Source organism: Vitis riparia, chromosome 6 (genome assembly GCF_004353265.1).
Source record: "Vitis riparia cultivar Riparia Gloire de Montpellier isolate 1030 chromosome 6, EGFV_Vit.rip_1.0, whole genome shotgun sequence".
NCBI classification, from domain to species: domain Eukaryota; kingdom Viridiplantae; phylum Streptophyta; class Magnoliopsida; order Vitales; family Vitaceae; genus Vitis; species Vitis riparia.
Window position 1 is genome coordinate 18,704,070 of NC_048436.1, and position 142,884 is coordinate 18,846,953.

The 142,884-nt window shown below is 33.0% G+C and overlaps 13 protein-coding genes across 31 annotated transcripts in view; 5 read left to right on the top strand and 8 right to left on the bottom strand.

The window, feature by feature from the left end:
• The first annotated feature begins 4,403 nt into the window (after positions 1-4,403).
• LOC117916134 (nuclear transcription factor Y subunit B-10-like) lies at positions 4,404-19,220 on the top strand. The gene is made up of 6 exons (XM_034831995.1): positions 4,404-4,529; positions 4,635-4,897; positions 5,264-5,393; positions 5,607-5,612; positions 5,760-5,831; positions 18,749-19,220. Exons 2-5 carry the CDS (start codon positions 4,680-4,682, stop codon positions 5,811-5,813), a joined length of 408 nt encoding a protein of 135 aa, XP_034687886.1. The 5' UTR covers positions 4,404-4,529; positions 4,635-4,679; the 3' UTR covers positions 5,814-5,831; positions 18,749-19,220.
• Positions 19,221-19,449: 229 nt separating this feature from the next.
• Positions 19,450-28,345, bottom strand: LOC117916132. The gene is made up of 11 exons (XM_034831994.1): positions 28,119-28,345; positions 27,065-27,268; positions 26,684-26,952; positions 26,482-26,567; positions 26,197-26,357; positions 25,843-25,979; positions 25,433-25,729; positions 22,684-25,328; positions 22,464-22,572; positions 21,862-21,942; positions 19,450-20,292 (listed from the first exon to the last, which is right to left on the bottom strand). The coding sequence occupies exons 1-11, from the start codon at positions 28,300-28,302 to the stop codon at positions 20,209-20,211; spliced, it is 4,257 nt and encodes a 1,418-aa protein (XP_034687885.1). The 5' UTR covers positions 28,303-28,345; the 3' UTR covers positions 19,450-20,208.
• A 1,854-nt stretch (positions 28,346-30,199) lies between these two features.
• Positions 30,200-34,331, bottom strand: LOC117917146 (DDB1- and CUL4-associated factor 8). Its single transcript, XM_034833393.1, has 5 exons — positions 34,062-34,331; positions 32,428-32,679; positions 31,633-31,776; positions 30,850-31,536; positions 30,200-30,716 (listed from the first exon to the last, which is right to left on the bottom strand). The coding sequence occupies exons 1-5, from the start codon at positions 34,167-34,169 to the stop codon at positions 30,468-30,470; spliced, it is 1,440 nt and encodes a 479-aa protein (XP_034689284.1). The 5' UTR covers positions 34,170-34,331; the 3' UTR covers positions 30,200-30,467.
• A 1,276-nt stretch (positions 34,332-35,607) lies between these two features.
• Positions 35,608-56,589, bottom strand: LOC117916408 (V-type proton ATPase subunit a1). The gene is made up of 18 exons (XM_034832382.1): positions 56,227-56,589; positions 53,245-53,289; positions 52,171-52,293; positions 51,875-51,982; positions 48,783-48,896; positions 48,516-48,689; positions 47,900-48,037; positions 46,228-46,335; positions 45,970-46,077; positions 45,653-45,801; positions 45,020-45,173; positions 42,964-43,124; positions 40,275-40,481; positions 40,000-40,183; positions 39,817-39,900; positions 38,566-38,759; positions 38,417-38,476; positions 35,608-36,344 (listed from the first exon to the last, which is right to left on the bottom strand). The coding sequence occupies exons 1-18, from the start codon at positions 56,365-56,367 to the stop codon at positions 36,140-36,142; spliced, it is 2,457 nt and encodes an 818-aa protein (XP_034688273.1). The 5' UTR covers positions 56,368-56,589; the 3' UTR covers positions 35,608-36,139.
• Positions 56,590-62,512: 5,923 nt separating this feature from the next.
• Positions 62,513-66,767, top strand: LOC117916411 (NEDD8-specific protease 1). Of its 2 annotated transcripts, none has more exons than XM_034832386.1 (2): positions 62,513-62,674; positions 65,688-66,767. In XM_034832386.1, the coding sequence occupies exon 2, from the start codon at positions 65,744-65,746 to the stop codon at positions 66,410-66,412; it is 669 nt and encodes a 222-aa protein (XP_034688277.1). In that variant the 5' UTR covers positions 62,513-62,674; positions 65,688-65,743; the 3' UTR covers positions 66,413-66,767. The 2 variants fall into 2 exon arrangements, with proteins under 2 accessions (XP_034688277.1, XP_034688278.1); XM_034832387.1 differs by lacking the exon at positions 62,513-62,674 and adding an exon at positions 62,771-62,878.
• A 374-nt stretch (positions 66,768-67,141) lies between these two features.
• Positions 67,142-74,883, bottom strand: LOC117916410 (arogenate dehydratase/prephenate dehydratase 2, chloroplastic). 3 transcript variants are annotated; one of them, XR_004651557.1, is made up of 13 exons: positions 74,579-74,883; positions 74,142-74,209; positions 73,948-74,040; positions 70,584-70,784; positions 70,427-70,507; positions 69,903-69,998; positions 69,750-69,827; positions 69,535-69,624; positions 69,353-69,420; positions 69,122-69,203; positions 68,957-69,032; positions 68,808-68,850; positions 67,142-67,463 (listed from the first exon to the last, which is right to left on the bottom strand). XR_004651557.1 is itself a non-coding variant. In XM_034832385.1 (12 exons), the coding sequence occupies exons 1-11, from the start codon at positions 74,808-74,810 to the stop codon at positions 68,973-68,975; spliced, it is 1,167 nt and encodes a 388-aa protein (XP_034688276.1). In that variant the 5' UTR covers positions 74,811-74,883; the 3' UTR covers positions 67,142-67,463; positions 68,957-68,972. The 3 variants fall into 3 exon arrangements, 1 of the variants encoding a protein (XP_034688276.1); XR_004651556.1 differs by having other exon boundaries at positions 74,561-74,883; XM_034832385.1 differs by lacking the exon at positions 68,808-68,850 and having other exon boundaries at positions 74,561-74,883.
• A 9,300-nt stretch (positions 74,884-84,183) lies between these two features.
• LOC117915801 (dof zinc finger protein DOF2.1-like) lies at positions 84,184-86,253 on the top strand. The gene is made up of 2 exons (XM_034831490.1): positions 84,184-84,340; positions 85,168-86,253. Exons 1-2 carry the CDS (start codon positions 84,314-84,316, stop codon positions 86,029-86,031), a joined length of 891 nt encoding a protein of 296 aa, XP_034687381.1. The 5' UTR covers positions 84,184-84,313; the 3' UTR covers positions 86,032-86,253.
• A 2,732-nt stretch (positions 86,254-88,985) lies between these two features.
• On the bottom strand, positions 88,986-91,459 carry LOC117915779 (40S ribosomal protein S23-like). Its single transcript, XM_034831459.1, has 4 exons — positions 91,363-91,459; positions 89,709-89,864; positions 89,494-89,620; positions 88,986-89,383 (listed from the first exon to the last, which is right to left on the bottom strand). Exons 1-4 carry the CDS (start codon positions 91,365-91,367, stop codon positions 89,243-89,245), a joined length of 429 nt encoding a protein of 142 aa, XP_034687350.1. The 5' UTR covers positions 91,368-91,459; the 3' UTR covers positions 88,986-89,242.
• A 717-nt stretch (positions 91,460-92,176) lies between these two features.
• On the bottom strand, positions 92,177-99,507 carry LOC117916572 (interactor of constitutive active ROPs 3). Of its 11 annotated transcripts, none has more exons than XM_034832673.1 (6): positions 98,607-99,035; positions 97,264-97,370; positions 96,874-96,898; positions 95,269-95,443; positions 92,589-94,294; positions 92,177-92,502 (listed from the first exon to the last, which is right to left on the bottom strand). In XM_034832673.1, exons 1-5 carry the CDS (start codon positions 98,777-98,779, stop codon positions 92,609-92,611), a joined length of 2,166 nt encoding a protein of 721 aa, XP_034688564.1. In that variant the 5' UTR covers positions 98,780-99,035; the 3' UTR covers positions 92,177-92,502; positions 92,589-92,608. The 11 variants fall into 11 exon arrangements, with proteins under 11 accessions (XP_034688564.1, XP_034688565.1, XP_034688563.1 ...); XM_034832674.1 differs by having other exon boundaries at positions 92,593-94,288; positions 98,607-99,034; XM_034832672.1 differs by having other exon boundaries at positions 92,177-92,504; positions 92,598-94,294; positions 98,607-99,034.
• Positions 99,508-106,460: 6,953 nt separating this feature from the next.
• LOC117916763 (tetraspanin-3-like) lies at positions 106,461-109,515 on the top strand. Its single transcript, XM_034832933.1, has 2 exons — positions 106,461-107,046; positions 108,963-109,515. The coding sequence occupies exons 1-2, from the start codon at positions 106,534-106,536 to the stop codon at positions 109,305-109,307; spliced, it is 858 nt and encodes a 285-aa protein (XP_034688824.1). The 5' UTR covers positions 106,461-106,533; the 3' UTR covers positions 109,308-109,515.
• Positions 109,516-110,387: 872 nt separating this feature from the next.
• On the bottom strand, positions 110,388-116,187 carry LOC117915745 (tRNA-splicing endonuclease subunit Sen2-1-like). 4 transcript variants are annotated; one of them, XM_034831423.1, is made up of 3 exons: positions 116,025-116,187; positions 111,348-112,078; positions 110,388-110,531 (listed from the first exon to the last, which is right to left on the bottom strand). In XM_034831423.1, the coding sequence occupies exons 2-3, from the start codon at positions 112,070-112,072 to the stop codon at positions 110,516-110,518; spliced, it is 741 nt and encodes a 246-aa protein (XP_034687314.1). In that variant the 5' UTR covers positions 112,073-112,078; positions 116,025-116,187; the 3' UTR covers positions 110,388-110,515. The 4 variants fall into 4 exon arrangements, with proteins under 4 accessions (XP_034687314.1, XP_034687312.1, XP_034687315.1 ...); XM_034831421.1 differs by having other exon boundaries at positions 110,388-110,573; XM_034831424.1 differs by having other exon boundaries at positions 110,388-110,565; positions 111,302-112,078.
• Positions 116,188-116,631: 444 nt separating this feature from the next.
• Positions 116,632-122,765, bottom strand: LOC117916865 (phosphatidylinositol transfer protein 1-like). 3 transcript variants are annotated; one of them, XM_034833062.1, is made up of 10 exons: positions 122,494-122,765; positions 121,841-121,871; positions 121,600-121,748; positions 120,925-121,016; positions 120,811-120,818; positions 120,633-120,704; positions 120,313-120,480; positions 119,080-119,172; positions 117,868-117,990; positions 116,632-116,919 (listed from the first exon to the last, which is right to left on the bottom strand). In XM_034833062.1, the coding sequence occupies exons 1-10, from the start codon at positions 122,511-122,513 to the stop codon at positions 116,833-116,835; spliced, it is 843 nt and encodes a 280-aa protein (XP_034688953.1). In that variant the 5' UTR covers positions 122,514-122,765; the 3' UTR covers positions 116,632-116,832. The 3 variants fall into 3 exon arrangements, with proteins under 3 accessions (XP_034688953.1, XP_034688954.1, XP_034688956.1); XM_034833063.1 differs by having other exon boundaries at positions 121,841-121,863; positions 122,494-122,764; XM_034833065.1 differs by having other exon boundaries at positions 120,936-121,016; positions 121,841-121,863; positions 122,494-122,762.
• Positions 122,766-137,709: 14,944 nt separating this feature from the next.
• Positions 137,710-142,884, top strand: part of LOC117916201 (carbamoyl-phosphate synthase large chain, chloroplastic) — a 6,132-nt gene continuing 957 nt past the window's right edge. Inside the window, exons 1-3 of the mRNA XM_034832111.1 lie at positions 137,710-139,576; positions 140,646-141,338; positions 142,016-142,884. The exon at positions 142,016-142,884 is cut by the window's right edge and continues 957 nt beyond it. Of these exons, the coding sequence (XP_034688002.1) occupies positions 138,260-139,576; positions 140,646-141,338; positions 142,016-142,884 (2,879 nt within the window). The 5' untranslated portion in view covers positions 137,710-138,259. The remainder of the gene's footprint in view (positions 139,577-140,645; positions 141,339-142,015) is intronic.

The following is a 142,884-nucleotide window of genomic DNA, read 5'->3' on the forward strand; positions in this document are numbered from 1 at the left end:
AAAGGTTTGTTTGGTTTCGAAAAAGTAACAATGAAAGAAAAACTATAATAATTTTTTTTATACACTCGTAAATAAACTTATAAATAATTTTTTTAAAATTAGTCATATTTATGTCATCATTTTTTATATCCTTAAATAATTCAAAATACATATATAATCATTTTAGTGTTAAATGTGTTTTTAAGTATTGTATATTATTAGTAAATGTCACAAAATTTATCATATATATTATTTTCTTAAAGAAAAAAAAACTTTGATGTATGTATTATTATTATTTTTAATTTTTAAAAAATATTTTTATAAATTTTAATTATAAAAATTGAATCAAATTTTTGAATTTTTTTTTTTAAATTGTTTGATATTTTCAATATTTTAGTAAACAAAATTTTCAAAATATTTCGATATTTCTAACATGGAAGGAAATAAACGAAGCAACTTTTTTGGATAGACCATGTAGGCGTTACCCAGCTTAAATTTTTTAATTTTAGTGTATAGAAAGGCGCAACGCCAACTGAACCGAGCCCACGTAGGCCCAACCCTCACTCAGGCCAACCCATCTAAATACTCTTGGACCAATTCGGCCTTGGATGTGCGACATATGCACACCCAAACTTAAAGCCCTGCCTTCAAGTCCAGTAAACAACAGTATACGAACAAAGGCTCATGGACTGCAGTGGACTGTCTCCCTGAAGGACTTTTCTTCTTGCTTTTTCCGTTATACATCCATTAAGATTTCTTCAAGAGCTAAAACATTAATATCATCTTCTTCTCTTTTTCATTATCTTTAAAATATTTATTATAATCTTAAAAATCTATGATCTATGATCTAATGTAGTAGAAAAAATGACTATTAAAAATTATAAAAATATTTTGGACTAAAAAGATTATAACTCATACATGTGATCTAAATGATTCTAAATCAAATCCAATTAGTATAAGACTTTGATGACTATAAAAAAGCCATAAAATATATTAGACTTAAAGATTAGAACTCGTACTTGTGATTAATTTGGTCATTCTCACATCAAATCCGATTTGTAGAAAGACGTCAAAGATGTTGAAAAGTCGTATATCCAACGATCTTCCATCGAATATCTCCCTTCACGAATCTTAACACAAAAGAAAGGTGAACTTCTCTCTTTCTTGAGGATGACTAGGGTTTGCTCTTTCTTTTTATGAGATGAATGGTAAAAGTCTACCATCCTAACCCCTAAAAATATATTTATAGACTTCTCTAGAAATTTAGGTAACTTGAGCCAAACTTGAACTTTAGTCACTTAATTCAACCCAACTAAATTTTGATTAATTAATTAGTCATATTGGGTTCTAGTGAATTAATTAACACAATCTAGAAAGTTCACTCACAAGATCTAAAGCAACCTCATGTTTTTACTAAAACTTCTTTATACACACTTGTGAACTACAAATCTAAAATCCCTTAAATAAATGTGCCACCGTAAAATAAGAGCTTGAGCAAAGATCACTAACACCCATAGGAAAATACTAGCTCTCTTATAATCAAATCCTAAAGCTGACTCAACAATCTATTAAAAAAAGTTCACTACACTCTAATATTTTATGTAATTACAATAAGACAAAGTTTGAGTTTGTCATCTACTATCCATTACATGCAAACTCTCTATGAACTGATGTCCATAATATAATAATTTTATCAACCTTTCAAAATTACCTTTCCAATATTTGAATTACAAATCCTCCTATTATATAATCAAATGTCATATTCTAACTTTCAAAGAGCATATAGAAAATTATAGTAAAAGAATTGTTATGACCATAGTCCTTGTGATCATTCAAATGAATACATTGTCTTAGTTTTGTGAGTTAGCATGATACCTTTATTAGAAATACCTATTGTCATTGACCTTTATTAACGGTAATCTAATTCATAGGGAATATGTGATCATATTAGAGTCTCACCCATAGGTTAAAGTCTCATGTTGATTTAAACATAATCTTAATATCATCTAAAGGTTACAAGTCTATGTAGTATAATAGTTTGGTGAATCATGACTATCCGATAGTCAATATTATGATTCACCGTATGTCTTATTTAATATGTAACCATGTACATTAGTATACTCCCCATGGGAAGCCATCCTGATAACCAAATAAGTCATCAATTCGATTATAATATGGTACACTACAATCTCAACCGGATTGCCTAAATTCATGAACCAACTATGAACCACTTATCGTCTTGCAATGAACTTATGACTTAGATTGTTTATGCAACTCCTAATACACCTAAATCATATACAATGCAAGTGATATGAACGTGGATGCTTAAGTAATCTATTAACACAACTGGGATAATACAAGATTGTTACATCATGTTATGTTGTATAGGGCTTTATCCTAATAGGGATCAAGTTACTAAAACCCACAAGGAAGCCTATATAAACCTTAATCTCTCCATCTAAACAAAACTCCACTGTTCTTTAGTATAAAGCTTAATTAGAGAATGTTAGGTGAACTATTGTTTGGTTTTTGAGATTTACAATGCTTACTACACCGTTTATTTGGATTAGATTTGATTTATGAACATCTATATCATGGGTATGACCATTTTTTTTCTCTCTAGATCTAAAAGTTTTAAAATTACTATTGCTTTTATTGTGCATGGATCTAGAAAAAACCCTAAGTATAATTGCATGTACCCTGGTGGTTCAAGAATCATAATGGAGAAATCTAGATATTCCTAGCATAATATGGCAATTGTTACAAAGGTATGAATTGGAAGGATGTTCAGATGGATCTATGTATGGTAAAAGTGGGCGTCACCCTATTGTCCTTCCTCCAATTCAAAATGACCTCCTAACAAACATTGAATTCAATGCATTGAATCTCAATTTATTACCAAAAAAGGTTGCGAGAAGCTTGGGAACACTCATATTTTTTACAAGAATCCCCTCCAATATGAATTTTATTTGTAATCATCGGATCTTGTGACATATTTCGATTTTAATTTTATGAAAATGTATTTTTGTTATCTATTAATGTTATGCTTACATATGTCTGTTTGGATGTATTTTGATGTAGAAGTACTTATGATACCTATTTCCAAAATATTTATGTATGTTTTTCTATTGCATGTGATGTAGATATATATATATATATATATATATATATATATATATATATATATATATATATATATATATATTTTCTTTTTGTAAAAAATATACATAAGTTTACATTAAATGTGCATAATTTTACCTATGAATGTATATAAATTTGGGTATTTATCATGGAATATGACAAGCTGGAGATTAAATGGTCTAAAAGTGTATGGTTTCACATATAATGTTGATAATTTCCAATTCTACGTATTTTAATTTGCTTATATGGTGTCAAATGGTGTGGATCTTTTATATATTTTGGTTATTTGTAAGGTTGAAAATTAGGAATAATAATAAGAGGGAATGTTTTCACATAATTACGAAATCTAAACTCATTTAAAGGGTTTTAAGAAACACTAAACATTTATATTGTATATTAGAAAGCATTGAACTTCTATATACTAGAGTAATTATTTAGTAGATAGCTACAACGACAAAGAATGGTATCATATTAAGTGGATGTTTGATAAATGAACTTAATAATTTAAAGTAATTTAATAACTTAATTTAAATCATTAAGTAAATTAAATATGTTTAATAAAATAATTTAATTTTTTTTACTCATTATCTAAAATTATTATTATTATTTTTTTATTTTAAATCATATTATTAATTTATTATTAAGTTCACATCTTCATTTGATTTTTTTTACCTCGATTTATCTTAATTATCTTTACAATATTTTTTTTACTACTTACGACTTCCATTATTATTCAATCCCCTCATAATTATAATTTATAAAGATAAATATATTAGTTTGATGATTTAAAATAAATTTAATCAAATAACTTTAATATTTAAAATAAAAATTAAGTAATAAGTAATAAATTTTATGAAACACTTCGAGATGTAAATATTTGAAATGAAATTATATAAATTTTTTTCTTCTGTAATTATTATAACAAAAAAAGAGTATGTTTAAATCTTGCATGACACAAGAAATTATGTTTAAAGCTTAATTTGTTGTAATTGTTCTTAAAAGACTTAATCATGAAATAAATTCTTATCACTTTGTTTTTGTACTTTGGTACCCAATTTTTTTTTTAACAAAAATACTAAAAAAAATTGATTCGAACTCCTTCAATCCAACCGTAGAATGCATTTACTTCCCATTCAACGGCCCCGAATGGCGTCATATAGCTTTTGACCCGCTTGCATTTCGCCACATTTTAAAAATAAAAATAAAATTAAAATTAAAATTCGAGGAAAAAAAAGAAAAAGGAAAAAAGCCAAATAAATCAGACCAACGGTGATGATAAACAGAGCTCAAACCTCAAAGCCCCATCCTAGTCGTCTCTCTTCCTCATCTCTTCTCCAGCGTCCGATCTACCTTCGCCTCTCTCTATTCGTCTCGCGCCAAATACGAATCCCTCCTTTTCTCTCTCTTTGGTAGGCCTTTTTTTTGGGTTTTTTTAATAAACTGATTTTCTCTCAGTACTTCCTCCCTCTAGAGTTCTCTCATCTCAGCGATTCTCTCTCTACTTTCCATGGCAGCTTTAGGGTTTGTGCTTCGATCCGAGTTTAGCCTTGTCAGTGACTATGGCTGAAGCTCCGACGAGCCCCGGCGGTGGCGGCAGTCACGAGAGCGGCGAGCACAGCCCTCGTTCCAACGTGCGAGAGCAGGATAGGTACCTTCCTATCGCAAATATCAGCAGGATCATGAAGAAGGCTCTTCCGGCCAACGGCAAGATCGCCAAGGATGCGAAGGAGACTCTCCAAGAATGCGTTTCCGAGTTCATCAGTTTCATCACCAGCGAAGCGAGTATGAGGGTTTTGTTTTTAATTGTCGGTGCCGTAATTTGGCTCCGTTTGGTCGCTGAGAAAATTTTGGAAAAGTTAAGAGGAATTAAAACTTTGAATTTTAGGTTTTGTTTTGTTTTCTTCTTCCAGGCCCGTGATAATGAATGTTCGACTTTATTGAGCCGATTGTAGCTAATTGGTTTATTGAGTCGATTATTTCATTATTTGGAAATTGATGGAACATCGGACATAAAAGTTTCAAAGTTTCTTCATCCTTCTGTTTTTCCGGTAACCAAACGGGGTTAGGGTTTTTTTTTTTTTTTAATTTTAATTTTTTTTTTTTTGAATTTTAAGATAAATTGACTCTGTTCTGGGTTTTGAAGAGCGAGTGACAAGTGCCAGAAGGAGAAGAGGAAGACAATTAATGGTGATGACTTATTATGGGCAATGGCTACGTTAGGGTTTGAAGATTATATTGATCCTCTGAAAGTGTATCTACACAGGTTCAGAGAGGTATTTTACTTTTTGGAGTTTAAATATTTTTCCTCATATTTAAAGGTTTGATTGTGATTTCTATGTAGTATATACATAGATATTTATTTTAGATCATTTTTGTATCTTTAATGGACTCATTGACTATGACTTTGAACTAACGTGCTTTTCCTCGTTTGTGCCTTGGTGTTTGTTTGTGCCTTCGTGTTTCTGGGCTGAATACAATGTTGTCAGATAGAGGTTAGTTTATACAATCTCTTGCTATAGATGATGTTTCTTTTACTTTATTGATTGTTTTGTGCTTAGACACAAAATTTTCTTATGGATTTGTAGCATTTATTTACAATTAATAATGGCACCTCTGACGAAAATTGCCATTTTCAACAGGGTGACGCCAAGGGATCTGTGAAGGGTGGAGATGGATCTACTAAAAAAGATTGAATTGGTTGAAATATACAGGTAATACAAATTATTTTATAAGCATTCTTTTTCAGGTTCAATCAGTAACTGCATATTCCATTCTTTGGAGCTTCAAAGAAAATAACTTTATTTTCTCCTGTCTTTTTAGTGAGCACATTTTAAATATTTTCTGGCCTATAAAAAATGTATTCTAAACATTTTCTCATGAAGGCTTTCGGACAAGAAATGGTTAATAACTACCTTTAGAGGCAACAAACAGGTGAAACGTTGTGGTTGCTAGACTGGGGAAACATGCTCTTGGATGGATTTGGGAAACTTTTTTTTTTTTTCTTTTGCACTTGCTACTTCTTGATAAGTAGCTCAACAGTGTCAAAAGAGGATATGCTAAAAGGTTTTTGATCTTTTCCCCCCAAACTAATATTGCCATTCGAAATTGGTAAAATATTATAATATGGCCATGTTATAGAGTTCTATCTTATAGAGTTATATTTGTCTCTTACTCCATGTGGTACGACTTATTGGCTTTCCTCAGCTCAGAACTTTTGATTGATGATGATTGTCATTTTTTCTTGAACAAAATAATTATTTTATTCATCTTCGTGTTTTGAATATAACGATGTAGTAACTAGCATTTTATGATTCATATAGCAGAAAACTGTGTAATTTTTAAAACCTATTGGCATATGCAACTGAAAGAGAAGCTTTCAGTCAAGTGAGATATGGGTATGGGAGAGGGGAAGGGGCATTACAAGCCGTTCTTCGCTTAATAAGGTGCTTTTGTGGAAGCAAAGTTGGCAATGCCAAATTGTAAGAGAAGCTTTTTGGAAATAGGTTATAAAATGAAAATATGCGGAGGAAGATGGAGGTTGATGGTTTTGTGAAGTGAGAGATGGATATGAGGTCGGGCTATGGAAAAATATCGAGAAGGATTGGAACACCTATTCTAGTAGATCCTTTTTTGTTGTGGGTAATGGAAGGAGGGTGAAGTTTTAGAAGGATAAGTAATGTGGGGATGAATCTTTATGTGTATCTTTCAATTTTTTGTATGCCTTAACCATTTCAAAAGAGGTTTGGGTGATAGATTTATGCAGTAGATATCTATTCCTTTTCTAATGAGTGAAATTTGGAATCCATCGATTCCATCTAAAGCAAATTTTTTCACTTGGAAGGTTAGTTGGGGAAGTTGTTGACTCTAGATCAACGTCAGAGGAGAGGGTGTCATTGGTCAATAGATGTTCTCTTTGTAAGGTTGAGGGAGAATCCATATATGATATCCTTCTTCATTGTACCAAGACAAGGGTCCTTCAACAGTTATTATTCGTTGTATTTAGTGTTTATTAGGTGTAATCCTCAAAGATACTCTTTTATGATGACATAGATCCTATATGGGCAAAAGATGCATGAAGGTTTGGAGAACGGCTCCATTTTGCATCTTTTGGATTATATGAAAAGAAATGAATTGAAAGTTGTTTACAAATGAGGAATAATAAGATCAAGCCTCGAAAAGGATTTTTGTTTTTTTTTTTTGGTTTAAATCTGTTTTGGTGGGTAAAGACTTATATAGATATAGGTTCTATGTCTATAATTGATTTTGTTAATTGGTTGAGTTCTCACTAAGAGGGAGAATTGTTTTTTGTGTTTTCTCTTTTTTTTTTTGGTTGTGCCTTTTGACACACATTGTATATGTCATGTGTGCTTCAAATTAACCTCAAAGAAAGGTTATCCCACCTCCAATGGCTTCATTGCTAGCGTAATTGTGTCAAATTGGATTTGGTTTAAGGTGAACTCAAATTTGACCTAACCTCACTTGGTATCAAGTGTTTTCACCATTTGTTAGGTGTTTCATAGGAGTTTTTGGGTTGGATAAGGAATTATTTATTTTTGTAACTTATACACTTCACTTAATTTTTTTAAAACACAAGTAGAGATAACATTAAAGATGCCAAAAGGAAGCATTGCCTTATCAACAATTGAAGCATCTGAGGCTGCATCAATCGGGGATACACGACAGAAGGAATTGTCCTATTTACAAACTTCACCTTCAACAAGCATAGATTTATTTCAATAGTGTCTTTTCTTTCTATTGTGAATCATGTTTCTTTCTCCTAAGACTGAGAGCGGTAAATAAAAAAGTTAAATCGCACCATCTCTGTAATAGGTAAATGCCTCTTTTTCTCCTGAAGTTGTTGGTATATAGGATTCTACTAGGCAAACTGAACAAGACAACATTAACGCCATATTTAGTTTTAGGAAAGTATTAAGGAAAGAAAAAAAATCGTTAAAAGATTAGCCTAAGAAATCAACAATGGTGATGGGTAAGGTGGACTCTGTTACCTCAATACACATTGGAAGATTGGTGATTCTATCCCACAAGTTCATGTTACAACCAACAATCCCTTAAAAGTTGATCAAATATGGCTATGGCACAAAGGGTTTGGACACCCACCTTTCTTTCTCTTGAAAAAATGTTTGCTACATTGTTCGACAAAACTAAATCCCATGATTTCCATTATAAGGTTTGTGAGCTTGCAAACCATTGTGTGCCTTTTCCAATAAGAAATAAAAAAGAAACGTCTCCTTTTTAATTTAATACATACTTATGTTAGGGGACCCTTTAGAATTCTAAACATTTCGGGTTCTAGGTGGTTTGTTGCCTTCATTGATGTGTAAATACCCCACAACAAATTGGGGTAGTAGAGAGGAAAAATGAACATCTCTTGGAAGTTGCTATAGCTTTACTTTTTCAAATGAATGCCTAAAGATCATTCAACTGCTAAATTCTTAAGAAAGCAAATGCCTTCTCAAGTCTTAAAGCCCATGTTGATGTACTCTCAAAGTCTTGTCCTAACTTTAAGGGTATTGGAACAACTCCTCCAAAAATATTTGGGTGTGTATCTTTTATTCATATTCCCAGACGATCAAGAGGTAAACTTGACCCAAGAGCTCTTAGTTGTGTCTTCCTTGGATATTCCTCTAATCAAAAGGGATATAAGTGCTACCCTCCTCCCATTAAAAGGTCATCTATCACCATGGATTCTTTTGAGAGTCTAATGTATTTCACACACTCTCATCTTTAGAGGGAGTTTAGAGGAATTGAAGAGAAGTTGTTAGAAGTTTTTCCTAGGAATGGTGGGTGGAGGTGTCTTTCCATAATCAGCCAAGTGTCTCTACCTGAAAACCATCAATTTCCCTTTACTATCCAAGATGTTTCATCCTCAGAATTTTCAAATTTCTTATCGGTATTCCTTATTGTTTCAAATGTTCCAACTTTGGATTCCTTTAATGAATCAGTTAGTGATCATAAGAAATTCCAATAGACTTCCAATGAAGAGCTAATTTTAGAAGATTTGCCCATTGAAATTTCAGCCAATGAACCTGAGAATCAACTCAAACAAATGGAACACATGCTGCCTGCAAGCACCTCCAAATTAAAAGTGTATTTGAGGAAGGGAAAATCTACAACATCCTCTCATATCTCATCATCCAATTTTTTATCAAGTAATGAAAATACTCATTCTAGTGTCTATGATGATTTGTATTGGCCTATTGCATTGTGAAAAAGGAGCTAAAAAATGCACGCAACATCCTTTTTCAAATTTTACCTCATTACATTGTTTATCATTTGCATATCGAGCCTTTATTAATTGTTACCCAAATGTCTTCTGTTGAAATTCCAAACACGGTCCAAAAGGCACTTAGAGATGAGAAGAATGCTTTCTTATTTGATGACTTAGAAGAAGAGGTATACATAAGACGTTCCACCCAAGTTTGGTGACAAGGCTTGGAAGAACAAAATTAGCAAACTTAAGAAGTCCTTTTATGGACTTAAACAATCTGCAGGAGTATGGTTTGTGATACAAAATCAATGACAAAAATGAACTACCATCAAAGCTAAGGGGACCACATACTATTATCAAACACAACTTTGGTAAATTGACTAGATTAACAACATATGTGGATGACATTATTGTTATTGGAAGTGATGAGGGGGAAGTTCAAAGGCTAAAAACTTATTTGTCCACCAAATTTGAGATTAAGGATCTAGGAAGTCTAAAATATTTTCTTGGAATTGAAGTGACATGTTCAAAAGGGGGAATAATTATTTCCCAACAAAAATATATCCTCAATTTGCTAAAGTAGATAGGGATGGTTCAATGCAAATCAGTAGGGACATTGATTGAGCAAAATCATAAACTAGGAGAAAAAACAAAGGATCATATGGTGGACTATAGCCTCTATCAAAAATTAGTAAAGAAATTAATTTATTTATCTCACACCCAACTAGGCATTGCATATGTTGTAGGTTTGGTAAGCCAATTCATGCATTCACCATATGAATCTCCCATGGAGGCAATATACAAAATCCTACATTACCTAAAGTCGACACCAAACAAGGCATTCTTGTTTCAAAAGACAAGAAATGTGGAATTGGAAGTTGACAGTGATGTTGATTAGTTCGGATCAGTTGTCGATAGGAAGTCAACTATTGGATATTGTACCCTTTTGTGAGGAAATATACTTGGAGAAGTATAAAGCAATTAGTAGTGGCTGGATCTAGCGTAGAAGCTAAGTTTAAGGCCATGACTTAAGGGATTTGTGAATTACTCTAGATAAAGATCATTCTTATTGATCTTGACATCACTTTGAATGGATCCATAAAGCTATATTGTGACAACCAAGCTACTATAAATATAGCCTATAACCTCATTCATAACAATTGAACTAAGTATGTGGAGATAGATCAACATTTCATCAAAGAAAAGGTTGTCACTAGGTTGATTTGCATTTCTTATGTCCCCTCTTTTAAACAGTTGCCAAATATATTAACAAAGGACCTACAAAGTTCAATTTTGATGTAGTCTTAGATAACCTAGGAATGTAAAATATCTTTGCACTAGCTTGAGGGGGAACAATAGAAGATTAGCCTAAGAAATTTATAATTAATTTTCCTGCCATATATCTTATTTCTCGTCATGTTTTTTTTTTTTTTTTTTTTTTTAAATTGACCCATGATTTATATACCTAGAATTTGGGTAAATCCCATATAGGAACCTTGTGTAAATTGCATATAGGACCCTTGCAATCTGATTATGTGATTTAAAGATTCATTTTTTATAGGTCACTTAATTTAAGAGATCTTGTCAACCCTTCTTTTGTGTGTGTGTGTATATATATATTGTAAAACATAATGTAATAAAATATGCGGGAGATTATTTTTCATAAAAAATGCTAAGGAAAACCATTTTCTCATGTTTGGTTTTACTATAACGAATAGGGAAAAAATAAAATATAATTAAAATGAATTAAAATCCCAGTTTTTAAAAATTATTTAATCCTTATATGGAATAATTAAAATAAGTGAAATGAGTTTGCAGTAACACATAAAAATAATTTATTGATTTATTTATTTATTTTCCTTCACTTTTTCTTTCTTTCTACTTTTCCTCTCTACTCTCTTTACCTTACATCTTTCTCAAATTTTTTGGGAATCAAACATATCCTAAAAGACTATCTAAAGGCCGAATATGAAAATAAGGTCTAACCCAAACTTAAACAAAAAAAGATAAACTCCTAACTTTATTTTATCCTTTGACCAAATGTAGATATATTTTGGAGAAGGTTTCTTTAACCCTAACTTTAAGGATTACAAAGCATGAAAAACTAATCCTATGGTTCCTTTGCTTCCATAAGCACCAAGATAAACATAAAATGGTTTTTCTCTATACTTTCTTTCTATTTCCCTCACATAACTCCCTTGCCAACTTGATTTGGACCATACGAAGGAGAGAAATAAGAGTGTTTAAAAATATCAAAAAAATGGAGTCGGTAATCAAATAATCCTTTATATATAATTTTTTGGAGTGAGTTAAGAGTATACATGGGAGATTGTTCATTGTTCATAATGGAAGAAGAAAAAAAAAAGCTTAGGAAACACCTAGAATGGATCACATATTTTAAGCTAATCCATAAGGAATGAGATTAACCAATTTCTCATTATTTTTTTCACATATAACTCCAATTCATGAGTCGCTCAAACAAACAAAGTGAGGCCAACCTCTAGACTCTTTTACACTTGTTCCCCACATGAGAGTCATTCTTGCCTAGAACCAAATAGCTTACCATTCTTAGAAGCACACCCTTTAGAACCCAAAAAGAGAAATGACTACTAAGCTTCATCACGATGGATAAGAATATGATTCACCAACTCCTTGATCTTGCATAAACATGTAGAGCCCTAATTATAAGAATCTAGGGTAAGAACCTTTTCCACTCATCATTAGCTAACCAATCATAAGATTCTTTCCCTCCACAACTTTCCAAGCAAAAAGGCATGCCTTTAGTGGTGCCCCTCAACCCCCAAACCCCTTGGTGGAGAACTTTGAAAAGATCTTCGAGGATAACAAGGAATTAAAGGACCTAATTGAAAACTAAAAGCACTTGTTACCTCTTCCACACTAAACAACCCCCCCTTGTTCCTTGCAAAGGCATTGAGGGAACTCAAGAAAGCTACCCACTATCTCCATCTCCAAATCATGAAATGAACTTGGAAGTAGGGGCTCCAATGACCTTGCACCCCTTCCACACCCAAAGTTCTCTGGTTCTCACAATTTCCATTCAAAGCAATTTTGAAAGAAGAGGGAAAACAATCTTTCAGCAAAGACTCCCCACACTAGCTGTTTAATGAAAAATTGCTTGCGACCCATTCTTTGTTGAGTTACAACTACAAGCCCAAACTCATCCCTACAACACCTTAATAGCCTTCCAAAGGCCCACACCACATTTCTCTTCCATGTCTTTGGAGCTCCAATGATGTAGGACAACCCTAGGATGGTTGCCTACACTCAAGGGTAGGTGGGCTAGGGTTTTATTTTTAGGGTGTAAGGAGAGGAACAAGGAATAAACTTTATGGTAGAGAAAATTATAAGATAAGAAATAGAGAGAAAGAAGAAACAATGAAGAAAAGATGGAAAACCTTAGAGTCTCACTAAGGCCTTCTAGGAGTCTCACCTAGAAGAAAATCAATGGAGTCTCACCATTGAGGGTTGCAACCTTGCAATGAAAGAAAGTATAATATTATTCATCAAAATTCATTCCTTTGATTTACATTGATTAGCCTATTTATAGGCTTCTCTAAGAAATCCAAAGTCTACTAGGACTCTAATAACCTATTATGATTCTAATTCTAATTATAACATCCAAAGTCTACTAGGACTCTAATAACCTATCATGACTCAAATTCTAATTATATTATAACTCAATTAGCTAATCCTAATTAGACTCCAACAAATATTAATCCTAATTTAATTCCAAGTAATAATAATCCTACTTTAATTACAACTAATACTAATTCCTTTTCTTGATATATATCTTGAATATTCATCCTCATCATCCAACCTCATCAGTCACTTTAAATTTACATAAAGTCATCCTTCTCCAAAAAGTAATTTGCTTTCCCATCATTTTCTTTTATCAATGCATCAATCATATTATTCATTATCCAGATATACCTTGAAAGCATTGTTTATGAAATAACATAGCACTAAATGAGAATTAAAATGAGTAACAAGAATGCATAAAATCTTGCAAAAGTGGTAGGAGAGTTAGGGTTTAGGGGCATTTCTTCAAGAAATAAGGCCCTCTTAGAGAAGTGGTTGTGGATGTTTCCTAGGGAAAGTATTGCTCTATGGCACAAGGTTATCTTGAGTATCTATGAGACACATCTAAACAATTGGAATGCAAATATTTTAATTAAGTGGTGATATTGTTGCCTTTAGAAGGCCATTGCTTAGGTTTTCTAGGATTTCTTTAGTCACACTCAATTCTTGGTGGGTAATGTGACAAAGATCCATTTTTTGGGAAGACTTGTGGTTGGGGAAACAACTTTTATCTTCTCAATTCCCAAGTCTCTACAGAGTCACTTGAGCTAAAAATACCCTTGTTTCATCTATCTTTGGACTCTTTTTCCCTTTAACTTGGAACCTTAACTTTCGATAAAACTTCAATGATTCAGAGATAGAGGATCTTGAAGTCTCATATCTATTCTCAATCATGTTAACCTATCACCATCTTCCCTAGATGTGAGTCTTTATGGTCCTTTGGTTTATTTCTATCAAATCTTTTTTTCTTAGCCTTATCTAATCTATCAAATCAAGGTCCTTTCTCTCTTGCAAATTTCATATGGGAATTAAAAGCTCCAGGTATTTGCTTGGTTAGTGAACAATAAGAAGGTTAACACTAATGACTTGCTTCAGGTGAGAAGACCCTTTAAAGCTCTCGGTCCAAATGTTTACACTTTATGTATGGGTAGGGTACACCTTATTTCTTTGCTAGGTTTTCTTTTAATGTATGTCTTATTTGCCTATAAAAAGTTCCAAAAATGTAATAGGTAATTTGCAAATTCTTAAAAGTTTGGTTTTGTTTTCCCCCACCCTGGGGGGGGGGGGGGGGAAGATAACACACACACATTTATTCATTGATATAAAATATATATGTATTTTTTTTATAGGTTATTCATTGATATAAAATATAAAATGATAATACATTTGTGGTAGGTTGGGTTTGTTTTTGTTCTAACTTTGCCCAAGGTTTTAATCGAACTTGCCTTTCCCTTTTTGGATCGGGTGGATTAAACCCATCTATGTTACTTCTATGATTGCTAATGATTATTTTCATTTTAATTATTATTAGTCCCTAAATATTTAAGAAAACTAAGGAAAATCTTTAAAATGGATTCCAGTACATGTAATAAGCAATTGCTTGGTGAATTGGGAAATTTGAGTGGCATAATCCACTCATGATATAGTTTTTTCAAGATTTGATGGTTGCAAGTCAAAGATTGGCCCAAGGGAAACATGGATCTAAGAGAATTTTGGAAATCTATTTTAAATCAAGTTCCCACAAGGTAAAGGGCTCTAATATCAAAAGGCTTGAAAAAGAGGAAAAGAAGAAAAGACTAACATTTGATTTTGGTTTTTCCTTCCATAGAAAGATATTCAAAGATGTCAAGACTTACATCTCATATGTCAATTTAGTATACTTTGTCATGAAGTTCTTGAATGGGATATAATTTTGCCCTAAGGAATTTAAACCATAATTTATATTCTACTAAATCCATAAATGATTGAGACCTTACTAAATAAAAAGAAATAGAAATCATATTAATCTTGACCATTATATTATGTATGGGGAGTGGGGGATTGATTGACCATGTTTTCTTATATTGCCCTATGACTTTGGAGCTATGGCACAAGCTTTTCATACTAGTTAAGGTTGATTGGGTATCCTCCTAGGAGCATAGGTGACATAATGACTCTATCCTTTAAGGTTTGAGAAGCACAACTAGAGGCAAAATTTTGTGACAAATTGCTTCTCTCTCTCTAATTTGGATAGTATGGAAGGAATTAAATGCAAGGATTTTTTTGGAGACATGTGGAGAACTAAAGAATCCATTTTTTAAGGCAAAACTTATTTCTATTCCATTTTTTGGGCCTCAACAACTACAATTTTCAAGGGAACTCCATTCAATGTAATTAAGCTGGATTGGAATTCGGTATGTGAAATAGGTCAAAATAGGTAAGCTGGGAGCAAAGCTTCAACCTATAGAGAGCATAGTAGTCTTTCCTTAGTATAGTTTCTTTCAGCAATATATTAAGGTATATGTCTTGTTTTGTATTTTGGTGAATTTATCCATTTGTTTGTTTGATCAGAGTTTGTATCTTTAGGAAGGATTCCTCATCCTTCACATGTACTTTTGAATAATTATTAGTGAACTTTGTTTCTGATAACAAATAAAAGAAAATAATTAGAAAAAAAATTATAGTTGAAACAAATTATATATGTGTGTTTGAAATGGATTGGATTCTATGTGCCAGTACTAGAGAGATTAGAAGTAAAAAAATTATCTGCAGAGTTAGGGGGCATTATTATGGATATAGTAAGATGGTAGGAAAGTTGCCATTATTGTTAGGAATGGTAGTAACGATATCTTGAAATTGACTTACAAGGATTTTATACAATACTTGTCTCATATATATTAAAGTATTGTTTAATATATATTATTATGGATAAAGTATTGAGGCAACCTGGCTAGTGGTGTTGGATATTTATTATTTTTTTAGGCAAAAGGAGAACATATATATTAAAAGCACTTAAGCAAATGCTGTAACAAAAGTACACAATGTATACATTTGTTTTTTTGAACAGGCAAGCAAGAGGAAGAGAAGGACAAAAAACTAACCCCTTTTCCTTACTTTGAGCTATCCAATCTATAAAGCCTGTCATGGTCAATTGGCCCATTCAAAAAAAAAAAAAAAATCTCGTAAAAGACAATTGTTTATTCTGATCATTCCAAGTTTTACAAGGCCCTTTTGTTTCCTTTCACAACATCTAAAACATACACAAAGGAGTTGCCCTCCATTTTTTTTTTTTTTCTTCCCATAAAAGATCCATACCAACTCAATAGAGTGCCTCTTACTACAAAGTGAATCACCCATACCATACCAAATAGAGAGAACAATTGCTGTAAGGTACTTGCTTTAAGGCAATGTAGGAGCAAATGATCAGTCAATTCTTCCTCTATTTTGCACATATAGCATCTATTCAGCATTGACCTTCTCCTTTTAAGCTGATTGATCATCAAAATTCTTCTCCATGTTGCTTCCCATGCAAAAAGCTCACCTTCACAAGTACCCAATAATTCCACGCCAGTGGAAAAAGAATCTCTTCTTCCCTAGATTAGGGAGTCATAGAAGGTTTTAAGAGATAACTTGCCACATTGGACTTCTTCGACCCCATTCTATCATCCTCTTCTCTCCTGATTGAACTTGTTTACAGTTTTTGAAAAAAAGGTTGTCATTCCAATTGTGAAACTATCTTGAAAAGGTCCCCACCAACCTCTTTCCCCAACTTGCTCCCACACTTTTGCTCCCCATGAATCTTTTGCAGTGGCTATAGAAAATAATGATAGAAAGGCCTCTTCCAAAGATAAGTTTCCACACCATCTATTTTTCCAAAATTTGATCCTTCTTCCATTGCCAATTTTGAAGTGAGATCTACCCTTTATAGATTCCCACCAATTTCTAATTGTCTTCCACATACCCAACGTATAACTATCCTTCACACCTCTTGACCCTATCCGCCTTCTTCTTCCTCGAACGTTTGAGTTATAACTCATTTTCATAAGAACTCCCTCTCAATTGCAAATTTTCAAATCCACTTGCCAAGGAGAGCCTTATTTAAAGGAGGGTGATATCTAATGGCAAGACCCCCATACATTTTCTCCAAGTTGGCCATAGACCAATTTATCATATGGTTTTTTTTTTTTCAAACTCAGCCCCACCCCAAAGGAAGTTTCTTTGGATCTACTCTAATATTAAACTCATTTTTTTGGAATAATGATTAGAAACATGAAATAAATTGGACTACTAGATAGTGTATTTGTGATTAAGGTGGGTCTCCCTCCTTTAGATAGATATTGTCTTTTCCACATAAGGAGCCTTCTTGGATATCTCTCCTCCAGCATGTCATAGATCCTTACTAATTTAAAAGAAGCCCCTAGCAATAGCTCTAAATAAGTAATGAATGAATGCCTTACCCTACAACCTAGAGTAGCAGCTAGGGCCTCCCATTTTCTACACCTCCAATCAAATTAGCTCACTTTTTTCCAAATTAATTTTCAAACAAGAAATTGTTTTGAATGACATGAAAGCCCAACTCAGATATTCCAATTGCTCTTAACTTGTGTCATGGAAGATTAGGGTATTGTTAACAAACAACAAATGGGTCACATTCGTGGTTTTAAAAAGTGCACTTAAAGTGTGCTTAGGCTCAAGTCACAACCATTCCCTACCTATTACGCTTTGCTTGCCAAGACCGTACACATTATTGAAGAGGCGTGCCTTGTTTACTTTACTTTTCCTTTTTAAACACTTTTATGCTAGAAATTTCTAATTATATATTGAAATTTATATAATTTCATTTTTTTTTATTGAATGCTTCTTTTAAATGTTTGGAATCTTATTTATTTATTTATTTTTATTGGATTAGATTTTGGATCATATTTTATAAAATTGATATGCATCCTAGGTCAGATTTCATTTTACTCAAGCGCACGCCTTATTTTGTGTCTTACACCTAAGCTATAGAAGACTTTTGCGCCTTAGGTGTGCTTTGCACCTTTTAAAACTATGGTCACATTTCTAGCCCCACACTGCATCTACCACCCACCTTGAACCCAGAGATGAACCCCCCCTTAGCCTTAACAGAATCCGACTAAGAGCCTCCATGGCTAAAATGAATAAGGGGAAAGAGTGTCTCCTTGCCTCAACCTGTTGGAGCTCTGAAAAAATCCAGTCAAAGCCCATTTACTATAACTGAGAATTTTGCTGAAGGGATGTACCTTTAATCCATCTAATCCGCCGCTGGCCAAAACCCATTTCTCCAAAGAAGCATGGTTTGGATATAAAATTTTCTGAGCAAGTAAATTATCATCTAAAAAGGGCATATCGCAGGGGCTTTTGATGGTCGATACTTGTGAAGCAATCAAAATTTAGCGATTGGCACATATGAGCCTCTTATGTTGCATCTGCTGGAGTTCAATCCCAATCCTCCCACAAAATGCCTGATGCCCATCTGGGGCAGATGTCATGTGCCAGGCATTATGTTTCTAAACCATTCCACTCAGAAAGGTATCGTGTGACAAGGCATTGCCCTGATCACAACACTGGTCTGGGTTAAGAGCATAGCTCAGAAAACCTTTAACAAGATAGGGGCTTGTAGGCAACAGATGAATGGACCATAACAAGCCTCTTGCTTGAGGTAGTAGAGCCAGTGCTTAATGCTTTTCACATTACCAGTGATTACCATTGAACCTTTTATTACATGAGCATGTCTCTCTTTCCTTTGTGTATTCAGCTGTGGATTCTGGAGCTAATAACATGTTTCTTGATATGTTGCAGGTGGCTTCTTATGGTGCATGCAAGGTGTCTACTAATAGTATGATTGTCTTTCAACTGCTTCATTCATTTGGAATTTCCGTTGGCAGATGGATTTGTTTGGCTCCTATATTTATAAATTTATTTTATGTGAAGCTTGGAGTGAAAGGAGTCAGTATCATGTACATTTGGGTGTGTTTCTGGATTTCTCAGTCTGTTGTAGTATCAAACAATTTAGGTAGGGTTTGATTATTCTCACTCCTGTTTGTTTGTGATGCATAGAGAGGGGGGGCGGAGGTGGGGGAGGGAAGGGTGTGGTTTGATGGGCTCCTCCCCATTATTATTGTTTAAGTGCTAATAACTGTGATGGGCTAAATTGCTTTTTAAGATTGTTATGTAACTTCTATTCTGATTACTGGACCATGAAACTCTGTATCATTCACTAACCAAAAATGGACAAATATAAATGATGCTAAGAAGGGGCATAATCTTTATATGTATGCATGGTTGAGCCTGGTTTATGCCGGGATTAGATGGAGGTGATCAAAACGGAGAATTTTGAAAACTTGCTGTAATGGACTCAATTTGTGGACCTTGAATTGGGCCTGAACTTTGGCCCAGGCATTCAATAGTTATTCATCAGGAAAATGGACGGTCTCAGAAAATGGCCCAAATGGATCTTGTGTTTCATGGACCATACTAATACCCTGATGTGCCCTGATGTGCACAGAGACAATCGGGAGACAGTCTATCGTTGACTAGGGATTACCGAAAAGAAAGAATTTCTTTTTGCACTTTTCTATTTTATATAAAATTATACAGCCAATCTAATATTGATTGAATGCTCGAGCACTCAGAAACTCTCATGAATCTGTATACAAAGTATCTTCTGCCCTTTCCACAACTACTAATTAGATTCCCCCTACAGCTATCCAATATAATTCAAGACTGGGTTATTCCTCAGTCTCGGACTTCAAATGCTTTTGGGGTTGAACTCCTGCTCAATTGTGTGTCAGCATGCATGAAAGCAAATTTTGATCCAAGCATGGGCTTGATCAGTATGTTGAAGGCGAGCCCGGCCCAGAAACTTACGTAGTGAGTCAGCATAGGTCCCGTCTTTACCCAGAGGAGCTATTGTTGGGTCCGGAAATGGGCATGAAAGCCCAGATGATACTGTTAAATCTGATAAATCTGGCCTAGACTACCATAACGTGTCAGCCTAAGTCTAGATTACTGCCCCACGAAGTGCATCCATCACTACAAACATCGCCATCCTCAGGCAGTCAAGCTGCCCGATGATTACTTAGAAAGTAGAGCACAGTTTGCTTTCCCTTTTTTCTCAATTATCAGTTTAAGGGCCGGAGGATCGGCCATGCAAATTTTACAGTTAAAAGAGTTACTTCGAGAGAAGTGGTACATAGTTTCAAGAGCGGTTAACATTTGTCAATTACTAAAAGAATGGTTAGGCTGAAATCCTAGTCCAGTCAATTGGAATTAGCTGGTGGAATGCTGGTGAGCTTTTTTGTACAGTCAAACGGTCCTATCTCTTGATTAACCTTCTTCCTCACCTGCAAAAGCCATAGCAGTTGAATATGTTAGATCAAACTTAAAACTAGTATATAATTATCGCATTCATTACTAGCCCATTTTGAAAATTATGGGATTTAATTCCTTTTGTGTCACTTAAGCATGGAGGGAACTATGCAGTAGCTACTAATATAAGAAATAGAATGTCTAGAATTTTTAGCATGTATTGTCATGTAGGTTTACTTGCAATCCAGGATGAAAAGAAAATGAAACAGAACAGGCCTACAAATCACATTTTTTGTCAAGAGTTCATTTCAAGAACCTTGGGACATAGTGTCCCAACAAAATGAGAGCAAGGTCCAAATGCAACAAGGCTCTCCCTCACATTGGGTGGAGGTCTATCATCAACATTTTGTTAGCGTAAATTAAATTATATTTTATAATAACTTTAGTGCTTAGGGTTAATGCTAAACAATCTTATATAATAGTCTTGGAACCTATAAAGGGTAAACCAAAATATTAACAAAGCTTAAAAGAGAGTGATGAGATGCACCTGTCACCATGTCATTATCACAATGTTCCTAATCTTTCAATACTTTCATGAATTTGATTTTAATTGTATGTCTTAACTTTTCCATGAATACTATGTGCAGTGGGAGATGTGTGCTATTAAAGGTCGCTTGCCAAAGACAACCCTCTTAAAGACTGAAATTGGGATACAAGTTCTACTCTTTTGTTCTTGCTTCAAGGGAATATAATAGGACTTCGTGGTTTTGAGACCATAGAAGTGATGCATCATAAAAGCAATATACTAGGAGACACTGATAAGGTTTAGAAACAAGAAAATGTAATATCTCACATTGGTGACAGAAAAAAATTCTTGAAATTATATATGTTGTAAGTTTCTCTTAATTACATAAACACATTTTTAAATCATAAAGGCCCAATAGTCCTAGTGGACTTAGAGCGAACGATATTTGCATAAGAATGAGCGATTCATTACAATTAGTACCAAAGCCGATTACAGATCCTAATATGGGATCCTGTTTGTCGACTCTGCAATAGGCGTATGTTGTTTCAATGGCCCTACAATCTATTTACAAGGATCGATTAAGGGAAGTTACAAGCACCATATATGTAAGGGCCTCATTTAACTATGCCAATGGTCCAAAATAGATAATATCTATTTGGGACAAATTGGATAATTAAGGACAAAACCCATGATTTGGGAGAGACTTGAGTTACTTTTAAACATTTAAAATCCAAAGCCGTAGAAAATCAAATTAGCTTCAATTAACCCTCTTTGAACAATGAAAATAAATTGAATTTTATTCATATGAATGAATAACACAAGAGATCTTTCCCGGACATGGTTCTCAATCCTAAATATTAAATCACGCAAGATAAATGGATACCTAGAAGAAAGTTGAAATCTGTCTGTATTTTTAGCACATTATGTTTTATTTAGAGTTTTGACTGATTTTATCCATTTGTGAATTTAGATGTTACATTTATTGTGAATAATTAGTAAATTTAGATCCACATGATGCTGCAACTACAATTGCATTTAACATGAACAATGAAAAAGGGCAGTTCAAGAAGGGCCATACCGGGGACCATGGACTTGGTTCAGGCTGAGACTTGTCAGGGGGTGAATTTTGTACGGCACCAGACTTCAATGTTAAAATTTCCTGCAGAAATCACATTGTAAGATGGCAGATGTCAAGCTTCAAGACAGAAATTGAGAATAATTTGCCATTTCAAACAAGTGAAAGTTACCATGAGTAAGTTCAAACAAGATAAAAGGTAGCCGTTAATGAGTGCTTAGCAAAGGGCATGAATCATGCTACACTACCAAAATGAGATGCTACTTGGAACAGCAATTCTAGGCCTGAAGCATCATGTGTCCACGGTGTTCTGAAATTCGTTGGGTTTCAGTTTGGATTTCTAACCAAACGATCAAAGTGTGTTTTGGTTTGAGGGTGTACAACACTTGTGTAAGGCTCAAGCTGATTAAGCGGCACTTGTAGTTCTACCACCCATTTTTTTCAAGATTTGCACAGAAACGATTGCACAAATAGTATACTAAACAGACGCAAGTTGTATGTGTATGTGTAAGTGTACTCAAGGTGATGCCAGGCAACAATGATTAGTTTGGCATCCATATATGTAAAAAAGTATTTTCTATTGTTTCTAAAAGAATCCAAAGTACCTCTCCCGCAGCTTCAATAGCAGTTAACCATTCATCCGAGAATGGAACAGCACCAAGTGGAGGCTTTTTTACAGGAGCATCTCTTTTCATATCATTCTCAGACTTCTTGCTGCCATCAAAGACACAGATTGAAGCTTGTATCTCTACTTTTTAAAGCATCAAAAACAAAGGAAACTTTCTTTAAAGAAAAAGGGGATGTGCTGAATAAGAGTTCATGTACTTTTCTGTGGAGCACATAGTATCATCCAACTGATGCTGTAGTTTACTGCTGGCACTGTTACTGTCTTGACAGATTTTAGTTGCTGCTTCCTCCAGCAAGGTACAGCTCTTCAATCCATTGAGCTCCATACAATGTTGAATACTTCCACTCGGCAATGATTGAACATGTTGAAGTGATAAACCTGATTCATTGCTTGAAGAATGAAATACTTGAAAACTGCAATTAGTAACTGCATCTGTAGACTGTTCCTTGCCCTGCTTCAGAGATGAATCAGATTCCAAAGAAGTGGCTTGACTGTTGAGCTCTATGCCAGGCCTGAACTGTGTATCAGTAGGATATTCATGGCCTTCAAGTGAGGACTTGAAATCTCCAGAATCTGGCAGTGCTTCCTCTGCATTCAAGTTTTTGGCCATCTTGCCAACATCAAAACCATCAGGTATTCCAAGTGGTAGCTGAACAACAGTAGTGGAAATCTCTAATACACTTTCCTGCAGATGACTTTGTTCTGGAACAACATAATCAGAACTTTCAGAGACATTTTCTTCCCAAGACTCATTGGAAGAGGTGCCATTCGAAAGTGATGAGTAATTATTCGGACGTAATCCATGTATATCTTGGGAACTTTGTTCGACTACAAGGCAGGGAATTTGAAGTTTTACTTGCTCTCCAGATTGTTCATTTATAAGATCAGAACCCACAACATATAGATTTTGCACTGCTGAACTGAGGTTACTTCTGCACCTTTTAACTAATAGATCACTATCTATGGAATGCCCTCCTGCATCCCCCTCATTTAATTTCTTAGTTGTGCTATCTATTCTAGAACCCTCTTCTTCCCCTTGAACTATGTATTTAAGTTGAGAAGGACCATCAGAACTTTCAAGTTCACTTCCATTGTAACCACAGATTTTTGGACCAACATCTGTGACACACCTATCATATTTCTGAGATGACTCAGATGAAGTGCTATCTTCTGTCTGTAGCTTCTGATTTTCATTGTTAGAAATCTGATCAGCCTCAGAGGTGCAACACTTTATCAGCTGGGCCTGTTCTTCAGAAGGTTCATTGACAACATGCATGCAGCTCAACCAATTATTCTGCAACACTGAAGCAACTTGGTTACTACCATCAATGGTATCTCCACATTGTGCCTTTGTAATGACAGCTTGATTCTTAACTGGTGATTTATATTCTGTTTCCTCCGTGTGTTGGTACTCAACCATCTTTTCTGTCCCACAAACACTTTCAACATGCACTGCAGGGCTAAATAGGGATGTAGAATGAGGATCTTCTAATTCACTCCCACTTGAGTCTCTACTTTCTGGATGAAAATTGGTGATGATAGAATTGAGGGTAGTTACTTCAAATGTAGTTTGATCATTGCTTACCCTCAAAGATGAATCAAATTCCATAGAAGTGACTTCACCATTGAACTTAACTTCATGCATTAATGGTGTATCAATAACACACTTGTAATCTTCAAATGATGGCTTGATCTCTACAGAAACTGCTGGTGCATCCTCTGCATGGGACAGCTCAACTATAGGATTTTGAGGCTCTTGTTCTCCAGATTGTTCATGTATATCATCAGCAATCATCAAATATCGACTACAAGTACTCAGGTTCTTTCTGCAGCTTTCAACTAATAGATTCCCATTTGAGCACGGCATCAGTGCATCTTGTTCATGTGATTTGTTGATTATCTCATCCGCCCCAATAGCACCTTTGCCTGATTTCTTTGTGCATTGAGATGGATGTTGACAACTTTCCAATGTGCTTGTACTAGAGTCTTGGACCTTTGGATCCACAATATTCCCATTAACATAATTCCGTGACTCTTCAAAAAAACTCTTCTTGAATAAAATGTCATCATTAGCCCTTTGTTTTTTATTCTCTACAAGAGAAATTAGATCAGGCTCATGGGTGCAACACTTTGTAAGATTGACTTGTTCCCCAGATTGTTCTCTAGCATCAAACATATTGACTAACTGACCATCACTCACTACTGAAGTACTAGGTTTACTACAATTAATGGTATCTCTGGACTCTGATTCAGAAGTGTCATGCTGATTTGTAACTGACATATTGTCTTGTTTTTCTTCTACAAATTGGTGCTCAGTAATACCATCTGTTCCACAAACACCTTTAACTTGCACCGCAAGGTTCTGTTGGGATGAAGTATGGGAATTTTCCATTTTGGAGGATGCACTTTGTAAAAGCAATTTATGGTCATTAATCTGCAATTCAGAATCCTCCTTGCATGGGATCTCAAAGTTCTGTGGTTCTGCATGTTCATGATACTTTTTGTCGACACAATCAAGAATGCTGTTCTTTACCACTTCAGAGCTCTTAGGAGCACACGGGAACTTCAGTTCTGACTCGTTGAAATTATCTACTTCAACATTCAACTTCACAGTTTCTGGCAAAACAGGTTTAGCAGCGGATGAAATGGAGCATCTTGCACTCAAGGTTAAGGCTGTAATATTTCCAGTTTGGATGTCATTGACCACCCTGGAAATTTTCCCTGATTCATGAAGGGGCCTTGGTGCATGAATGGAATTTGAGCCATGAAATTTCTGATAGTTAGGAACACTGGACTTCAGAAGGTTGCATATTTGATTTCTCTGTGATGCAGAAGCTTTTGGCTGCAAATCAAGACATCAGTTTATGCTTCAAAATACATGAAAAAAAGAAATCCTGATGAATGCATCTAATAAAACAATTGATGGAATCTAATTCAGTGACATACCTGACTAAATAATCCCAGTGATGGTGATGGCATCCGCAAACCTGATGGTTTTGTTGTCTGGGGTTGAGCATATTGCAGATTCCCACCAATGTGTCGAGCATTTTGAGGGAGAGAAACTGCAGTTTTGTTGGATCCACTGTAGCCTGCAATTGATGAATGCTCTCTGTTGGCTGAAACAGCTGGAAGTTTTATATCTGGAATCACCTTTAAACTACTATTGACTTTGGTAACTGACTGAGGCTGCAAATTGCCTGATGAATTTATTTCCAAAGGTGGGTTAGCCTGTGGAGTTGGCACCTAAATCACAGCATACAAAAATTTCCTAGTTAATAATGGGAAAATGTTATTATAAGCAGGTTTAACTGCATTGATTTGCATGGACTATCAATTGAAATAAGCTAATTTCTCACCACATTTCTCCTAGCATGCAGAACAGAAGATTTAACAGAAAAAGATGCGCAATCAGGACGAAGTTTTGCATTATTTTGGGCACTTATGGATTTACTTGAGGAGCCTTTTAATCCAGCACTTTTTGGAACAGTAGATCCTGAATGAGAAAAAGCAAAGAATATAGATTACATAATGAACATTAATTTCCTCTTAGATGATAAGCTTATTTACATCATTTAAAGTTGAAATTTTTCTAAGATAACCTAGGTGGTCAATTTAATTACATTTCAGATACAAATTTCATCTGATGAAGATACAAAATATTTGACAAAATTTTACTTCAAAGCTCATCAAAATCCAAGAACAAAGATTACCGGGCTGAGCAATATGATTACGCTTCAAGTGACTTGTGCTCAGTGACGCACTTTTAGTAGTCGTGTTAAGCAAACAGGGAGCTGGCTTTGAAACTGGTATTTTAGGAAGCTTTGCATCTCTTGATACGACTTTTGTATTTGCATTTGCTTGCCTTTTCTGAGTACAAAAAGTTAAGGCTTGCGCTCCTTCAAATCCCAAAAGATGAAAGCAGACAGACAAATTCAAATAACATTTTGAGACAGTAAAATCTTCAATCTTTTTATGACACTTAATGTGAAGGATATGAAGCTGATGACAATGGCCGAGAAAAACCACCACGCTTAGACCCACTTCTATTGGCGTCATGGACTGAAAGCACCTTCCTCCTAACCTGAGGAGCACATAAAAACAGAACCACAATTTCTCACAAGTTCATTATATGTTGGAGTGGCATAATTTGGACCATCTTATCTGGAATAAATTGTATACACTTTATAAAGAACTTACCGCACGAGCAGGAGCTTCATTGTCACAAGTGGATGAATCTTGCTTTGGCTGGGTACAACCACCAATGCTTTTACCTCCATTTGACGTACTTACTGGTAATTCTTTGAATAATTTTCCTTCAAGTGCTTGCAACTCTTCTGAATCATTGGGGTAGTCCAGATCATCAGACACAGACTTTGTCACTTCTTCATTGATAACCGACAACGCCTCCCCACTAAACTTATCAAAATTTCCACTAACCACAGATAACTCTAAGGGATTCAAAACACCTATCAAAAAAACAAAGAAAAAGATAACAAACACATTTATCCTCTAAGCTTCATTTTCCAACAACATTGAGCAATACAATATTAATAAAGCTAATTAGAAAATTAAGAAAACCTTCTTCTGTAAAGAAAGCTCGGTCCCATGCTAAGCTTTGACGCAAGTTGTATCCTCCCCCCTTTTTCCTCTTCTTCATTTGCTGTGGTTCTACACGAAGTTTTGGAACTCCAAATTTGTTCTCATTTACATTCTCTTTGTTGGACCCATCTCCGGGTGATGAACAAGTAGGTTTATCTGCATCCCAATTACTCTTCAAATCCTCTGTCATGTAACAGAATGTTTATTATCCATCAATAACCTCCAGAGCCCATCCTATTTAAGCCTAGTTAAATAAAATGAACTCATTCATTCAAATGGAAAACAAACCAACCTGTAGAAAACTAAATCAATTAAACCAATAAAAAGTTTTAGACATGATTTCAGATAGGAAGAAGAGATCATGAAACGACAATCTGATCGGAATCAATTTTATCATTCAAATTTAAAAAAAAAAAAAAAAAAAAAAAAAAAAAAAAAACCCGAAAACCTAGAACACTGAATCATTTATTGAAAACTTAAAAAATTTCGAGCACAACAGGAGGAAGGAAAGAGGAATAAATTGATAAAAGCATAATTTGAGTGGAAGTAATATTATAAAAAAATAAATAATACATATATATATATATATATATATATATATATATATATATATATATAAACAACCTAAAGAAGCAAACCAATTAAAACAATCACTAATTGCAGTCCACAATCTGAGCAGAAGTAATCAATTCACTCAAACAAAACAGAAATCATCCCCTAGAAAACCAAATTAATTAAAAGATGAGCAAAAAAACAAATGCTAGGTAAAAGCACCAACACATTCAAATCGGACAGACACAATTGCTTAGAAAACAAAATCAATTAAAATATACAATAAATTCAAGAAGAAATTGAAGAACACAAAACTAATTGCGTCATTCAAATGGAAAAAAACAAACCCTGAAAGAAGAGATTGATGAGAACACAATCTGCGAAAACAAATTGAATCATTCAAAAAAATAAAAAAAATAACCAAAAATTTCAAATCAGAGAATTCAAAAAAGTGAAGAATGCAAAAGTTAGAAACCCTAACCGGTGGGACGGAGGCGAGAAGCTTCCGCAGATCGCTGAGGTCTGAAAATCTGGAGAGGGGAGCAGGAGAAGTAATTGCTGGTGTTGACGGCCGCAATTTCATTGGCCGGACTCTGTTGCAGAAGCGAATCGTCTTCGCCAGCGATTTCGATGATGGAGAGATCTGATTCCATTAGCCTGTACATGCCACAAGAAACATTTTGAAAATGAGGGAGCGGGAATTTTAGTTTGAAAAGCGTCGGCAACGGAAAAAAAAAAAAAAAAGGGAGAAGTGTGATTTACCTCACTTGGGCTTGAAACTTCGCCCGACATTTTTTTAAATAAATATTTTTTTAAACAGCAAATATATTTTTCTCACATATTTTAAAACATTTTTTAGTATAAAAGAAAAAAAATAACAAATATATATATTTTAAATAGTGTTTTAATAATTAAATTATTTACTTCTAAAATATAAAATATAATTTTTATTCATTTAATATTTTTTTGAAGGTATTTTCCAAAATTATTTTTAAATCATTAATATAATTTTTGTTTATTTATAATTTAAAAATATAAAATAATACTGATTTTTTAATTATTTTTAAAAGAATTTAAAAAAATAATGAAAAATAAAATAAATGATTAAATAAGAGATAATTTTATGAAAATAACATGTAAAGAGTGGTGATATAAAAACAAAAATAATGGGTGTAATTCATAAGAATATTTTTGTCTATTTATATTTCACATCCTTGTAACCAATCAAGAGCATTTGAAATACTTTTTATTAATTATCAGACTCATGTGGGTGTAAAGCACAATTCTAAAAAAAAAAAAAAATGCAACTGTCACGTGATGTCCCATCTTTGGAGTGACAATAATACCCTTCTCATATAAGGAATTATTGAAATAGCATATTGGATTTGTTAATAATTCAGATTTGAAATAAAATATTAATGGATTATGTACCAATTCGAATCTAAATTTGAGGTCTGTTTATTCATATTTAATTTGACATGCACTACCCAACAATTTTTAAGAAAATAATTTCAGATTTAATATTTTTATATACGTAAAATACAAATATTTTAGAAAATAATTTTATTAAAACTTACATCCAAAGTTTAAGTGACATGTTAATTACACAACTATATGAATTAGTTTGGGAATTTCTTCTAATTTAATTTAATTAATCCAAAAAACTATATTTTAGGAGATGAGTTTGGGCAGGTAGGTTGAAAATTAATTATTTTATTTATCTTATTAAAGTGTGAGCGCTAAAATTTTTAGCATTAACTTAAATTTAATTATTTGATAAAATTAAAAGGAAAAAAAAAACTTAGTACATTAAATATAATATTGATTATGAGAATTTAGTAGTTAAGAAATATAATATTGTAAATTTGATTAAATTTAATTTAAGGCATAAAAAAAATGTAGTTTTGTGATTATGAATAAATTAAAAAATAAAAAGTTTTGAGTGAAATATGAATGATAATATTATAATAAAATAAAATAAAGTTTTTTTATTAAAAATAAATAATAATAATTATTATCAATATTATATTTAAAATGAATTTAAAAATAATAAATTTTAATTTTTTTTAACATGTAAATGAATGGAGTCTTTCATTACACATTTAATACTCAATTATATACATAATATTGTAAAGTAATTTGATATAATGAGCAATCGATTCAATTGATTTCTTGAATTTCAAATTATTATTAAAAATTAGAAGATTTATTGAAGAATTCAAATTTTGAACCTATTTACCAAATAAATTTTTTTTATATTTAGACCGTTTTTCTTTTGTTTTTTAAAATGGGTGAAAATAATTTCTACTTTTCTTAATTCGCTAGCAAGGTATTCCCGATTGGCATGAGGCAAAAGAGGGGTAGCTAAGAGCTAGATTCGAGATTCCAGATGCGACTACTGTTATAGGACAAAAAATTGAGGTAATCGTGTCTTGGATAGCTTAATGAATATGTAGAAGGGGGAAAACTCCAATGTAATTTTACTGAATCCATCAACAGTCTCAGCTATTTTAACCTCTAAAAACTCCCAGAAAAATCTAGAGTAAAATCAGACACCACAGCTGAAAATATAATCTACTCCACCATTTTCGTTATTCATAGGATTCAATAGGCTAATCAACAACCTAGCAAAATAGTTAACAACTCAGGCCATCCATGTGCCCTGGAAAGACTTAGAAAAGAGGGGAAGGCAGGACACCAGGAGAGTTTGTAAGTCTTGCACATTATTTTTAGTACACAGTATTTCAGGAAGTAGGAAAAATAAAACAAAAATTTGCTTACTGGTAGTAGGAAGGAAAAAATATATATAAACAGATAGATGTACACAGCTCTAGCTAATGTTGCACTCTGTAGTATTACCTGTAAACCCCTCTTCTGAAGAGGCTTCTCCATCTGAAAATCCCAAAAGATATGCCTCTCCTTCATCTTCTTCATCATTCTCGATATCAGCTCTATCAAATCTCCTTTCAATATAAGCAGCATTTTGCCTTCTCTGAAGGCGCAAAACATGCATGATAACATCAGGAGTAAGTGTTATCAGTGAATGGTCCTCTCTGCCCTGCCTATTGGACTCCATAATCTGCTCATAAACAACCCAAAAAATTAATGATAATAAACATGGAAAAAGGGTAGCATCTATTAGTAGACATAAAATGGTAAATGAGTTTTCTTTTCTCCCACCAAAAAGGGAAAATAGCAGCTTGAGACAGTACCTTTTCTGCATCATCAGGCAGAGGAAGACTGCCATCCGCCATAGGAATCCAGAGCTTTATACTGTTTTCTATTCCACAAGAAGCAAAAATAGGCATATAAGGATGGGGCTCAAGATGGTTTACAATTTGCTGATCGCCCGCCGTTAAACGCACAAGTTTAGCTCCCTTCTTCTTCCAGACAAATATATGGCCGCAGTCAGACCCACTCAAGACATAATCATCAGTGGGGCCAAAAAAACTCACACTTTTCACTGTTTGTGAATTTCTATGCCCCAAATAAACTTGTGGCTTTTCTAATTTCTGCAACTCTTCAGGTGGGACAGACAATGGGGTCGGACCCATTCCCATGTTCTTCTGAAACAGATAGATGAGCTCATCGTTGTAAGAAACAAGCAGTTCACTTGTGTTAGAGTAAGCCAATCCTGTAATGTGAACATCAGCCCCAACAAGGTGATGGGGGCAAAATGTGTTCACGGGTCCATCTAGGTTATTTGATGAATCACATTGGTGTTTTCTTATGTCATAGACACGTGCATATTCATCAGAACCTCCTACAGCAAAATAGTTCGGATTTCTTGGGTCAATCACAATGGCATTCAACGATATGTTGTTCCGAGACTGCCGGTTGAGTTCGGTGAATGAGGAGCAATGGAAAAGCTTGGTAGCAGAATTGCTTCGCAGATCAAACTGGAACACAAAATATTGAATAACAAAGGAAATCTGAAACTTGGACAGCAATAAAAGCAAATTTCTCAAGGAGAATATCATATGATGTTAACTTACATGTTGAACAACACCATCCTCACCACAGCTATAGAAAATGTGGGGGCTTCCTGGCTCTATATCAAGCTTGTATACACGGCCTTGGTGCTTCCCCAATCTTCTGGTATCAACTTGGCCATTTTCCAAGACCAGGCCGAGCCTCACCTGTGAAGAGAAGGGATTGTTCACAATCATATAAAAACAGGGCAGTTTAAGAGAAACAGAGTAAAGAGAGTTTGTGCACTTAAACCAGCATTGCTAAACTGGTCAACTCCTAGAAAACCATCTGTAAGGATGAAGCAAAAAATTGGATACCTTAAATAGGAAAAAATAAAATCAATGAGGTCTGTTAGCGCCTAGTATACATTGTGGACTCATATTCTAGCAGCTTAACAAGGTATTAGAACTTTGGTTAACTAAAGTTCTCAAGTTAATTAGTGTACATGTGTTGCACCCAAATATTGATAAATAAATAAAAATTTAGGAAAGTATTTTTGTTAACAAGAAACAACCCTTTTAGCAAACCAAAGTAATTAAAATGTCAAAAATGTAATGTAATCTCTGAATCAGCACATGGATTGCACCCAAATCTTCATAAGTAGAAAAGTCTAGAGCAAGAAGTCAAAATGTAATGAGATTTCCGAATCAGCATGCATTGCACCCCTATCTTCATAAGTAGAAAAGTCTAGAGCAAGAAGTCAAAATGTAATGAGATTTCCGAATCAGCATGCATTGCACCCCTATCTTCATAAGTAGAAAAGAGACAATGTTGAAAAAGGCATACAAAAGAGTGGCAGATTTTGGATGCAAGCTCACCTGGCCATCACAGGAAGAAGTTACTATCTTCCGGTCATCAGTGAATGGCATTATTCTGGCCTGGAATATGTTGTCCAGATGGCCAGAAGGATAGGAAAAGGTTTTACTTTTAGCAGCCCAATCCCAAAATATAACTTGTCTGTCATCAGAACCTGACACAAGGACATCACCAGTAGAGTTGAATTCTACCGTATTCACACATTCCTTGTGACCATTTAACTTCCCATGTAGAGTGATTCTCTTCACCAGGCCCTGTATAAAAAAAGAAAATGTAAAAAAAGACTAACATAAGGCAAATCAATCATTTCCAGTAGCTCATCAGCATCTCAATTGTATTCAGACTTTAACCGAGATTGGAATAAAATTAGTTTCTGCTTATTAAATTTGAGAACTAAAAGATAAACTTTGAAGTCCTAATGCAACCACGTTTTTGAATACAAAACAAAAATTAGGTTTCCTCATGGGTTTCATTTCATGAGTTTTGCAGAGAGAATTGTATATTGTATCAAACCTTGAACACAAGTTAACTACATGAAAGCGTCATTTGGTATTCAGGGACAGTAGCTCCTCAAATTGGATAAGGAAAAATATTGATCCTCTGAATTGCATCCCTGGTCAAAATCAAGGGCACTTATACAATGTGGCTATTTGGAGAAGATACCTGAGAAGCTGGCTGGAAGGTGTAGCATAACTCAAAGAAACTGTAAGATTAAAGTTGCGCCTTTTAAAGGTACAAATATAGGTGTATGTCAAATCCTTCAAAATGATGCAAAGAGGCTTCCTTTTGAATTTTAGGCTGGAGTGATCAAAATTTGGACTCCATGTTCCATGAATCCTTCAATGAAACACTTTCACAATATTATGTATTGGACCAAACTTTGACCATCTCATCTAAAGCCCAATTAGTATCCAGAGTAAGTGTAGGTCAAGTCTCTTATGGAAATTGGCATCACCATCATTTGGTTGACTCATCTTCGGGCTTAATAGCAACATTGTTACACCCCCAACATTATGCAACCTCGCCAACAGCATGGATAATCTCTTTTCCAGATTTTTTTTTTCCATGAAAACAAAGACTTTCCTATAATCCAATCAAAATTTCTCCAAGTTTTCTCGTTGCAATTTGTTTCCTAAGCACTCAAATCGAGCATAAGTTATTCCATAATGGGTTTCTATTACATTCATAAATTTGGCTAAGGACAATAGATGCGCCTGGAAAGAGGAATGGTCTGATTTACCAAAAAATAAATAAAACTTGGATCAGGGCATTGAGAACTGAAAACAGAATACTATAATCGATCATTTAATCGAAGTTAAAAGGCGGATACCGATGTTGGTAGACAAACCAACCAATGATTCAATTTCCAACTGAAAGCCAAACCATTTCAAAGGGTTTAAGAAATACACATTCATACTAGTAGAAAATCAATCAAAGCCCTATGACACAGAACCATAAGTATCAAAATTTAAAAACCCATGAGAACTTGAATCCTTAATAACTCATAAGCGATCAAATTTACAGTGAACATCAACTGCAATCCTAAAAGACAAACTCAACCAAATGAAAATTGAGAAATCTAACAGAGAAAAAAAAAAGGAGAGATTAGATGGAGAAGGAAACAAAGAGTGAAGACCTCAGAGGCAGATATTCGGCGAGGGAAGCATCGTGGCCGAGAAAAACCCATCTCTCTCTTGAAAACCTCTGTAAATTCATCTCCAAATCCCTTACAACGATACTCCATGGTAGCAGTGAAAGAGTTGACTAGAGGTTGGAGTTGCGCTCAGAATCGAAGGAAGGCTTGAAGATCATGGCATGTACCAAGTGCGATATACACAGAGAATGAGAATCGAATTTTAAGCAAGGGTGAATAGATGCATACGTGTCGTCTGCAAATCACGAGTATAGCGAGGGCCTCTTTCTTTATTCTCCCGCTTTCTCTAAAATTCGTCTACTAAAAACATAATAATGAAAATAGACGTATTATGAATTTATTGAGAAATAAGTCAATAACTGAAAAACATAATATTTAAATAAAAAAAAATTTAAATTATTAACTTATTTTGATTTGCTCCTTAAAACTTATTTAGTTTATTTTTTTATATAAAAATTAAATAATTTTAAAATATTTAATTTTTTTAATTTATATATATATATTCTCTTGATACTTTTCAATAAATAAATTTTATAAATTAATTAAATGACTTAATACCTTAATTTAAATTATTAAATAGCTTAACTTAATATTATCATTTAAAGTTATTTTTAATTTTAAGTATTAAATTAAAATAGATAATTTATTTTGAATCTCAATTTTTTATGGCATTTGTTAGCACCAATAAGAGTATATTTTAAAATTATTATTCAATAACCTTGACTTTATAATAAATATTTTATAACTATCTTATAAATTTATTGTTTAAAAAGAATGAAAATTAATATGACTTAAAATCAATTAGGATAAATATTAATCAAAATAATAAGAGTAAATACTAAATTTTATCAAATACTTATGGAAGATAATAATTCATTCATTAACAATTAATTCTCCTTTCCATTAGAACAGAGACCACCTTGAGAACTTCACTATTTGATTACTTGATTAAGCAACTTAGAAGGTTTTTAATTAAGATAGAGATACTGAGGAATCCGGTGACTGAAGGACGGTACAACGCAATATGGTACTGCCATTATTTGGTGATCATAAATGCTTAAAATGCAGATGCAAGAGTGTATTTCTCACTCCTCACACCAATTTCACTACGCAGGTCAAAAACATACCCAAACACCACCTTAATATTTTCTTTGAATTTATTTCAAAACATAATAAATGGAAGTTTGATTCACCGATTAATTATCTAACCGGAAAGCAAGACTTAAGAAAACTGGAATAGAACTCGGACTGAACCCTTTATATTCTAACCTGAAGTGGGATCTACCGATTTAAAATGAACCCAACTTGTCCGTCTGAATGAATTCAAGTCATTTGATTGTAGTTCTCAACCTTAGGAATAGGTAGTGCCAATGTACAACCCTCACGAAGAAAGAGTCATGCCAATACTAATGTTGACTGAAAAACGTATAAATCAACAAACTCGCCAATACTCAATTGTAATAATACTTGAAATATGTAAGATGAAAAGCCAAGAATGCAAGAATGATGGAGGGTGGTGACAGAGGGAGTCATTCAACTTGGAATTCTCTGAATAATGAAACCATTACAAGAATGGAACTGTGTACTAATGCCACCAATTATTACAAAAAGATAAGGGTCTGCAAAATCCAAACTAGTTTGTATGTATGTGAAATCAATCCTATAACCTGCTCCTCTGAACAGCTGAATGAGGAAAAGCTATGGTATCAAGATTTCCCATGTCCTCGTATTTAGATTTCTCTCATGTCTCTTTACAACGAGTAAAATTTTAAATGAAAAAGGAAAAGAGAAAATACAGGATCTCTTAATGGACCACTTACCATCACTTGTAAGTAAAATCCTTTTATACCGACACATCCAAAGAATCTGAGCTAGGATTTTACATTCGTTAGTTAAATCGAGCTGCGAAGTGTCAAAGCGAAGAAGAAGCATCAATGCCCTCTGCTATCAAAAATGAGGTTCCATGGAAGTCCATTTTAGGCTTCTTCTAATGTTGGATAAGTTTCTGATTTCTTTTGTACTCTTTCACAAAACCAAAAAAAAAGAAAAATATGGCAGGACTAGTCTTCGTCATCTATTAATGAAGCAAAGGAGAAAGGTCTGAATTTGTAGCCATCACCATGGTAAAACTTATTTTGGAATTCCACCCAATGGAGACGCAAGGCATGGAGGAAAGCACTAAGTGTCTCCATCATGAGTAGTATGAAAGCAGTAGCAAAGGCAAAAACTGCTAGCCCCACCATCCGGATGACAAAGTTATTATACCTGTAATAACCATCAAAAAGTGATCTTATTACTCAAACAAACATACTTTCAATCAAGTATATCACCAGAGAGTGCATGTGTTTTTTCCCCTATTTACAGGGTCTAAATGTAGGCCCCTGAATAGTTATTGAAACTAAAAGATAACAGAGTTAAATAGATCCCAAGCACAATAGGAAAGATTATTCTTCTTTTCCTTCTGTTCACAACACTCAGAGCATACTCAATCGTGGGGCAGTACCCAACAAACAAGAATAAACATGGGCATAGCAGTCCCAACCACATCAGCCATCAGCAAGTCCCCAATGCAACAAGGGAATTCCAATAACATGACATGAGAGCTAATTTACCATTTTTTTGATAGATATGAGAGCTAATTTACTATTGAGCAACTGCAATTTATGAGTTTCAGAGTTTTATCATTCAATAGAATGAAACACTTTATTCCAAGTACAAGGCCCATGGAAATTTTGGGACAACGAAGTTCGACCTGCTCATGATCATGCTTCCCTAAGAAATGGTCTAACTGAGTGGCTGCATTATGTAGAAAAAGGAAAATGATAACAAAATGATGTTTAGAGCAAAATCAGTTTGTCAGTGCTCTTTCAGTTAATGGGTGAATGAGCGTGCAAGTTGTATTCAAGGAGATATTCAATAAGTACTTCCTTTTCTTTTCTTTATCAGAAACAAACTAATTACCTTCTTTGTATTGATTAACAAAAAAAATAAAAATAAATAAATAATCCAAAAACTCCAAGATCTATCAAGGAATGAAAGAATTAAAAATATCCTAAATTACATTATAAGGATATTTACGTAATTTTGGAATTTTTGTGTCAAAATTGGTTAGTAATTGATATTGAGTTTTATTTAGAATTTGCGAAGTTTCGTAATTCTTCTTAAAAGAAGATACTCTAAACTCTCTATTTTCTAAAATAATCTTTTTGTTCTCAAGCTTCTATTTTGAGTCCTTGGAATCTAGAAGTCTTTTTATCAGAAATTTTATTATAAGAAATTTTTATAAAGTAATTTGCTATTTTTTGAAAAAAATAAAATTTGTTTATAAAAAATTTAATAGTTTTAGGAATGAAAAAGAGTCTTAATTAGTTACTATATAGGTTAGCTTTACTTTCATAGTTTAGTCATATTCTACGATTTTCTAAAGCCTATAAATAAGATCAATGAGTATGAAACAAGATTAATGAAGTATTGATGATCAATAATATTAAATTTTTCTTTGCATACCTTGCAATTTTCAAAGGTGAGATTTTCGTCCCTTTTTTAGTTGAGACTCCTACAAGGTGTTAGTGAAATTTTCATGTTCTTATCTTCTTTTATATTTCTTGCTTTATATTTTATTTCACTTTTTCCCATTGTTACCATTTTTATTCTTCATTCTTCTCCTTAAACTATAAAAGATTGGAAACCTACCCACCTATTTGATGGTAGACAACTAGGTGGTCCTACATTAGGATAACTACCAGTGGCCTATGATATTCAGACTCTCCAATTGCACTCAACATACTCATGTCAATATGATATGGCTGTGGGCATAAGATCCTTGTTAGATACTCCTACTTTGCTTCAAATATAACTAACTGATTATAATTGATTTATTATTATTATTTTTTTTCAACTTCTTTAGCAAATTATTACATTGAAAAAATATAATGTTTTGGGGATAAAGATAAAAGATAAAAGATAAAAGAAAAAAGATAAATTCTTATCAACGATATCTTTACTTATAATTAATTTCTAATTGGTTTTTCTTTGTCTTTTATCCTCATATCCATAACAAAATTTTGGATCCTTTTTAGCCAGTTCCACATATCCTAAACTTTGGATTTCAAGAATCTGATTTCTAGATATGTACCCACACCTGACACTTGCATCCTAGTCCAAGAATCATAGCAGTGGCCGAATATCATAGAATTTTTCATGAGTGTAAGGAAAATGCAGTACAGGTTCTAGCATAGAGTCTAAACATCAAATGACAAACCAATTAATAAATATGTAAACTAGAAGTGACAAAAATAAAATAAAACAAGAAAAAAAAATCTGAGAATTAAACTCACCCCCATGCAAGGAGGAGGACTTTCTCATAGAAAACAGTTGACAATTCAGAGTGGGCCAAGCTGCAACAACAGTAGGAGATGTCAACTAAACCATAATAATATAAACAGATGGAAACTTGATTAAAATGAGAGGGAAACTATGGCTGTACCTCAAAGCCCAAAGTCGGAGGTAAGATGCCGTATTTGAAACTGCACCCAGGACAAATTCAATGGAATGTATCATTTGATGCACAAAAATCTCACTAAAATTAAACTCCTCATGATGTTGTCGTGAAGAATCAGGTTCCACTTCAAGATCCATCTCAGATGTGCCAAGTATCCCATAGGCACGACCTTGAAACCTCTGGAAGATATTTCCATGAAAAGGAAAAAAACAAAAAATTAACAACCAGTTCTAAGCCATCAACCAATTGTCCAATGTTCATGGCTACTGTTAAGAGATAGACGACTAGAATAAATGAAAACAATAGATTATCAGTCCATATTTGCTGAAGGATCACAAATATTAATTTTTTTTTATTTAAATAAAAGGCAGTCTTCAAAACAAGTTCCCTGACTTGATGGATTCTGATGGTTTTGTGGATGATTGAATGCTATCGATCCTTATCAGGAGCAAATTGTGCTTAAAATGGTGAAAGGTCAGAATGAACCAAATGCTATATTCACACTATTTTATACTTGAGAAAATCTTCCGATAAGTCTAAAAATATGGGAGGATTGCCTAAATCATATGCTAAACAGTCATAAAAGAACAAAAAGCATCCAAGAAATCTATGAAGCTTACGAAATGGATGAAACTGAAGTCTCCAAATCTAAGTATTTTATACAGAACACCTGATTTTAAAGTCTCATCATTTGATAAAACAATTAGTATATACATTGATATCCATATACATAGATACACAGAAATGCACAACAATCACAAGATAAACATCCATGCAATGCAACTTCAAACACATAACTCCTATCAAATACAATGAAAGAAAATAAGGAACTTTCAAGTCTCAACAATTCAAAACCACTCTAGCTCTCAAAGAAAATAAGGACATGTAAACCTTTTAGAAGCTGGAGGTTGGAGAAAAATCCAACACCGGGTTTCTCAAAGAAACAAAGATGAAGAGGAAATACATTTAGTTTATCACTTAGACACCCTCAGTTGAACCAGAAAACTTTTAAGGATACAATAAAATGAATAGAGAAATAGTAAACATAAATTATGATTAAGAAAACTACAATTTTAGATGTCCAAATTATCAACTCAAGAAAGAAAGAATGTGATGCAAAATAAGGCACATGGTACCTCTGAATGAAGCTTCTTAAAAAGGAAAACCACAATTTTAGATGTCCAATTCATTCTCTCAAGAAAGAAAAAATGTGACACAAAAAGACACCAACACTACCTCCGAATGAAGCTTCTTCAAAATAAAAGGTTTTGGAAAGAGCATCCATGGAACTGCAATAAGAGCCAAAAGCAACAGTATGATCTGCAAGAATCAAGCATTAATCAACCATAAAGAAGACTAAAAACATAAGGATAAAGTATGTCTAGTCTGCATCAATAGTCAAAAGAATGGAAATCATACTTGGAGTGGTCTCTGGCCCCAAAACAACTGATTCTCACCAAGATTGTCAGTGGGGCTCAAGAACATGTAGATCATCACATGATAGAGATCAGCTTGAGAACCAGTGCACCATTTTATGATAATGAGAAGCGATAGATACCCAAAAAGGCTGTTGAGAAATATCACTTGTGGCACAAACTGATACCTGATAACAAAGCAGACAATAAGTTTCACTATTCTCTACCTCCCTTCAGATGTACAGAGCGACAGTGGAGGGAAAGGGACAGAGAACACACCTTATATCCAATGAGCTTCCAAAGAAACGTGCATTAAAGTAACTTAACACAATTCCTAGGTTCATCTGTGTCACACCCAACAAAATAGACATCTTCATTTTGAGGGAGTTCAAAAAAGGCAACTCTGAACGACTTCCACGCCAACTGGGATCTACGCCAAATGGGTATGTATCTTGGTATTTGATTAAACCAACCGTGTTCGAATTACTGACCAAAGCACCAAAATTTGATTTAGATATATCACAAAGCTAAAAACAAAATGTAGAAACAATTCCAAAGTTTTCATTTTAGAATTGAACAAAAGATATTGAGTTTAGAAAAGGATGGGATTATTGAGGAGGAAAAGGTAGAATGATAGTGTGCAGGAGATGCCCATAACTCGTTAGACTAACTAAAGTTTGGTCAAAATTATAAGAAGGATCAAGATACAATTACATTAGAATAAGATAGTATTGATCTTATTTCCTTTAAAGAAAAAAGTAAAAATAAAAACTAAAAACTAAGATATCTACACAACCTCTATAGAGAACCAAACAATGTATCAACACCATCTAATCACGACTTTTGCAACAATTCAGAATCATAATGAAGAAATAGTAGATAGATATCCAGAATCCTAATTCCATTTCCTTCCATAAAGATTCACAAAACAGATAATATAGCATTAAGGCCATGTTTGGTACACTGGATGAGCAGTCCAGACAGGATATACATACCCAGAGATACTATCTTCCGTGTGATACAATATCCTATGCTACTGTTTGGTTTTGGATAAAAATCAGATGCAAAAACAGAACTCATGTGTTTGATATTTTAAAAAATACAACATATATTTCATAGATGACTTTTTATTTCTTTTTTAATAATATTAATTAAAATATTTTAAATTTTAATATTATTATTAGATTATATGACACATAAAAGTATTTTCTCTAACTATTTTCGTTTTTGGATCAGAAATTTAATTTCTTGGTCTAAAATTTTTTTAATCACAAAATCCATCCACAAAATAATAATAATAATAAAAAAATAAAATAAAAAATCACAAAATATAAGCATAAGGGGGAAAAATGAAAGCTTGAAGAAGTAGAAGAATGGAGGAAAATAGGAGAGAAAATAAGATTTATGATGCATGGATAATATTCCATCTCCCAAGGCAATTATTAGTCCATGTATAAGGAACATGAAAAAAATTTAGGATAAGTTATTCCACTCACTTATCCAATTATCAACCAAAAAGGGGAATAAGATTTCTATATCCTATACCATGTTCTTAACGTGCATATTAGCATGCCCTAAAGAAGCTAAAAAAACTACATGAAAAAAAAATTTAGGATAAGTAATTCCACTCACTTATCCAATTAGCGATTATTAGTCCCACGTAAAAGGGACATAAAAAAATGTAGGATAAATTATTCCACTCACTTATCTTATCCAATTATCAACCAAAAAGGGGAATAAGATTTCTATATCCTATACCATGTTCTTAACCTGCATATTAGCATGCCCTAAAGAAGCTAAAAAAACACCATTTACAAACAAGTTTGACTGAACTAAATTCAAGATCAATGAGGAGATTTTCTGAAGTGGTAGAGGACTTAGAGTTGAGGGATATCCCTTTGAAGGGGGGTCCTTTTACCTAGAGAGGCAGTTTAAATAACCAATCCCACTCTATGGCAAACAGGTGTTTTCTATGTCTCTCTGAAGTAGAGACAATGGATCACCTTTTACTTCATTGTGTAAAGACGCGGGTTTTGTGGAATTTCGTTTTCTCCCTATTTGGTATGGCTTGGGTTCTTTCGTGTTCGGTGAAGGAAACTCTTCTTGGGTGGCATGGAGCTTTTGTGGGGAAAACTCATAAAAAGGCTTGGCAAATAGCCCCCTTATGTATTTTTTGGTCAATCTGGAAGGAAAGGAACTTGTTAGCTTTTGGGAATGAGGAGCTTTCACTTCATAGATTGAAATATTCTTTTGTATGTAATCTTTGGTCTTGGGTTAGGGTGTTTATAATTTTGTGCCCTTCTTCTCTTGTTAGTTTTTTGGATTGGCTAGGCTTTAAGTAGGAGTTTCGAGCCTTTGGGTTGCTTTTGTATACTCCCTGTATACTTTCAGGGCACTGTTTTCGGTGCTTCCTCTTTTCGTTGAATACATTTCTTTTAATCCATCCAAAAAAAAAAGATCAAACGATCCCCAACCATGCTACAATGTTGCAATAATTTGAAAAGAAAAAAGAACTATAGTGACAAAGCTAGTACAGAGTTTCCAAACAGAGAAAAAGAAAAGTTTAAATTTGGTCACAATTAGTAATATCTAACAAGAAACTGCAATTACTGTCGTCTCTGCCATCCAGAAAGCATTACACACCACATCACACCATCACTGACATAATTGTTAGTGATACATAATCTGACATTTCACATATTAACACCAATCCAACCTACAAAGTACAGTTCTATACAGAAATAGGATGCACAGATCAGGAAGATACAAAAGTATATGATGCTGCATAAGGCTAGGCCCAGAAAAATGGTTGAAAATTACATTTCCACTTTAACAATTGTCAATGTCTAACCAAGATTAACAAAAACAAAAACCATTGGATGACAAATTAGAAATCAGGCATGCTCACAGCCAAGACCATACTACTATGCTTTTGCTAAGGAAAAAAGGATGGAATAACAACATATACCTGCAGGTAGCATCTCGACATTTATAAGCAGATCCACCAAATATGTGATAGGGTACAGAGAAGAATTCATTGTAAATCAATCCACAGTAAATTGAAAATATGGACATCAAAAGCAGTACATAGCGCCCACCGAACAGCATTTCCATAAAGCTTCCAAGTTTCTGGCAGCAAAAGGATACGAAAATCAAACAAAAAGAATATATATTTTTTGTACCAGATAGTAGACATAATAGAAATCATAAAAACAACTCCACTTCTTTGTGTTTGGTGTCACATTTTTCACACATACAGTGCCAAAAATAGAGAAAGTGGGAGGACTTTGATAGGTAGACGGCCAATTTAAAGCTTCAAATCACACCCTATAAACATGATTCCTTAAAATTGGGGAAAATGATTCATATGGCCCAATGTAGGTAGTTGAGTTAGCACTTAGCTGATTTGACCACAAATTCTTTTAAACTTGTCTTCATATTCAATTACATATAATCATAACGTCCTTGCTAGCCAAGGACAACTGACATGCCTAAGTTGGACTCTAATGTGGTTTGAGGCAATTTCTGGGCTAAGAATTAATTTGGAAAAAAGTAAGTTTATTTCAATAGGAGCAGTACCGAATATCGAGGAGTGATTTTCAGTGTTGGGTTGTTGGAGCGCTTTCCACTACATAACTAGGACTTCCTTAAGTGCTTCCTTGTGTATTTTTTGGACAGTTTGGAAGGAGAGAAATGAGAGGTGTCTCAAGGATGTTGTACAAATGGATCAAGTGTTAAAATCCTCTTTCCTATGTTTACTTTTGGACTGGGTGAGGGTGGACTTAAATGAAGCCACAATGTCTATGATAGACTTAATCAATTGGTTGGGTGTTTGTCGTTTTTTTTCTTTTTCTTTTTGCCTTTGCTTTCATTTTGCTCTTGACTTTGATGCCTTTGCATATGACCTGTATATGTTGGTGCATTTTTTTTGGTGCTCTTAATATATCTTTTTGCTTGCTTATAATAACAAAAAATAATAACACTGTCACCATAATCAAGTCTTTACCCATTCATTAGGAGTTAGATACTTTAACCTGGATGAAAATTTGTCTCCCCCCTCAAGGGCCATCATACTTAGTTTTCAACCGACACAAGAGGCTCCACCATCTTATTTTTTTAAAACAGAAAATCGTCTCAACCATTGTGTCACCAATTTATTGAAGCTATTCTTGATTCCACCAATGGGTTTATGTCTAATTTTGCCTTTTTTAAAAGGATGTCCAAGAACACAGCAACAACATTCTCATATTCCAAAATTTGTCCTTATTTTTCATCATACAGATGAAACCCAAAATTAATCTATGCATTTGAATAATATCTGAAAATATAATTATTCTATGCATTTTAATAATATCCAAAATATTTTCAATAATTTACAACAAATATGCGAAGTCCTAAAATAACACTGAATAATTATGCCATGGCAACATCTTCATAATTTTCTCAACATGCATCCCTTCTCCCCAAAAATTCTTATTGGATCTTCCCAAAAATTATTCCTGATATTTTTTGGAAACTCCCAACTTGCAAATCATTCAAGTACTGACTAATTCTCAATATGCTTGGAAATAAAAATATTTGGGAAACAAGGGTAACCTTTCTATCGCTTTTATCAATCTTATTTTATTTGAAATCATATTCAAGCTCCACTCCTATTGATACAGTGACAATTTAGATACAAGACATTGCAAATAAAAAATTTTCCCAATTTTGGAGGAGGAAAAAAACACTGAGATAGGAAAGAAAATCTGGTGTAATATTCTAGGAATACCAAAACAGTTCATTCCAAAGCACAATGAACTACCAAGGCAAAAGCATTCCAATCTCATGACAATCCTGGTAATTTGAGAATCATAATCAAGATAATAATTTTTATAATAGCAATTATACGGAAATGAACTGTAAAATGTAGAACAGCAATTCAAAAAACTGGAGAAAAAATTCTAATTACAAAATATAGTGTTTTTCTAATAGAGCACTTTCTTTTCCACCATTAAATGCTAGAATGTTATAACAGAACATACCTGAGAACTAAGCTTACTTTCACGAGCTATAAGAACTAATGCTCCCAACAACAAGCATATTCCATGACCCCAATCCCCAAACATCACGGCAAAGAGAAACGGAAACGTAATAACAGTGTAAACTGCAGGATTTGCTTCTTGATATCTAGCAACACTGTCAAATAAATTATTGCATTAGTATCTTGATCGTTTTGACATGTATAAAATAAAGTCAACATTGTTCACCAAAAAAACAGCTTATCCTAAAGCTTTCAATCCCCATTACTCAACATGCTTTGCTTCAACAAGGTAGTATGTGAAGTAGACGTATTAACTTTGGCATTATTGCCACTGATAAATTAGAGATACTTGTGTAATCCTTACTAGAGTATGAAACAGGCTATGCACATGATTTCTCACAAGAAGATCTCCCTTGATTATGAAGATGTTAAATGGGAAGTGGAGAACCTCATCCGGGCATCATGTTGAATAAGTCATCATGACAGTTCTTTTCTCTTTTGATAGCTTCAGCATGATTTCAAAATGTATTATGAGGAATGAGGTAATCTAATTTGAAATCATTTCCCTTCTCAATAATAAAAAGCAGAAAAAGGAAACTTGTTGACAACAACAATAATGGCCGCTTAAACTCACCCATATGCATCAACAATTTCCTGAAATGCATTTGTGAAGCGGTTGGTTCTAAAATATGTTGGAGGTGATTCCACAGCATCCATCACATGAAATATTATGCCCACTTGTGAATTGCTATCAAACGTTGCACGTTGCAGTGCCTCCTGAATCTGTTTAATCACAGAACAATTTCACTTTTAAAACCAGTTGAGGTTTGAAAACACTGAGAAGAAAATCAAGACAATGACAGGACAACTGCAGATAGATTTATTCTATAGTTATATAATGAAAGATTATTTATCACAACATGAGTACAGTGAGAAAGTAAATTGAATTACCTGAGCTTTTGCAAATATTGGGCACCAGCCCTCTCCAACAAGACACTTTTTTGTAACATCAAAATTTAGCATGTTCAGTGTATCATATACTGCTTTCTCCCTTCTTACCTGAGAAGGTAAAATTTCTATCATGTTAAACATGCATAGTACACTTTCATACAGACAATCATGAGTTAGTTTGAACACTCAGCAAGAAGTTGATAGCTCAAGCCAATGCAATTAAAAAAGGACTAGAAACATACAATAGCTACATTTTACCATGTTCATCCATTTCATTAGGTGGAATCCGATTGAAGAAAGTGCTTTGTTTCGGTGACGGATACCAGCATCCAAAGTGGCTTCCAATTCAGAGAGGCGTGCTAAAACCTGCAACAAAAAAGTTGGACTTTCAGCCAAGAATGATTATAGGGTACTTGCAATTGGGTTATTAGGGCATTTGTCCAAAATATGTATATCGGAATTCCACTTCAAAAATTGTAAAGGTGAGTTTTTTTGGTGCTTCACAACCAACCCAAATATCATTGCTAAAGAGAATAGACCTTAAAGTGTTCAAGAAGTGGCCCAGTATTCTCTACATGAATGTAATGGATGTGAGGTTGGAATTAGGAAGTTCTTCATATTGTTTGAGATTGCACAAAAAAAAAAAGAACAAAACATTTTTTTAGAATTCACAGTTTTCTAAAATATATGCTTTGAAAACGAGAAGTTTCTAAACTATTTTTAGAAAGTTTTCTTTTTATAAAAAATTTGCAAATAATTTTTGAAAATAAGACAATATATTCCTAATATATTCTTTAAGAAAATTTGAAAAGTTTCTTCAAATGTTTTCCACGGAAATTTAAAAAATGTCCAAACAATTGTAGAAGGAAACTTAAAACATTTCCTATTTTGGTAAAAAATATTTTGAATTAAATTCCAAAACTTTTAATCAAGGAATCTTATAGCTTTTATAAACTTTTTTTAAAATTGAAAATATTTTGAAAGGTCAATTTGAAACCAAGCTTCCAAATTTGACTCATTCAGGTCTGTGTTTTGAGAGTATAGAATCATTTCTCTAAACCTAATATTTTTCTAACAACAGCTTTTGCTGATCAAAGAGAAATTTGATTTGATCTTATTTTTAGTTATCTTCAAACTTCCATAGCATTCATATCTTTTGAGTTTTCAAGACCCTAAATCCTGATTTCTCTCAAAATTTCACAATCAACCCTTGTGCAGTGTGTGCAATCTTTTCTAGAGGATCATGTTCCTCAGCTTTCAAAGAAGCTTTTCTCATGTGCTCAAGAGAGGAGTAATGAGTTGGATCAGTAAAGAGTGAACAGATGATTTGCATTGTCATTGATGGGGTCAAGGTGCATAGAGTAAGCAAAGCATGGAATATACTTCTGAATCTTTAGTGGAGTGTTTCATGGCTATAAGGCCCATGGTTTTTCCAAATGGGATTTCCATGTATATCCCATGTTTGTTATTTTGTGTCTTTGATCTTTTTGGTCATGAATTGAGATTGGAACATAATTTAATTAATTAGCGTAATTTGATTAAATTTAGTGAAATTAAAAATTGTGAGAATATAACTATTCATCCCCTCTAGGTTAATCTATAGTATCAAGGCAATAGTATCAAGGCAAATTACCTTTTATACCAAGATCAAGAACTACAGATGTATGAAATCTTAGCTCATAGTTGGGGTAAAATCTGCTCGAATTGAGATGAAGTTACGAACTAATGGTATTGATAGCCCAAAAGGTAAAAATGAAAATAGAAAAAAGGAACACCTATATGAGGTCTGCTAGGAAGACATCAGTCAAGAGACCATTTTAACCAAAAAAAAAAAAGAACAACAAAGGGGAAGAAGACAATTTTCTTGAGCTTGAAAGTTTTCTTTTACCCATTAGAAAATAAATGGTCAACCTCCCAGATAAATACTTACTTCTCGAGTTATTTGCCTTTGTTTGGTCATATCTTCAGGCACAGGATAGCAATTTGCACCAAATGCTTCACAAATTTTCAGTATCTTTGTTTTTGCCTGCTCCCCTGAGAAGAACACCACGAAAACTGTTTTCTCAATCTGCAACGATAAAACCAGTGGAATCAGTACCATTTAACTCAAAAATTCAATAGAAGTTTCTGAAAAGCAAAGAAATGAACCAGAACATAGACTGAGCTAAAAATAAAAATAAACAGCATACTACTAAGAAATGGATCAAGCAGATAACAATGGTTGTTTCTTTTAAAGGTTTTCCATATGATGAATTTTCTAGTCAGAAAATTGCTAGAATCAAAACATACAAAAAAATGAAAAGAAAAAAATATTTATCAGAAATGACTTAACATTCTACACAAAAGACATTTGCATAAAAGAAGTCAAAAGCAAGGAGGATAAGATGTCCATCAAACCTAGAGAATGTACATCAGTAGAAACATAGAGCAAAAGGACCCAAAAGTCTCCAAGGGGTAATAAATTCCCAATAATAGCCATAGAAGTCCTTGTCTGTTAACAATAAAAATAAAATAAAAAAATATGTGGTAATAAGACATAAGAATACCATTTCAGTTGATACAGGATCCATTATATGTTCATCAGCTGTTGCCTGATTGAAAAGCATATTGCCCCTAGTAGCACGAAATAACATCCTCTCAAATCTAAGAGCTTTGGACTTGCAAATAATCCCACTAATAAATCTCAAACCAGATTGGTTCGATGGTCCAGGCCCCATCTCCTGTTAAATGAACAATCTATTATGAACAAAACTATAAAATAGGCTTCACATAAAACAAAAATTCAAGAATAACAAGGCATAAAGAACCAGAACCTGTTCAAGTAAAGATGCTGTCTCTACATAGCGATCCTTTGAGTATGCAGTTTCATCTAATTCTCTCTCCTCTACAACTGCATGACTCTTGCTTGAAACAAGGAAGCCACTTGCCTGGAATTGGCCCCAAAAAAGTGTTTATATATACACATGAGAAACAGGAAAAAAAAAAAGCATCTAAAAATTGAGTTCAGAAAGAAAAGATCTCATTTGGGAAGGCATTGAATTGCTGTTTAAATACCAAAAAAGGATATATCAAAACCAATGAAAAGGATTCCCTAGATATTCATTGACAAGAAGCCAATCAAGATCATATTCAGGGCTCATCATTCAATATGTGGATATATAATCAAATACAGAAAACTAAAAGTCAAAACTGTAAATAAAAAGAAAAAAAAAACTGGCCATGAAATTTTATTTTATTTTATTTATAAAAAATAAAAATAAAACAGTCAAAATGTCATAGGATTGCAGCACATCATCTTGATGGTTCGTGAGAGTAATAAAAAATATGAGCACTTATTTCATATAGAAGAAGTGAAGAGCTTATCAAAAATATATATATATATTTATATAGAAGTGAAGAGAAAAAGACCTAGTAAACAAGTTCTATATATCCTTGGCACCAAACCAAAAGGAGGTACTCTTTCTCCTGATAATTTTTTATTTTTTAATATAAGAAATTTTTGCAAGAGACATACTACAAGGTACAAAATTTCCAGTAGATGAATTAGATGATTTTGTAAAATACAGAAACAAACGTGACTACCTGTTTCTTTCTTTGGCCAACAGAAACAAGAGAGATTACTTCATTCCAACAAAGAAGATTTTTTTTATTTTTTTATTTGATAAATGCTTCATGCTAACAAAGCAGATGAATTAGATGATTCTGTAAAATACAGAGAACTGCTATCTCCCCACTAAATGGGAAGAAGAATGAAGACAGATTAAACCAACTTAAAGAACTAATAGAAAAAGGAACTATATATTTATTTCTACAGAGAAAAAATGTGATGTAAATGGTTCGCTCAAACAGCATCTACTTATTAGAATAAAACCTACCCATTTGGTCCAAATTTGATATTCTTTGGGATTATGTTCATAGTACGCTCATTTAACATTGGCATGGCATAAATCAGATAAAAACAGGATTTCAAAATGCATGAGAAAGCAGAGAGCTATGAAACAACTTAACATGTGAGCAAAGTAAGTACTACAGTAGAATAAATATTGTGAACAAAAACAAATTAATAGGGCATTAAATACATAAGAGCTGTGACTGAATGTCCCGACTAGAGATTTAATTTTAAGAAAACAACTAAATTACACTGCAATCTTAACAGGTACAAGTTCTATCACAAGAAGACTTTTAGAACATAAAAGATAGACCACAATTTTGTGCTCATTCATTTGTTGCCCAACTATTTTTAGATATTAGTTCAATATTTCAAACCTTTTTCTGTGCAGAAGAAACAAATGAAAAGAAAGAAGGGAATCTCAAGGATTGTCAAATTGGGGAAAGCAAGTATGTTGGAGCAACTAGTCCTCTCTCTGTTTGGTGTGACATGGGTGATACACTCCACAATTAGAAGGAAACCTTCTAAGTTGGCACAGTTCTTTTGTGGGGAAGAAGCAGAAGAAAGCTTGTAGGATGCCCTCTTTGGAAGGAGAGAAAGAGGTCATTTGAGGATGCTGAGTCAAATCAAGCTATTAAATATTCTTTTATGGCCAGTTTCTTGGAATGGGTTAAGTTGTACATAGACCATCACTCAATGTCCATGATAGACTTTGTAGAATGGTCGTGGTAGAAGTAAGGAGAAGAAGGTTGTTTTTTTGTTTCTCTTTCCTTGTTTTACCTTTTGGCACATATTGTATGCATCGTATGTACTTCGTTGTGCTCTTTTTAAGGCACTAGCAATATATTCTCTTTTATTGCCTATCAAAAAAGAGGATTGTTAGATTTACCTTTCACACAACTGCCTTGCAGGCTTTCAGAACACATGATACTAAGGTCCCGGTGTAGAAGGATCAAGTTCATAAATGTAATCGTTCATTAGGAAGAAGAGATTAAAGATGCATCAGTGGAGATCACTGGGGTGACTTGATCAAAGCTTTCTCCAAGCCAGCAGTTTAAGGTAGCTATTGAGAATCATAGTTCAGTGGAACTCTTCAGAGTGATTTCTTGAATTTTTATGGAATATAAAGGTCCTAGGAGATTGTCTCATTGGTTGGATCGGATCTTTGATCGGGCACATGGTTTCCCCCTTTAGATAGCAGCCAAAAGGCGAGTCCTGCCTTGGCTATGTTTGAAGAGGATAGCTCCTAAGGATATAATTTATCATTTTCTGGAACTCAATCTACCACATTCTAGAGAGAAGAAAATGGTGAAAGAACTATTATCCTATCCTAAAGGCAGGTTACTTTCAAGAAAAAAAAAAAATGGACGTCTAGTAAAATCCCTCTCCTTCTGTCCCATCATCATCCTCTTTCCAAAAGGAAAAAATTCAAATTCCTTGTTGCAGGGATAGCAGTCAAGGGTGTTGGATTAGAGCTTTGATTGGACAAAGGACATGATTTCCTCCTTTAGATAGCAGCCAAGAGGAGAGCCTCTAACTTGGCTATGTTTGCAGGGAGTAGGTCCTGAAGGATAAATAAATCATTAATTGAAACTTTATTTTTTTTTCAATAGGCAAAATAGAGAGCATGTATTAAAAGCCATGATGTCATGATTGAAACTTAATCGAGCACTCTATATGGAGAAGAAAATGAAGAAAGAACCATCATTCTATCCTATCAAAACTTGCATAACTTCATGAAAAATAAATGCCCATGTTGTAAAATTTCTCCCTCTTCCTCTTTCCAAAAGGAAGAACATCAAATTCTTGTTTGCAGGGAACAAGAGACTGATCCAAACCATAGTAGAATGCTTGGTAAATGAGCACCAGTAGACTCTAAAGAAACTATTCTGAACAATAATCATGAGAAGAAAATATGGGAGTTAATAATCATAGGATCTTCCTACCTTTTTTCCTTCTCTTAGAAGGAGAGGAAGGAGAGGAAGAAGAAGAAGGAATAGTAAAAAGAACAAATACCTTTTGCAATACCATCTTGAACTCCAGGAGCTCATTATATGTTTGCCGTAGTTTCTCACTATTAGAGTTCATTTCCAGTAGCTCATGTTCATGCTCAGAAAGTTGTATCTAAAATAAGAGAAATGCACATCATAAGATTCTGAGCAAAGTTGTCCTTCCATCAAGTAATTTCTCTTTCCCTTTTTCCCAAAAGAGTAGCAGCCTTTTTTTTTTAAACCACAAAATTGAAGTCACCGAATAATAATAATAATAAAGTTCTTTTGTGAATAACAAAGAGCTATAATATAAAAACGAACCTCCAGTTCCTCCAACTCAATGTCTGGTTGCAGATCAGGACGAGCAGAAGAGATTAAACCAGCTTTACTGACTTGATCTTTGAAAAATCGTAGCTTTCTTGCCATCTCTCCACATCGTTTTACCTGGGAAATATCTCTGAAATATTAAAACTACTAAAATAAGCAGTAAATGTCATAACATCATCCCAACTAAGAAAAGGACGATAAAGATAAAACATCCATAACTGCTAAGGAGTTGCCAAAATATTTGACTTTTGACCCACTCTTCCAATTTAAAGGATTAATCAATCTAATAATGGGTTAAGTAAACGACTCATAAAATTAAGCACAAAGTATACAAAGTTCAACTAGTACTCATTCTGCATAAAGAGAATGACAAGGTGAATAGGGCTTCCATTTGCTATCAAGGTCACAATACACAGTTGTTATCAACTCATACTTGGGAAGTGGGAAATAAAGAATTAAGGCTATGATGTCAAGTTGTCAACTGATAAATCAGTGACAGAAGAAGTTCATAATTAATCTTATTTGTGCATAAATTAAAAAAAAAATGAAAAAACTGACATAACTGCCAGTTCAAGTGACTGGAAGCATAAAAGTTCACATAGATATATGCTTTCTATTTCACCAATATAGTTTGTATAGTTAGCCAAGGTCTTGAATAATATTGGCTGGGGGCAGTTTTATCCAACTAAATAAAAAGCAGGTGTGTCAAAACTGGCAAAGTTCCCCGTCTCATTAAAGTGCAGTAAACACGTATCTCTGGATGTGATTATATACATATGTATTTTCCATAAGCCAATCTCTTTTCTACACAGAACGAAAGTATCATAGTGAAAAGCTCATCCATTTGCAATCATGACTTCCAAGAAAATACCGTCTACGACAAAAGTGAAAGTTTTTCAGGATTTGTATTTCAAACAGCTGGCAAGAAGAAATGCACTACAAGAATTAATATCATCTGGTCTTCACAAGGCTTCCAATGTAACCAAATTGGTGAAACTACCCATTATAAACTATAAATAAATAAATAGATAACCTTGGAATGTGAAAGCAGTTCTAATCAGTAGATACCTGATTAACAAATGTCCGCTGAAAAGGGCTTTTATCAGCATTTAACTGCCAAGAGAGAGGGGAAAAGAAAGCTAAAACTGTGAGTACATCGGATTGATATTACGGATAAGCATAGAATTTTTTTTAACTTGTCTTAACCAATTATGCTTAAAGAGTCGCATCTTATTTTGAGAAACTTTCTTTCACAATAAAAAAATGTAAAATAAATAAATGCAATAACACTCAGAAACATTTTCTTTAACAAAACAAATGTAAAGCAGAAGTTCTCCCCAAAAATAACCACAAGCATGGATACAACTACAAGTCAGTATTAGAATTATGAAAGTCCAAACCCTAAACACAACCCGCACTTTTATTTTTCCAGAAGTTTGGGAACAAACATCCTTTCTAATAATGACCAGTAATACAAGAAATTTCAGCATTGATGGACAACTAGCTCTACACATCTTTCAGATTCTATTTTCAAATCCTAATGGAGAGGCAAAGGATCTTGAGCAGAAATGACTACTATCCACTCACTGCATTGGCTCGGAAAACATGAGAAAACGACATTTTCTATCCTTGAACATGATAATATAGCTTCCGAAAATCTTGTTCTAGCTGTTTTGCCTATTAAAAAAAAAAGTCTTTGGTTTAAGTTGAGTAATTGATTGAGAGCTGTAGCATGAAAGCATATATGAAAAAGTCAATTGGGGATAGAAGACACTTAGTAATGCAAGACACTAAATGGACCTAGGTAGACATGCCACCAGAGTGCAAGCCAATTTGATACAACAACAAACAAAACAAAGTTGAAGCCATTGTCTTTGTCAAAAATAAAAGCTCAATAAGACAATAGGGAACGTTATGCCTCCCCCAGTTGTCACTAGTCATGTTTTGGTTTGTTTCTGTAGTGAGTAGTGTTCCTCAGCCCTGCAGCTTGCTTGCTTCTATATTTGAAGCTTTTTATTCTTTTTTTATCAGATTTTATATGCTACATAGAAAATGTCTCATGCTTCTTGGTCCCTATAAGTTGTGTTATTTTTATTTTTTTTTTGGATTGCAAATGAGGCATATGTATATATACTTTTTTTTATATAGGTAACTTTTGGTGCATATTATAAGCATCGTGTGTATCTTGGTGTGCCCTTTCTAGGGCGCTGTTAATATATCATTTTATTGCCTACCCAAAAAAAAAAAAAGCATGGGATAGATGCCTCAGTTGATATAACTAAGTAAAGGTGGGACATGCGATATGCAGGAACCAAAGCTCCTGCATTTTTATGGGAGAGGCCTCAATGTCTATCAATGTAAAATTGATCTCATTAACTTGAATCTTGATCACTGTTGAACTTCAACCCCAAACTTGAATTTGAGTTTCAAGTTTTGTCAATGAGATAGCTAAGAGCACCTACAAACTTCAATCAACATTTAATAAAAGAAAGGTAAGAGGCCATGATCACATGAAGCTCAACTATGTATGGTACCCTACATTGGTGGAATCAAATGACGACTCTCATTTTCATCAAGCACATAAGCAATCAGGCCAACAATGCCTAGCTAAGTTGGCTCTGTGGGTGTTCATACTCCTAAGTGCTCCAATCCTACATAAGAAGATGCCGGGTTGGTAAAAGTAATTGTACCAAATCAAAAGCGAGGAGTCCAGACACACCTAGAGAATAAGGATCTTAATCCATCCATAAAACAAATTCAACCTAGTTAAGAGAAAAATCTCCATGATCAAGACCCATGACCAGATGCACAAACCCAACCTTAAAATTTAATTGTAATTTCCATATAACATTCTTTAGGAATCTACAAATAATTGTTTTTTTTTTCATACTATAAAACTGTAGAAACAATTTATCTATTTCCCAAATAGCCAAGCGTATCTAGAAGTTAATCCAATCAATCTACACATGCACACGAGTAGTCATATTCCTTACGCCTATGTTGCACGGACACCTCATAGTTTATGCATCCCAGTCGAACATGAGATGGCAAGAGTCTGACAAGCCTATTTGTAAGATGTGTTTTCAACAGCTATGTCTAATAAACAAAAAGACAAACAGATTTCTGATTCACTTTTGTCCCTTTTTCTTTTTCTTGTTTTTTACTTTTTGATAGGTCGCTTTTTCTTTTCCTTCTTCTTCCCTTTTTTCAAGTTTTGGTGCTTCTTGTATATATCATATTCAGTGAGGTTGCAACCCCTTTTGATAGGCACTTCTTATTTAAAATGCTACTTATATTGCCTTGGAAAAAAATAAAAGAATAAAAAATAAAATAAGTGCTATACACTTCAACTTGATCTATTTAAAATAATATTTATATTTTCCCTATGAAAAAGAACACAGTTATAAACTACAATTCGGCCTAGGTGATGGAACCAAAGGAAAGGGAAATTAGATTATTTCGCCATGCTCCCTTATCATCTGAAACTTAACATACACCAGCATCAAATCTCTACAGCTATAAATAGAAATCTAGTTTTTAGATTGTTTCAATCCACTATATGGCCATCCATAATGCAAAGAAACTCCTTGACTACAATAGTACATGACCTTTGCTGAGCACAAAACACCTATTCTTCCACGCTTGCAATACTACACCTAGATCCAACAACCTAGGAGAAGCCTACTTAAAGTATATTAACAAATAGAAAATTTATGCATCAAAAGCAAATAAAAAAAAAATGTCTGAAGTCATCTAAACAAGAAATAACCAAGATCTTCAGTTATCTACACACAACCAAATGAGAACCCTATCAATTTCCTAATATTCTGTTGCACTGACAAAATGCAGGAAACGCCACTGAATCGAGTCTGGCATAGACAATCCCCTTAGTTGAGATGAAATTTTCATTTCCGAAAAAACAAATTAAAATTAAAATTCAGACTCCGCTTTTCTCTGCTCCATTTCTGCCTAACCAGACAAAGAATTAAAAATACAAATCTACATCAGAATCAGAAACGAAGCAAAACGGATCTGAGTGGGAAAACTCACATCACGGAATTGGAGAAGACCAAGTTCGCCTAGATATGAGACGGCTCGGTGAGCGGATTCGACAGGGATGATGAGCTGAACGAAAGTCATCTTCTCGGAGCGCATCAGATCCATAGGCGGCAAGTTGTCTATAAATTCCATTTTCCATCAACCAAAGAGAAAATGCTCGGAATTCAGTGCTTTGGATCCTCAGATCTGAATGGAACACCACTGCGTCCTGCGTTTGGTGTTGGTTATAATTTCCTCTGACTCAGTTTCTGTTTTCCCCCGGCAACTGCCATTTAGACTCGGGGAATTCACGCCTTTTTTCAGATGTGGAAAATAAGGAACACGCTATATGCTGTGATGAAGAATTAAAACGGATGAAAGTGTTACGGTGATTTATGGTACTAGTCCACGGTCCACCAGACCCATCTCTCCGCTTTGCTGCTTCCCTAAGCCTCCTTTTTTTTTTTAACCCCTTGAAAATGGTAAAATATCTTAATTAATCTCATTTAATCATTTCAATAAACTCATAAATGACCTCCAAAAAAAATTAATTAATACCACGTGCCCTTTTTAGATAATAAAATGTTTTAAATAATTTCCTTTTCGAACTAAATAAAGCCTTTTTTGTTTTGTAAAATTTTAAAACTAATTATTTTATGAAACATTTTTATAATTTAAAATATATTTTAAAAAAGTAAAATATTTAATAAAATTTATGAAATACTTTAAAAAATCAGACTTAGTGTTTTATTGAAAAACATATAGATGATGCTTTTAGAGATATTTTAAGTACATATCCCAATAAATTAAAAATGTGTTTTAATTATTTATAATACTTGAAATATTAAAAATAAAATAAAACATTTAAAATGTTATAAATACTTTATAAAATCGCCACCAAATGCACTATTCGAATATAAATTCTATCAAATGTTACAAGTGATTTTTCAAAATTTAAAAAAAAAATTCAAAATTTTAAAAATGTTTTTAAATTTTATGAAAATATTTTTAAATTAAAAATAATTTTTAAAATCATTACCAAACATACTCTTATGTAATGTTTCGATTTTCAAACGAGTTTTCTCATATTTTTTTAATATGAAATATTTGGAGAATTATACAAGAAGGTTTTGAATGAAAATATATTTTTATGGCCCAAACAGGGCTGCGAGGATGAATTAATACATGTAATATAAACACATGTGTGTATTAGATATAAAGACAACAAATACACATCGATTGCTCATTATAACATATGATATCAAAATTTTATAATATGCTTTTTTCATCAAAATAATAATATCACTGCAACCCTCCATTTATTTCCCATTACAACACTAGCTTCTCTTTATAATATCAATTTTGGCTTATGGTGGCCACGTTGACCTTGATGGCACAGCAACAAAGATAAATCCTTCCAAACATATAAATGAAGTGGAGTACAGGTCAGAGCGGTATAATGCCACTGCATCAATAACAACAGAGCAGTACATAAGAAATAAGACATTGGTTTTGATGTAGCAAACTCAGCTTCCACGACAAGGAATTTTATACGTCCAAGACTCCTTTGCCCTGGGATGCGCCTTGCCTCTATCCAAATTTTGTAAGCGTACCTCATCATATTGCTTCTCAATCACTCTCAATCTGTTTGGTTATAACGACTTCTAGCAGAATTTCAGTTAAGAGGTGGATTTTTCTTACGGGATGGTTCCTAAAGCAATTTAATTTAACTTAATTTAAGCTATATATTTGATAAAATAATTTAAAATTTTAAATGAAATTATTTTAATAAATTAATAAAATTAAGTATGATTTAACTTAAAATCATCTTAATTCTTTAAGTATTGAATTTTATCAAATACACTTTTGGATGGATACGACTTAATTTTCAATTTTCATTGTAAATTATTAAAATAAATAAAAATTGGTCAAATTATACTAAAATTATCAATTTAATATTTGTTACTTAATTCTTTGGGTAAACATTAGACTATTTGTTGTGATAATCTTTTTTTTTATTGGCCAAGTTACTAAAAAATGTAAAAATAAAATTATGGGAGAGAAATAAGAGAAAAGGGACATAAAAGAATCTATCATTTTAACTTATTGTTTTAAATTAAATTAAATTTTAAGTTATTTTATCAAATATATTTAACATCTTTAAGTTAAATTATTAAATTTTTACTTGATGGCCTCTTGATTTATATGAGAATTATTCGTACATATAAATCAAAATAACTATCAAATTATAATTAAAAAAATCCTATTTCTTAATTTTGTTGAGAAATGACCATATTTTTATTTATTTTCAAAAACATTATTTCCTCACTTATTTTATCAATAATACTTTAATACATTTATATACCATCACTTCACCTTTTTTTAACCATTTTATTTATTACAATTTTAATAAAGATAAATTTCTCAATAAAAATGTTCATTTAATTTACACTATAATCAAGTTTGATTTATAAAAGGTTTAACTAAGTTTTAGTTCTCAATCATATTAAAACCCCGTTTGACATTGATTTTATAAAGTAAAAACGTTTTCTAAAATTACTATCAAACATAATCTAAGTTTTATTTACTAATAATTTAAGCAAGATTAAACTTTTAGTTCATTTACAAATAAATTGATTTTAATGGCTTGGATTATACCAATATTAAGTTTTATTTAAAAATAATTTAATTAGGGTTAAACAATTTAACTATGATTGTTTATGTTTTATTTAAAAAAAATGGATTAAAATTAAGATTTTAGTTAAAATGTTGATAACCTCTCATAAAAAAAAAACCACTAAAAAACTTCATCCAAAAATCTCACAACAACCATAACCAAATATCCTAACAAAAAAACAAAAAATAACGGTAAAAAACCTAAATTAAAAACAATTGTAAAAACCTAATAAAGTGATATGATTTTTTTATTTAATTAAAAAAACTCAATAAATTAAGATCGTGTTTAAAAGTGATTCTAAAAATCGTTTCTTACCTTTTTAATATTTGAATTATGAAAAATTTTAAATATTAAAAATATTAAAAGTGTCTTAGACTGGAAAACAGTTTCATATCATTGTCTTAACCTTTCGTAAAATATCTTTCTTATAATTTTCACTTTTATTTTTACTTACCTCGGATAATATCGAAATAGTCAAAAGCTCGGGTGAATGAATTTTTTAATCAGACATGTCGCATGCTATATGATGGACCGGGTCCAAAGTGGTTGTTTGGTAAACAAGGCATCGTGGCTTATATAAAAAATGTAGAACAATCAAATAAGGCTGCTCTCGGTGCTAAAAAAACAGTTTTTAAGGCTGGGAGTTAATGAAGAATCCGACGCAGTTAATGCTCTGTTCATACTATAAATTCTAATACTAAATGCCTCGGCTGAAAAGACTATTCCAATAAATGAGTGGACTAACCGGATGTCCAAACCAACCAATTGGAGTTGACTCGTCGTCTAACCCAAATCCACGCCCACAAGTCAGACTTTCGGTAGGTCAGAATTCAGAAATAGGCTACCGTTACACTTACCGGCATAACCAGGGTACGGTTAGATAAAATGTTAAGACAGATCTTGATTATTTTACTCTTTGTACTCGGTCAATGCTCGTAACATCAAAGAATGATAAACTTTATTAAGTGGTCACTATCACCTCTTAAAAACGATTATTTCAACGCATTAAATTATTGGAGTTCATGGAGTTTTGTGCAAATTCCCATAAAGGATTTGATCACCCACATGATTGTGGGCTCCAAAGACAACTAGGGCCCTTTCAGTTGGTGGCACTGATCAATTCAACATAAGACAACTAGGGCCATTTCTATTGGTGGCACTACACTAAAGTCTCTCATTATGTTTGTTCCATTATTAATAGTATTTTGCATAATTTTTGTTTTGGTCAACTTGTGAACTTTCTTTAGCCTTTTGTTCAAATTTTTAATAATATTCATGGGACTACAAAAAGGAGGTTAGCAAAACTTGTTTCATTTCAAAGTTTTAATAGAGTTTAATTTGAAGAGCTTCCTCTTCACATTATGAATTATTTTAAACTTAAATATATATTAGAATCTTATATATAATTAATAAGAATTCCTTATGATTACCAGATATAGTGTCTAATGATATTAAGAGGTTTTCTTTAATAGTCGAGGATGAGGTATGTATACAGTACACCTAAATCTAAATAAGGTATAGGAATCAAGAGTAACGTAGATGTTAACAAAACATTAATTACTAAATTATGGTGAAAAATCTCACAGATAATGATAGTATTAGGGTCAGGATTACAAATGATAAATATATTAAAAACAATAATTTCTTTAGGATGTCCAAAAACAAAGGAGATTCTATCATGTGGAAAAAAGTCATTAATTATAAAAAAATATATTGGAGTTTACCTTAAATAGTATATAAGTGATGGTAGAAAAGTTTGCTTTTGGACAAACATTGGATTTATATGTTGTCTTTTATTTCTTTTGTGGAAGAAAATTGTAGACATTAAATCAATTGGGATGTGAAAGTGATGATTTTATAAATCAAGGTACCAATGAGTGGAATCTCCATTTTATTTCGTCATTCCTCCCCTCAAAGCAATTTTTATCCCTTCCTTATTACGGATACGATTTTTTGAGGTTTTTTTAAAGATGGTAAGTTTGTCCTTAAGTCAACAACTTGGGTAATGAGAAAAGCTTTTGGCATACCCTAGATCCAAAATTATGCATTGGATTTGAAAACTAAATATTGCAAAAAATGAAGTTTTTCTTAAGGCTCATTATTATAGATGTCTTATCTACTTGTGAGTTTTTAATTGTTAGAAGGTTGAAAATTACAAACACGTGTCATTTTTATAATTATAATATTTATCATATTTTAAAATATTGTCATTTGTTCAAAGAATTTTGGATCACATTAAACATAATTGTCCTATACTTTTCTCATATGAAGGTGACTTCCTATCTTGGTTTGAAATGATGTATAAAAACTATAAAATTAATTGTAAAATTTTCAATCATCCTATAAAAGAGATTGTCATCATCTCGTGGAATATATGGATTTATGGAGATCATATATTTTTTAGGAAGATCCAATCCAATCAACTTATCATTATTGAGAAAGTTATCTTAAACTTTCAAAATTTATAGAATTATATGATTAACTTTTATCTTCATAACGAATTACATGATGTCACTTGAATGATTACAAAATTGATTCATTGGATTTATCAAATTAATGAAAAATTCAAATTAAATTTTGATGGTTTAAGGATAGATAATAAAGTGCATTAGTATGTGTTATTATAAACTCTAATAGAACTATAAAAATGGTAGCAAGAAGGCATATAGGCAGTGTTTCAATAATCAGTGTGAAATGTGTGATTTTAAGAGATGACACGTTATTGGTCAAGAATAATGAGTTCTTAAACCTAAATATCGAAGATGGCTCAATAATAGTAACAAATTATTACAATAAAAAAAAACAATATTTATACTTATAGTATTTTACTAATAAAGGGTATTTGAAAGCTATTTAAGGATCTAAATATTTATGATTGTCGTCGTATTTATAGTGTAACAAATAGAACAACAATTTATTTAGTTAAAAAAATATTTGTAATATAAAGTTGATAATTTGGTGGTCAACATTTTTTTAAAGATGTTACAAAGTTTGATTTTAAATATTATTATGACTCATTTTTCAATCAAATTTATAAGTATTATACTTTAGAGTTTTTTTTCATAATCTTAAGGAAATTTTTTTTTTCTAAACCATTAGTGCATATTTCTTAGAAAAAAACCGTAGAAAGGATTGGAATTAGACGATTTGAATACTTAAGCCTTGTAATTAGTTAAAATCACGGGGATTGAAAATACTATTATTCTATAATTTTTTTATTTCCTAAAAATATTATTCCTTATTAAAATCAATATTTAAAAAGATGTGAAATGTAACATTTGATGGTCTTAATATTTTAAAATATTATTTTTAATTAAAAACAATATTCAAGAAGATTTAAATGACTATATTTAGTAGTTTTTAATCTATTTTTTAATGAGATTTGGTAATTATTTTTTATTAACAAATTTATGTTTATTATAATAATTAAATAAGTAATAAAATTTAATTAGTTAAAATTCAAATTATATATAAATATATTATTTTTTATTAATTTATAATTAAACTTAATTTTATTATTTATTATCTTAAATATTAAATATTAGTTATAAATTATAATATAATTTTATTAATTTCATCGGGGAGAGAGTCGATGACTCGATATGGAATGGATTTTCTCGAAAGTCGAAACGGAGTGGGCGGCGTTTGTCACAGGCTTACAGCTCACAGGCATTTCTCTCGTATGTACAGAATAATATATAGATAACTCTCTCTCTCATTCTCTCTCTAAGATCCTTCGCTCAGTCTTCTCTCTGTAGTACGACGATTTCTTCATCTCTATCTGTAAGTCTCTCCTACGAATCTTTACTCTTAAAAACCACTTCAAAGCCCTAAAATTCGATATTCGAAGTATTATTTTTTATTCCTGTGTTGGTTGAATTATGTTTATTTTGTATTTCTTTGTTTCCCGTTTGGTTGCCGAGAAACAAAGAACTTCAGTTCAACAGTGTAGCGCGCTTCTTGAAATGAGTTTTTCACTTTTTGGAGGTAAAATATCATGAAGCATGCTATTCAAGGTTTTCTTTGATTTTCATTAGTTTTCTCTGCAACCAAATGTGTTGTATTGTGTTAGTAGTTCAAGATTAGTCGCAAATCTTTGTCGACAGCATTCAATATGTATTGCGTAATTCAATCGGTTGTCTTTATTCAGACGAGTTTTTTAGTTGTTGGAACCAAGATTATACAAAAAAAAAAAAAAGGATATTCAAAGTTGTGTTGTATTTTCTTATTAATCTAGGGTTTACAATCCAATTTGTTTCTTGCAACCATCAAACAAGTTTCTGCTTAACTGACATCATCTCAAATCAGTAAGGATAAACATTTTTGGTATACTTCTGTGCGCCCTTTTGCTAGGCGCGCTTGATACGATCTTCTTTACCTATCAAAATAGAAATAACGATAAATATTTTTTGGGAGAGCCCTAATTTGGGACTCAATAATGCTTGAGAATATTTGTGATGCGCAACAGTGACCACTGCAAATCCTCTTAATTGATTCAGAGTGGTCTTTCTGTGGTAGTTGATGTGTATGGTGTTCTTTTCCAGTCAAAACAGCTATGATGTTAGGAGGATCTTATGGGAGGTCAATCAAGGTGTTTCTTAAAGAAGCTATTTCGTTTTCCCTTCCCATTTGACACCTTTCAGATTAAGACATTTGTGTTATTATGGTTTTTCTTTTTTTCCTTTTTTTCTAATAGTCATCAAGTAATATATTAACAGCACCTAAGAAATAGGTGCACCAAACAAGCAAATAGAAGATAGAAACAAGAAACAAACTCTCTCCCTTACTTGGGGCTTAGCCAATCAATAAAACCTTTTATTTATTTATTTCTTTACTTGTTAGGCAAAAGAGCAATATAAGTTAAAGAGCAAAAAAAAAGGCTACACCAAGTATACAAGAAGTATACATGTGCGCTCCAAAGAAAAAACAAGAATAAACCAACTGCCACAAAATTCTGGGCCTCTGGCTTTAGAGCAATGAAGGATATTACGATCAACCAATTATTCATCACTTCACACTTTTAACATCTGTTTGGTGATATCCATCCCTCCTTCTGGGTTGATCTAACATCAAAATCCTTCTCCAAACTACTTCCCATGTAAAGAAACTCATCTTCGTCAGGATCCTAGGGTTCCAGACAATGTTTGCTAGAACTAATAACTAGAATTTTCATCATCATCTGCCCTAGTAATCATATCTTATGTGTAGAAATATGATCAGGGGAGAAGCTGAAATAGATTACAATAAGTTGAGCCCTAAGATTGTTTTCTATGAAGTTGGCGTTTGTTGTTTTTGGTCTGTGGGGTCGCTAGAGCAATGGATTGGAGTAGCCATCTCATATGGTTCATGATTCAGCTATGACATAACTTGAAGCTAAAGTAGATTACAATAAGTTGAGCCCTAGGATTGTTTTCTATGAAGTTGGTTTTTGTTATTTTTGGTTTGTGCATGTCACCAGAGCAATGGATTGCAGTAGCCTTCTCACATGGTTCATGATTCAGTTATGACATAATTGCTCATCTATCATGAACCTTGAAATAATTTAATAGAAGCTTAGTTATCAAGAAAATTACAATTTTCATTTTTGAAGTAGTTTTAACACAAGTTAATTGAACTAGAGTGTATTATGAGTTTCCAATTGCAAATTTAGCCTGAAAAGTTCTAGGAAAATGAAATTATTACTTGCTGAATCTTCTACCCTGTTTTCTAAAGGGGGAAAATTCAAATCTGTCCCCCAAAAAAAGAAGAATAATTTCAACCTTGATTGTATATTATAGTTGTAAGGCTATTTTATAAATACTTCGATCTGCTATGGAGTTTATTTGCCTTTAATCAATTTAGTCTTATTATGGTAGTTAGGTTATACTATTGGAGACACACTCTAAGCCTTTAGCCTCCTAAATGCAAGCACTTCCTTTCCCTACATAGGTTGGGCCATTTGGGCATTGACATTATAGTAATTATTAGTTGAGCTTTTGCTGGACACCACTTGTTTCCGATGAAATCACATAATGATTTTTAAGTTACATGCTTTTCCCTCTGGATTTCTGTTTGAATTAACACCTTTAATAGATAAAAGCAGGCCATGCTCCCCCCATGTACGGGAATCCTTTCAGTTTTTCATTGTCCCTTCACTAATTTAGATTGCATTTAAGTTGGAGGAAAAAGGCCAATCTCTTCTAAACTGTGTTCATAAGTCAATTTACTGTGCACATAAGCTTCAAGAAGTTGCAAGAAGGTACTGCAACTTGTGTGTCCCAACTAACCTAGAAACTAGGAGAAAAATTGATAAACTCAAGCTTTGAAGAATTATGCTTTGAAGACTTATAAGATATTACAAGGATTATATAGACCAACACATGCATTCTCTTTTGCTGGTGGTGCAAATTTGATCAGGAGTTGAACAAATTTGACCATAATATGTTACAAGATTAAATTATACCAAGCATTGGCACTAATTTGAAGTCACTGAGTAATGATGAGAGGCACCATGAAATGTGTTCAAGATGCAGGAAACAAATATCCTTGTGTTTTCTAACATTATTGATAAATCCTTGCTAGTTTAACTACCTTTAATTATTGAAATGATGTATTGTGTAAACATTAAGGTCATCCTTTTTCCCCCCTGAAAATTTGAATAAAACTGAGATGTTTTAATGATATATTTGACAGCTTGGATGCCATATGAAGTTCTACACTCAAATGAATAATCCAAGTTCTTTATATTACTTTTCAGAATCCAGAACTCTGTCCAAGGTGAAAGTGATGTAATTTGGTTTGAAATTTGATTTTGCAGGAATATCTGTTTTCTTCTTTTGATAAGATCCAGGAATAGCTGTTGACATCTGCAACATGGGAAAATCCTGGGCGGATGATATGATTCTCAGCTACAATGATGTTGTACTTAGGCGATCAGATTTGGACATCCTTAGTGGTCCACGCTTTCTGAATGATCGACTAATCGAGTTCTATTTCAGTTATCTTACCTCATGTTATCCTTCTCCAGACATCTCATTGGTGCCACCTTCGATTGCCTTCTGGATAATGAATTGCCCAGACACTGGATCCCTCAGAGATTTTATAGAACCCCTCAAATTATCTGAGAAGAAACTGGTAATCTTCCCAATCAATAACAATGATGATGTAGAACAGGCAGAAGGTGGGACACATTGGAGTTTGCTTGCATTTGAGGAAAATGCAAATGTATTTGTGCATCATGATAGCTGTGGAGGGCTGAACGAGGCCCATGCCAGAAAGCTTTACAAGGCTGTTGTGGGGTTTATGGGTAACTCAAACTCTTCTAGAGCCCAGTATCTAGAATGCAAAGATTCACCACAGCAAGCGAATTGTTATGATTGTGGCCTGTATGTTGCAGCTACTGCAAAGGCTATATGCTGCTGGTATGGAAGTGGACAGCCCGGAGAAGGCTTGTGGTTTTCTGTTGTGAAGGAGCAGGTCACTTCATCTGCTGTTACTGATTTGCGAAGCGAAATGCTAGGGCTCATTAGAAATTTGCAGTAAAGCATGTACATCGAGGTAGGAACCAAAGGAAAGAAATAAACGAGGTTTGAAAATCTTGAACAGAACATTAGTGTGTGCCTTGAACCTCGACAGGGGAAGGTGGGGTTTCTCCCTTAGCGTTTCATCCTCTGTTTTAGAGTCCCATACTGGAGTCAACTTTAACGATTAGATACATGGATTGCATAACAATGCCTGTACCTGTTCAAAGTTACTTGACGTTAAAAAGAAACTGGGTGTATATTCTCAGTCCTTCAACACCATCTCTCATATATTGTAATGGCTATCTCCATGGTGAAGAATAATGCTAGCGGTTGGAATTCTATATGAAGTTACGTCCAGACTGATGGGCTTTTAAGGCTTGCTTTAACTTTCAAAATCATTTTTAACTCCATCAACTTTCATGTTCCAAGATGAAAAATCTTTCGATCTACGAAGAATTGTCTAATGACCATGATAATCTCAATCTGGGTAATTTTTTGGCTGAAAATATTAACTTGCAAAAGTTCTCTGCCTGTAAATTTTCACTCATCTTTGCAAGGGCATCATAGCTGGAGCAAAATCAAATCTTTCCAAGAACAGTAGATTTTTGTATTATCATACTTGAAGCATAAGCTATCAAACACCAAATTTGACAATTATACATTATCAGTGGTGCAAAACAAGCAAAATTTTGCTCCAAAGGAAGTTACTATGATTGTGTTACCCACCGAATGTGACAATGACCTACACTTAGGTGCAAAACCGTGCCTGAGCGGCCACTGATAAGCATTAAACTTCTCATTTCAAGTCACGTACAAGATCAATCAAAGTAAAAACAGATACACAAATATTATAAAAATAACCTTAAACTCATTTAATGTGTCACAACTACGTCCAGTAATTACATTGAAAAGATAAGGAAAACGGGGAAAGACAAATTGCATAACTAGATTAGATGTTAGCCCAGATTCTGTATTTCATGGTTGTGTTGGATCTATAAGAAACGATTGATGGAGAAAAACAAATCTATATAACACGAGTCTTCATTTCTTGATACATCAGTAATTACTATCTGCATTAGCATGACAAAGGAGAAGCCATGAGCATCAGAGAGGGAATGCCAGCATAATCCGAATAAAACAGTAAAAACATTGTAGCAATACATATCAATATATGCTAATATTTTTTTTTGTGGAAAATAGAAAATTACAACTGTGGGAGAAATTTAAAACAAACATGACATGTTGACAAACATTTCAACAAACACAGGCCAATAATATCTATGTTGATTTAGCGCATTGAAGCCTTTCCAGTGTCAACACATGGAAGGGAGAGGATGGTGGGTTCTTGAACTGGACACCTGAGTTGGCCAATCAGGAGGCTAATAGGTTTGCCAAAAGTGTCCTATTTACTTACACCATCAATATCCTAAAATCTTTGATTCTATATCTGAAATTATCATTTGTTTGAATTTCTTCTCATCATTTACAAACAAAGCTAAGTAAGTCTCATTAATAAAAACCATGACATCAACAAATAATCTTACAACACTAGTTACTTATCAGGTTGTTCTTTGAAACTTTTCGCTACTTTCTTTTTCTCGATTTTCAACTAATTGAACACATATCATCCAAAGTAGCTCCAAAAATTGATGAGGATGGACTGTGCATTCATCTAGGGCAGTGTGTTCAGAAAATTCTGCCAATCTATTGTGGCAACGTTGAGAGAGGAATCCAATGCATGAGAGTGGAGACATGACTCTGGAGCAAGAGAACCTCTAAATCAGAAGGTTCTAGAGACTAGGTGGTGTTTGTTTTTTTGGCTTTTTGCTGAAAGCAATTTAGTTTTAGAATTTAGGTTGTTTGTTTTTCTACTTTTTTATGACTTATTATAAACTTTTTATTAAATAGAAAAAGCCAAAATATGTAACTTTTTCTAAATAGAAAAAATAACATATTGATTTTTTTTACTTTTTAATACTTAATAGAAATAAAATACTACAAAAACAAACAACCTAATATTTAACACTATTAAGCATCAGGGTTCTATTTAGAATTAAGTAAAAAAACAAACACCACCAACCATGTACACCATAAATAAATTGATATTTAACAATAAGAGAGGCTTGTGGCTAAGCTTGGCTTTGCAAAATTATAGAGATTGGTAGAGTGGGGATGCTTTTTCTCTTGGATTGGTGCTCAGCTAATCAAGTTGCAGATCAGCTAATCAAACAAGGAGCAAATCAATAGGTTTCTTCTGGTTTAGATTTTTTTTACCTTCTTTGAAGGAGCTGAAAATACTTTTCTACTTCTGCTCATAATTTGAGTATTTTGGAATGATTTGCACTCACCAACTGAATACAATGAATTTGTTGTTTCTATTTAAACTCAAACAATAAAACAAAAGAAAGAAATACCTTTACAATGTAACATGCCATAACTGAACTCAAGCACTGAATCCTACATGATACAATGAATAGGTTTTAATTCATCTTGGAATCACCATGCATGAATGGAAGTCTGCCAAACATCTTCTTGAAATTTTATCCAGATGATGGGTTCTTACCAGGCTTAATAATCAGTTATATCATGCTAGTGTCCACAGGGTAACTCCCTAGCACTCTCAGGAATGTAGCGAACTCCTGCCAAGGAAGCATATAAATTCATATCCTGTAGAGTTAAGCTTTATTTCCTATGAAGAATTAGTTAATGAAATCCATAGGAGCCACACCTTCAGGTGCCTGAGGGCATTCTGTGAATTTTGGTCGGCCATTGATGCTTCAAAATCCACATAGAAAAGATAATCAAAGTATCTGCATGGGAATATAAAGGGGTAGTGAGGAAAAAGAAATGTTCAAACCTGTGAAGTAATTGATGTACTATTACAAGATAGATCCCATTTCAAATATATATATTCGTGGTCTAAAAAAGGTAATGCAATTTAGATGTTCCTTGTAATTACTTTGGACTCCCATTATTGGTATCATTGGATGCTCGCAAAGGCTGATTCCTCAATGGACGACTTTCAATCTGGTTAAGAGAAATAAATAGCGAACTCTATCAGCACAAATACTCGAGTTACAGCTCTACATGCTAAACTGCAAGACAAAGTGACAACAATTTCATTGCAAAAAAACAACATACTTTTGTAAGGTTGATCTGCCTTAGGGCAAATACAGCAAGTGCCTTGAAAAGCACCCCAGGACCTTCCTCCAATGAGAAAACAATACTTGTCTAAGAAATAAATAGCAGCATACATTAGAAAAATCCAATTTATGAAAAAAGGAACAGATAATCGAAAAAGAATGATAATGACATCCTTTCGATAGCTGAAGGTTTTGTATCATGAAAGGTCTAACCTTGAATGGCCTGTCTGTGCCAGGAATTATGGGTTCCCTTGCCAGCATAAGAAATCGAGTAACATTATAAGAATCATCCTGTAGAATGTAAGGCATATGAGTGAATATCTACAATTAATCCAAGTTAATAACACCAAAATTTCAGATAAAAACCTGAATGTCTTGAGCAAGTATTTTCAAACCATAGATCCTTGCAGCAGCAGAGCTTGCAACGGCTCCCGCATCTTTCAGTTTGTGGAAAGCAATAAACTACATGTGAAGCAATTTCAAGAGGGTTACAATCATAAACAAGTCATAAGTAGTTCAACAAGTCATATATAGTTCCCTTTAGTAGAAACATAATCATTGGATCCAAAGATTCCAATATAAAATTGTCACAATCCAAGGGAATTAAACATTTATGCCTTTCAAGTTAATCAGAATGAATTAGCCTTTCAAGCCTCCATGGTGAAAGGATAAGATTATCTTTTCCCACAATCCGGGTGAAGGGGGTTGGGCTTGTGTTGACCTTCATCCTGCTATAATCTGCTGAGTTGCCCCCTTAAACAAGAGACTTGACAAGCACGATGATTTCCCCTTTCTTTTATCACATCGTGTAAATTTCACCAAGCATCTTCAGCTTCAAGACTTGAAAGAGCTATCAAATTACTTTCCATACTGACCAACTTTAAGCTTACCTTAGCTGCACCAGCAGTATCATCCACTGCTTCTCTGACCAATCCCAACTTTGTTAGTGTGTTCTCACACTGAGCAAGAGCCTGAAATATGACCAAGTTTTAAGCATGTTTCATGAAATAATAGGGAAAATGAGTGAAGGATCAGAGTGCAACATACCTGAGAATGGCTAAGAACCCTCTTGAGGTCTTCAACTTTAACACCATGATTGGCTAGTAAGCAATGTCGGACTGCAAACTTTACTTCCCCAACTATATGCAACCTGTGGCGAAGTAAAAGGTCATAGTTCCTGTGAATGCTCCCCCCAAGAGAATTCTCAATTGGCAAAACTGCTCTATCAACAAGCCAACTTTCAACAGCCTGCAGTAAAAAAGTAGGAAAATACACTATCATAGTATGCCAGTAAAGGAGACAAGATATCCATTGCAATGGGCATTTTGAAATTAATGCCATTTTCAAGTATTGAGACAGCTTAAAACCATAGTTGTGTACAACTAAAACTCTCAACGCTCAAGTCTGATATTTCCTATATAGAAGAAGCTCAACAAGACTAAAAAATAATTACAAATTAAACACAATTTGCGCAAAAGATAACAATTCATAAAGATTGTTACTATTGCAATGATTGTCAAACCATAAAGGGAACCTTGACTCAAAAGAAACAATTCATAGTACTCTTCAACTTCATAGTACTTTGGTTGTAGTAAAGCTCCATATGAAGCTCGTTTAGCAGGCAAAAAGAGCTCTCAGAGTTCTGAAAGGCTGCACTAAATGGTGCCTTAGACGAAAGTAAGAAGGGTTTTCAGGGATCCTTCTCACATTTTCAAGCACTGTTCATAATCTCTTAAACTTGAGACTCAGATCATGATTGACGAATCTCCTCTACAGTTGTTTGTTACCCATAATAGAAAAGCATTGGAACATGATGATGTATTAATAGCGATGGGTTTAATTTCTTACCAACCAGGATAACATGGGAAAATCCAGCTGACATCACACTGGCTGAAGCAGTCCAATTGGTAAAATAACATGTAAAGAATCCTGAAAACTATTTAAGTCAAGAACTTATTTTATCAACCACACTTAACTTCAAGACAGCTCAAGTTGATGATACCAACTCCATGGAGCTATCCTTTTTCTCCATTCAGCTTTGTCCAGAACCACAATTTCTCGTGAACCATAGGCTATTTTTTCACTTTCCAAAGCCTCAACCCCAGTTCCTGGACTTCAGCTAATTCTCCTTGGACCTTCAGCTTTAACTAAATATTCTTGCTCTTATTCTTCTAACATCTTATCTCCACATGAACAAACCACCTTTTTTATCTGAGCAGATTCAGCAAGGCCAAGAAAGAGAAAACATAATTCAAACTGGAATATGGAAAATTGGGCTTATTACAAATCCAATCGAACATTATGGAATCTAAAAAAAAACTTTGATTTCTTATCAGTTTATCATGCTTTTACTTTTTGATTCTGGGTTATGTTGGTCATTTCCACTTCTTTGCCCAGCCAGTAGGTTAGTTGCAATGTCCACATTTTAGGTATTGTTTTGTGGGCCCATTTGTTAGCCACATGGGTGCCTGTGTTGCTTGGCACCAAATTTAACTTCCTAAATTTCTTGGTTCTTTGTCATGAGCGGTCCTCTTATAAATCATGTGAAGCAAAGAGGAATCTTGAAGCCCTTGTAATTATTGTATGATATGTGTGATTCCTTCTCTTATTGGTGAACATGATGGTCTAAAAACCATAGGCGCAATTGCCAAAGCCTTCCCCTTTTGGCTATAATTCCTTAGTTTTCCCTCTTCCTTCTTTCATCGCCCTTCTTTTCAACTCTAAGTTCTCAAATCCCTCAAAACCACCAAATTATTTTAAGCCTATGTTATCCTTACATTTTTCTATAAAATGTTAGCCAAAGTCATAATTTATAAATAGACTTGAGGCCAATTTTAAAAAATCCTATATCACCAACTTTACCGATATCTCTTTCTCAATTAGTGCCAAAACCGTACATTCTCATAATCTTTTTTAAAAAGAATTATACGGTATGAGAATACAATTTCCCACTCTTTTTTAAAAGCTTTCAAGTTACTCAAAATCACTCACCTGATGACAATGATATAGAATGAATATTATATATGAGGTTATTTAATATGAAAATAACTAGATTTTCAAGAGTTGTTGAACCATTGCATGGTAACAAGATCTTTTTTAGGCTAATAACTCACATATACTAGACAACAAAGTAGATAACAACCCAAGTAAATGGGAAGGGCACAAGGGGCATTGAAAAAAAAAAAAATGGCCAAATGACCGGTATTAAACCCCCCCCACAAGCTATCCATGAAATCCAATACAGATAAGTTTCCCAATGCCTCAAGAGCACCTCAGCAACAAATGAGAGTTCTCAGAAGGTGTACCTTTTCCAAATCCCCACCAACCAGTAAAAAAATCTTCCACTTTTTCTTTTTCCATATTCCCCAAAATAGCCACAAAGGATCCATCCTCCACACTTTCTCCTATCTTTACCAAAAAATATTGTCACACCAACTAATCAAAGTGTACAGTAAGGCAAAACCAAGCCACTCCAAATAAGTTAAGAAGCATTTACTACAAACTACGGATATACCCACAATGGAGGAGAGTTTCATTAGCCCATTCCCCCTCTTTTTGCATTGGTAACACCAATTAACCCTTGTCCATAGGGTTACAGAAAGTGCTGTAAAATTGACAAGACATGTATATCCCAATCTGACTTGAACTACTAAAACAAGAATAGGTGAAATCCATCGGTTGTACACACATCAAAGAAGATTCACACACTGCTAGAATTCAGAAGGCAAGTAATACTCGATACATATGATTGTTCCAAAATTCAACATAACCAATGATTGTAATGTTGGTTCATAACATCAGGGAATGGGAAAAGGTGCACTAACTTTTAAAATGCATGTAGGTTGTCTAGACAGGGAACATCAATTGGGTTACAACTTAAAAAAGAAAAATTCATTCTAATTATAACAGAACTTCTGGTGGAAGGATAAACTGAGTGGGTGGAGGATAATCATACTCCTCGACTGGAGAATGGTATTCCAGTCAACTACACCCTCTGCAACATCTACTTGAACCAAAATCCTAATAAATTTCATTCCTTAGCTGTACCACATTGAAATCGTTGTACTATACTGAAAGTGAATTCATCACTCATAATACTGGAAGTGAAGAATTTATCACTGGTAATACAAAATATTAGGCTAAGCCTTAGCTGAATTAAGTAGATTTGAATGAGTATACACAATTAATGGAGGGGAATAGCTTGTTTTCTAAAGACTTGAGTGCCAGTGCAAGTACAAGGAATACTTCACAGATGAATATCTCTTACCGTACATATAATTTGGTAACCATAAATAGATGCATAAAAATTGCATAAGAAAAATAATGTCAATTTAGTAACACCTTGAAGAAGAACGGAACCGCTCCCTGATTTTATATTCTAAAGTAAAGGATTGGAGTATTTATTCTTCACCTCAAAAGCAGTTTCAAATTGCTCACAAGGAACAGCTTGACAGTTCGGGTAGGCCTTCTCCGCAGCAGACTCGCTGTAGGCACCATGAACTCCCTGACAATACAACAACCAACCAATTAATCAATCAAAACTGCAATATATACACATGGGCACACACGTATGTATGTATACATGTGTTTGTTAATATCAAATACCTGGTATGCCACCCGAAGGCGAGACCTATCAGAGAGCTTATTAGACAAATGGGTCGAAGACAAAGGCCCTGAAACAGACTCAGAATCGAAAATTACATACAAAACCCAAAAACCATAGAACAGACACTCCAATGCTTCGTTTGGCGGTCGAGGAAAGGGGAAGAAAAAGACAAAGAAAAATCAATTTTTTGAATCTTGAAATTCACCTTATCCTGGATCGGAGAAAACGAACACCTCTCCTCACAAAATCAAATCTAAATTCTTAGCCGAAATATCATAAAAAATAGACCATTCAAAACTTTCTACCTCTGACACTTTCCTTTCCTCGGGTTCCTTGGTAACCAAACAGGAACTCTCAAAAACCAAAAACCATAACAAAAAAAAATTAAACAAAGAAAGAAATTCCGGGATCTTCTTACTGGGAAGCGAATGTGAACCTTTTGAAAGGGTTTCAGAGGGAAAGTCTTCCAAACTTCTCTGCAATTCTCGAGACTTCGCGTTCTCATCATTGCCGTTGGGCACATAGGCCAGAGAGATATTACAGCGCCGCTTCGAAGATATTCCAGGAGTACTAATGTGCACTCTTGCCATTGGATCCAAGGGCGGGAATTTGCAGTTGTTTTGGCGGTGAAGGGGCGTGATGGGAGATCGTGAGAAGGAAGCCGCCATTATCGAGAAACGCTGGGCTTCGAGGGGACAAAGAGCTATTAGAATTTAGAAGCTCAAGATAGGCAGCGTTCAGAATTTTTGTTTTGTTTTGAATAATGAGGAAGCGTATAAACTATAAGAACTTTTGTCAACAAACCCATAATTAATTAATTAATTAATTAATTTTATGTGGAAATAAAAAATATGGAAAGTAAATAAAATCTGAAAATTAATTTTAAAAATAATTTTTTTGAATAAAATTTAAAGATTAATTATTTTAAAAATAATTTTTAACAATTGATGTATGATATTTAAATATAAAATGTTTTTAACTTATTTTTTATTATTTTAAAATAACTTTTATATATAGTATTTTATTTTTAGTCACATTTTTATATTTATATAATTATTTTTTAAAATAATCTTTAAAAATAAATAAAAATAGGTAAAGTATAATTTCTAAAAATAACTTTTTTTAAAAAAAAAAGAAAATCATTTTCCATTTTTCAATTGCCAGACATTTTTTTTTCCAATAACAAAATCAAGACCCTAATTCTTTCCTTAAAAAACACAAAAATTAATGAAATCGTCATGATACATAAAGAAAATCTCCATGTGTATTGAAAGAAAATTGAAGCCTTTTATAACTATTTTATCTATTTTTTCATTGGAATAAATTTTTTATTTGTACTAAGAGACCTTGAAGGAGTTTGTAAAAGGGTTGTTTACATGATATGATTAATATTATATTAATAACTATGTTTATTAAAAGACAATTTCTAAATCATGAGAATGCACCTGTCATAGTTTTATTTAAAGTCTTAAAGATAGAGAGCATTTGATACAATTGGACCATCGCAAGTGTCTTAAACTATAACTGCTATGAGTATGACACATAATAATTTTCTTTTTGGTGATTAAAGACATGTAAATTTAGGATTAGTGATGAGTGGACATACTATATGTTAAATCTTTGGTATGTAAGTTTTATCATGACCCAATTAATCAGAAACACATTTTGAAATATATGTGTATTTCACTTTTTTCAAACATGGGTTACAATTAGGGGTGACAATGGGGCTGGTTTAGGATGGATTGCTCCATCTTTACTCCGTCTATTTAAAATAATTCTCATCTTCACTCCACTTGACTTTATTTTTTGAAATTTTTTTAATTTTTTAAAATTTGTTTAATTACATTAAAATAAATATACTTTATAAATAAATAAAATATTATTATTTTTTATAACTTATTTTATTGAAAAGCAGTATTATTATTATTATATTAAAAGTAAAAAATTAAATTAAATTAAATTTTAAAATTAATTTTATATATAATTTGGGCGGGGTAAGGTAGGATAAGACCATATTCAAACCCGTCTCGAACATGTTCCGGGTTTAAAAAAAATTTCAAACACATCCTAAACTCATTTATTTAAATTTCAAATCATCTCATTAGGGACGAAACTAGGTGGGTATCCAAAAAAACCCATCCATTGTTATCCCTAATGACAATTAGAAAATAAATATTTTTTAAGAACATCTTTTAGTTATTTTAAATTCTTTTTAGAGTTGTTTTGAAAAATAATTGTATAAGTATGAAGAATGGTTGAAAATAAAATACTATAAATAAAAATTATTTTTTAAAAAATATGGGAAATATGGTAAAAACATTTCAAATTTTATTTTTTAAAAACATGGTAGATATGGTAAAAACATTTCAAGTTTCCATATAGACTTTTATTCTATTTTTCAGAACCATTTTTAAAAACACTTCTCCAATAAATTCTAATGTGTTATACGTCTAATAAAATAATTATATATTTTACTCTCTAATATTAAATAATTGAAATGAATGTCTATCCAATGATAAAATGAGATTCTACTTGGTGACAATTCTTTCTTCTTGTGCATAAAGTTGGAGCTAGGCTTAAATCAATCAACCCGTACAAGGATTTGTCTAATGTTAAATCAATCAAACTCATCTATTTGTCTATTTCCCATCATGTTAAAAATGTTGTCTTAGAGGCTCTCATTAATACTCCCACCATCTTCGAATTATGATGCTTGTTCTCCACTACCTACATTTTGATGAGAACTTAAGGGGTGGTTATGGTTGGTGTGTTGCTAGGTGTCTTTAGTGGGAACATTTGTGTTGGTGGATCATCTTTATATTGTGTCAAAACTCATAATAGGTCAATTTAAATACAATTTAAATAATAATTGGATTAAAAATATCAATTCTAACACAACTTAAACGGGTTATTGTGTAATTTATTTAATAATTAGGTCTTATTTAATAGTTAGTTTGAGTTATGTCTTGTTTAAGTTGATATAATTAGTCACCCGCACTAATATATTTATCGTTCAATTAATTAATCTATTTAAAATCAAAATGTAAGTGAGTTAAATGTAAATTAAATAAGTTATGGTTATGATAAAGTTAATCAACATGATTATAAAATAAGGCAAATTTGTTTTGTAGAGGTTGTCCCAAAAGCAATCTATTTATTAAATCTTATTGGTGCGAATTTGATCTAAACATGATTACACTTAATCTAAACCTTTTAAAGATATATTAAGTTTGAATTATATTGGTGAATTTTATCAAACTTTGTCATTATGTTGTTAGGTTGATTCGGCTTATACGCAAGCTCTCTACCATGCAAAACCATAGCTCCTTTGAAAGGACAAGTTCACACTTATTAACATATTGGCATAAATTTTATATATAATAAAATCTTATTTTTAAAATATTGTTTAGTTGATTTTAACTTTTAACTTCTTCTTTTTTAAAAAATAATAATTTAATTATTTAATTGTTAATTATAATATCTTCATAACATAGGAAATAAATTAAAATATAAAATTTACACTTTCGATATAATTTGTTTAAATGTTTTAATTATTGATCATTATATTTATTATGATAATACTAAAGCCTAAAATATATAGAAAAACTAGAGATATGATTGTCACAGTTGGTATTAGAGCGCTCTGGTTTGCAAATCCTAAGCTTCATGTGTTCAACTACTTGTTGTTTGAGTGAAAGTAATATGATCATAGAAGGGTTCATACAAAATTGAAATTTTTTATGGTATTGGAAAATGTAGATGAAGGATTATTTATACCAAAAAGATTGGTATCTCCCATTAAGAGAGAAGTCATATTTGATGGATGAAAATGAATGAAATTTGCTAAATCGCAAAGCCTTTGGTGTGATTAAGTTAACTCTATCGAAATCAATTGCTTTTAACATAAAGCTTGAACATATTGCAAAAATTCAACATGAGTAATGCTAAGGTAGTTTGAACACCTCAAGCGAATCACTTTAGGTTGCTTAAGGAGTATTGCCCACATGCAAATAAGGAAAAAGAATTCATGGCTAAGTTTATATGCATCGGTCACTAGAAGTTTGGTATATGCTATGGTGTGCACGAGACTAGACATTGTTTATGTGGTGGAAATTGTGAGTAACTTTATGTTAAATCTAGGCAAGTAGCGTTGAGAAGTAGTGAAATGGATACTCAATACTTGCAAAGTACACATAAAAGTGTCTATGCTTCAGAAGGAGTGAGTTGAAATTATAAAGATATATGGATGTTGATTATGTTGGTGAAATAGATCATAAGGGAAACACTACAAAGTATGTGTTCACTTTAGATATTATTGGTATTAGTTGGATTTCACAATCAAAAAAGAATTTTGTTTTATCTACAATTGAAATAGAGTGACTGTGATAGAAGTTCGCAAAGAGATAAATTGGTTGCAGAGTTTGTCAACAAAGTTGGGAGTCAAATAAGTGATGAATGTATTGCACAGTGATAGTCAAAGTGCAATACATCTAACTAAGAATTCAATATTTTATTCAAGGACTAAACATATAACATTTTGTTATCACTTCATCGAGTATTTGCTTGAAGATGGGGTATTAAAGTGGTCTTTGTTTTTTTTCACTTAATTCTAAATAGAACCTTAATACGTAATAGTGTTAAATATTAAGTTGTTTGTTTTTGTAATATTTTATTTCTATTAAGTATTAAAAAGTAAAGAAAAATCAATATGTCAATTTTTCTATTTAGAAAAAGCTAAATATTTTAATTTTTTCTATTTAGTAAAAAATTTATAATAAATTATGAAAAAGTAGAAAAACAAACAACCTAAATTCTGAAAACAAATTGCTTTCAGTAAAAAACTAAAAAAACAAACACCCTCTAACACTTGTGAAGATACAAGGTAATAAGAATATAGTTAACATGTTGACAAAAGTAGCGACAATAGATAAATTAAAGTTATACGCAACTTTAGTGGGTTAAAGGTGAGAACAGGTTGTTTGAGTGCATCATGCTCATTAATCATTAAATAGGAATCTTTACTTGCGCTTCAGTCTTCAAGTTGGAGCTTATTGGATTAGAAGTTTGAATTAATCTTGTTACACTTTACATGTTATGTCATGAGATAAGTTATTACCATTATGATATTCTACTTTTGTATATGATTTGGTTAAAAAAATTCAAAATTGAAGATGGTCATTTTGAAATGAATTATTGCCCGAAAAGTGATGTGTTGAGTTCAAAATGATCATTTCCCATTTTGAAATCTTAAATAAATTGTTGCCTTGAATTATCAATTCCAAATGAGCCATCATCCTTACTTGGAAATTTCAAAGTTAGGCTCTAATTTTCCTCTTTCATACTTCCTTTAATTCGATTTTAATGATTTTGATTTTCAATTTTCAAATTTGTGCATTGGTTCTTTGTTTAGCTCATTTAGACCCAGTTGGGTTCCCTCAACATTAACACCCAGCCCACATCGGATGGGCCACACAACTCTTACAACTCTTCTTTCGGTGATTGTAGTCAAAATTTTCGGTAGCCCATCTTAGGTTCCATGGAACCAATTATAAAATCCACTTCCGAGCATTTTCTAAGTCGTTGACTTGGAGTAGGGCATACGCCAAGGATTTCAACTTGATCCTTAAGTTCATTTCTATCCAATCTTCTTTCAAACCGTTGACTTTTTACTGTCCTTTGTGGCTAGTCTCCTAAAGTTGAAAACTTGGATAAACATTTACATCTCAAACAAGGCAATTTTATATTCGAATGTGAAGGAAAATTTTGAAATAAAAATAAATAATAAATTCAACATATTTTAAATACATTTAAATTTTTTAAAAATATTTTACATTTTATTATACTCCTTAATATTTTTCAGAATTGAGAGAGGAAAATGAGAGTTGTTTGAAAATATTAATTTTAATTTAAAAACAATTAAATAGGAAAATATTAAAAAAAATTCTATTTAGTGTTGTGGTTTTTTATTTTTTATTTTTAATTTAAAAGTTCCGACACATCTGTAAATTACATTTTACACCTGTCCTAAACAAATCAAATTTAGAGCCGTTGGTTTAGCCCAATTGAAAGACTCTCCATATAGGCCAGCCCATAAGACAACCAAATTTATCTGCTAAAATTATTGTTGGGCTCCCATCCCAATCTTGGGCTTTTTCGGATTTTTAAGCTTATAAAATAAAATTTTTGCAGGCAAGATTTGGTTCTCATTTAATCTATTTTAATTCTCTTGTATTCTATAAGTTTTTAATTAATTTTAATTATATTTAATTTTTTCATAATAAAATAAAATATAAAAAAATTATTTTTTAATATTTTTCTAGAACCAAAGGTAACCATTACAAATCCACTTCAAGGTGAAGATGAACCGCCAAGGAAATACAAAATACAAATAGCCAAACAGGCCTCCTGGACGGTAGAGGAACATTGTGTTTCACGACACCGTATCTCCCTCAACAATCAACATGCATTCTTCACGGGGTTCACGTACGTTACCCACTCACCAACACACATAAGCTTTGTAATATAGCGGCTCGTAACGGATCCCCAAGCACCACCGTTTCTTGGATGGGCCCCAATCCTGGAAGCGGACAAAATGGGTCCGTTTCCAAACATGACGTCCATATCATATCTTCCACGTGTCAAAATCCATCCAATTATATAACAAAACCAGTGGGAACGGAGTGATGATGATTATCCCTTACTTGAGAAGGGGGATAACCCAAATGCCAAATACCCCACTTTCGGGTGCGGGGAGCGGGCCCCACCCACTAACCCACTGATTTGACCCTCCCTTCTATTTCCCTCTCTCTCTTCCTTTCCTCGTTAACTCAAATATTCTCTCTCTCAACTCTGCCGCTTTAGCCGCATTTTGATGCCACATGTTCGGTCCAACCATCTTAAAATCTGACTGGTGGGTCCCACATACCCACCCACCAATCACCCTCCCCTGCTCGTCCTTTCCTTGGATTTCCCAACGTACTCTCCTTACACCTTTTCCATTTGTTTCTCACACCATCATATTTATATTTATTTAATTGCCGCAAATTAATTCACATACTAATTATAAATCTACATACTAAATCTAATAATTATGGTCAATAAACAATAAAATAATATTTTTCAAAAAAATTAATAACCGTTTGAGAGTAATTTTAAAGGGTAAAAAATAATTCCTAATGCTTGAAACTATTTCTTTACAAAAAAATAAGTATTTGCCGAATTTCATAAATTTTTTTGATAAATAATTTTTTTAAATATTATAAATTTAAAACGTCTCCATAAAAATTACTTTCAAATTGACTCTAATTTTATGGTTTTTCTCTAGTTTGTTTGATAGTTTTTTAATTGGAAGTGTTTTTAATAAAAATATTTCTTTTAAAAATAATCTTATTTTTTAAATATAAAAAAATATTATAAATACTTTTTAAAATCAATATGAAACATACTATAAATGATTTTTCAATAAATAATTTTAAAATTTTATCAAATACTTAATTATTTTTTAAAATATTTTTAAATTAAAAATATTTTTTAAAATTACTATCAAACCGATTTTAAGTAAAATCTTGAACACATAAAATTTCAAATTCTACAAGATTGAAAATTTTGGTTCAAAAATTATTTTTCTAGAGAATTTAAATGGTTAACATGGATAATTTATTTTTATAATTTTTATAAAAGACATATTTATAATAATTAAATTATTTCACCAAAACAAATAATTCCCTTTGCACCTAATTAAACCATTTAATAAAAGGATGGCAAATAAAAGAAAATAATAAATATGAATGTAGGGGGTGTCTAGATTCTTTCCTTCACCGATGCTACCATACTTGTCGGGCACAGTTTCCTATCCTACTTTCGCTTTTTCTTCAAATGTTTTATTTGACTGATAAGTTTGACCGGTCAACCGTCTTGACTGACCCCCCTATGATGTGCCGCGGCCCCACCCTTAACCTCCACTGCGGCCGATTTCCTCCTTTAGTTTCCCCCAAATTATTTAAATATTTATAAATTAAATGAAATGATTTATTTGAAACAGGGAGGAGGCAATTGGGAAAGCGAAAATCTCATAGGATCCCAAAGATATATACAGGTGGGGATCAATCATTGTTAGTTTATTATTTCTTCACTTCTGACAGATTATGACAGCTTAGAATATTGGTTGGTACGTTGATTTTCCCGCCACTACTCCAAGAATCTTGGCCCTAAATGGCAATGTTGAGGAGAAAAAAGAAAAAAAAAAGAAAAGAAAAAAAGGGGCATGGAATGTGAGCCGTCTGATGGTTTGTTTTATTGGGTAATCAATGATCATGGTATGAGTGGATTGCATGTGTTTTTGTTGATTTGTTTAAGATGAAAGGATGTATGACTCAATGATTCTTGTTGGTTGGGTCTTTGTTTTTTTATTAGACAATGACTCTTGGTACACTCCAAATTATCTAATTAAGGTTGGTGTGGAATGTAGATATTTAAATTATTTAGAATACTTCTAAGGATGTATTGTAACCTCACATGGAATGGCTTCTAAGTCACTATATATATAATAATTTTTAAAATAAAATAATATAGTATTTTTATTAAAATCCCAAGATTAGATTTTACCATATTTAAAAAAAATAGTTTTTAAGAATAATTTTTGAAAACTATTTTTTAATATTTTATAAAATGGATATTTGTTTGAAAACTTGAAATATTTGTAACTTACTTTTTATGTTTTTAAATATGTTTTAGAAGTAACTTCTATATGGAGAGCTTTATTTTCAATTATTATCCATATTTGTATAATTATTTTTTAAAATAATTATTTAAAAATAAGTGAAGACACTTAAAAACAATTAAAATATATTATTTGATTTTTTTTTAAATTTTCTAGTTTTTTTTATAAAAAAAAAAACAAAAAATCATTTTAAAAAATAATTAACAAATGCATATTATAATTTTATCGATTTTTCGAAAACAGGTAACAAATATACTCTACATTTCTATCAAAATCTCTCTATCAAAATCCCAAGAGAGAGATGTATTGTAAGTATCTAATGATTTTGTTTATGCTTTTTTTCTTAATGTTTTTTGTGTGTTGTGTACGTTGTACTTGGAACTCCCACTTTTCACATAATGAAATTATTATTATACTCGTGAAATCTAATGTTTCCATGAGGAGGAAGAAAAGAAGTGCATGTAAAACAAAAATGGGATGATTCTATTTTAATTGGATCTCCCAACACGACCCTTTTATGGAAGGGAAAGTTGAAGGTAGGCCTTACCACCAATGTCATATCTAGGCAACGTCCATCACCTAATTTAATTATTTCATAGAGTCTAGACAAGTTGGTGAGGAGGTCTAAACTTCAAACCCTTCCATCAATTCAAGGAATAATTTATGGTAAGTTTCATTGGATCACTATTTGATATTGAAAACCATTTTTTTTGGGGGGGATGAATTCGATCTTATTTGAAAAAAAAAATATATGATAAAGTGGGGATTGGTGATTAAGATGGAGCTCCAAAAATGGTCCAAGGGGGACCAAATAAATGAAGAGGGGGCAGAAAAGCAAAGGAAATTCCATGGTGGGGCAGTGGGCACACATGAATAATATTGGACAATGAAGGAGAAGAAGAACCCTCTGCTCTGTCACACTCCTTGTCCCACACCCATCATCTCTCATACATCACTGCTCTAACCTCCAAAAAAACAAAACACGAATAACAATATATATTGTTTTTGTTTTCATAAATCATATTTTGATGTTGTCGTTTGAAGGCGAGAGGAGGGGGGAGAATAGGAGGAGAACATGGGGTCCACCGTATAGTTGCAAAGGCACGCGATGGGGACCCACAGAGAGGGGGTGGGGGTAATGAGATGAGATGATCCGTTGCAGATGTGCTCGAATTCTCCATGCTTTCTCTGCGTGCAAGCCAACCACATTGATCATCCCGTACAGGACGTAATCATTACAACCTCTCTCTCTCTTTCTCTCTCTCCTCTCTTTCTTCCCTCTCTTTTCTCCTCAAGTCTTTATTTATTCTCAGGGGTTCGCTTCATTTCCTTACTTTGCATGACTCCAAAGTCCTCTCTATTTTCTCTCCATCTTTCTCTCTGGGTTTCTCTCTTTTTCTCACTACTACTGTTTATCACTCTAGCTGGGGGTTGGGTCTTTGATTTGCATGGATGGATGCCTCAAGTGCACAACGCCAGGTAGGTTTTGATTAGGGAGGCTCTGTGGGTGTTGTTTCTTTCTTTCGATCTTTCATCTCACTTTTCTTCTCTTTTATGCTTGCTTCTTCGAACTTGGGAGAGGAAAAGGGATTTTGTTTTTGGGGAATAATTGGGAATGGTATTGGGTTTTGGGTGTTTTCTCTTTGCTTTTTATGCTTCTTTTTTAGGAATTGAAGGGAATTTAATTATGGGTTTTGGATCTGCTTCACTGAAACTAGCTTAAAAGGAAAAGAGACAATGATTTTTCGAGGTCTGCCTTTTGGATGTTCAAGTGTTCGATCACTTTTCTAACTTGTTCTTTAACGATGAAATCTTAAATTTTGAACCAAGCACCGACCTTTTTTTCAATTTTTGTTTATGAATTAAGGGCATAATGAACTCTTGTGGCCTTTGCGAACTTTTCCCTTAAAATCTGTCAACCCCATGTCCTCATTTTCTCTAAATTTCCTCCATTTTCTCGTCAATACAATGGGCTAATAATGGTTTAGGCCCCCTCTTTTTTTGCCCTCTTCACAATTGCAATTTCATAACTTATAATGAGCATTTAAAAGTGAGAATTAGGAATGCCATTAAAGGTTTCAGATATTTCACAACTCAATCCCACAAGGAAAATGAAAATTTTTTATTCTATGTGCATTAATTTTAGTTTGATAATGTGTGCATTTACCTATAAGAAAATCTTTTTCTCTTCTCTCTCTATCTATATATATATATATACATATATATGTATGGGAGTGGTCTGGAGCTTCATATATATCTTACCATTTTTCTTCATTTAATTGTATAATTATGTTGATTTGTTTCAGGAAATGGATACCCAGTCACTAGAAAGCATGTTGGTTTGCTCAAAAGCACAGCAGGAGAGGAAACCAAGGCCACCAGAACAAGCTCTAAAATGCCCAAGATGTGATTCCACCAATACCAAGTTCTGTTACTACAACAACTACAGTCTGTCTCAGCCAAGGTACTTCTGCAAGTCATGCAGGAGGTACTGGACCAAAGGAGGAACCCTAAGGAATGTTCCTGTTGGGGGAGGGTGCAGGAAGAACAAGAGATCATCATCGTCTTCATCATCCAAAAGGACCCAAGATCAACCACTCACAACCAATCCCAATCCACTCAATGTTCTCCCACCCCTAACTTATGACTCCAATGACCTCACCCTTGCATTTGCTAGGCTCCAGAAACAAACTGGTGGGCAGTTAGGGTATGATGATCATCATCATGATCTTGCTCTTATGGGGAACCCTAACAATACCCATTGTGATGTTCTTGGAAACCAGTGTGTCAACACTTGTGGAACTACTACTCCTGGCCTTCTTGATGCTCTGAGGACCAACTTTCTAGAAACCCCATCTGGGTATCATAATCTGTATTATGGGTTTGGTAATGGAGGCATGGGAGGAGAGGTGGAAAATGGTGGAGTTGGTGGTGAGCATATGGTTCTGCCATATGAAGAAATGAGTGGTGCAACTACTACAGCAGTGACAGTAACCACAATGAAGCAAGAGTTGTGCCATGGGAGGGAAGGTGAGAATAGGGTTCTGTGGGGGTTTCCATGGCAGCAGCTCAACCCAGATGGGAGCATGGGTGAAGTTGATTCAGGAAGAGAGAGCTGGAATGGACTTGCTTCATCCTGGCATGGGCTTCTCAACAGTCCTCTCATGTGAGATCTTGGAAGCCAGCTAGCTTCTTGTTTGCAAGAAAGAGAGAAGAGGAATATGGCTAGAGAGAGTTGCTTTCTCTTTTCAGACTCCAATCTGAATTTAATTAATCCTTGAGAGTTTTGTATGAAGAGTACTTCAGTACTTGATGTTTTTTCTTCTCCTCTTTTTTGTTTCTTTCAAACCTAGTGATAAACTAATGAAATTTCACATTTGTCTTCTAACCCAGTAAGGAAATTTTCCAGAGGTAGAATGAACTAATCAATACATCTTGTCTGGAGAGATTGAGAGTGAGTGTTTCATATTCTCTGAAGCATTCAAAAAAAAAAAAAAAATGTTGGCTGCAGGAATTTTGAGTTCTGAAGGAGCAAGTGATATTCTATCATGATTGCTTCTCATTTTCAGGTAGATGCTATGAATAATAAAAGAAATGGGAGTAGGCAGATCAATTGGGAATAGTTTCAGGATTCCTAGGCATTGGAATTTCAGTGAAGCTGAAGGCTGAAGGAAGGAAGCATGAGCATCAATTTCGGGATAGATTTTGTTACCGTAAGCAGACAAAATCCTGCTTAGGATATGGGCGTGAGAGTTTGGTCAGTAATCACTTTGAACATCATTTCAATTTTAATAATTTTTCAAAGCCCCGCTACTAACCTAGGTAATTGGGTCTTCCCCACTCTTCAAATATTCCCTAATACTCTACTCTTTTAATCTGAAATTACAACTCTGCCCCTCTCACAAGGGTGCAGGGGCTTTGTTTCTTATTAAAAAAACCAAAAGAAAAGAAAACCTCACCTGAACAGGTCACTGGTCAGTTCAACAATAGACAAGTCTGGTCGTTTTATTTCTATTCTTTTTATGAGGGATAATTCTCCGGTCAATCCTTGAAAATGCATCTACATATATTGTTTAGCCTTATTGGCCTCCTTGTTTTGTCGTCGTTGAATGTGGGGGAAGAAGATAATGGAGGCGTAGTCGGTCGACCGACAAATTGAGAATGTAAAACAAGGCATATTGGCATACCCTGATCATCCAAACAGTTGATGTGCTTGGGCGACTTTAATGTTGGATATCCAACTTTGACCAACTCCATCTTTGTTGTGTCTCACATTTTTTATTTTTCCCTTCTACATGTGAAAAAAAAGACAGTCCATTATGGCACCCGCACCTTTCACACTTCATGCCCAATTCTTGGATGGAGACCTGGACTAATCTACCATTTTTTATTACAAACTTCAAAATGAAAAAATGTCTCTTTTTTCGTATTTCTTTTTGCTTGCCAAAGTGATAAAAAAAGTCCCTTAATTTTCTTCTTTCTATATATATATTGTTGTGTCTCACATTTTTTATTTTTCCCTTCTACATGTGAAAAAAAAGACAGTCCATTTTGGCACCCGCACCTTTCACACTTCATGCCTAATTCTTGGATGGAAACCTGTACTAATCTACCATTTTTTATTACAAACTTCAAAATGAAAAAAATGTCTCTTTTTTCGTTTTTCTTTTTGCTTGCCAAAGTGATAAAAAAAGTCCCTTAATTTTCTTCTTTCTATATATATATACACACACACATATATTGTGCCACAGTGAACCAAGCAGGGTGTGTGCTCCCATCTGATGAAGGGAATTGGACATGTGGCAGCAGATTGGTTTGGACCAGATGGGCCTGGTTCAAATGCGGCCAGACTAAGCCACTACAAAGCTCGAGCAAGTATTGGATTGAAGCAACATTGTTTATACATGTTCTGAATTCAAAATTTCTAGTTTCAGATACTCTATTTGAAGAGTATAGAAGACCTTAGAATGACATACATACATACATATACATATATATATATATATATACATACATATACATATATATATATAATGTACTTGTAAGAAATTGTCTTATTTTGCGTATCTAAAGATGTATCTTGCAACCAATGTTTTCAAAATCGGACCGATCATTGAACCGAAAAAGTTACCGATTCACGGTTCATTGGTCAGATCGACGATTGAACCGTGGTCGAATCGGTGACGTCATAAATATATAATTTATAAATTACTAAAAATTAAAATAATTATAAAAATTAAAATAATAATTTATATATTATTTGAAAATTAAAATTTTATTTAAAAATAAAAAAATTAGTTTCAAATTAGAAATTAAAATTAAAATCATAATTTTAATTTAAAATTTTAATATTTATTTTTAAATAAAAAACTTATTTTAAAATCATAAATTAATTTAAAATGGTAATGTTTTTACCATTAAATCATATCTCATACATATAAAAGGTATTTTTTAATTTTTACTTTATCAACTCCCCTGGCACAACACTGTTGCAGTGAGGGGGTGCCAATGAAGGGGAGCAATCTAACTAAGAGAGGTTGCTTTGCCGACATCATCATTGTAAGATTTAGTCCACTTGACAAGTAAAATTTCCTGTAACCTAATCAAGTCACGATCGACTGTGGGTGGGGGAGAATGTTATGGAAGAACGAAGAAGAAAGGGAAGACATCATTTTGGAAGCCAAGAAAAAAGTTCATTTGAACCATTCGATTCATTGAAAACTAGTCGGACCGGTCTGTCCGCCGGTTCCGACAGTTCGATGACGGTTCAAAGGCTGGCCGGTTCAAAGGGGTGAATCGAACCAGACTGGTGACCAGTCAACAGTCAGACCAATCGGACCGTCCGGTCCGATCCGGTTTTTAAAATGTTGATTGCAACTTTAGGAAAATTGTTTGAGCATGGAGAATCTAATATCAATAATCACATGTATTAGTTCCTCCCCCCTCAACAACCCCCCAAACCCAATCACGCCCAGAGAAATTTGCAGGTGTTTCAGGAAGGATGACGCTATTTGCACCACCATTTTTGCCATGGCAGGTGAAAGTTAAAATTCGCAATAGAATAAATGATAAATAATGAAATGTATTTTCCTACCTTCCACCACATCTATCAGCAGAGGAGACGTGAAATTGAACCCAAAATATACTCATTCAGAAATCTAAAGACACAATATAGAAATTACTAAGAGTTCACAGTATAATATATGGATCCATGTGGGGAGAAAAAGGACGGTTTTGAATTTGATCTCATAAAGAACAGCAAGCGAAAAGGTTACCCCATGAAACAAAATGTCCAACAAAAGGGGAAAAAACTTCCAACAAAATTGCCACTTCCCTCGAGTGTTGGAAACTTTGAGGCCAGAGAAAATTACTTTAAGGACTTTAGGACCTTGGCTTCTCCTTCTTCTCTTTGAAGAGAGCCAAAAGAGACACACCGGATACCTTCACAACCTTGAATCTGACACCGGGAATATCTCCAACAGCATGCCCCTTACGACCAAATCCTGCTATCAGCACCTCATCCTACAAAGCAACCAGATGAAGTGTAAGAAAACAAACATCTGGAAGAGTTTTAGAGAATTGAAAAACCTGGAGGTATCAGTAAACCTTTTTTTCTTCTTGAAAATACTTACATTTTCTTCAATATAATTTAAGCAACCATCATTTGGTACAAAGGCAGCAATCTTCTTCCCATTCTTAATCAGCTGAACACGAGCACATTTTCTAATAGCAGAGTTTGGCTGTTTTGCCTCTATACCACTGTAGAATTCAGCCAGACAAACAACATTGTTATGTCTTGTGATATTTAAAGGAACAAAAGCAAAAGCATGGATGGATTTTGCCTCACATTTTCTCAAGAACAATGCCCTTTGCATGGGAGGACCCAGCAAATGGTTTCTTCCATTCATTGCCAAGGTTGGACTTCTTATATGCCTTGTCAGCCCACCTTTGCCTTATACGGTGGGACTTCAGCTTGCGACCAGCTCCCATTCCACGTGTCTTCCTGGACAAAATTTCCCAGCATATTACAAATTTGTTCACTTATAATGGAAAAGCTAATGCATAAATTTAAGAAAGGTCTCTATCTATTTGCTGTTAAAAAAATGAATTTTAAGCAAGAAAATTGACAGTTCACAGAACTGACAGAAGTGAAGAATATATGACCCCTGATGAAATTTAGATTTGAGAATTAACAGCAAGTATGGTTTGTACTTAAGGAGGGTCCAGAGATAATGTCAGATATAAACACAGACAAGTAATTTTCAATGCAGAAGTCCAGAAATGCAATTAATCAAAAGTCATTTGTAATGCACAATTCCAAAAATGCAATTAATCAAACTAGAACATAGGGCAAAAATAAAGGGACACTGTTGGCTGCTTCAACAGGAGCTTCAAAATGGTCAGATCCTATAAGGTCATAAATCAATTTCTTTTTGCCTTTTCTCATCATTTCAGAAGTTGGAAAGTTGTTTGAGACATATTATAAGCTCATCAACAGTTTCTCATTGCCAATAACTTCATAATTCTTTTTTTTTCTTTTTTGGATAGATCCAATAACTTCATAATTCTATAATCAAATCATTACAACATGTGGTACCTTCATATTACATGAACAAGTAAGTACCTGAGTAACAACTCAGAACAAAATAATTAAAGACTACCCCAAACAGCTTAGAAGGTCCCATGAACAGGAAAATTCGTGTAATTTACAATATATCCATTAGTATGGTTCTCTCAGCTAATAGCTAATAACCTGTGCAGATAAGCATTCAACTGCAGCACCAAAGCCAATCCCATATATCAAAGCTGCTAAAAAAAAGTACCTACCCATGACTAGTGTGCATAAGCATGTCTTACAAAGTCCCGAAATCATAATACATGTGAATTCGCATATGACTGCTCTCAACTGAATTTCCACAGCTACTTTCCTAGCCATACCAGCTAAGCCACCTCAAAAGTGATCCATCTAGAATCTTGGGTTTCAGCCATTTGATTTGTTCATTTATATTTTCATCCATTGTCCCCCCTTTGATTTTCCCCGGAAAAAGTGAGGCTCTGTTTAGATCTTAGAAAGATAGACAAAAATGGAAAACTCTTAAAACAGTTTGAGGAACGAATTTCAGCATTTTCCATTCTATCGAAACAAAGCCTAGAAATTCTCTACATTCTCGCCAAGAAATTCTAATTTTCATACTGCTCAGAGCTACATTCCACTAATTTACCGGGTGACTCTCTCTTTCTCTTTCTTTCGAATTTATTTTCATTCATATAGCAAGAAAACCTCAACCTCACATCAAAACCTATAAATAGTTTCTCTTTCATCTTTCGATACCGAAGAAAAGAAAAGGCAAGCAATAAAAGTTAGCAAATTTTGATTTCAATCTTAAAACTTTAACAAGAAGTAAATTCTAAAAGGCCGAGAATCCCTAAATTTCTAGACGTCGACATAAGAAGACTTGAACGTATGATCCAAAGAAATGCGAGAAATTCAAAGTTGTTACCCCATGTTTGCAGGCCGTGCGAAGACGAAGATGAAGAAGAATAGAGTGGAAGGCTGCACCGCGGGAGCTCCAGCGTCAGTGAAACCCTAACGTGATGCCAGAGTTTTAAAAGGTCCCAAGGGCCAAAGGCCCAAAACCATTAAATTTGAAACCTTTGGATTGGGCCACATGATGGGCCGCTCTATTCTAATCCATTAAAGTTGAAAAACCTTGTTGATGCTTGAGTATATGACAAACTAATCATTTTTCTATTTTCATATAAGAAAAAAATCATAGAAAAATAAAAAAGAAAGAATGTAAGAATTTATATAAATATTGTAAACTTTGGATTCACTGGCCTTTGGCCTTTACAATTTGTTTTGATACCATCTATAATGTTTTTGTGTTTTCAAATATTTTTTTAAAAGAGCTTTTATCTATACTATTTTATGTTTAGTCATTCTCCCATATATAAATATTTTTTAAAATAAACTTCAAAATACAAGTGAAAATAATTAAAATATGTTTTTTTTAAATCTTATTTTCAAAAACCCATTTCAGGAACAGTTCACAATCAAATAAGATTTTCATGCTTTTTGTGTTTTCAAAAACAAAAAATAAAAATAAATTGTTCTACCATTCCTCACAATCAGATGGATTAGGGTAGCAGAATAGCAACATGCCACCTAATCCAGCCTGCATTCTTGAATTAACATGGTCTAAGGCTGCATCCTTAGAATTCTTCATCAACTCTTCCCCCATTTATCCAACAGATATGACAGAATTCAGAGCAATATTTTAAGGCATCCTGCAAGGTATGGAGACAGGGCCCAACTGCATTTACATAGCACAACAAAACTAACTTGCTTATGCAGAATTCATTCATGAACCTGCCTGAGAAACCAGTTCACAAGGAAACAGTATCTGAGAATCAACAATGGTTGAAAAGCAAGTAAAAACGGTTAAATCTTATTACAAAGGTAGTTGCCTCCACGGCCCTACGTATTTACTCGATGGTGCCTGATGGCCAGAAGGTTCTATTATACAACCAGACACACTGACCACTTACATACCATAATTAGAGCTTTGCAAATTGTATCCATTACCACCCCAAGTTTACTTTCAATGGTGAGAAGTAGATGTTTCCACCCACCAAGGTATCTGTCAAAAGATTAGAGGATGTGGTTAGTTCAAATTGGTGAAATAAATAGGTTAGAATAAAGCGATAATAGCAAGGAACACTGAACCTGCCTTCTTAATGGTGATCTTATTTATGTGGCTTCTTCCATAACACCCCAATCTTCTTTAGCACATTCCCGTTTTTCTTCTTGGGTGATTCGTCGTCCAAGTCTTCTAAGTAAGGTGAAGTGATCTTCCCAGTAATGTGATTATAGTTACCGTCCAGAGATCCTGTTTTCTCGGTCAACTTTCCATTGCTGCCTGCTGAAAGCATAGCTGCAGCAGCCTCTGCGGCCTTCCTCCACTGGTCCGATTGCACCTTGAGCTTCCTCAGCTCTGCTTCCATTTCAGAATTTGCCACCTGTGTTGCCTCTAGCTGTTCAGCCACCCGAGCTGCCCTCCTGCTACTCTTATCTGCCTCCTCCATCACATACCCCAGCTTCAAGAGAGCTTCTTGCTCTGCAGCTCTTGCTGCCTCTATTTCGGAAGCAATGCCATCACCAAATTTGCCCTTGTCCATTTCTCTTTTCTTCATTTCCAATTTCAGCGTCTCATTCTCGTCTACTACATACTGAAATTCTGTCTCCTTATCCATCAAATTTTCCTTCAGTTTTGCAACATCCTCCTTTGATTTCTTAAGCTCCTTTTCCAGTTCATATTCTCTCTGGCATGACAAGTTACTCTGAAGCTTCATCATCAGCCCCTCATTCTCCTCTGAAATACCCTGTAATTCAGTTTCCTTATCCATCAAGTTTGCCTTCAACTCTTCAATATCAGCCTTTGTTTTCTCTAGTTCCACCTGTAGTTCAGCCTGTCTCGAACTTGATGCAGACTTCACATGCTCTACATGCTCATAAGCACTTCTAATCTGCACTGTGCTCTGAACATGTTCTTCGTGGTATCTGATCTCAGCAGCATCCAGAGCAGATTTTAACTGTCCCACTTCAATTTTCAGAGAAGCAAGCTCTGCTTTGAGTTGATTCGACTCTTCTATTTCCTCATGTTCTGAAGCTTGCTGCTCATCAAGATTATCATTACCTGCATAATTTGGGGAACTGCTGCGAGCTTCAGTAAGATCTGTCTTAAGCTTGCTTACTAGTCCTTCTAGAAAGTTTACACGTGCTCTCGACTCATTTAACTCCAAAGAGATGGAGTTATAAGTCTCTGCGGCTTTAACACCATCTGTTCTGAGTGCCTCTATGGTACTTTTTGCAGTTTCCAATTGCAGAAGCGTTTCACTAGCCAGTGCTTGGGCCTGAGCCTCTGATTCTTTCGAATCCTTTAGCTGGTTTTTCATGTTCTCCACAAGAGAGAGGGTTTCTGCAAGGTTTTCTTTCAAGCTATGAAGCTCAGAGTCAGCTGATTCTGTATGCTTGGTCTGAGCAACCTGAGATTCAACTTTCATTTCAAGCTGGGATTTCAGCCGCTGAATCTCGCTCATGGCAGAGGCCAAGGCAGCTGAGTCAACAGAGTGCTGCTTCTCGACAGCCCTGAGCTCTGACTCCCATGCTCGATCCCTTTCTTGTGAGATCTTTTGAAGCTCAATGACACGATCTTCCTCAGAAGCAGACAGCTCCAGAAGCTGCCTCTGGGACTCTTCAAGCTTTGATGACATGGCTGATAGCTGCTTCTTGGATTCCTCGGCATCTTGTTGAGCACTCCTTTTCCATGATTCAGAAGAACTCAACTGATCCTTTGCCTTCTTCAGATCCTCCTGAAGCTTAGAGATCTGAGATTCCAATTCGGTCACTCTGTTTGGGCGTTTTTTCTGGAGCTTGCAAGAAGAAAAATAAAGGTCTAAAAATTCTGAACTTCTTTCAACAGCAGACTTTATAAGTTATATCTACAGACACTTTCATTCGGTCATAGATTTAATTCAAAAACCAATGAAAAAAAAAACAGAAAAGAAAAATAACAGACAAAGGATGATTTGGACAACAAAAATAGATAAAGAACTTAACAAAAAAACTAAAATCCATGACTGTCAATTTGACCATCAAAAGATGGGATCAAAATGCCCCAAACCAGCAACTATCATTTGGTCCAGAAAATCACTGTGCCTGTATCCATGAAAATTATTTGAATAATCACTCTCTTAAAATAAGATTACAAAGCTGTATCTCTCCTTGCCTTTCTCAAAAACTGAAACCAAATGCAAGATATCTATAATGCAAACTTTAACTAGGTTTCAGGGCCCAGCCTAGTTTTTGTGATGTGCCTCTCAAAAATCTAACAGAGACTCCTAGACATCAGTGATAATTCAATGAAAGTATCTATCACTGCCACAACAATCCCACTTAACAGGGTATCACAGAAATGGACCAAGGAGATCTTCGGCACCATTATTAACAGTTCAGGCATTTGACAATCAAATATTTCTAGTTCAGATGGGTGTTTATCAAATCATCAAAATGGTGATTTCATAGTATGGAAAATGAATTAAAAAGGCAACAGAAAATAATAAGAATACTACAACTAACGTTCCTCTTCCTAACATAAAATTGTCAAGAAGGAACAGGAAGCTCAAGAAAGAATCTTGCATAATATTATTTGTATTACTAGGGACCTTGAAATAATTAATGTATATTATAGTAAACAATTTCCAGAGAGAACTTGTATGAGGCCAGTAATACACAAAAAAAAAAATAATTTAACACTTGTGTGCTTTACATATTCTGAAGATTAATCTCAAACATTCTTTAAACTGAAAACAACAGAATGATAGATCAATTGTGTAAACTAAAGTACCTCAGACACTGGGCTTCTGGGTGACCTGCGCTCAATAACCTTAGGGCTTTTATCTTTTGGTGTTCTACTTGCTTGATTCGAAGGGGATGCAGAGTCAGACTCTAAGGAAGTTGTCTTGAGTTGGCGTACAGTTCGAGGAGAGATCTTTTGAGGTGCTCCCGAAGGACTACTTCTGCTACAAAAGTGAAATGTCAATAAGTCATAAATAGAAAACAAAGGAATAATCTTGAGTTCCAAACAAAATTCCATATTCTACAGTTTTGGCAACAGTAAACCGGAAGTCAAATCATGACATGACAGTTGATAGGCTCCATGTACCTGCTTATATTCTTTCACATTATGCATCAATTTAGATGTGCATCTGATGGACCACCTTTTGGATGCAGTACCAAATTGATCTTGTCACACAACAATATTCTCAACCTTAATGACAAGTTCAGATTTTTGTGATAGTGATTTACCAGAAATTACTTTAAAAAAATGGGAAATATTTGTAAAAAGATGAGTTAATAAAATAATAAACATAAATGAGAGGGAAGGCAATCATAGTCATAATTGAGATGTATATTTTTCATTTTGAATTTTTAGGAATAGTGAAGAAACTTAATATTTCACAAATGATTGAACTTGGCCCATAAAATTGGGCTTTATCTCCAAAAGGCCTTCCTGTTACCAGGGAACTAGACAAGATTTCACAAACTACATAGAAATGGAAAAACTTGGTCCTTAGGTCACCTAAACCATAACTCTTGAGGATAACTTAAGTCCCACGAAATCCACCTTCTAATCTTATAGGTGGGAACTGTCAACTTTGCTGTTCTCGACTGAATAGAGATTAGATACTTCATGTCTAAGTTTGAACTTTTACTGGCAAAGAAGAAGAAGAAGCTTTTGGTATAAACTTTTTAAGAAAATAAAAGAAGAAAGAGTGTATTTTGGTCATTATTATTCAACAATTAAGAATTATGGTGAAACTATTCATAACTTGCACTTTTGACTAAATAAATTTTACCATTGAACATTAATAGAAATTTACATTTGAAATTCAATATACTCTAAAGAAAGTTCTAGTAGAATACCAAACTGAGTCAAAATTTCAGGGAATTTTGTAAAAATGCACCAAATGGCTAATTTCATAACTTGTTCAAGAGGTGCACTGCTATTCACCTTCCCACTTAACACCCCATGTATACTCTAGTAGATGGCAACACTTCATTTACTTGCAAAAAGCGAAAGTATTATCGTTGCCCCATTATATACTACCAAGGCCAACTAATGGATATCCAACGCCTTGACATAGCAGAACCAAACTAGTAACACTGAAACTCTAGCAGATCATCATCAAATCCCACAAGAAAAAAAGAATATTTTAGAATTAGAGAACATAGAAACCTTTTCCATTCTCCAGAGAGTACAAAAAATCAGTAAAAGAAAGAGTTATGAAAAGATTATTCTGTCTAGACATGAAGCTTTTCATGTCCCCACTAGCACATAGCTCAGTAGTAAAAGCATGAGATATGAAAAGATATCCCTGCATAGCCCAGTAGGTCCAAGCGAAAGTGGGCAACACTAAATCTTTGTTAAAATTGCAAGTCAGACACTTACCATAGAATCTGGCCCTCAATTGTTGCTTGATGTTGTAAGTTTCATGGATTCATTAGCACGCATGATAAATGAATGGCAAACAAAAAGGAAATAATCAAAGAAGGAAGAGTCTTCACAATAAAATGAGTAAAGAATACTAACACTAATAACAACTGCCATCAATATCAAGCACAACTACAAAGTTATTTATTGCCTTCATTGAGACTGGCCCCCACAATTTCAATTGGACAATAGATAAAAATCTAAAGCTTAGCTTTGCATAGTACAAAAGAGAAACAACCAACCCTCAAATTGCCTCAAAGAACAAAACAATCCTTCCAATTTAACCAAGAAAATCGGACAAGCACCCCCAAAGAGAAAGAGAGCAATCATAAAAGCATTTCAAGTTACCTTGCTTTTGGAGTCTGCATAATTTAACTTCCTTTCTGGTCACAAAGTAAAAATTTGGTAATGAGTACGTAAGTTGCTCTAATTCAATGCTCCCTGACCCACAAGTCCTGCAACAATGCAGACAAATCACAAACCGATAAAGAAGCAAGCAAAGGAATCCAATGTGCGTGAACATAAAGATATAAATGTAGTCATGAAGGATAGGTGCTCCTTATCATCAAATATAAAGCCATAAATGCAAGAGAAATGCTAACCATCCACATTCACTAGCCAGTAGCTCAACTCTAGTTATGTAGAAGAATATTTGAAAACAAAATCACACAATAGGAAACTCATAAAATATGGAGGGACTCTAAATCCTAATCGGAGTAGTTGCACTAGAGTACTTCCAAAATGCTAACCAAGGACTACTCAAGTTATCTTCATCTCCACTCAGTACTGCATCCTCACGATCAAGGACCAATAGCTATATTTCCTGAAAGGACCCACAAAATCGGAGAGATTACACCCCATTGGGCTACTCCGATTTGTCCAGATTTTCCCATTTTATGCAGACAATGTAAAAACACAAGTTTTAGTCTGCATCCAACCCCATCATGCAAAAATTTTGATGGTTGGGCCCTTTAATAGTCCACCCCAGCCAGACCACAGGAAGAGACCCTCACACCTTACACAGCCCATGAGGAAAAAATGAAAAAAGAAAAAATAAATGTTTGGTGACAAACCGGAAATTAGGTCAATTGGCTCGTCTAGGGGCACTCTCATAATTTTTTCAACGAGTAGAAACAATAGAAGAGGCATTTTTCTCTGTCATTCCCGCGAATTAAGGGCAATGACTATGACTGTGGGGGAGAAAATAATGATATACATAAAAAATAAAAATAAAACAGAAGATTCCCAGAAACGGCTCAAACCCTTCTGATTTTTCCTGCAGATCTCCAAAACATAACAGATCTGGAAAAATCAGAAACAGCGGACATCAAATATGACAAAATAAATAAATAAAGAGATATCAAGGCCAGAAAATGGGCATAATGTGGATAGTGATAGATGTCCAAAAACATACAGAGAAGATATTTTTGGGGAAATTTTTCACAGGGAACTAATTTCAATCCAAATAATCAATCGGAGCACCGAGCCTGCAGTCTTCAGCACTTCAAATCTATAAGAACTTGTCCAAAAGAAACCCGAGTTCACCCAAAAAGAACTCCAGATTAGACATTCCCACGAGAGAAGAAGAGAGAGCTAACAGAGAGAAACCAAAAAATCAGTGACTATGAATCTACACAACACAAACCCACTTGAGGAAGCAATAATCAGAAAACCATACGGCTGAGTTTGACGGCTGAGTTTGGCTGCCGAGAAGTGGTGGGAAACGTGAAAAATCCGAACTCTCCTTTGTCGAGAAAGGTACAGAGAGGTTGAAGTTGAGGAAGCTGACATAAAACCCAAACTTTTTTTCTCCTATTTTTCCAACATTTTTCTCAGCAACTAAACGAAGCATTACCCATTTCATAGAAGAGCGAAACCCGAGGTCATTATTACAAATCCGCGGCCAAAGCACGGAAAAAGTTAGAAAACACTCCGGCTCTGTTTGGTTGCTGAGAAATAGTAGGAAAAAAAAAAAAAAAAAAAAACCCAAACCCCCTGAGTCGTTAAAAGTTGACAAAAGCAGCCGTTAGAACCCATATTTTCATTCTCCTCCTCTGTTTTCCTCAGCAACCAGAGGAAGCATTATCCATCCCAAGGAGATGGTAGAATAAAGTACATTACCATATAACCACAAAAGCAAGTTAAAATCAGAGAACGATCCAACCCTGTTTGGTCGCCGAGAATTACCAGGAAAAATCAAAAAGTAAAAACCCAGACCCCAGACCCTCTGAGAAAATGCACTAGGGTGTCGAAGCTGACGAAGCAACCGTTTACCCACATTTTTCAAGGCAACCAAAGGAAGCCTCGGCCCATTTTGCATTTAGAATAGAACAAAACAAGAGCAGCATTGCGGCCACTGTTTCCTTACCCCAGAAGAGAATTTTCAAATATAAAGCTTATATACAGCCAGGATTTGGAAATGGAAGCTGTTGTTCTTCTGGGTCTCGACGCAGCTCCCGAGGCTCTATATATCTTCGTTCTCTGGCGCTGATGGGAAGTGAGCACTGAGCAGTGACTAGTGAGAAGCAGATGTGAATACAAAATGGATCAAAGCTGAAGAAGACAAGCAGCAACTGAGGCCGTGGAGCTTTGTCGTCTTACAGGCTCTCAGTAAATAAATCCTTTTAGAATACGTTTTTACGTCCGGATCCGATATTTTGCCCTTTATTTCAATGATTCGTGAGGTCACAACACGTGAAATGGAAAAAATACGCCGTGGTTTTCATCAAACGGTGTCGTTTCTTTCTATTGGTATTCCTAGATAAATTAATGATCGTAATTTTTATTTTAGCTTCTAAATAAAACAAAAACCCAAAAAAAAAATTCAAATTTTTGTTTATTATAAAAAATATTCATTTTTATAAAATAAAAAATATTTGACATGATTTTTCTATAAAATTATCTAAAATAAATCAAGGTATAGATAAAATTAAGGTACCTATATGGTTTTGTTTAAAAAGTGTTTTCAAAAATAATTTTTTTAAAACTATTTACTCGTGTTTTATAAAACAAAAATACATATTTAAAACATAAAACGTGCTTAATATAATTCTTATGTTTTAAATATTTTTTAAAAAATAAATTTTATATTTAGTATTTTATTATTAATTATTTTTCATATTTATACAATTATTTTTAAAAACGTTTTTTAGAAAGCACATACAAACATGAAATAATAGAAAACAATTATAAGATGTTATTTGAAAACACTTATGGTTTATTTAATAATTGTTCTTGACAATAGTTTTTTATTATCTATAATAAAAAAAATGTTTGATCATCAAAAATTATTTTTTAGGGTGTTTTTAGATTTTTTTTTTTTACTGTTTCTAGTTGTTTTGTAATTATTGTTTTAAAAAATAATTATACAAATACATAAAATGATTAAAAATAAAACACAAAATATAAAAAAAAATAAAACATAAGTTTAAAATATTAAAAATATGTTAAAAACATTTTAATTTCTAAAGAATCTTTTATAAAAACATTATAAATTTTTTTTTTAAATTATTTTTTATAATTATTTTAAAAAACAATTATGAAACAGACCCTTAATTTTCGTTGATGTTAAACATACTTCAAAAAAAAAAAAAGTTTTAAATAGCAGTTATCAAACATAGAAATGGAATATAAGAAATTACGTCTGAATGTAAATTAAAACATTTGTTGGTAGGTATCTTAACATTTATGCAACCTTATTCTTATCATTTTTTGGTAGGTATCTTTTTGGTATTCTAATGGGGTCCAAACATCTCAATTTGAATCAACAAAAGTGAGTGGTTGGATGTTGGGTATCTTTCATTTGAAAATGGTCAAGTGGATTAGTGCGAAGGACGTCATAAAATGTTTTAATAAAGCGAAAAACCTTTTAGGTATGGAAAAGTTGTAGCCATCGAAGATTAAAAAGTCAAACAAATTACAATGCGGAAGCAACGGGAACGACTAAAGCAAATAATACGGTGAGCGCCCAACCAAAATTGTACTTGTCTTATTTTTTTTTCTAATTGGCTGACATTGATTGTTCAACCCAAGTTAAGGTCTCTTTAAGCCAATTAAATCCAACAGTCCATCCTGAGCGTCGGACTCGGAACTTGGAAGCTAGCGCATGGGCCGGGCAAAGTTCAAAACAGACCTTCCGAGGGCCCACGCGGAAGGCCCATATCAATAGGGTCCAAACTTGGTGGGCTCGATCTGTTCAGCCTGTGCCTAACCAACCTTTTGGGTTGGTGTATTCACCAAGATAAGCTCAATTTTGAATTGAAAAATGAAAAAAATAAATAAATCCAAAAATATTAGAATTTGGTAGTCCAAAGAAGTTATTAAAACTCGAACCTCCACATTATTTATTTATTTATTTTTAATTGTGTTAATGATTATTTTATTTAAAATACAAAAAAAAATTATCATTTTTAAAATTATATTAGACTAAGAGATTTAGGTGGTGTTTGTTTTTTTACTTAATTCTAAATAAAACTTAGGTGGTGTTTGTTTTTTTACTTAATTCTAAATAGAACCTTAATACTTAATAGTATTAAATATTAGGTTGTTTGTTTTTATAGTATTTTATTTCTATTAAGTATTAAAAAGTAAAAAAAACTATTGTGTTATTTTTTCTATTTAGAAAAAGCCACATATTTTGGCTTTTTCTATTTAGTAAAAAGTTTATAATAAGTTATGAAAAAGTAAAAAAACAAACAACCTAAATTCTAAAACTAAATGGTTTTTAACAAAAAGCCAAAAAAACAAACACCACCTTAATGTTTAATAGTGTTAAATATTAGGTTGTTTGTTTTCGTAGTATTTTATTTCTATTAAGTATTAAAAAGTAAATAAAACCTAATATGTTATTTTTTTTATTTAAAAAAAACTACATATTTTGACTTTTTTTATTTAGTAAAAAATTTATAATAAGTAATGAAAAAGTAGAAAAATAAACAATCTAAATTATGAAAACAAATTATTTTCAGCAAAAAGCCAAAAAAGCAAACACGACCTTTTCATTTGAGGTTTTTTTTATGTTAACTTAGAGGATGTTTGTTTTTTTTAGCTTTTTGCTGAAAATAATTTGATTTCAGACTTTAAATTGTTTGTTTTTCTACTTTTTCGTGACTTATTATAAACTTTTTTCTGAATAGAAAAAGTCAAAATATATAATTTTTTCTAAAAAAAAAAAAATAACATACTAATTTTTTTTTTACCTTTTAATGCTTAATATAAATAAAATATATAAAAACAAATAGTTTGATACTTAACACTATTAAGCATTAAAGTTCTATTTAAAATTAAGTAAAAAGACAAACACCACCTTAATTTAATCATTTTTCTAAACCCAATTTTGTCAAATTAGATTTAATTTAGTAAAGTTAATCAATAAAAAAAATTTGTCTTTCTAGCAAAATGAAAGATATATGATTTAATTATAATTTAACATTTTCCTTAAAAAATAAATATTTTGTATAGAATAATAAAATTATAATAATTATTATTAAAAAAAAATAAACTCTGGTTTGGGGCCTAAGCTCTAGTTCAAAAAACTCAATTAAAACTAAAAATGGCCCACCCAAGTTTTCCCTAGCCTGTTATTTTGCCATTTGGGCTTTGATTTCTCATGTTACTTATCGTACCGGCCCACCTTCAGACCTCAAGTGGGCCGGGCTTGGGCCTGGCAGTTTATTATTCTCTGAATCAGCCCAACCCCAAGTTTGGAATGGAAGCTGGTAACTTTTTGTTAAAAAATAGTAAACACATACATTGCAAAGTTTTTCGTGTGGGAGAAGACAGATAATTTTAAGAACAATGTCTGTAAGGGGAAAACTTAAAATAATATTGCACTTAAGTCTAAAATATTTTTCATGCACTTTAAAGTTGTCTTTTTTTTTTTTATCTTCTTTTAAGCTTAAAAGTAAAGTTTTATTTCTTTTGGTAATTATTTTTCATAATAGTTTTTATTCTCTAAAAAATTAAATAAGGAATCATTTTTTTACAATTAAAAAATATAAAACAGTTTTTTATTTTTAAAAACCAATATAACATTTTTTTAGTTGATTTGATTTATTTTTTGAATGCTATTTAAAAATAATAATTAAAAATAAAATACTTTACTTATTTTAAAATATTAAAATATTAAAAAAATACTTAAAAACCATTTTAAGAAATATTTTTTAAAACGATTTAAAAGGAAAAAAAAAAAGCATAAAGCTCCCCACTCCATTGCAGCAGGAAAATAAGAGTCAGTGGGCATAGTGGAGAATTATTAAAAGAAAGGTGTGGCAGAAAGTACCAAATAGGTGGCTCGTCCCATATGACACAACTTTTCAAATAAATCATCACAAATTCATAATTATCTTCGTTATTACTTTATAGTTATAAATCTTTAGAAACATGAAGCAAATACAAAAATAAATAAATAAATAAATTATTATCAAAGACATTATATAGAATTAAAGATGGACACGTGGGCATGTGGGATTGAACACCCTGGCCACCCGAATGAAATTTGTCATGCACATTTTCAGGCAGACATAATCATATGTTACACCCTGTTTTTGTTTACAACAAAAGGCCAAATCGAAAAGGATTTTCCTTTTTTTCCTGATTCGTCCAACTTAAGACTTTAAAGAGTACACGTTTAGTAACGTAAAATGTTAAATTCAACTCCTAATCCTTACAAAAGACGAAAAATGTCTGTAAAATCAAATCAATTTTAGGCAAACTTATGTTTATTATATTAGTGTCTTATAATAAATTTAGTGTAAAGAAATAATAAAATATATATTATTAAAATATAAATAAAATAAATAGTAAATTTTTGTGTGACTCTTCCATTTCGTGTACCTTCTTAATCATTAAATATTGAGATCATAATAATAGGATGGATTTGAAACAAATCATATATGTCAAACATGTACTATTTATTTATACCTATCGTTATCTTGATCAAAAAATAAAATAAATAAATAAATAAATGGAACAAGGTGAATGTAACAAATTTTCATATACGTTTCATGTGTTTAACTTTTTATTAAAAAAAAAAATCAAAATCTTAAATTTGATTAACAATAAATATAATTTATAAATGAGTAAATATTTATAATTTAGTTTTATAAAAAGTAATATTTTACATATATGTTAAAAAAAAGTTGAAAAATAAAAAGAAAACTAAAATACTTTTTTATTTAACATTATATATAAAGAGAATGGGGCGAGATGAGAGAAAGTCGTACTTGAATCTTATTTGGGTTTTAAAATAAATTTTTAAACTCCCTTTGATGGATTGACCTTTATCCCCAATTTGTTATTAGGGGTAAAACATGGCACATCAAATAAGATGATTAAAACTCAATCCAATAATTTGTATCGTTTCCAAGGTCATGGATTTAATCCATGGGAGCATCATGACGGGAGTTCAATAATATCGCTCTCAAGCTCATGCATAAGTTGGTTAAATATCGTAAAAGATTTAACTTGCACCAATTGGTTTTAAAATGAAATGATAACAAACAATCTAAGGTGCCCTCTATGAGACCCTGAGTGCTAACAAATTTCTCCCCCCACCAAGTGAAGTCAACATCCTCATTAATTTAATTTTGAATCATCTACCTCGTTAAAATCATAGTCCACTCATGGAGTCAAGGTGCTCTCAATGAGGCCAAACTCAACGTAGAGTGCTAACAAACAAACTTGGGTAGGTGTTTGAAAAACGGTCAATTGACATCCTTATTGAATATAATAATTTTATTATTTAACAAATAAAAATATTAATATTTTTATATATCATCTTTTATCATGATTTAATATTAAACTATTTAAAAACTTTTAATTATAATTATTTAAAAAGTTAATAATATATAAATTTTATATTTATTATGATACGTTGAGATTATATCAATCATATTATTTGATGACTTTTCTAATTTAATGACGGGTAGTAACACAGGAGATGGATCGCTTAACATTTGGGGCCCAACCCTACAACCATCATAATTTGGAACCATCACTGGGCCCAACAAGGGCATTATCATCCTAAATAAATAAATAAATTAACACCTCCACAAATATGATTTTTATTCACTTTCTATAGACATAAAAGTATGCACATTGAGAAGATAACAACTAACAGTCAAATATGTAAAAATAAGACTTGGTGTTAAAAAGAAAAAAATTGAAGGAGGAGACACGTATTCATGCCAAACCCAACTCATCATCATCTCAGCGACTTCAAAATTCTTAGATTTTATAAGAAAATGAAAAATCATAAATTAAATCATCCTGACCAGGGATGGCGTATAAAGGCAAAATCGAAGTAATGACTGAGAGGTGATGTAAGGGTGAGAGCCAAAAGGCGACAAAACGATCATGATTCCCAAAACGAGATCAACGGTGATAAAGGGTTGAGATCTTTTGCTACACACCAGCTTAGTTATATAAAAAAAGAATACCCAACCCCAATTCCCCAGATATTTTGTGTAATTTGAATTTAAAAAAGAAACTCGGTTAAGATAAGTTTGACCCAGACCAAAACAATCGTGGGTCACCGACAAATCTTTTCCAAGGTGAGAAAACTGGGCCCGCCACGATCAAGGCAGTTGTGTGCGGTGCGCTCAGACAGAAAGCTTCAGTGCCCTTTGTCGATTACAAGATCTGAGCCGTCAGTTTAATGATGTGAAGTGGATAAGATCTGAGTATCTGATTTTGTCTTGTGTGGGAAAGCGTATCAGCTTTGTAGCCATTTTTCCGGGGGTTTGAGTGGACGGTTTGGAGTTTTCTGGAAATGTGTCCCCACCGGTCTAAACGTCCAAACTTTGGGTAGATGTCTGAGTTAACTGCCTCAACCGATCAATTTAACACTAACTCAGACATCTACCCAAAGTTTGGACGTTTAGACCGGTCGGGAGACATTTCCAGAAAACGGATCGTTTCGAATTCGTCGGAGCCGTCGGAGCCGCATTGACTGGAGGCTAGAGTCGAGAACCGATGAGTTAGTAGTTACTACATCCCATGTTTCTGGTTTCAAAAGAGAAGAGTGGGTGGGTGTCGTACCAGGAAGTTGTCAGATGCGTAGGATGAAATAATAACAATAATAATAATAATTTTGCTTATATTAAATTATTCGAATAAATAAGGATTTAATTTAAAATAATAATATTTTATTTTTTAAAATAGAAAATAATACTTTTTTTTTAAATTATTTATTTAAAAAAAATTAATAAAACTGAAAACTAATTTTTATATTTAAGTTTTTAAATAAAAGTTATTTTTTGAAATAATTACACATGTTTTTAGATATGTTTTAGAAACGAATCCTATATATATCTATATATATATATTTCTTCCATAATATTCCCAGTCCTATTTTGGTATTTTTAAGGATAGTTTCGTGGTAAAGAAATAAAATAAAATAGACATGGCGAGTATGGGCCTTTACTATACTCACAGTAGAAGGCAACGACTGATCCTCCGCGAATACGAAACACGGACACACTTTTCCACATTAACCATAGTCCCCGCTTCTGTGACTTGAAAGTACCACTATAAGATTCGTAAAGGTAAAACAAACCAGAGTACAGAAAAAGAAAGTGAGGGAAAATTCAGAGAGAGAAGAGAGAAAAATCTAGAGAGATGAGAACTAGCAACCACTTGATCGGATTACTAAACTTCTTGACGTTCCTGCTATCGATCCCCATACTAGGCGGTGGCATATGGCTGAGCAGCAGAGCCAACAACACCGACTGCATGAAGTTCCTGCAGTGGCCGTTGATCATCATCGGAGTGGCCATCATGGTCATCTCCCTCGCCGGATTCGCCGGAGCTTGTTACCGGAACACCTTCCTCATGTGGTTCTACCTGTGGGCCATGTTCTTCGTCATCGTTGCTCTAGTTGGTTTCGTGATCTTTGCCTACGCTGTCACGGACAAAGGTTCTGGTCAGGCGGTGTCGAACCGGGTTTATCTGGACTATTATCTGCAGGACTACTCCGGTTGGCTGAAGGAGCGCGTATCAGATGATAGCTACTGGAGGAAGATCAGCTCATGTGTTAGGGACTCCAAGGAGTGTGCAAAGATGGGGAGGAACATCGGCGGTGTTCCCGAATCAGCCGATTTGTTTTACCTCAGAAAACTCAGCCCTATCGAGGTCAGAACATTATTTTTCCTTTCACTTTCTTTCCTTTTCCTTTCAATTATGGCGCTGGCTTCTTTCATTTTCAAAAAAATAGTTAAAAACAAAAGCAAAACAGACCGCATATGCGATTTCAGCCTATCCCTAAGTAGAATTCTTTGTGGTTTTAGAAATTTTATTAATTTTTCTTTCTAGGAAGTGGTGATTTGTGGTTCATAAACCAGTTACAATGGAGGCTCAATAATGGAGTGATTAATTAGAGTTTTACAGTCTGAGGGTATCTCTGGTTCTGCAAATGATTATGAAACACAAGAAATGATTCTTTCTTCAACAACTGAAACTTTTCTTTTCTAATTTTAAAAGGATGATTCTTACTATTCCAACCCCTTCCATGTGGCCCTGACTTGTAATTGAGAGCACCTTTGAAGGTGGCTAAATAACTTAAAAATTACAATAATGATATTTTGCTGGCAAACCCGCCATTCAAGGCTATGTTTCTTCAATTATTTGATTTTCCGTTTGATATTGACATGGAGAGAAGTGATTGATTGCTTTGATAACTATACGGAGAGATATAATTGAGTGATGGGGCATATTTTTTTCCTAGCAGGCTAGATATTTACAACCTTGCTCCTCCTTTGCTGTTGCCTCTTTTTTTCTTCAAACCCTTGAAAATTGCCTTGCCATGTAAGTTATCGTTTAAGAAAAAAAATTCATATAATGATAAGGGAGGATTACACGTTTTACTACAAAAACATATTTTCCTGGCAACTCTTTTGTCTTTACTTTCCTTTTACTTTTCTGCCTCTTTTCCGTTTTAGTGGAATATCCTTTGTGATATTTTGGCTGCCAGCTTAAAGTTAGCGCGTAAATAAGAGGGTAGATAACTGAAAGTTCGAATCTTGCATCCCAAGTTCTGAAGTTTCTTTTTTTTTTTTTTTATTGTTTTTGTTTGCTTGTCTCTGTCTAGGAGTTTTGTCCTTTAGGGTAACTTCCTTTTTCTCAGCAACCAAACAGGAAATTTGGCTTTCTGCTGAATATTTTGGTGGATAGAATACAGAGTACCCAACACTAATAAAAGATGCCTGCAGGGAAAAGGCTCCATACCTTTTACTCCTTTTGGCTGTCCATACTGCTTCACATGCTGTTGTAAAGTGTATGTGGGATCTTCATGAATTCCATTTATACAATAAAAAATTCCCTGGAGAAATGATTGAGGTCTTTTCCTGTGGAATGATTCTTCTCTATCCTCTTCTTTGACTCGTACACTGTCTTTGAAATGGATTTTGTTAAAAGCTCTTCGTAGTAAAAGCTGTGGAATGATAGATGAAGGCCTTGTTTGATTCTTGAAATGACGTTAAAAAAGTTGAAGGTTCTTTTTTAATTAAGAACTTTTGCGTGTGTTTGATAATTTTATTCAAAGGCTTATGACTTAAATAAAATTTTAATATAAAAGTTAGAAAAATATTGCTTCCCTAGGAACTCTGAAACTCATGCAAGAAGCTTTTAAGCTAACGACAAGAAGTTTAGTTCCCAAACAAGGCCGAAAGAAATGGGAAGAAGCCACTATTTTCCATATGATTCAGACCATCTAAATGAAGAATAATTGGAGATGGAGCCTAAAGTTACTTTTTTCCTTTCACTCTTTTGGGTTACATCAAAATTACCCTTGGTGGGTATCTGCATAGAATCATGGTGAGAAGGTCTATGATATTATAAACTGCATAATTTTCAACATTGTTTTATAGAACAGCTAGATTCCTCTTTATGGAGATGTGGCTCTAGTCCAATTTGTGGTCTACATCCAAATTCAAGTGCTCCATCACACATTTTTCACTACACATCTAAACTACATGATGCATGACCCAAATGATGAACCTCATTTTTGTGGAAAAACTAATTTTTTTTTTTTTTTCATTTGGTCTGTGCAGTCAGGATGCTGCAAGCCCCCTACAGAATGCAATTATGCATACGTAAACGAGACGGTTTGGACAACTGGGAATGGGATGGTGGGAAGCAACTCTGATTGCTATAGTTGGAGCAACGATCAGGGGCAACTGTGCTATTCTTGCAACTCTTGCAAAGCTGGTGTGCTGGCCAGCCTCAAGAAGAGCTGGAGGAAGGTTTCGGTCATCAACATTGTCATATTGATCATCCTGGTTATTCTTTACGTGGTTGCCTGTGCAGCTTTCCGCAACAATCGCCGAATCGATAATGATGAGCCATATGGTGAAACAAGGATGACAAAGTCTCAACCTAGTAGGATCCAGTTTTAACTAGAATGAAGATTTTCCTCATGGTCAGTAAGTTTATGGCGGATGTGTTTCTTTGATTCTATATTTCGTATAGGGTGGGTTCCGTTTGGGACACACCCATGGATGGTTTGTTCTCCAAAGGTTGTCTGTATATGTTGGCATGATCATGATGGTTTATTTTCTTTCTATGAACCTTTAATTTTGAAAAAGAAATATGTTTGTTCATGTATTAAATAGTAAATACAAGAGCGGCTTGGAAAGTGAAAATAAACCTCCAAATTGGTTGTGTCTAGGAGACAATCTTGACATTTAAAGGATGGAAGATAGTTTTGAGACCTCGAGTTTGGCAGGTTTTGAATATTAAAAGTGTTTTTAACCTATTTTTAATATTTTTATATATATTTTAAAAATATTTTTTATGTTTATTATTTTATTTTTAATCATTCTATATATTAATATAATTATTTTTTAAAAAATAATCCTAATAAAATAAATGAAAATAACAAAAAAAGACTAATAGATATTATTTTAAAATATTTTGTTTTTTATTCTTATGAATTGAAAATAGAAAATAATTTTTAATTGTTAAACATGTTTTTTTTTATATTTTTTGTTCTAAAGAACATAAAACTATTTTTGAAAATAAACTCTTAATTTTTCTTTACAAAAGCATACTAAAAATGTTTTTTAAATGAATAGTTAAACATATTCTAAATAGTACTTTTTGCATACACTTCAAACTTGAAACAGTTTTTGGGAAAAAAAAAAAAAAAACCAAACAATTGATAAAATCTAGAAAGCACTTTTAAAAAGTTGAAAAATCACTTTTAATGATTCATAGAAAAACGTTTAATAGATGATTTTCTTCTAAACACTTTCATTAAAAACACTTTAAATCAAAACATTGTCAAATACATTCTGAAAATCTGTGAAAATGTCTTTAGAAAAGACTATTAACTTAAAAAATGCTTTTAAAGAAAAAGTACGAGTTCAAAAAATTGAAAAAACACTTCTAAACAGTTGAAAAATCATTTATAATGCTTCCTAGAGAAGCGATTAAATGCTTTTAAAAAATAAGCCCCTCTAATAAAAACATTATCATACACACTCCAAATTAAAAACGACTTTTTGATATAGATTTGTCAACATGGACACATTAGAAATAAATAAAATAAATAGCAGTGTAGGTACCTTGACAATACTAACGTGGAGAGAGTAGCAGTTTGCTTTCAGAAAACATTGCATCTGAAGGAGGAGCCGATGCTCCCGGCACGGCAAACATGTAACATGCGCATTCAGAATCAAATGTTAGAAACAGGGAGGGAGAGAGTAATCAAATAAGAAGTAAAAGTGTTGAGAAAGCATGGGTACTATATTTTATACAATAAAATTGCTTTAAAGTGAAGTGTGTGATGTTTTTTTATGGCTTATTTTAAGGCAAAGTGGATCTTATCCTACTCTGCTGTCAAATGAATAATCAAATGTAAAAGAAATTAGTTCAAATGAAATAATAGGCACCTATCTGTTCAACAGATCTGTCTTTGGCTCCCTAAATCTTGATATTCAATTCAGGGTAGAGAAAATAATGATCACACCATGTTTCATGATATAAGACAAATGACACTATCATAATATCATTACATATATTTCTTAGGCATTACATAAGGATACAATCATTACATTTTGAAGATGAAAATTTTCTAGTTTAAAGCGGACCCTCTTATCGATCCCCAACCATCAAAACAGAAAAAAGGAGCAAGGACATGGGAAAGATCCACTCCAGAAATGGGAAAATTGAATTGCTACCGTTTCTTCAATTTCATAAAAATAGGACAAGATACATGGAATATATGAGACCAATTTTGAAATGACATCAAGTACAAAAAGATTCGTTGTTTATGATGTTAACAATCCAAAAATAATTTCATGGTTGCTGGGGTTCAGATGATAACTCAATTTTCGGATAATTTGCCTATGATGAAATAGATATGACTAGAATCAGTTACATAAACAACCTAATATGGCAGAAGATGCAGAAGAAGATCCAACTCTGTTTCTTACTTGGAACTGGTTTCAGGGGTCTGAACCTCACGACATTGCTCTGCGCTCCATCTTGTGATCGTGCGCTCTTCAACACTATATTTCTTTAAACACAAAGGAGTGGTGGCGCCATGACCATTTTTATTGATGTGTATGACTAACAATGTCTTCGCAACACTTCCACAAAGTCGAATTGTACAGTCAAAATCAGACCACACCCTCAATCGTCCATTTGCATTCTCATTTTCTTCTGAAAAGACAAGCACAGCATATTCAGAATGAACAAGAGCAGGATGGTGCCGGTATGCAACAAAGTCCACACCATACTGTGATCCTGACCTCACAACCCAATTTTTTATTCGAAGATGAGAATATGCCATGTAAAAATCTGGGAAAGTTTCTCTCCTAGATTTCATGTACTGCCATAGTTCTTCGTCATTCTTCAGATGATTATCTTCACCAACAATCTTGAGACATCCTAGAGAATGGAAAAGGTAAAATGCTTCCTCCATGCTCAACTGAAACCATTGCTTATCCTTCTCGGCTGTAATAACAGGTCGACCAAAACATGAGCGATTAAGAAGTTCAGTTTGTTCTGCTCCAGCTTCAAGAAGTACACTGCACCCTGAGAGTAATCCTTGAGAATCTGAACGTGTTAAAGAAGACTGAAGCTGTGAGACTATCTCCGACATGGGCTCTGCAAGTGCCTTAGCCTCTGCGCCCTTCCCTTTCCATCTTGGCCCCATCAAACCCTTGAAAAGAAGAAGATAATTAATACATATTCCTCTAAGTAAAATAAATTTCACTAGATAAGATATCGGCATTGCCAAAAATAAAAATTGCTCAATAGAAGAAGCTTAGATTTATTCAACTACAAAACTTGAGAATGCATTAGACTATAATGCAAATAATTTCGAGGAAAAGTCTTAGCACATCTAGGAGTAAATGAAGACCTCTCCAGTTATAGTTGGCATGCACATTGAAAAACTGGAATTTTAGGAGAATATTTTCTCAATGACCCAAAGCGGAACCGCAATTAGGCTTCATTTGATTCATGAAAAGAAGTAACGGGAAAGGGTCATCCATTCCTGGAATGGAATAATGCTTGGTAATAGCTGGATTCAAAGTTGGAAAATTATTTCCCATTCCTATTTCAATGTTTGGTTTGTTTCAGAAACGAAAATCAAATTATGTGAAATTTCAAATAACAACTTTTCAAATTCATATATTTCAAAAACATAAAATGTTTAAGAACTTACAAAACTTAGTATATAATATGATAATAAAGAGATCAACTTAAAATAAAACCACACAATTTACCAAACCAAAAAACCCTAGAAGTAAGAATATCTATTATTAACTTATGCAAAAGCATAAAGACTAGGCTACTAGGCACAGAGATGCTTCTTAGTAATTTACCTATAAAGAAACCAAGTCTAATTAATCTCTTTTATCAATGGATGAAGTTGGATTTATGAGCATTTCTGTGTTAAAATTAAACAATCACGGACATGGCTAAAAGGACTCAACAATGACTAGAAATAAGTAATATAGTACTATGGTGATCTCCCTGCAAGTTAGAAATATAAACAGCAAGAAGATAAGGGTATGTTTTGTAGTTGTTTTCAAAAACAATATTCTGGTTTTTTTTTTAAAAAAAAAAAAAAGAAAGAAAGAAAAAGAAAACAAGAAAACATGTTTGAGAATCAAAACATAGAAAACAGTTTTTTATTATTAAAAACATAACATAAAGTGTTTTCTGATGGCTGTTTAAAAAATAATCATATAGATATAGAGAATTATCAAAAATGATATAAAAGTTATTTTTAAAAAAATATTTTAAAACATAAAAAAACAAGTTAAAAACATTCCAAATTCCTACAAAATATCGGAGAATAGTTTTCAAAAATAATCATCAAAAACGTTTTTTGAAAACACTTCCCAAATAAAACCTAAAATGTTGCTCACTATTACATAAGAATACTATGCTAAAAACACCTCTCTCTAAATTATGTTGGCAATGGCTTAACACCTACATTAATATCAAAAGGCATTCAGTGCATTTTTCTACACACATTGGATTGAATAAATAAAAAACCTAATAAACTGAGCAGCATAGGAAATCAAAACCCCTTTCAAATAAACCCTAAAAAAAGGGGGAGAAAAAAGGATATCATTTTTTTTTTAATTTTTGGAGAAAGAAAAAAAAAAAACAACATTACATCAGTCGGTAGGTTTGAAATAATCGCTTAAAACCCTAAAAATACTAAATTTGCATCCAGTTCCCCTGTTTACTCATGAATCAAAACCCTAGGCAATAAGAAATCAGGTCCTCAATAAAACAAAAGCCTAAAATTACAATGAGGAGACTTTACCCTCAGAAAAAAGAATGAATGAACTACAACTCCTAAAATTTCAAATTTATAGCCAATCCCAAATCAAAAGCCTAAACATATGCAGCTCTCCAGCTTGCCCATGTCAATTAGCGTGAAAGATTATACCCAAACCCTCAATTTGCATGAAAAAATAAAAAAAAATGAAAATTGAAAAGGGAACAAACTAGGTTATTGAAAAGGAGTTCATCGTAGCCATTCTAGGTTTCAGAGAAAAAAAAAAAAAAAAAGACAAAAAAGAAAAATTCTTCCGCCATACCTGAGAGTAAGAAGAAAGAGTGTTTTTGTGCGGGTAGTTTGTCTACTTTCCTCGTCTTCATCTCATTTACACACGCTTCCGTCCTAGGATTGTTTTTATTTAATTAGGATACCATTTCTCTCTCTCTCTCTCTCTCTCTCTCTTTTTAAAAACGTATTTAACAATTATAAACTGTTTTATGTTTTTAAAAACAGAAAATAATGTTAGTTTGAAATAACATCTTTTAATTATTTTTATTTATTTATTAAGATTTAAAAAAATATATAATTATACAAATATATATAATAATTATAAATAAAATATTATATATATAAATTATTTCTTAAAGCATATATTTAAAATATTAAAAATATTTTAGGTTTTTAAACAAATTTTTATTTTAAAAAATATCAAAATGTTTTTTAAAACAATTACCAAACAACATCAGTATAGTTAATAAATCTAATGTATCAAATTTTAATTGATTTATATGTGAAAAATAAATTAGTCAAGTATTTTGAAACAAATTTCAGTCTATAATTTTTTAATGTTATTAAATGTTATAACTTTATAATATTAATTAAATGGGTTTTTAAATTTTAAATTATTAAAAAAATGAATAAATTTACTATATATCAAATAAATTTTGATTTGAAATTTATTTACTTAATAAAAATTTGTTGAGATTTTAAAGAAATTAAAAGAAAAAAAAAATTCAATAAAAGAAGAAATGTGTCATCTTTATTTTTATTTTTTATTTTTCTATATTTCTATATTTTTATTTTATTTTTAAAAATTAGTAAAAATAACTTCTAATTATTATTTTAAAAATATTATTTATTCTATTTTATTTTTAAAAATTGGAAAAAAATAAATAATCAATTCATTTATTTACAATTTAAAGGATGAAATGTTCAAATTAAGATTTATTATAAAAAAATAAAATCTTAAATGAAATTAAAAAATAATTTGAATTTTATTTAATTTTAACTTTTTTGCTACCAAATCTTATTTAGCATTTAATCACATTTATTATATCTTACTTTCCAGAATTTTGGGAAAGTTGTGTTTCGGGAGGCCCATTTCCCAACAATATTGTTTTCAAAACCCAAGTTTGCATAACCTAATATACGTCCATTATTTCAAAAAAAAATTCCCTTTTCATGCACTCTGTTCTGAGGTGTTATTTCATACTGAAAATGTCTTCCCCTGGGCCAGCTCAGGGTCCACATCAAGAACCTAAAAAAGGCCAAACTCCATTATTTGCATTACAGTCTAATGCATTCTCAAGTTTTGTAGTTGAATAAATCTAAGCTTCTTCTATTGAGCAAAAGCATAAAGACTAGGCTACTACGCACAGAGATGCTTCTTAGTAATTTATTTTTTTTCTCTTTCTTTTTATTTCTCACAGGATTTTTTCTTAACTTATGCTTTTTTTTTTACACTGAAACAAAAAATAAATAAATAAATAAAATAAAAAATTGTTTGTGCCCAACCAGGCTGTTGCTGCCGGCCGTGACCAACGGTACCGCCGGTTACGGGAAAGAAAATGAAGAAATAGGGTTAGGGTTTGTGTATATCCCAAAATTTTAAATTAAAAAAAAAATTAAAATTAAAACGTAAGCAAACAAAAAAAAACCCAATTTTCAGTGTCAATGAGTATCGGAAAGAGGTTATAGTCTTATAGAAGATTGATTCCAACGAGAAACATGAAATAAGCGTTCTTTTTCGTCCACAAACACAACAATCATAATGCAAAATCACAAGGCAACATATCAACCCACAAACCAAACGAATTGACAGAGCAAACATATCCATAAAATGTAATTTCAGGCACTCATCAAAACCCAGTCCAACCCCTAAAGGAAAACAGTTCCCTAAGCAGTTGTGTCTTCGAGGATGAGAGTATATTTCAGTTATTGGCTTGATGGGTTCCAGGTGAGGTGGTACACTCGTTCCCTCAAAAATTTCACAGTAACCCCGCCCCTTTCCCGTATTTTCTCAGAAACCAAACAGACATCAAATTAAAGAAAATAAAAACTAGGATTTAATATGAGAGGAACTTACCAATTCTTAAATTGAGGCAACTTGTAGAAGATGCATCGTGAGAAATAGAGGCCCCTTGATTTTATGATTGGATTCAGGGTTTCAGAAAACCAGGGTTTTTTGAAGAGGAAGAGAGGGAGTAGTGACTTTTCAAAAAGTTCAAGGGCGATTTCAGGTTACTGTAAAGCTCGCTACTAGGAAATTTGAGGAAAAAATTGCGAGAGAAATAAAGAAAAAATAACAATTTAAAAAAATTATTATTATTTGTCTGTTTATTTATTTATTTAAAATGTTTTTATTTAGATATTATTTAATTTTAATTATATTTATTAACTAGTTTCTCTATAATTCCTTAAAACAGAGTATTTTAATATCTAAAGATTGCTATAAAAAATTATCTAACTGGGATGCTGGGAATAATATGAGATTTGGTAATTACTGGATATTTGCCAAGGTACCTACACTGCCGTGCCGGGAGCATCGGCTCCTCCTTCAGAAGCAATTACTTACCATTTTTAGGATCCTTCGTAACTTGTCTAATTTATATTTTCATTTTTAAATATACATGCAGCTTGTGAAAGAGAAAGAAAAGAGGATGTGAAGAATAAATATTGCAAAAATTAGAATCTTGTGGGGACAGAATCTCATGAGTAAATCTTGAATAAACAATGTATCATTTCATATGTTACAATAAAAACCTATGAATAAAATTATGAATGATTTTCTGTAGGTAGAAAGTAATTAAATCAGATGAATATCCAAATGTTAAAAAAGAAGCTGATTTGTGGGTGCATTGGTAAAAGTGGAATCATTCACCAACCCTTGCTGCTCAGAGTTTAAGCTGGGGCTTCTTCACATACACTTCTTCTTCTTTGTCACATGCCCATCTTCTGTCCAAATCTTCTGTACTTGTTTTCTATTTCCAGAAAGGAACAATCAGTGAAAATCAAATCATGTTGCCAACTTTAAAGATCAGAAATGCAAGATTCATGAACCTCAACTATTGAAATTATGAGACACATGAAGCACATTGAATATGAACTTTCACATGCAAGAACCTGTTTGGGAACGTTTTAAAAAACAGTTCAATTTTCAAAAATGGTATGCTTATGTTTTCTACAATGAAAATCTGTTTTGAAACTTGGAATGTTCTTAACTTTTCTCCCTATTTGTATAATTAGTTTTTAAAACATCACAAAGAAAACAAGTTCTCAAAAATCTGTTTTTTGTCAAAAAATTACCAAATATATTTTCAATGTGACCCTTGGTCAATGAATCTATTTGCATTGCTACAACATTTGGAAATAGTGCTTTGGTTTTTCACGTCTGTGTTTCTCCTCAAGGATAAACCCCTTGAGCTCCATTGCATATCTCATGCCCTGCATCACTTTCCCCTAAATGTTTTGGGAAATTTACATCTAAATTCTAAATTATCGATCCAAACCCAGAGGGAAAACAATGGAATAAATCTCATTCTGGAGAAGTCTCTGGATGCCACATAAAATAAATGGCACAACCCAAAACATCAGTGCAGGAATTTGAGGCAGGAACATTTATATTTGTCAAGAGGAGATAAACATGACCCATTAGCTAATTTGTCACAATTTGACAAGGATTTATTCCCTATCAAATTCAGGAAGGATGCTCATTTGAAACAATAGTGAACTCTCTATAGGACATCGATGAGAGAGAACTGAGCACCCTTAACCAGATCTATCCAAGTCAACCATGGAAAGCAGAAAATTCATATCATGGGCTAAGTCGGTGCCTGATGAAATTTTACTTTTTTACCATGCAAAAATAATAATAATAATAATAATAAAAAATAGATGACATCGTTTTCTGAAATCTAGGACCTTCTTACCACATCTAATGAGGAATTCGTTTGTTCTTCAAGTTCACGTAATTGTTGCACTGTCATCCCAAACCACTCATCTATCCAACCAAAACAATTCCGATGACTCTCTAGGAAAAGTGCCCTTTCACCCTATAGAAACATATCAAGATCAACAAAGATTTAATTAGTTTTAAAGCTCAATAAGAGTTTAAATTTTAGAATGCAGTCACATATGCTCCACTCAAACAAAAGAAAAAAAAATAGTACATACAATGAAAGAACAGTAAGAAGTTGCAATTATTAGAGCATTATAGATTTCATCCAATAGCAAAGACAAATGTAGAACTGAATCTGATTACTTCAAATGGCCCTTGTGTTTTATGTTATGCCATTTTGAATGTGAAGTGTTATGCTTGCTACCAAAAGGAAAAGGAGCCTTTCCTTAGTTGGCAGCTTGCTTTCATTTCATGTTTAGTTTAAATTTTAAATCAGTAATTTCAAATTGTATGGCCTGGTATTGAAGAGTTAATTTGGCTCACGAGGAAACCGGAAAGGTTTTGGGAAATTATCTGCAAGACTAAAGTTCATGCCAGTTCAGATGGTTGCATACAACACAGGCACAAATTTATAGAGCTCCTACCACTACCATCACAAGACAAGGATGCACGACTGTGAAGTTATGAATTTTTTTGCAGTGGCAATGTTTTCAATTTTGTTGCAGTCATAGAACCCCCAATTATAGCTTTGAAAACATTGCCACTGCAACAAAATTCCTTTGTAAGAGGAACATCAATAAGAGAATCAACAAACCTTAATACCAAGGGTGTCATTTCAGTTTCTGAAGATCTTTAAAAACTTCTAAAGAGGAATTTCTAGCAAGAATCTCTGAGTTGGCATAGAACTTAAGTTTATGTGAAAAATCATGATGATTCTAGTCATTAATTCTTCAAAATTAGTCTAAATCATAAGCTTGAATACTGATAAATCAGCATGCAACCAAAGATTCCTGTCATTAACCCACTATATTCTTCAATGCCTATTGAAAAAAAAAACCCCAATATATTCTTCAAAGAGAAAAATAAACTTGATGTTCATAGAGATGTCAAGAAGTGGGTTATCATATTTGAATACAAATATCATGCAGCAATAGTTTGAAAAACCAATTGGACATCAGCCTTGGCAAAAAAAGATGGACGGAAAGTAATATCTCAAGATTGATTCAAGTATAAGAGATAATACCGCTAGAAAAGCTTGTTCTAGTCGATTACCGAAGCCCCAATATGGTGCATCTACTGTTACTAATTTGTATGCTGTCATAACTGGATCACAGCTCTGCAAAAATCACAATTCACAGCCAATAAATCTAAAACTGAAACTGTATGAGGATTAAATAAACAATGAAAACCATAGCATTCAACTAAATTATTTGCAAAGGGTTTGATCCACAAAGATGCAGCAGCCAAAAACAAAAGTAAAGAGTGACAAGGTTAGAGCAGTTCTACTACATAAAACTATTAGAAATATATATACATAAAAGAACAGATGCAATGACCTACACATTTTTTTAGCGACAAGCTCCTTGAAACAGTTGGACGAGAACAGAGAAGTGTTATACTGAGGAGAATGTCTTCAGAAGTTTCTGTTGGAATATTTATATAGGTGAATGGAAATTAGGATACATCTTTTCCTAATGGATACTACTTTAAGTCTAGTCATTTCTCTTTTCTACCGGATATTTGGTACTTATTTCAAAGGATATGTCTAGTATTTTAAAGAGACATCTCTCCTAATAAGTCACCAATAAATCTATAAATAGGAGCCCCCTCCCTCCCATGACATTTCTCATTCATTCATTCATTCATCCATTCTCTTCACTCTTTCTCCTTTCTTGTCATTTAAAACATTTAAGTCCTCCTTAGCTTTAAGTCTAGTCATTTCTCTTTTCTACCAGATATTTGGTATTCAAGAGAATACAAATTACCAAGTGATTCACTGTTTATTGTGATTTGAAGTGCTACTATCACAAGAAAGTGATTGTTGCATCCTGAGAGATGATTGTCAACAAACAATAGGCAGCTAAGTGAGACAAGTTCGTCTTAAAAACATAGAGTCAAACTCTAACCTCGATCAACCTTAGTTGTGAGTTTCAAATTTTTATTTACTTTACTTTATTTGTATATTTATTGTACACACTTAGTATCCATATATTTTAAGTGATATGGATAACAGTTTCTTTGAAGGAGAATGCTACAATAGAGATCTAATGCAGGATTCCCACAAAAGGAATGCCAATAAACAAAAATAAAATGATAGAGAAAGAATGAACAAGAGGAAAAGGAGAAAAAATAGAGCAACACCATGTCACTTAGAAAATCATGCACTACACCAGGATTGTTTCCGTGATTATAAACTACATGAATCCATAATTTTATATAAAAAGATGATAAGGTTACTGTTATGGTAGATTCCAACCTGCCATCCTTCCAAAAGTGGACCACGCCCAGTTTTTGCTGATCTGAATTTGGAGAAATCCACACTATTTCCTCCAACTACATAACTCCAATAGTCTCTTGCAGCTGAAGCTATATCAATAACTTCTACCTGCCTTGCTGCTAGTTGTTCTTTGTTTAGACCATGCACCTAGATTGTCGACTTTTCAGTTAGGTGCCCTCAAAAAACCAATTAAATAGAAAAGGTAGAATATAATCATAATTGAATAATTAAATGCCAATTTAAGGCTATGAATTTGAGTGAAAATAAAAAATAAAAAGAGAAATTTCGAAGCAACTTACATTTTCTGACTGTCCATTGTCAGCTTTATGAACAGTGTCAATGGTTAAACAGAACTTGTTAAAGTATGGGCACTGCACAAATGCAGAATCAAGGAAGTGTTTGATTTACTATAAACTGAAACTTTGCAAAGAGTATTCAGAAAATAGAAGATTTGAAATTGAAAAAGAAAATAATTACCTTGATTACTGGGAATAAGACATCCAATTTCAGAAAACAACCAAAAAATATATTAATAGAAGTTCCCGATGAAACATATCAAGCCAAGTGTGAAATCATGTTAACATGGCAAACCTGTTTTGCACCTTGGGTATGCATTCCATGCTTCCTCTTGCATGGTGAGAGCATCTGCAGGTGCAAAAGTAGTAAGCCAAGCAGGAACTTTGCTGCAAAAATTCAATAAAAAACAATTACAACCTAATGAATGCCAACGATAAATGAATCAAGTAACAATATATTTCAAATGGAAAAAATAAATAGACAAAAAAAAAACACAACCAAAACATAAAAGATGAAGAAATAGAAAGAAAAACATTCTTGAAATGAATTGAAAATCACAGGGGAGCAACTGACGGGGCAGAGAGTTAACACACTAAAATTTTGAAAGCAGAAAACCATACAAAGCCCTCTCCCCTAATTAGTCTCTTATAAGCAAAGTAGGCATCGCTCAGTTGATTTCTTCTTTTTTGGGTATAGTCTGTTCCCTATGGTTTTCAAGGTGGCCAATTTGCCACATTTGAGAAAGACACACGAGAATAAACGTATGTTACTTGGGTACAAATATTCAGTTTAAGCCCCTACATTTTTAATTCTGTGAACTGTTGAAAGGCATAAGGTCAATTTTCAAGCAAATCTTGTTATTTTCCAAGCCCAAGGAAGATAACATCAGAGGTGCAATTATACCGTGCCAATTTTGTAAACAACAACTAAACTCCACAAATTTATTATGTCCAGCAACAATCACATTACCTTTGAAGACGATAAACTTTTGATGTGTACTGTCCCTTTCCCAATGCATTATCTTGAAAAGATCTGTTCTCCAAGACCTCTACCCCTTCATCACTTGTGGTAGTCTGCTGTTGCATTTTTAGAACCATGTACATTTGAGCTATTTGATACTGCAATTCAAGAAATAGTTTAGCAGACAACTCCAAATTCTTCAATTTAAAGATAATGGGTAATCAAATCATAACTCATTAACTTCGTTTACCTCTTCTAACGACATAGGCATGACTATTCGACTTGGTAGAAATCCCCACAAAGGAAATTTAAGTTAAAGAAACCCAAGCATAGAAACGAAAAAAGATTCATACAAGAATAAGAAGCATACCAGTTTCTCTATAATTCCTTAAACCAGAGTATTTTAATATCTAAAGATTGCTATAAAAAATTATCTAACTGGGATGCTGGGAATAATCTGAGATTTGGTAATTACTGGATATTTGCTGAAATCCAATTGACGCGTTCAATTTTTTATGAAGAAGACCCGTATGAATTTTGAAAATACAGAAATGATTCGCCAACTCTGTTGGTGGGTTCTATGTTCCAGCTGAAACCAGAGCAAAAACAACTGTTGAACTATAGAATATGGTAGAACAACAATTTTGAGTAATTCACTATTGGTTGGTGAGAAAATACAGGAAAATGATAGAAAATCAAATAAAATAAAATTTCAGTCTCAGATTTTTCATAACAAAACGTGCTTTCCATTTTTAGAAAACCAACAAAATTTCATTTCTCTTTTTTATATTCCTCCGTTTTCTCAGCAACCAAACGGACTACATACAAAACAAATAAAATAAAATAAATTAGCAGCTCAGAGACATTCACAGAGAGAACGAATTTGCATAGGAAAAAGGATACAATTCCTTGATCTGAACCATTCTGCACAGCTATTATTCAAGGGGGAAAAAAAGAAGAAGAAGAAGCAAATTCCTTTGGATTTTGTGGACTTTATTCAACCAAGCCTTTCAGAAATTCCAATGAAAATGTGAATTTCTCATGCAAACTTCAAAAACGCAAACCAAAATACAAAGAGGGAGAAATGTATTAGGGTTTTGCTTCGCCTAGGAAGATGACAACGAAATTCACAAGGCGCGCTGGTGATCAATCGCACCGTCCGCGCATTTTAGTACGTTCGTGCAGGGGCGGTCATAATGGAAAAGCGTAAACGTCATTGGGACGTTCGAGAGGGCATCCAGTAGGGCCCGACGCGTGGCAGTTAAGGCTGCAAACCGATCACCGACCGTCCATTGCACTATGATAAGGTGGGCCCCATGGGAGTTCAAGGTAGAAAATAGAATCGTCTCCGTGCTGGTAGTTGGAGGTCCACGGGGAGCTTCCTCTTTGACCTTTTCGGTGAAGACTACTAGGAGGGGCGGTGGGGTCAAAAACGACGTCGTCGTTGGAGAGAAGGAAGGTGAGGAAAGGCAGACCGTTAGCGTTCACATTATTCAAAATTGGACCAGCCGATGATATACTTCCTGCCAAGTTGCGCAAGAAAATAAATGAAGTCGACACCATTCTTGGTTGGAACTTATTTACTATTTTCTCCAATCTAAGCACATAAAAAAAATGGTAAGATCTAAATTAATAATTTAAATTAAAAAAATTAAAATAAATAAATAAATACATGGGATCCCCTTAAATTATACCTCTTTTCTCCACGTTTAATTTTTCCATTACTTATATCTCTCAAGTATTTAATTGGCTTACCTATGACTCTTCCATCCACTTGCAGTGCATCCCATTAACGACAATCCCTTTAAATACTAATGTAACATGTTCCCTTGATTTTTTTAATGTCATGACATTGCCTTTGATTAATTTGATGAGAAGTTAGCATAAGTTGCCATTAAAATCAATAGCTGCCAATGTCTATCTTTTCTCAACTTTGGCATCTATTCCCCCCTTATTGATTTCTTATGTTCACCTAAACTATAAGCTACTCATTGTCGTTACGAAAAAGATTTATCAACAAAACATCTTTTTGACATATGCAAATTAGGAAATAAGGTTTTATGTAGTACGAAAACTATAAGGTTTGTATCACGTAATTTTCTTTTTTCTTTTAGTCTCGTTTTCTTTTACCGGTAGACGTAAAACTTCTTTAAATACAGAGTAATGGTGAGTATGAGTATTTTTATTAGATTGAATCTTTTAATATAGGAGAATTGGACACGCATCATCGTTGGGTTGCTTTGCGACGAGAAAAATGGAAGAAGAAAATTTGAGACTTTGAATAAAAGTATAGAGGATATAAGAATTTTTATTAAAAAAGTTAATTACTTGACTTGATCAACAAAAAACTGTGACTATAAGCCGTTTAAGAGCGCACAAGTCATCATGGTTGCAAGGTGAAGTAAGCCTATTACTTGGACTTGGGCTTGGGCTTGGGCTTGGGCTTGGGCTTAGGTTTGTTGATTATTGGTGTTCTCCTTTCTCATTAAATAAGATGCTTTTGTTATGTTCTTGTTGTCCACATTTTGTGCATTTTATAATTGCATAGAGCCTTTTAACTTGTGCAAACTGTTGGGATGTGCCATCACATCAAGTTGTCTTCTCATCCTCTTGGGATTGTTAGGTTGCTTTCCAAACACAAAAGTGAGGGGTACTAAACTAGTTTTGAACCACATTTTTTTTTTTCACTAATGGGGTGGATGATTGTGGCATAAACCTGCATGATTGCCTGTTTATGTTATGAATTATGATTGTGCCATAAATCTTGAATATATAGATTGCCAAAATTGCATGATGACATGGAGTGCTTGTCAGATCCCATTTTAAGTTATGATGTAGTTTAGAGGAAGATTTTTTTTTTTTCTTTCTTCTTTTTGGCCATAACCTTCGCTAAACTAGTGTTTTAGTCTTACGGGAATACTAAGTTTTTCCTAAATCATCTTTTTAGGCTTTCAATAGAGAGAACTTTTGTTTTTGTGTGTCTTAAACATTTCCGATTCTTGTAAATTAACATCATATAGTTTAAGCTCTGTTTTGAGGAGCATTATTTATTTTGACTTCAATTCAAAGTTGATGGATGTGCATTCTTATAAGGAAATTTAATGGAAAGCTATAAATGACGTTAGTGAAGCAGGTAATTATATAAAGTCAAACAATATAAAAGTGATTGTAGTATTGTTTGGCTTTGTCACTTCATCAAGGTTCACATGAATCCTTCTTTTGCAAGGCACATTGTTCAATTCTTTAGGATGCTTTTTAATGAATATACAATAGAAAATTTGCAATGTTCTTGGCTTAACTATGTGATATTTTGCATTTGAAGCTTGCTCTCTAGCTAAGCAAGGCGATGTATGAGTTCTTATCTTCAATAATCTTTATAAGGTTGGTTATGGCATGAGCCATTTCAACCACTTTCATTTTTTACCAAAGTGGCAATGGTTGTTATAACTAGCTTAGACATTGAGTAGGAAGAAATAAAAGAAATAGAGTATATTAACAATGTTTCTTTCTTCAATCTTCTGATTGGTGTTCTAAAGCATGGTCCTATGTTGAAATCAACTTTAGATATGAAGGAGACTTAACCCTCAAGTCCTTAGAAGTTGATTGGTGTCTTTCTCTAATAGATGAGACAAAGTAAAGCTAAAAATTTTATAAAAAATTTAAAACTTAGAATTTTTAGACTTATAAGAACAAATCATTTTGCTTATCTAGATCTTCAAAAAATAAATTCAAATGCAAAATTACCTCATTCAAAATATTAATAAAAAACATAAAAGATCACTCATGTTAACTAAAAATCGAAACCATTATTTTAAAATCTAAAATTGTTTAGAGTCTTGTCTTTGGTGTCTCTAAATCTGTCCTATATAAATTCACAAACTTTGTTGAAACTTTCATACCAAACACTCTTCAACAACATCCTTGTTGATCTTTGTGTACTTGCGTATGTAGGTTCTCCATATACTGAAAAAATAACAATCTAGAAAAAAAAAAATTCTTTTGAAGGGTAAGGTTTCAACAGAGAAAGAGAGTTTAAAAAAAAAAATTATTACTGTCTTCTAGTTTTATCAATTCATTCCATTTAAGTTATCTATTTGCAATTATATCATTATTCTAAAATATCTTCCACAAGAATTTTAGAATATTTATATAATATAATTTTGGAAATAATTTAACAAGATTTTTAATAAAATTCATTTTTTAATTTATTCCTAATTAGGAATAAATTATTAAATTATAAGCTCTAATACTTTATTTATGAAACATTAATTGATTTAAACTTTGCACAACTTTAAAATATTTCTTTCATGCCCCAAAAAAATTAGTCGACTTCCATAAATGAAATCACAACAATGATCTATATTCATACGTGGAAGTATTGGGACACATAAAATTCCAAAAATGCCCCTAAGGTAGAAACCCCATTTTTTAATTTAAATATATTCTCACATTACTTCAATCAATTATTTAAGTCCATTCTCCATTGCAAAACTTTTTCTATAAGTAAAGCATATATCTTCGCTAGGTCTAAGAGAAGTTATTCTTATGATTTGATGGTCATTCTTAGATAGGACAACAAGGTGGGTTTGAGATGGGTTATGCCCTATCCCAATCTTGTCTCATTCATAAAAACCTATTCTCATTCTCATTTGTATTTAAAATTTAAATTACAAATAAATAAGTATTATAAAATTCTATATTTTTTTATAGAGAAAAGTATTTTTATTATTTTATATGTGTTAAAATAAGAAAATAAAAAAAAATTAAATTATATATATATGTATGTATATAATAAGGGATGCGTGGGGTAAGATAAACCAATATTTGAACCTATTTTAGTATGAAAAACTAATTCAACTTAATTATACACCAAAAAATGGGAGGAATTAGTCTTTTTTCGAAAAAAATCAATTGTAAGTAAGATACAAAGATCATAATGATTAAGTGATGAGTAAAATTAAAAGATGGAGAAAAGAAAATGCAAACTCTTTATATTGGTTTAGTAAGCCACCTAGGTCCTCTCTTCTCAAACTTCTAACCGAGTGAGGTTTCATTAGTTTCAAAGTTTGAACCATAAGCTTCCAATATATTTGGATTCCAATGTTTTAATGGATCTTTATGATCACTTTAATTGATCTACCTTACTTGAAAAACTTTCCCACAATAATAAATGAAGGTGAATTCATGAAGGGAGAATTGTGTTTTGGGCCCAGGTGGGCCCAAAAATTAACATTTGGTCCATATAACTTCCATAATTGATGGAAATGATATAAGATGTTAAAAGACGAATATATCCTTTAAATTTTTATATATTACCTTTTAAGGATATAAAACAGTGATGAACTAAAATACTTAATGACCTTTCACATAAGTTTTTTTTGTCTTTATTGCACCACTATTTATGCAATCATAATAATTCTATTTTAACAATTCTCATTGTTTTTAATTTTTTTTTTTATAAATAATTGAAAATCAACATTATTTTATATTTTAAATTATAAATAAAGAAAAATTATGTTCAAAAACTATTTTAAAAAATACTTTCTAAAAAAATGGTAATATGATTTATATTTTTTATATTTTCTTTTTGAAAAAACATTTAATTAAAAAATGAAAACTATTTTTAAAAATAAAAATTGAAACCCTTGTTTAGTACTATTTTTTATATGAAAATAATAAAAAGAATTAAATTTCATTCATTGATTATCCATTTTTATTTTTTTCCATTAGTTATTTTAATAATAATAATAATAAAATATAGTATGTTTACTATTAAACAAAGAAATTGATCAATTATGTGTTTTTTGTGGGACTATCTTTTATATGAAAAATAATTAAATAACTAAATTATATATATTTATTACTCTTTTTAATTTTATTTTTTTATTTATTTTTTGTCTAATAGAAAATTTTAATATATCCATAATTAACAAAGTAATAAATCAATTGTGCACATTTTAATCTATTAAAATAAATTACTTTCTTATTTAAATAAATAAAATGAAATAAGTAAATAAATTTGGGGTTATTTCTATTTTTTAACATATCTTATATAAATATTTTTTATGGTTAAATAAAATTTTATTTTTTTTCTTTAATTCCAAAAATAAAATGAAATAAATAAATAAATTTGGTATTTTCTAACTAATCTTATATTCTTATGGTTAAATAAATTTTTTATTCTTTTTTCTTTATTTCCAAAAATAAAAGGAAATAAATAAATAAACTTGGCTTAAATAATAGTTTTTAAGTAATTTATTTGTCTTATTTTTAATTACATTTTGCATTGAAAATAAAATAAAATAACGTTTTATTTGTTTAATTATTTTAAATGTCAAACTATTAGGAACATAGTTTACATATTCATGTGGATATAATTTATACATATATATGAAATTTATACCATTATACAAGGTTATTACACTAATTGTATAAGAGGTGTACAAAATTGTACATTTTGAACAAATTTTTTTTTTCTTGTCATCTAAGGATTATATGTTCTCCTACCACAAATTCTTTTATTTCATGTACTTTATTTAACTAGCCTATAACAATTCAAATACTTACCTTAATAATGATGTTTAGAGAAAAATTTTGTTTTTATGTTTTATATCATTTTTTAAATCAAACCATTGGAAACATCACTCACACATCATATATGGCATATAATGTATTCATATGGATGAAATTTGCACCATTGTACAAGGGTGTTATACTAATTGTACAAGGTAAATGTTCAATTAGACAAGGCAAATGTTCTAACTGTACAAGACAAATGTTCTAACTATACAAGGGGTATACAAGGTTATCCTTTGTGAAATATTTTAATCAATTTTGGACAACTTTTTTTTTTTTTTTTTTTGGTCTTATCATCTAAGGATTGCACACTCTTAAGGTACACACTCATCTTATACACTTTATTTAACTCGCATATGATAATTCGAATACTTATCCCACTAATGATGTTTGAAAGAAAATTTTGTTTTTCCATCTTCCACTATTTTTTGAAACAAATCAATGAAAACATGGTTAACCTACCTATGGTTACACATTGAGTATGGGGGTATATGGAATTTGAGTCACTGTACAAGGTATTTACACTAAGTGTACATGACAAATATACTAACTGTATAAGGGTATACAAGACTATTATTTGTAAAGGATTTTAAGTGATTCTGAAAAACTTGTTTGTTTATTTCCCAAAACCGATAATAAATGACATTCTCTACACACATTGGTTAAGCATACATTCATCTCATGCACTTTATCTAACTTGTATATGATCATTTGAATAGGTACCTCACTTATGATGATTGTAAAACAAAATTATACAAGAATTTTTCTTCTTTTTTAAAACCAAACCAATGCAAACATGATTAACCGACCTATTGTCAAATATTCATGAGATGATGCATGAAATTTTAGTTATTGTACAAGGGTATTACACTAACTGTACACGACAAATTTACTAATTGTATAAGGGTGTACAATACTACTTTTTGTTAAGGATTTCAAGTGATTTTGAAAAACTTTTCCATTTTTTTCCACTCAAAGATTTTTTTCCCCACTCAAATTCTCTCACTCAAGAATTGTTTCAAATTTCATCATCAAAATTTTGTAATTGCATATTTTGTTTTTGTAGTTTTAGCAATGTTCTTTATTTCCACTATTTTTTTTTTTTTTTGTGAAATTTTATCCAAATGAATCTATATTTGAAATTATAATCATATTTATCAAATATTTTACTAAGATTATCTTTAATTATTTTAATATATTTATACTCATTTATTTAAAAAATGAAAAACTATTTTTTTTTTTTTTTTTGTAAACATGTTCTATTACATTTCAAGTAAAAAATTAGATAAGTTTGAAAGTCAATAAAAAAAAATTAAATACCACTTTCAATAATTTTTAGATAAAATTTTATATAATATATTTTATTTGAAATTTAATTTCTAAAGTTTAACTAAAAAATTGTATTGACAATTTTCTTGTTGTGAGTCAAAATACTTTGCATTAGTCAGATAAGAAAAATTATTAATATAATATTCGAACTTCATATCTTAGTTATTTTTTTCAATAAATTTATCTTTTTAAAAATTTTAAAATAAAAACATTAAAAATTAAAAATCTAAAAGGATATATATATAATAAAGTGAAGTGATAGTCAATTTTTATTTTTTTTAAAATATGGTTAATGTAGAAAATATAAAAAATAATTAAAAATAAGATAAAAATATAAATGAAAGGGTAATATAAATTTAAAATAAAAAATGAAAATTAAACTAAAAGATAAATACAAAAAGATAAAAAAATATTTTGATGAAAAATCCCAAAATTTTTATCATTGCTTATAATAAGAGCAAAAAGATTCAATATCTTTAAAAATGAAAAACAAAAAAACATTATTGCTTTTTATTTGACATAAAATAGAAATATCGATTGGAAGAAAAAGAAAAAGAAAAGTTAGAAATGAGTAATACTTAATAGGGAATAGAAAGGGGGAAAAAAATTGAAATTCACACTTACTTGTGTTTATGTAAGGGTTAAGGGTATTTTAGGGATTAATGAAATACAATATCCTTCATCTTAATTTTCACACTTTGTTTGGGTCTTGGGCTTAAATATGCATGATATATGAACCAAATGTTAATTTTTGGGCCCAGTGAGGCCCAAAACACAATTATCCCATTCATGAACTCTAATTCTAGTAGCAAGTGAGACTCTTAATATGAATGAAAAATTAGGAAGGACTTGAAAGTACTCTTGAGAAAAATAGCAAGTTTTGAATTTAAAGCACTTAAAAAAGCTTTGAATGAGAAGAAATACGGTTTAACAATTGAATTTAATGAGTTTCATATTCATTAATGCTCTTAAACACTTCAATTTATAGGTCTTCAGTTCGAAATCCCCAAAACCCTCAAAAATGGCTCAATCGATTCACTAGTTGTTATGTATTTAATGCACTGATAAGTGACCATCAGGGTTTAAACCCTTAATCAGTTGAATATATGCTATTGAAAGAAAGAGTATGTGCAAATACACCTTGATAGATCGAGCCCAATCGATTCAATTGACTCCTCATTATCTCAATTAATTGCAATATAATGTGCATTAAAGACCCCAATTTGAGGTCAAGAACCTCTAATAATTTATATTCGGCTTCACAAAACCCTTTAAAACAAGTTTAGGAAGAATTAGAGTCAGGGTTTTATTAAAAATCTGGAGTCATCCAATTTCTAATGAAATGTGATTTTTTAAGTTCGAAGAATGATGATTTTGAAACTTTAAGTGCGTGAAAATATTTAGACTCAAGTGCCCAAAAAGTGATAACCTTAAAATAAGTCTTAGTTCATTTTAAATCTTCAAGGTATTAATCTTCTTTTATAGCTCCTTCAACCTAAAATGATTAACTTGGCATAAACCATTAGTGACTTTAACCTTATTTTGTAATCATCAAAACTAAATTAGGAGAACCCTTAGGCTAACACCTACATTTTTAAAAAAGTTTTAAGTCTTTCCTTAAACCATTAATCTTCATCCTAAACTTGTCTTATTAATGGTGGGGTGGGTACCCAAAAATACATGCTCTATTGTGATCCTTAGTTACTCTATTATTTGATTCTTTATCAAAATATTAACATTAAAACAAATTGTTGGAGTATCTAGATTGCTCCATTTCAAACCCTGGATCATAGGGGTGCAAATAGAACTATCCTAGAGTCTCTCGTAATCTAATAACAGAAGCAAAATTGCATATCAAAACAAAATATAGAGAACAAAGGCATCATACTTGAGATTTATATATTCCTAAATCAAATCTTGTGGGTGAAGAGATGTGTTGAAGGCGCAATAATCATTGTAGATCTCATAAACATAATGATCTTAACTATGATGACTCTTCCTTGAATCCTAACATTAGAATAGTGAAATTTTCTTTAAGGTTGGTGTTTAAAGCTCTCATCTCTCTTGAATGAATTGGAATACTAAACTCTTGTGCACATGTAAATATTCATAAACTTTTGTGCAACCTTCCATTTTTACTAGAACACCCTTATGCATACATGTGAATATAGAATATGAAACAAAGGTAATTAATTAACAAAAATACCCATGAGAGAGATAGAGATAGAGAGAGAGAGAGAGAGAGAGAGAGAGAGAGAGAGAGAGAGGTGAATTGGGTAATTAAAACTTTTTGAGATTTAGAAATCAAAGCAACAAAACAAACAATTAATAGTGCAAGTAATTAAAGAGTAGAAGAGAGAGAAGTACAAACATTTTTATAATGATTCAGCAATCCCGTCTACGTCCAATCTCCTTTTTGAGTGAAGATTCCATTAACCAAGACTTCAACTCAAGCCTTTAATCTTGTACACTTGGATTTATGACTTTAATAGGAACTACACTCTCTTCAAGTTCTCAACCAATTTGAAGTCTTAAACACTTGAATTTGAAAAAACAAAATGAGGATTTGATGCCCTCAATCCTAATACAAATAGGGCTCAATACAAAAAAAGAACTAGAATGATTTCAATTAGTTACTAAAAGATTTGCAAGTGAAAGATTGAATGCACATAAATAAAGAGATTTAAATAAGAGAAAGTAATGAAAAACAATTCAATGCAAGTATTAATAAATGTAAAAGAGCTCTCCAATTTATAGAAAACTAGCTTAAGTGCCCAAAAATACACAAAAGACCCCAACTAGTCAAGCTCTAATTTAACTAGTTAGGTAATCGTTGGGGCATTTAATGCTTTGCAGGTGATTGCCGATGTTTTTAATGCTTGATCATGTCTTGATTGGACCTCAATCGACTATACACCAACTATTAGAAGAGAGAGAAAATTTTATGTAAGTTTGATTGATCATCTACTAAGAAAACCTAATCAGTTCAATCGATTTCACGCACCCTTGACCAATTATACTATAAATCAATCAAAAAGTTTTTGTTTTAATTTTTTTTCTTCAAGTAAGTTGAGTATTTCATTTAAAAATATTTATAAGGCATTTTTGAAAGAATTAAGATTAAGGTTTTGAAATGAAATTTATATTCATTAATTTTAAAAATAGAAAGTCATTTTCAAGCTAAGACATATTTGAATGAGTAGCATTTGAAAGTGAATAAAAGTAGTTTTATCCTAAGTGCACCCATGAGATTCATCTTATATACATTCCTAGACATCTTATATCTTCAAGGACCTGGTTTTTCATGGTGATTGAATATTTGATGCACATACTTGAGCTTTATTTTGAATTTAACGATAAAACTTGAAAACTTCACTTAATTTAAACATATAAGTGTTCTTAATTTTGTTTTTTTATTATCAAAATGTACTTAAAAGAACCCATAGGCTAACATAAACTCAACTAACACTAATAAATGCTATCAAGGAATATGTGCTTAAGTAGAAACTATTGGAACCCATAGGAAAATACTAACTTTCTTAAAATCCAATTTTGAAGTTGACTCATCACATCTCTATATAGAGTTGACTACACTTCAGTATCCTATGTATATTACAATAGGATATAAAAATTTAGGTCTATGACCTATTATTCACTATATGTAGACTCTTTATAAATTGATGTTCGTAATCTAATGAATTATATATGAGTTATCAACTTTTAAAAATTACCTCTTTAATATATGAATTATAGATCCTCCTATTATGTGATTAATTGATATGTTTTAGTTTATAAAAAATGTATATATCATATTCCACTAAAGGAATTACTACGACTACAGATTTTATGATTACATATACTTAGGATCACCTAAAAGGATACATTGTCTCAATCCTATGAAATTTCATTGTGCTTACCTTGAGTATACATGTTGTCACTAGTCTTCATCAAGAGTAATCTAATCCATAGGGATATATGACGACCTTCGAGTCGCACCCATAAATCAAAGTCACTAATAACTTTAACACAAGTTCAGTATCCTCTCAAGGTTGATAGCCCATACATTATAGTAGTTTAATGAGGTTATGACTACCCGATGACTAATGTCATGATGACTCACTATTGATTATATCCGATGTATAACCAACCATACACATCAATGCACTTACCATGGAAACTCATTATAATGATCAAGATTAGTCATCCCTTTAATTAAGAGTGCATTATAACATTAAATGGATTGTCTAAATCCATGAACCAATTGTGAATAAATTATCTACTTGTAAGAGACTCATAACTTCAATCTTTCGTATGACCCTTACCACACTCAAGTCATGTGCAATGCAAGAGATGTCAAGCCTAAATACCCAACATATATAATACATAAATGCAATAGAAAAAGAAGAATCAGAATAATCCATTTATTGCTACATCGTGTCATACTTTTAAGGACTCTATCCTAAAACCAATCTTTATTGTCTAATTGATATTGATAAACCATGACCATATTCTACTATAATCCCATGGCTACACTCCAAGAAGTATAACATAGTAAGCTAAGACCCAAAACTTATTATATGTCCTGTAAATGGGTCCCTCCATGATAATGGTTAATTCAAAGAAATGAAAAGATTATCTACCTTATTAATTAACCATTTATACTTTTGTTGGATCTTTGACTCATCAATATATGACCACTTACTAAAAAGATGCAAAAGTTCTTTTAATAAAACACATCCCTTTTATAATGCATATATATATATATATAATAATAGAAAAATATTTCACAAATCATTTTGTTTGGATGAAATCATTAAGCTTATATGCTTGTGATCATACATTGTTAACTAAGAGTCTATTTTCTACATAAATTCCTTTGTTGAATCAATGAACCCACAAACTCAAAACAATTGTACTTCTATTATAAATCTTAAGATCATCCATACGTAAATTAAATTGTACAATGCAGGAATTGATTGTTACTTAAAAAGAACATATTTTAAATAATAATTCTCATGACTTTCACATCTTTTGAGTAGTAATTATGCCTAAAACACTCAATTAACATGTTTTTGCCCTTATAAGAGTTACTAACAAGTTTTATGAAGTTTTGGAGTCATTTCAATGTATGATTTTGATAAATTGGTGACAAAAGAGATGAATCAAATTGAAGAGAATAAATAAAGTTGATGATGATCCAAATGCATAATGAAAGAAGTAATGCAATTAGTTTAGACTGGGATTTGGAGTTGATTTGGAGGTAGTTGAAGTGGAATCAAGAGAAAGAAATAGAAGAAATGGCAAAAGGAGTTGAAAAACTATGTTTTTCTCATTTCGTATGAACATGCGGAAAATTTGCACAGTCATGCGAAATGGACCAAAAGGGAATTTGGTTGCAGCTCAAAGGAGAAAAGTGAAAACCGATTTTGCATGACCATGCGAAAATTTTGCACAGTCATGAGAAATGCCCCAGGAAAGCAAAAATGGTACTAATGAATTTTCCACTTTGCACAATCGTGCGAAATTGTTGGAGCTCGTGCGAAGTTGCATTTTTTCCAGATTTATTGGTGAAGAAGCCTCCGGAAGACTTCTTAGATGATGCCAAGTGTCCACTTGACCTTAGCCTATAAATAGAAACTTGATTTACTCATTTAGGAGACTTTTGATACATTTCTAATTGTAAAACTTTCCAAATTTCCTCTCTCTATAGAATTTTCTACTTTACTTCATTTTCTTTCATTTTCTCGCTAGCCAAACATGCCTTGTGAGACCAAATCTCCAAGCATGAGTGGCTAAATCTCGTTTTTCTCAGAGGAGTGATGATCTAGAGGCAAGATCTATGGTGAATTAGAGAAATGAGTTTGAATTGCAAGGACAATTTAATCCAATTGATTGATTAATTGAAATTTGAGGATTTTTCTCTTCAAATTGTCTTGGATGATTACTACAATGTAAACTAGGTAGATTCATCAAATTCTTAAAGCTGATTTGATGAGATTGAATAGTTGCATTGTGTGAATCATTGGAAGATAATTTAAGATGAGTTGAATATATGATTTGAATTTACCTCTTGGATTAAATGACCTAATTTGAAGAGAAATTAAATCTAGACCTGAAACTAAATCAAAAATCGGTTTAGATGAAAATTTAGATTTTCAATCTAACTTGATGAAAATTAGATCTCAATATATATTCACCATGGAAATTGTTTTCTAGAAAATCCGAACTCCGAGAATTTCATCTCCTATTAATTTTCTTTTATTTTACATTTTATTTTTCTTATCAATTTTAGACCATTGTTAAATTGATTTTTTATTATGAATTTTCAAATAAATTTCACTTGATCACAATAATTTCTTATCCTCTCATTCAAGCCTTAATTACTGGGAATAATCCATCCTTGTGGACGACACCTAAAAACCACTATACTACGGTAGTTTGTACTAAAACCATTTTTAATCAGGTAGAAGCTACTCTAAAATAGTGAATTAGGTTATAAATTTTGTTTTGATCTAATAAATGACGAAAAATCCAAGCGATCAGGAACTTAGAATCAATTAATTCTTTCATAATTAAAAACACTTCCTATCTAACATACTAATCAATCTTTAACACTTTATGAAAGTCATTTTATGAAGCTTTCTAATAAGCGATTCATGTCCAACACAAGTGCCAATGTAGAAGTTGTGAGCTTAACCACTCTTATGATTAAGTCAAGTCACATTGTATAATATAATAGCTATGCATTGCAATCAATCAAAAGGGATTGATCACTTTCTTTTATGATTGTAAACTAATTTTTGGTTTGTAAGGAATTGATAACAATGAACTCATGTATAGGTTTAATGCTTTCCACCATGGTCATTTACAAATCCAAACCTAGTCACTCCAATGTATTATTCATATATTAAAATAGATATAACTTATTCAAGATATAAAATGAAATGTTAAATAGAGTTTTTTTTCTTTTTATACAATATCAACTGTTAGAGTTTGCGTTGGAGATTAGTTCCTTTAATACCAATGATAATATTCCCTTATGATAACCAATTTGGTCTATTATCCCAAAAAAGTCCTTCTTAAGTTGATATTAGGACTAGTAATAGATAGAATGAAGGGATTTGCCCTTTGAATCCTTTAATAACAATAGGTGTTGTCTAATATGAATAGAAATTTATTCTTTGCCTCTAAAAAATGTCATTTTCATGGGTGTGGAGGATGAAACAAGGAATTTATTCCTTGGATTTTTTTTATGTCAACAAATGTGTTTTCATTTGTGGTAAAAGCTTCTTCATATCTTCCGTCCTCTCCAAAGTACTAGTTGTTGATACTTGTTGCATCTTTCTAGTGAGGTTGGTGTGTCCGGTTATAGATGAAGAGATTTCTCATAAGTCATAACTAGTCATGTCATGGGACTGTAGCTTGATATTTTTTTTCAAAGCCATTTTTACTTGATTGACTAAAATATGAAGTCCTAAAGTAAAAGAGATGAAAATCAAAGGAGTTCCCATCAAGCATATTCGACAATGAAGTTTACAAGATATGAGAGACAAAAAAGGCTTTTGTTTTGTTTTGATTTTTTACTTTTTATTTTTATTTTTTTGTCTGAAAAATGTAAATGACCAAGTTGAATGCACTAATGTCATCCAATTCAAGCTCTTAAATTGATCCTAATTTAAGGGTGAAAATCACGTGCCACCAACTCCAGAGCAATCAAGGGGCCGGGTAGTAGGTATGATCATACCTTTGTTGTGGGTTTGGTCATGGCCTTAAGAAATTATTAAAATAACACTCACTTTGCAGTTTGATATTCTTTCATAAATGGGAAAAACTCTATCTTGTGTAAAATACTAAAAACTCCTTGAGGATAGTGTAGAATCTCCATTCTCCACTTATCTTAATAAAAGAACTTACGTCAAATAATCATACAACAGCTACCCACATGGCTGGTGAGAGTGAGCAGCTGAGTTACGCTTCCCATCCATTGGGCTATTCCTTGGAAACGATAATAGATAGGAATGGTCACTTTATCTTAGTCATCTCGTATCCGATCCCCGCTGTTATTTATCACAAAGCATTTATTCTTATTTTAAATCTATCTTAAGAGTGAGATAAATGGGTACCCGAAAAAATCAGTCCTATATTATCATCCAAGTCCCGATCAAAGAAACAGTCAATCCACCCATGATATGGGATCGTGCATTGTTTCTTTTACCTTGAAAGAGTGATGCTCTCAATTCTCCTGCCATCTGACCTGAAATTGAATAGCCAGAATTCTCTCTGTTTCTACCACCTGGACCCATGGTGGTTACTTTGACCTTGAGCCTTCACCTCTACTGTAACAACTCCCATCTTCTGGTTTTTGTTTGTGAACAAACAGAAAAAGGAAAATTGCCCATATAAGAAGCAAACGAAGTGGTGTTCAACAAAAATGATCTATTTTTCTACCCAGGGAAGAAAACTTTTCTGCTCTTGAAGGGATTGGGTTGGGCTTGGGCATTGTATTTGGGTTGGCCCCTCAAAACCCAACCCAAAACCCTGGGTGGGGAGACAGAGCCAAACCCTAATCGCCTAGCTTTTGGGTAGCCATCATGTGCTGATACTCGTGCTGATACCACTATCTCCACCAATATCCCACTCATTTCACCCGGTAAACGCCGTCTATATTCTCTTCAGACATCAGAGATACTTCCTTTCTTTATTCTCACACTCAAATCTCTACTCAACCCCAAGCTCAAAGCGTTGGCTCTTCCTCTGACTAGACATGGGTTTTTGCATGAACCACCCTGCAACTTTCTCCGGGAGATCCATTTCTTCGTCCTTGAACCCGTATTCGTCCAACCCCACATGTTTCCGTATTTTCTTTTACCCGAACCAGCTCCGGACTGGGTCGCGGCTTGTGGGTTTGGCGAGGTTGGCGAGCCGGGTTCGAGCCAGCCCGGTGCGGGCTGAGAAGGGTGTTGGTAGTGATTCCACAAATGGGACGGCGGCTTTCGGCGGAGCACCGGCGGGAAAGAGGACGGATTTGAAGAAAATTATGATACTTGGGGCGGGGCCGATTGTGATTGGGCAGGCATGCGAATTCGATTACTCCGGAACTCAGGCTTGCAAGGCTTTGAAGGAAGAAGGATATGAGGTTGTTCTCATAAATTCGAACCCAGCCACAATCATGACTGACCCAGATATGGCAGACAAGACATACATTACTCCAATGACTCCCGAGTTGGTCGAGCAGGTGCTCGAGAAGGAGAGGCCCGACGCTATATTGCCCACCATGGGTGGCCAGACCGCGCTAAACCTCGCGGTGGCATTAGCGGAAAGTGGGGTTTTAGAGAAGTATGGCGTTGAGTTGATTGGGGCGAAGCTCGAGGCGATTAAGAAAGCAGAGGACAGAGAGTTGTTTAAGCAAGCAATGGAAAATATTGGGGTCAAGACGCCACCTTCGGGAATTGGGACAACTCTTGACGAGTGTATGGAAATTGCGAATTCAATTGGGGAGTTTCCATTGATCATTAGGCCTGCGTTCACGTTGGGCGGAACCGGAGGTGGGATTGCTTACAACAGGGAAGAGTTTGAGGCGATATGCAAGTCGGGGCTTGCTGCCAGCTTGACGTCTCAGGTTTTGGTTGAGAAGAGCTTGTTGGGGTGGAAGGAGTATGAGCTCGAGGTGATGAGAGACTTGGCGGACAATGTGGTCATTATATGTTCCATTGAGAATATTGATCCAATGGGGGTTCATACTGGGGATTCTATAACTGTGGCACCTGCTCAGACCTTGACTGATAAAGAGTATCAGAGGCTTAGGGATTACTCTGTTGCTATCATAAGGGAAATTGGAGTTGAATGTGGTGGTTCTAACGTGCAGTTTGCTGTCAATCCTGTTGATGGGGAGGTGATGGTGATTGAAATGAACCCAAGAGTGTCGAGGTCCTCAGCCTTGGCTTCTAAAGCCACTGGTTTTCCTATAGCAAAGATGGCTGCAAAGTTGTCGGTTGGTTACTCATTGGATCAGATTCCAAATGACATCACAAAGAAAACACCGGCTAGTTTTGAGCCTTCCATAGATTATGTGGTGACAAAGGCAAGTGTCTTTCTCCATTCTATTGTACTAGTTATTTATGCTAATGTTTCTTTGTTAATTGTTGTAGTATTTGGCATTTGAATATTTTCATGTCATCGATGTTCTATCTAGCATCGAGACATGCTTAATATTCCGTTTTGAAATCAAGTAATGGGTAGCAATGCGTATCATTATGATTAACATTTGAATCCTTATTTGTGTTTGTATAACGTGCCAAATATATAGCACTCTTTTTGGATTTTCATGATGTGAATATATAGGGCTATTGGACCTCTTGATTGATGGTTGGTTTGATAGAAGTGCCAACCGTATTCCTTTAGCTTTGTAGCTGTACAAGAAGTTTGTTTGGTTGATTAGCTTATCCTCTTGCCTCTCAGTTGAACATGTTTCTTAATGGAATCTTAATGGTTGATTTTTAGTTCTTATTTTATCTAGTCAGAAGCACCTTTTTTCAATGAATTGCTTTTGGAGATTCATTGCCCTCTAAAACCTTTTTCTTGTTGGTTCTTGTGTGCCCCTTTTGTGTCTGCATCGGACACTCGAAGCCTTGAAGCTGTTTTGAACATACTGCATAATTGTGATATGATTTTGTTGTCTAGGGCTCCTTGTAAATATAAAAGCATTATCTGTCAAGACTTAATTTCTATTTCTTAATGTTCTACAAGATGCTTGTGTGGTCCATGATCTTTTTTTTTTTTTTTGTCCCTAATTTTTTCTCAGTAGCATGCTAATTGACTTGGTAAAGAGCCCCCTGAAATATTGCGAATCTTTTGAATCCATCATCCTTGTCTTAATTATTTATTAATCAAGTTCATATACAATTTCCTTCTAGTGGTTTTTTCTTGAACCATTCCTTTTTATGTCTGATTCCATAATCTGTCATACATTTTCAATCAATCAGGTCTAGGGTGTGTGTGATTGTCTAAATTGAAACATCTACTGATTAGCTTTTACATGTAATGGCTTATATGTAAGCAGAGAATCATCTGCCCCCCTCTTTTAAATACATCTAAGTAGATTTTTTTACTTACACATATTTTTCTTCCCTTCTATTTACATGATCATGCAGATACCCCGGTTTGCATTTGAGAAATTCCCAGGTTCTCAACCAATATTGACGACCCAAATGAAATCTGTGGGTGAATCCATGGCTCTAGGCCGAACATTCCAAGAATCCTTTCAGAAAGCAGTTCGATCGCTTGAGTGTGGCTACTCTGGATGGGGTTGCGCACAGCTCAAGGAAATGGACTGGGATTGGGAACAATTGAAGTACAGTCTCCGAGTCCCAAACCCGGATCGTATACATGCCATATATGCTGCAATGAAGAAGGGGATGAAAGTGGATGATATTCATGAGCTGAGTTTCATAGACAAATGGTTTCTCACTCAACTTAAAGAGCTGGTAGATGTGGAACAATTCCTCTTGTCTCGTAGCTTATCTGATCTATCAAAGGATGACTTCTATGAAGTCAAGCGGAGAGGTTTCAGTGACAAGCAGATAGCTTTTGCATCTAAATCTACCGAGAAAGAAGTTCGATTGAAGCGGTTATCTTTGGGTGTCACTCCAGCCTATAAGCGGGTTGATACCTGTGCTGCAGAGTTTGAGGCTAATACTCCCTATATGTACTCTTCTTATGATTTTGAATGTGAATCAGCTCCCACTCAAAGGAAGAAGGTTTTAATTTTAGGTGGAGGACCAAACCGGATTGGTCAAGGTATTGAGTTTGACTACTGCTGCTGTCATACATCCTTTGCTCTCCAGGTATTTGTTTTGCTTCTGCTGTTTGTAGGCTATTTATGTTCTCTTCTTCCTATGGTTTTTGGTCTCCACATGCCTCTTGTTATGTGAACCTGGGTCCATTGACTGCACATGGGCTTCATTGTCGCTATCAGCACTCTAAGCAATAGGTTGACCTGCTAAATGTGATTTCAACTGAAAATTTATTTTTGTGAAATTGTAGTACTGGGAAGGGAACCTATTCTTCATAATCTATTGTCTTAAGTGAACATCACCAATTAAAAATCCACAGTAGTTTCATGCAATGCCATATTTGCATGAATTGGAATGTGTTAATTTGGTTGCATCAACTGTAGTTGGATTGAATTGGACTGTTTTAATTTGGTTGCATCAACTGTGGTTGGATCACTAATCTCGAACCTGATATTGGCACAGATTGGTAATCAGTCTGCTATCAGCCTTAAGCAGACTGAGTTTAGAATTGATTCACATCGGATCCTTTTAAGTCATAATTTAGAATTGATTTATGTAAAAATAGGAATTTGTCCAAGTGCATGTTGATTGGATGGTGGGAAAAATGGTACAGGCTATATGCATAGACATTATGGCCTTGTTTGCCATCACATGGATTCCCTTTAGTTATAGCCTTATGCGTACATTGCCTTAAATTTGTTAATTTAATTTAATTTCTGTTTGCGCAGAAAGCAGGATATGAGACAATCATGATGAATTCAAATCCTGAAACAGTATCTACAGATTACGATACAAGTGATCGTCTCTACTTTGAACCGTTGACAGTTGAAGATGTTCTAAACACCATCGACTTGGAACGACCTGATGGCATCATTGTGCAGTTCGGTGGTCAAACTCCCTTGAAGTTGGCTCTACCTATCCAGAATTACTTAGACGAGCACAGGCCCCTATCTGCCAGCGGGGTTGGGCATGTTCGCATTTGGGGTACATCACCTGATTCCATTGATGCAGCTGAGAACAGAGAGAGGTTCAATGCAATCCTTAACGATCTAAAGATTGAACAGCCAAAAGGAGGCATTGCCAAGAGCGAAGCTGATGCTCTTGCCATTGCAATGGACATAGGCTACCCGGTTGTTGTCCGGCCTTCCTATGTGTTGGGTGGGCGGGCAATGGAGATTGTGTATAGCGATGACAAGCTTGTGACCTACCTTGAAAATGCTGTTGAGGTGGATCCTGAACGTCCTGTATTGATTGACAGATATTTATCCGATGCCATTGAGATTGATGTTGACGCCCTTGCTGACTCCGAAGGTAATGTGGTGATTGGTGGGATAATGGAGCACATTGAGCAGGCTGGGGTCCATTCTGGTGATTCTGCTTGCTCACTTCCCACGAAGACCATCCCTTCTTCATGCTTGGACACAATTAGATCATGGACTACAATATTAGCAAAGAAGCTAAATGTGTGTGGGCTCATGAACTGTCAATATGCAATCACAGCTTCTGGGAGTGTTTTCTTGCTTGAGGCTAACCCTCGTGCATCCCGTACAGTCCCATTTGTGTCCAAGGCAATTGGTCACCCATTGGCCAAATATGC

What these genes read in the sequence shown, in the direction of transcription:
- LOC117915779 (XM_034831459.1), bottom strand. An exon ending in GGCATTGTTCTTGAGAAAAT is followed by an intron (nt 89,621 to 89,708) that starts GTGAGGCAAAAT and finishes TGAATTCTACAG; the next exon opens with TGGTATAGAGGCAAAACAGC. An exon ending in TAAATTATATTGAAGAAAAT is followed by an intron (nt 89,384 to 89,493) that starts GTAAGTATTTTC and finishes GTTGCTTTGTAG; the next exon opens with GATGAGGTGCTGATAGCAGG.
- LOC117916408 (XM_034832382.1), bottom strand. Translation starts at nt 56,367, where the DNA reads ATGGAATTTATAGACAACTTGCCGCCTATGGATCTGATGCGCTCCGAG. An exon ending in AGCGGACATTTGTTAATCAG is followed by an intron (nt 52,294 to 53,244) that starts GTATCTACTGAT and finishes GATATTTCCCAG; the next exon opens with GTAAAACGATGTGGAGAGAT. An exon ending in TTGAGTTGGAGGAACTGGAG is followed by an intron (nt 51,983 to 52,170) that starts GTTCGTTTTTAT and finishes CTCTTATTTTAG; the next exon opens with ATACAACTTTCTGAGCATGA.
- LOC117915801 (XM_034831490.1), top strand. Translation starts at nt 84,314, where the DNA reads ATGGATGCCTCAAGTGCACAACGCCAG. An exon ending in CCTCAAGTGCACAACGCCAG is followed by an intron (nt 84,341 to 85,167) that starts GTAGGTTTTGAT and finishes GATTTGTTTCAG; the next exon opens with GAAATGGATACCCAGTCACT.
- LOC117916134 (XM_034831995.1), top strand. Translation starts at nt 4,680, where the DNA reads ATGGCTGAAGCTCCGACGAGCCCCGGCGGTGGCGGCAGTCACGAGAGC. An exon ending in ATCAGTTTCATCACCAGCGA is followed by an intron (nt 4,898 to 5,263) that starts AGCGAGTATGAG and finishes TGGGTTTTGAAG; the next exon opens with AGCGAGTGACAAGTGCCAGA.
- LOC117916763 (XM_034832933.1), top strand. Translation starts at nt 106,534, where the DNA reads ATGAGAACTAGCAACCACTTGATCGGATTACTAAACTTCTTGACGTTC. An exon ending in GAAAACTCAGCCCTATCGAG is followed by an intron (nt 107,047 to 108,962) that starts GTCAGAACATTA and finishes TGGTCTGTGCAG; the next exon opens with TCAGGATGCTGCAAGCCCCC.
- LOC117917146 (XM_034833393.1), bottom strand. Translation starts at nt 34,169, where the DNA reads ATGGAGTATCGTTGTAAGGGATTTGGAGATGAATTTACAGAGGTTTTC. An exon ending in CTTCTTCCTGTGATGGCCAG is followed by an intron (nt 31,777 to 32,427) that starts GTGAGCTTGCAT and finishes TTCTCTTCACAG; the next exon opens with GTGAGGCTCGGCCTGGTCTT. An exon ending in TGCCTGATGATGCAGAAAAG is followed by an intron (nt 30,717 to 30,849) that starts GTACTGTCTCAA and finishes GTTTATGAGCAG; the next exon opens with ATTATGGAGTCCAATAGGCA.
- LOC117916572 (XM_034832673.1), bottom strand. Translation starts at nt 98,779, where the DNA reads ATGAAATGGGTAATGCTTCGTTTAGTTGCTGAGAAAAATGTTGGAAAA. An exon ending in ATGCAGACTCCAAAAGCAAG is followed by an intron (nt 96,899 to 97,263) that starts GTAACTTGAAAT and finishes TACAACATCAAG; the next exon opens with CAACAATTGAGGGCCAGATT. An exon ending in ATTGAGGGCCAGATTCTATG is followed by an intron (nt 95,444 to 96,873) that starts GTAAGTGTCTGA and finishes TCACTTTTGTAG; the next exon opens with CAGAAGTAGTCCTTCGGGAG.
- LOC117916865 (XM_034833062.1), bottom strand. Translation starts at nt 122,513, where the DNA reads ATGGTTCAGATCAAGGAATT. An exon ending in ACAATGGACAGTCAGAAAAT is followed by an intron (nt 120,481 to 120,632) that starts GTAAGTTGCTTC and finishes TCGACAATCTAG; the next exon opens with GTGCATGGTCTAAACAAAGA. An exon ending in CGAATTCCTCATTAGATGTG is followed by an intron (nt 116,920 to 117,867) that starts GTAAGAAGGTCC and finishes TTCTGGAAATAG; the next exon opens with AAAACAAGTACAGAAGATTT.
- LOC117916410 (XM_034832385.1), bottom strand. Translation starts at nt 74,810, where the DNA reads ATGGCGGCTTCCTTCTCACGATCTCCCATCACGCCCCTTCACCGCCAA. An exon ending in AATTTGAAACTGCTTTTGAG is followed by an intron (nt 70,785 to 73,947) that starts GTGAAGAATAAA and finishes TTTTTACTGCAG; the next exon opens with GCTGTTGAAAGTTGGCTTGT. An exon ending in ACCAATAATGGGAGTCCAAA is followed by an intron (nt 69,204 to 69,352) that starts GTAATTACAAGG and finishes ATTCCCATGCAG; the next exon opens with ATACTTTGATTATCTTTTCT.
- LOC117916132 (XM_034831994.1), bottom strand. Translation starts at nt 28,302, where the DNA reads ATGTACAGGCTAATGGAATCAGATCTCTCCATCATCGAAATCGCTGGC. An exon ending in TTCTCGCCTCCGTCCCACCG is followed by an intron (nt 27,269 to 28,118) that starts GTTAGGGTTTCT and finishes GTTACATGACAG; the next exon opens with AGGATTTGAAGAGTAATTGG. An exon ending in AACCAAGTCCATGGTCCCCG is followed by an intron (nt 20,293 to 21,861) that starts GTATGGCCCTTC and finishes TGGCTTTTGCAG; the next exon opens with GTGAGGAAGAAGGTTAATCA.
- LOC117915745 (XM_034831421.1), bottom strand. Translation starts at nt 112,072, where the DNA reads ATGGGGCCAAGATGGAAAGGGAAGGGCGCAGAGGCTAAGGCACTTGCA. An exon ending in ACCCCTGAAACCAGTTCCAA is followed by an intron (nt 110,574 to 111,347) that starts GTAAGAAACAGA and finishes CTGAATGCGCAT; the next exon opens with GTTACATGTTTGCCGTGCCG.
- LOC117916411 (XM_034832386.1), top strand. Translation starts at nt 65,744, where the DNA reads ATGGGAAAATCCTGGGCGGATGATATGATTCTCAGCTACAATGATGTT.